This window comes from Podarcis vaucheri (assembly GCF_965113315.1).
Source record: "Podarcis vaucheri genome assembly, chromosome: 13".
Taxonomy (NCBI): domain Eukaryota; kingdom Metazoa; phylum Chordata; class Lepidosauria; order Squamata; family Lacertidae; genus Podarcis; species Podarcis vaucheri.
The window spans coordinates 49895228-50039406 of record NC_138751.1 but is presented as its reverse complement, the minus strand read 5'-3'; the positions used below and the strand labels follow the sequence as shown (position 1 = coordinate 50039406).

Here is a 144179-nt window from a genome sequence, read left to right as displayed (position 1 = left end):
TTGGTGGACATGCCCAAGGATTAAGGCCTTCTGGGAGATGATTTATAATGAAATGAAAAAGGTATTCAAATATACCTTCCAGAAGAAACCAGAGGCCTTTCTTCTGGGCATGGTCGGCCAATTGGTGCGAAGGGAAGATAGAACTTTTTTCATGTATGCCACAACAGCAGCAAGAATACTCATCGGAAAGTACTGGAAGACACAAGAACTATCCACTCAAGAAGAATGGCAGAAGAAAGTGATGGACTATATGGAATTGGCTGAGATGATGGGCAGAATTCGGGACCAAGGAGAAGAGTCGGTGGAAGAGGATTGGAAAAAATTTAAAGTATACCTTCAAAAATATTGTAAAATTAAGGATTGTTAGAAAGGTGTTGGAAAAAGAAAATTAGGTGTTTTGGTAGATATGAGATAAAGGATTAAGTAAAAATGAATTGATGAAAGTGATGTAAGAGAGGATGTTAAACTATATTACTTAAAATTAAATTATTTAAATGAGAATAAGGTTGGAAGGATTTGCTGAAAAAACGATCTGAATTAGAATACAAAATTGGGAGGTGTGAGGAGGTCAAGGAAATAAGTAAAGGAAGAAAGTTATGTAAAGGTTTAATCTGTTCTTTTTTTTATTTGATTTTCTCTTTTCTTAATTGAATGTATTTTTATACCCTCTTTTTTCCCCTTCTATTATTGTTGTACTCTTTTTTATATTTTGTATTGTTCTTTTTTCTTTTGGAAATTTTAAATTTTGAATAAATATTATATATATATATATAAAATCCAAACTCTTCTTCTATTTAGGGATATGGGTGGTGCTGTGGGTTAAACCACGGAGCCTAGGGCTTGCCAATCAGAAGGTCGGCGGTTCGAATCCCTGCGACGGGGTGAGCTCCCGTTGCTCGGCCCCTGCTCCTGCCAACCTAGCAGTTCGAAAGCACAAAGTGCAAGTAGATAAATAGATATCACTCCAGCGGGAAGGTAAATGGCATTTCCATGCACTGCTCTGGTTCGTAGTCATGCTGGCCACATGACCCGGAAGCAGTATGCCGGCTCCCTTGGCCAATAAAGCGAGATGAGCGCCGCAACCCCAGAGTCATCCGAGACTGGACCTAAAGGTCAGGGGTCCCTTTACTTTTACCTTTTACCAGCAGAATGCATCCCCATGGAGACAGTTCACATGTTCTGCTGGAAGTCATGGGAACCAACCCGTTGTAAAGCACAGTTCTGATTTTATGGAGCGTAAAATATGGCTCCAAATATGTACTCCCAAAGGCAGATTTCTGTACCATTGGCCATCATACTATTATATTAAATATTATGACTAAATCTACACACGAGTCATTATCTTATTGGCTGTTTAATGGGTATCATGCTGCACGTTCCCTCTCCTCACCCCAAACCCGTCCTTTCTTCCTGTGCTGCGCCAAACATACAAATTAAATTAGTCTGGAGACACACCTCTTCAAACACTGCAATACACTGTCTCACCCTTTAATAACTCACTCGAAATAATGTATCGTAAAGATGGATGCAATCACCCTTTCTTGGCAATATAATGTTACCAACCGTTTACTCACATGATACAGTTAATCACCAAACTAACATTCCATTTCTGCTCTATATGCCACTGCAGAAAAGCGACTTGTAGTGGGTAAAAACAATTCAAGAGAGAGGGGGAAAGGAAATATCAGCTGTGCGGAAAGAAGGCTGTATTTTTTCTTCCTGTAATGTTTTGAGTCTAGCTCCTTCTCAGGGATAAGATTCAGCAAATCTGTCATCCACTCAAAGATGTTGGCCGCATTGAATAAGTTAAAAAAGAAATACAGTGGTACCTCGGGTTAAGTACTTAATTTGTTCCGGAGGTCCGTACTTAACCTGAAACTGTTCTTAATCTGAAGCACCACTTTAGCTAATGGGGCCTCCTGCTGCCGCCGCACCGCCGGAGCACGATTTCTGTTCTCATCCTGAAGCAAAGTTCTTAACCTGAAGCACTATTTCTGGGTTAGCGGAGTCTGTAACCCGAAGTGTATGTAACCTGAGGTACCACTGTACTTAAAGAAATGTTGACTGAAAATTGCCTAAAAGCATACCAACAGTACAGGCTTAAACCGTTTTAATGGTCATTCCCTGGGAACATTAAGAAACTACCGTATTTTTTGCTCTATAAGACTCACATTTTCCCTCCTAAAAAGTAAGGGGAAATGTGTGTGTGTCTTATGGAGTGAATGCAGGCTGCGCAGCTATCCCAGAAGCCAGAACTGCAAGAGGGATTGCTGCTTTCACTGTGCAGCGATCCCTCTTGCTGTTCTGGCTTCTGAGATTCGGAATATTTTCCCCCTTGTTTTCCTCCTCAAAAAACTAGGTGCGTCTTGTGGTCTGGTGTGTCTTATAGAGCGAAAAATACGGTAATCCAGTGAGGGGTTAAGAATCTCTAAGAGAACTGTTAGCACTTTCACCAAACTACAGTTCCTAGAATTCTTTGGGAGAAAATGCAACGTTTAAACTGTTAAGAGACACACATGTGCTTGGAATATTATGTCTAGTTCTTATTGCTTCACCTCAAAAAGGATACCGTCGAGCTGGAAAATGTGCAAGAAAGGGCAGACAAAATGATACAGTAGGAAAGCTTGCAACATTTGAGGGTTTTTAGCTTAGGAAAAGCGGTAAGGTATATAAGACAGAGGTATATAAAATTATGCCTCGTATTTGAGGGGGCGTGTGCGTTTGTGTGTGTGGAGAGAGGAGTTTTCCTCCCTCTCTCATAATAAGAGCCCCAAGTCATCCAATGACGTTGAATGTTGGAAGATTCAGTCAAGAGAAAGTACTTCGCATAGCACATAAATGATGGCGTTTGCTACAAAAATGTAGTGTTGATCTCAGAAAGGGTTTTAAAGATTCATGGAGGCTATCAATGGCTACACACCACATAGTTAAACTATGGAACTTGTTCCCCTGGGAGACAGTGGTGGCCACCAACTTAGATGGCTTTAAAATTGGACAAACTCACGGAGAAGAAGACTATCAATGGCTCTGCTCTGCTTCCACAGCAATGCTCCTGAATATGACTTTCTGGAGACCACAGGAAGGGAGAGCGCTTTTGAGCCCTGGCCCTGCTTTCTGGTGTCCCATAACCAGTCCTTTTTTTCTGGGGGGACGCATACCCCTAAACATTTTGTGAATCTTTGTACTTTTGACCATTTACTGTACAGTGGATGCTCGGGTTGTGAATGTGATCCGTGTGGGAGGCGCGTTCACAACCCGCAGCATTCGCAACCCACAGTGCTGCATCTGCACATGCACGGGCTGCGATGTGGCACTTCTGCGCATGCACAAAGCATGATTTAGCGCTTCTGTGCATGCGCGACCGCTGAAACCTGGAAGTAACCCATTCTGGTACTTCAGGGTTTGGCGCGTCCGTAACCTGAAGAAACGCAACCTGAAGTATCTGTAACCCGAGGTATGACTGTATTTATTTTTTCCTATTTGAATTATAAAATGGTGATTTTCTTGAGTCAAAATTAAAGTACCCCTAAACATTTTTTTTAGGGGGGAAAAGCACTGGCCATAACCATCTCACTGGTCACTGTGAGACTTGATGAACCACTCAGTGTGATGACACCAGGACACAAGGTGTGTTGTGCTAAATGTTATTAAGGACTCTGTATGCAGGTGTTAGTGTTGTTTATAAATTCTAGTTCTGTCCCAATCCAACCATTATTGAGTTGAGTCACCATACAGCGATCTTCCTAGACAAATGTTGTAAAATGATCTTGTGAAAGTTCCTCCGAGAAGATAACACTGCGAGTTTCTGCATCCTGAAGAACTGGTTTTTTAGTATGATTTCAGGATGCCGTGCTTGGGTATTTTGTCCTGGGGAAACTCTTTCACATAGCAGTGATCCTGAGGGTAAAATTAACTGCAGTTCTTTCACCTTAATAATAGCTATATGAAATGATGCGAAGAAACCACTCACACACCATCAGAAATCTGCACCAATGATACATTTGATGCGCTCAAGCCACAAGAAGGTATCCTTTGCATCTCAGAGAGAAGAGCAGCTGGATTTTAGGCAAACAGCTGGGAAGAACAGGGTCAACAACCTCTTGAAGATACCTTCTAAATTGCATTCAATTTCTTGCAAATTCAAAAAGGAGCAAGGTTTAGAGTAAAGCTGCTCCTTTTCCTTTTCTTCCTGATCTTTCAAACAGACAGAGCCAGTGTGCACAAGCAAAAGTTGTAACATTTTGCTTCCAAAGTGTGTGTTTTAGGCTGCAAATGTAGGGACACTAGGAGTGATCAGCGAGCAGGCAAGCAAAACCTAAAAGTTCTCTTTCTCTTTCTCTTTCTCTTTCTCTTTCTCTTTCCCTTTCCCTTTCCCTTTCCCTTTCCCTTTCTCTTTCTCTTTCCCTTTCTCTTTCTCTCCACCCCTCCTTTCCTTCACCTGAACTTTGCAAGCATTGTTGTTGTTTAGTCGTTTAGTCGTGTCCGACTCTTCGTGACCCCATGGACCAGAGCACGCCAGGCACTCCTGTCTTCCACTGCCTCCCGCAGTTTGGTCAAACTCATGCTGGTAGCTTCGAGAACACTGTCCCACCATCTCATCCTCTGTCGTCCCCTTCTTCTTGTGCCCTCCATCTTTCCCAACATCAGGGTCTTTTCCAGGGAGTCTTCTCTTCTCATGAGGTGGCCAAAGTATTGGAGCCTCAGCTTCACGATCTGTCCTTCCAGTGAGCACCCAGGGCTGATTTCCTTAAGAATGGAAAGGTTTGATCTTCTTGCCATCCATGGGACTCTCAAGAGTCTCCTCCAGCACCATAATTCAAAAGCATCAATTCTTCGGCGATCAGCCTTCTTTATGGGCCAGTTCTCACTTCCATACATCACTACTGGGAAAACCATAGCTTGAACTATACGGACCTTTATCGGCAAGGTGATGTCTCTGCTTTTTAAGATGCTGTCTAGGTTTGTCACTGCTTTTCTCCCAAGAAGCAGGTGTTTAATTTAATTTCATGGCTGCTGTCACCATCTGCAGTGATCATGGAGCCCAAGAAAGTAAAATTTCTCACTGCCTCCATTTCTTCCCCTTCTATTTGCCAGGAGGTGATGGGACCAGTGGCCAAGATCTTCATTTTTTTGATGTTGAGCTTCAGACCATATAGAAATATTGAAATATTGCAAGCATTAGCCGATGGAAAGTGCTTCGTCATTCCTTCCTTTTCTTCAGATCAGGGGTGAGGAACCTTTTATGGCTGGCGGACCATCTCCCCACCCCAGGTGGAGGGCCAAACGTGACAGGTGGGTGCACCCACCCACCTATCAAATCCCTTGATGTCCTGGTGGCATCAAGTGATGCTGCACTTTGACGCTCCAGCAGTTGGGACTTCAAAGTGTAGTGCTTGGCTGTTTGAATGCCTTTTTCCAAACAGACCTGTGCTGTTCTTTAAGCCTCCAGCTGGTGAGCAAAGAGTGCAGTTCTGCTGACCGCTTTGCACAGGTGAAGAAGATTCCACCAATTTTGAACCCTCCCTCCCGCGCATCAACTGATGTCCCCCTGATGGACAGGTGGGCGTGGTTTGAGGAAAATGGCCTCATGGGTCAGTTCGGACCCCCTGGCAGGCAAGGATTGGGTGGAAACCAGAAATTGCCCATCCCTGCTTTAGGTCAATGGCCAGTGCTGCTAGAATGGTACTGTCATCAAGTGAAAGAGAAAGCTAAAATAATCCCCACTATTCATTTGTCAGTCTACAGATGACCTCACATAGCTGCACGCTGCAGACTCAAGCAACAGCTGGTAAATCTAGACTTGTACAATTAAAGTGGATTAAAGTGCTCTGTCGCCCTAAGGTGTTGCAATGACACCTTTTAAAAACATCCTTTAAAAAAAGACTTTGGGCTGTTATGGAAGTAGCAGGGAAATTCACCCAAGAGTGCTGAATGATTAGCAGGAAATTTATAAACGCCCCACAAGCAAATCAGTCTGAGTACAGGGTGAACGTTCGTTGTTGCAGAGTCACAGAAGGTGGAATTGATTTCAAAGGGAAGCCCTATTTAAAAAAACCCTAATTGAGGAACAGTGTCATAAACTCACAGGAAGACAAATAAATGGGGGGGGCCCAAGCACAGCCTGCTGAAGAAGTACAGCCAGACACCCTCCCCTTCTCAAAGCTGGCAACCAGAGTTAAGTTGATCCTGTGCAGTCCATGGGGAGGGAGCGTTCAGCCATTGCTTTCTTCACCTGCCACAGTCAAAGCCCTCAATGTCCACAGCTGACTGTGTTAATGCAAATGAAATCTACGCATTTCCATCCAGGACTGTGTCGCCTGCGGGTGACACAGAAATGACCTGTCAAATATAGCTATTAAGGGCTTATGGAAAGTGCTCTGCCACTAGGCTGCTGCTTTGGAAAGAAGGAACGAGGAAAGCTACACAGTTGTGCCTTCCTGGTATATGTTCAGTGGATTGGGGGTGCGGGGAGGGTCATGGGGAATTATGCTGCCAGTGTAAGGAGCTCGGGAGCTCTGAGAATAAAATGATTTTAATCAAAGAGCTGCCAATTAAAATACAGTGCCCAGATTCATGATCTGGAATGCAATGCACATTTAACTACATTCTCTACAGTCATACCTCATGTTACATTTGCTTCATGTTACGTTCTTTCAGGTTACGTCCCGCCGTGACCCAGAAGTACCGGAAAGGGTTACTTCCGGGTTTCACCGCTCGCGCATGCGCAGCAGCGCTAAATCGCTCTGCGAGCATGCGCACAAGCACCAAATCACGGCGCACACCTGTGCAGATACGGCGCTTCAGGTTGCGCTCTTTTCATGTTGCGAACGGGCCTCCGGAACGGATCCCGCTCACAACCAGAGGTACCACTGTATTCCTGAAGAATATGCCAGCAAACAATATGGGCTGCTTTGCATATTACACAGAGGAAAAGCTGTGTTACCACAGAGAGCCTATCTTAGAAGCTTGGGCTAGTTTTAGTTTTCTGGCCACCAAGTCTATGTAGCACATATTTGCTACCTTCAGATAGGACAATACAATACAATACAAATACCTTTACTGGCATTACAAGTTAAGACATTTCAAATCCCTGGGATAAATTTTAAAGGGACAGGAGTGAGGCTGTCGGGTCACAAGGACATGGTTACACCGAACAAATATCTAAAAGCTTTTGAACACACTTTGAACTACTGTCAAAAGAACTGCCCACTGCCCAACTGGCAGCTTTGGGGAAATGTGGAAATACTCCAGACTTAGAAATTAAAAATGTTCATCTGTGTTACAGCACAAACTGGAAAAACTAGGTACCTCTCAGGAATAATATGTCAAGAGGAGAGGTTGCAATGATTAGGTTCATATGGGCTGAACAGGGAGGAGGCATAGGGTAAATTCCCCAGATGAAATATCACCTATGTTATCAACCTGCTAGGTGGCTTCAGTGTCAAACTAGGTGTGACGGTGAAGCTCTGTGTTATCGCACTCACCGGCATTACATGTGGTTTGTGGATTTAGCTGTTCTGCCTTGTTTTACTGATGACCCCCAAAGACTTGTGAAGCGGTCTTTTACAAATTATTGCAGAAAGGAGCGTAAGCTTTCCAGTCTGGTACACTAAGGCAAGTTAAGTCATTTCATTTCCAAGGCAAATAATTTCCAAAGATACCTAAAGCTGACAATTGTTACAGTGCAGTCCTCCTAAGGCTCTGGTGGTGTGGGATCATGCAGAAAGATACCATTCAAGGTGGATCCAGACGAGCAGTTTATAACCTTTCTACCACACATCTGTACTCATGCAAGTGGCAAGATGATTCAGAGAGCCAATACAGATGAAAAGGACACTGGGATGAGCTACCTTGGCCCAACATACTGTGGTCACCTGTACCATTCTGCTAAGAGGTGTAGAGAACTGTATCAGGAGCAGCTTGGTGGAATCCAGGCAACCAACTTAGAAGAAGAAGAGGAAGAGTTTGGATTTGATATCCTGCTTTATCAGTACCTGAAGGAGTCTCAAAGCGGCTAACATTCTCCTTTCCCTTCCTCCCCCACAACAAACACTCTGTGAGGTGAGTGGGGCTGAGAGACTTCAGAGAAGTTTGACTAGCCCAAGGTCACCCAGCAGCTGCATGTGGAGGAGCAGGGAAGCGAACCCGGTTCACCAGATTACGAGTCCACCGCTCTTAACCACTACACCACACTGGCTCTTAATGTTTAGTTAGTTAGTTACACACACACACACACACTGGCAAATCCACCTACTGTCTGAGTCACAGGAGAATCACAGAATTGTAGAGTTGGAAGAGACCCTGAGGATCGAACATTCCATTCCCCTGCAATGTAGAGGAGGGAAGATTTTGCCATGTCTTTGGACCGTGGTTTTACATACCTCACTTTGACAAGCCGTGAGCCTCTATATTTAGGCCTTAAAATGGAATTGTGAAATGTCTCGTACATCTGTTGGGAGAAAGCAAAAGTGTTCTTTTAGCAAAGAGAACTTAGGGTCGTCCGAGGAACACCTGCTCATACTAGATCTGCAGAGCCACATTGCAGAGATATCCTCCGCATAGCTGCCAACTTACAGATTTGAAAATAAGGGACCAGCAGCCTCGAAAATAAGGGACCAGCAGCCAAAATAAGGAATTTTCCAAGCACAGGTATGTTCAACTTCTGAGCCCCTCTGAGCCAAAGGCAGAAAGCCCAGCCAGCAGCCAAACGAAGCCTCAAGCGGTGGTTCCCACAGCGCAGCAACCCAGCAAAGGGGATGCAGCAAGGGAAACCACCGTCACCTCTCCGCTGGGAAGCGCTGAGCAAAGCGAGTCCCCAGGCAACGCGGCCGATTTGATCAGCACAAGGCATTCAAGCTTCACCCCCAGTCATTCTTAGACTCCTTATTCGGTGAGCAACGCAGCCAAGCAACACAGTTGGAGCCTCCCTTCTCCCTGGCCGGCAGGGAGGGAGGGAGAGGAGCTGCTTCCTTTGAAATTTAAGGGACATCATCAATAAGGGACAGCAGCGGGACACAGCGCTGGGATAAGGGACTTTCCCACCAAATAAGGGACGGTTGACAGCTATGATCCTCCGTAATGCAGAAAGAACCATTTTCGTTCAGCTGAATCATACCTGCCCCTGGCTCCTTTTCCGCTGCAGTAACACAAGGCAAGAGCTTGCGTCACAAACAGCTGCCTTGCTTGTCTTCATTTGTTTCTCAGAACCCCAAGCACTATTAAGAAGTCATTTTAGGAAGGCTACATTTCTCACGTGATTTAAGTATTGAAACTGTGCAACCCTATGCATGCCTACTCAGAAGTCGTGAATTGGACGGAGCTTTCTCCCATTGCGAGCGTGTAGCCTTACAAGTGGGCTGAGCATTCCTGAATTGGATGGGTTGAAAAGGAGTGAAAGCATGGATTGTCCACTGCTTCCAGAGTTTTGCCCGGCTGGGAGGTAGGGGAATAAAACTTATTTCTCTCCCCACCCCACCCCCCAAGCCGATTTCCATTTTGTAAAATCAATTTGGGTGGCGTGTAGTTGATGCGAGTATAGCTGATGAGCCTGATCCTGGAGAATTACAGAAAAATGAAGGGGTTTTAGGTTGTCTCTGCTCCATCCCCAGAACACCCCGTTTCAGGGCTGACTGGTTGCTGTCGACAAAAAAACTATTAATGCTAAATTGGTTCCCATAGAACTTTTCACAGGTATAGCAAGGGCCTCTCTATTGCAGCAAGAATACTCATCGCAAAGTATTGGAAGACACAAGATCTACCCACTCTGGAAGAATGGCAGATGAAGGTGATTGACTACATGGGACTGGCTGAAATGACTGGCAGAATCCGTGACCAGGGGAAAGAGATGGCGGATGAAGACTGGAAGAAATTTAAAATTTATCTTAAGAAACATTGCAAAATTAATGAATGCTAAAATGTGGAGGTTTTAGAAAAAAGGGGATTATAGCTGTAAAAGAAAAGTAAAAGTAAAAGAAAAGTAAAAGTAAAAGAAAAGAATAAGGGGAAAATTTGATAAAACCAAGGGGCAGGATTTGCTGAAACAATTTGGAAATTGGGATGCAGAAAGGGGAGGTATGGGGAAGTCGGTGAAGTAAGGTTAAAGAAAAAAGGATTCGAAATTATACATGTTTGTTTATGTGTTTGTTTGTTTGTATTGTGTAATGTTTGTGTTTATAAAAATTGTGAAAAACTAATAAAATTTTTTATTAAAAAACCCAAAAAAACTATTAATGCTAAATTGGTGCCCACAGAACTTTTCACAGGTGTAGCAAGGGCCTCTCTGGCACATGCACTCCATGCTGACGAAGATCTTCTCTTCCTGCAGAAAGGCATCTCCACCCCATCCTAGCCCTTTCCAGCCAGCAAATGTGAGGGTTAAGATTGCTCTGTAAATCACCCACTAGCCTCAAAGCCATGGGTAGGCAAACTAAGGCCCGGGGGCCGGATCTGGCCCAATCACCTTCTAAATCTGGCCCACGGACGGTCCGGGAATCAGCGTGTTTTTACTTGAGTAGAATGTGTGCTTTTATTTAAAGTGCATCTCTGGGTTATTTGTGGGGCATAGGAATTCGTTCTTTTTCTTCTTCAAAATATAGTCCGCCCCCCCCCCCCACAAGGTCTGAGGGACAGTGGACTGGCCCCCTGCTGAATAAGTTTGCTGACCCCTGCACAAAGCTATCCATCTCAGACAGCGTTTGAGCCCAGTTCTCCAGAACTGAAATTCTCTTTGCTAGACTGGAATGTCTTCTTGCATAATCTGTGTCCAAAAAGTCTTTTGCAAATGTTCTACCACTTCCTGAGAATGCATTTTCATTCATAGCATCTTGCCATTTGTTTTCTAACCAGAAACAACAAATAAGAAGAAGCCTGCCTATATTTTAGACATGTCCAGTTTTATTGGTCTTTTAACTTGCCTTGCGACTTCTGTATAAAGTGATTGAACAAATGCAAATAACAACAACCAATTCATATTATCTATAAATTTAGTAGACTTGAATTACAAAACTTTTCAAACACTTTATAACTGAAAGGTAGCCTTAAGTCCCATATGAAAATGAAAATATTTCCTGCGCAGTTTTATTACTTTTCAATGACTTGTTATATTTATCCTTCTTTATAGGAGTTCAAGGTGGTGTGCATGTAGGCTTATTCTGTTTTGTTGTACAAAGTTTGTGTTTCTGGTATTAATTATCATGAGATGGTTAATATCATGGGAAGACTTAAGAACACAATCCTACGTGTGTTCACTTGGAAGCAAGTTCTACCATAAGTTCAGTGGAACTTATGTTCTAGAGAGAGTACAACCTTAATGTTAAATCTGCTTTTTTCAATGACTGCCAAGTCTTTTGACCATGGGCGTAGCCAGGATCTATCTTGAGGGTGGTGGTGCAGAACCTCAGTTAGTTAACTATCTTTATTGATTTACTTGCTGGGGGGCAGCTGCGCCCCTGCTTTTGACAAAGATTCAGTTTCCTCCTCCCACTGCAAATTCCCAGGATGTCCTGGTCTGCAGAAAGGAGATAATAGCGCTTCCCTACTTAACAGTGTGCTGCAAGACTCCTAACAGTGAGGCAATGCAGTTTCTGGTACAGAAATGTTATTGCTGTTACTATGGTTTAATGCACACCTGAGCAACGGCTCAAGGCTTTGGAATGTTAGATGGAGACACGACTTGCTTGGTAGCTGAGATGCTGAGATAAATTGCTGGTGACTAATCCCAGGTGTCTTCTCAATGTATTCTTATCACATACCACAGCAGTTCACCATCTCGGTTTCATCTCAGATTGCACAGCATCCCTATCAACATAGGGATCATCCACACTCATTTTCCTCCACACTTTCTAGGCACAGCTTTGCACTTTTCCAGTCTTCACCCGAGTACTATTTTATTTTATTTTATTTGCCCCTCCACTTTCCCTGTGAAAACCCCACTAGCATAGCTAGGGGGCAGGGCGGCTGACCACACCGGGCAACACTTTTTTTGGAGGGCGGAACCACACAGCTCTACCCCTGGGTCAAGCCTGGCCTGGAGAGGAGAGTCAATTCTCTGCCCCTCTCCTCGGCCGGGCAACACCGCACAAGGATGCTGCTGAGGTAGCTTTCTCGCGCCCATCCGCAGTTCCACTCTCCATTCTTTAACGCTTTCTGCAATCAGCAGAAATCCCAAATTGCTGTTTGTTCTGATTCAGCATCAAAGAGTGGATTTTCCTGGGGAAAGTGAAGGAAGTGGGAAAAGTGCTCAGACTTTTCTAGACTTGGGCCTAGAAAGCACTGTGTGTGGATGAGCCCATAGATGAACCAGGATGCCACCTATATATATGTCCTGTCACATAATCACATGCAAAGCCAATTTTTTCCCTTTCTGAGCCACTTCGCTGCTTTCCAGACAGGGCTGCATCCCCCCCTTTTTTATATTTCCCTAATAATTGTGACATTTGTTTTTCTTTAGGGCTCAGCACCATTCTACCCTGACACAATTGCAGGACCATCTCTCTAGAAGTCAATAGGGAGAATATTGGAAATATTATTATTATTATTATTATTATTATTATTATTATTATTTATACCCCGCCCATCTTGCAAGAGGTGGGGAAAACTACTCAGGTAGCCTCTTCAGAAGGATACTATGACCGATGGCATCAAAAGGTACCAAGAAGTTGAAAATAATAAATAAGGGTTCACCCGTTCTGTCTTCCTATCGACAGATCCAATGTCACAGAATGATCAAGGCAATGTCAGGTCCCAAACTGATCTTGAAATCATACTGAAATGGATCCTAGACTTGGCCAGACATCACCTCTTTATTAGAGTAATAAGCCGCAGTGGACAAGGACGCTCAAGCATATTGATGGTCGGCTGAATGTAACCGAAGATCTTGTCCACACCCTCAGAATACCTTTAAAATATCCATAAAAACTGGACCTGATAGGCACCTGAGCACCTCCACTGATTAAACGGCAGAGAGTCCAGATCATGTCAATTGGGAGCAAATTTACCAAACATTCCACAGCATCTCTCCCCAGGCCAAATTGCACGAGGCCATGGACTGTTGTCAGGACAGCTGACAATGAGAAGACGCAATGGTGAAAATAAATCCTTCTTTGATACCAGCATTTCCACTGAGTAGGCTCCATAATGAGCTCACCTCTTAACGCACTTAATTGAACTCGTCACCAGTCTTCATCTCCTTTCTAACCATTGCACTGCAGCATATCCATCACTTGGGTCATCTTCATATCCACAGAGCAATCCATCACTTGGGTCATCTCCATATCCACAGAGCAACTAGGGATTTGACAGGAGCACCACAGCAGGAAGTTCACCAGAGGACTCATTACACTCCAAGGGCGGACCATTTTAATAGTTCCCCCACCCGTGCAGGGAAGTAGAGCTGTGGAAAGTCTAAAGTTAAACAGGAAGTTTTCTGGCCATGGCAAGAGAAGTCCAAATCAAGAGTCTGTCCTGCGTGCCCTGGGTTAATGACATGTTGGGTCAGCCCCATGGAAGCCATGAAATCCTAAGCCTCGGGATTTATGTCCAGAGTCCCACAGGACAATCATTCTGGGAGTTTTCAGCACCAAATCCACGACCACTTCTGACAGTTCAAGCAGGAAGACAGATGAGCAGGAGAGGGGGCAGAATCCTCAATCTGCCCTGAATACCAAAGTTATCCATGCCTTTTCCTCCTTGCACATACCCCGGGTGAATGAAGAAAGAAACCATTATTGCAGTATTGGTATAAAAGGGTAAAGGGACCCCTGACCATTAGGTCCAGTTGTGGTCCACTCTGGGGTTGCAGTGCTCATCTCACTTTATTGGCCGAGGGAGCCGGCGTCCAGCTTCCGGGTCATGTGGCCAGCATGACTAAGCCGCTTCTGGTGAACCAGAGTAGCGCACGGAAACACCGTTTACCTTCCCATCAGAGCAGTACCTATTTATCTACTTGCATGTTGACATGCTTTCGAACTGCTAGGTTGGCAGGAGCCAGGACCAAACAAGGGGAGCTCACCCCGTCATGGGGATTCGAACCGCCGACCTTCTGATCAGCAAGTCCTAGGCTCTGTGGTTTAACCCACAGCGCCACCCGCATCCCGGTATTGGTATATTCCCCCACAATCCCCTGTTTCCAGCCTCACCCACCTCTGTTTTCAAATGCACACACTGTGAGGCAATGCACAATCAGTCTTCAATGAGCTTCTATTTTCAGAATGAAAACAGTGTCTCAAGAAGCACTTTGGGGGACAAAAATTATTTTTGGTTTCTGTCAGTCCCTGTTGATTCTAAAATAAACTATCACGCACATGCAGCCTTTCTCTGTTTTTGTTCTCTGCCTTTAGAATTCAAGCTCACCAGATCAAAACCTCAGGCTATCATTTACCTGACGTCCTGAGCACACCCAACCAAGGAGGACAAACAACCAGGAGTTCACCCCTTTATTGACAAAAGCAGGCACTCACAGCAGCTCCTGGGGTGCACTGAATAAAAACACACACGCTTCTAGACACTACTTTGCTGGCATTCACTTTCCCAGGCTTGTGCCCCAGCTGAACCGCTGAAGCAACAGGGGGACCACACATTTGTTGTTGTTGTTTACTTGTTTAGTTGTGTCTGACTCTTTGTGACCCCCTGGACCAGAGCACGCCAGGCACTCCTGTCTTCCACTGCCTCCCGCAGTTTCGTCAAACTCATGCTGGTAGCTTTGAGAACACTCTCCCACCATCTCGCTCTCCGGCGTCCCCTTCTCCTTGTGCCCTCCATCTTTCCCAACATCAGGGTCTTTTCCAAGGAGTCTTCTCTTCTCATGAGGTGACCAAAGTATTGGAGCCTTAGCTTCAGGATCTGTCCTTCCAGTGAGCATTCAGGGCTGATTTCCTTCAGAATGGATAGGTTTGATCTCCTTGCAGTCCATGGGACTCTCAAGAGTCTCCTCCAGCACCAGAATTCAAAAGCATCAATTCTTCGGCCATCAGCCTTCATTATGGTCCAGCTCTCACTTTCATACATCACTACTGGGAAAACCATACCTTTTACTATACGGACCTTTGTTGGCAAGGTGATGTCTCTGCTTTTTAAGATGCTGTCTAGGTTTGTCATTGCTTTTCTCCCAAGGAGCAGGCGTCTTTTAATTTCGTGACTGCTGTCACCATCTGCAGTGATCATGGAGCCCAGGAAAGTAAAATCTCTCACTGCCTCCATTTCCTCCCCTTTTATTTGCCAGGAGGTGATGGGACCAGTGTCCATGATCTTAGTTTTTTTGATGTTGAGCTTCAGACCATATTTTGCGCTCTCCTCTTTCACCCTCATTAACAGGTTCTTTAATCCCCCCCCCAAAAAAAACACAACAGGGACCACACATACCCCAGACTTAATCTGACGGAGTTTTTGCGAAAGTGATTTCTCCTAAACCAAAGTTGCCACTGTGCTTGCGTCTTTGAGCCTCTCCTGATTCTATGAGACAGTGCGGCAGGGGATGGCAGGAATTCAACCAGCTGGTCCTCCACCTGAAGAACCTCTTCCTCTGCTTCTGTTATGTCCACCATCTCTGACTGCTCAGACTCCTCCCCTTCCTCCAGCCCTAGCTGCTGCCTCGCTGGTGGCACAAAACCCCATAAATCACTGGCCCATTCTCCGGGGTCAACCCGTGGCCTCCTCTGCCACACACTCCTCAGAGTCCTGTCAGTCCCTGACACCTGATTTACATGCTTTGCTCTTTTCTGCTTATTACCTTGTCCTGCTCAATCTTGTCAACACCTTCAGTTCCAAAGACCTCTGTTGATCTGCAACATCTCATAGCTTCCAAATTCCACTTTAACTTTTGCAATATCTCAGATGAATTATTATTCACCTTTGCCCACCTTTTCTTACACAACACGTAGGGTTCTGAACTAAGTCAGCCTTGTCAACAACAGGACCATCACCCTTTGGTCAGATTTTTTCAGCAAGTCTTTCTAAAGAACATAACAACTTCCATACATGACCACTGACATGATATTTGTTTGCTCATTTCATTTTTACCCTGCCCTTTCTCTGAGCAGCTCAAGGTGGGATTCTCCCCATTTAGTCTTCACCACAAACCTGTGTGAGGTATGTCAGACCAGGAGAGAGTGACTGTCAGGGACTGGGCAGAGGAGGAATGGTGGAGACCGCCTCCCTATCCTGACCCCTCCAGGGAGGAGGAGGAGGAAGCCAGTATAGATTTACAACAGTGGTTTGAGGGAGGTCACAATTCAGAGGCAGATGATGGGAATTTGTCGACCCCTGAGCTAAAGACACAGAAGTCAGGAATGGAGCGAACTGGGTTGGTGTATGCAGGGAGGGGAGCGGTAAAGCAGCGTACACAAACACAAGCCCTGCACACTATTTGCTCTCGCATGTTCAGGGAGAGCAAGAGAGCATCACAGTCACCTGATCAGTTATTGTGGGCGTTTGAGGAAATTCAGAATGGCACATGATACAAAAAGAGAACCTTATCCCCTGTCATTCCTGGGGTTCCAAGTAGTTAACAATTTAGTGACCATTCATTCATTCATTTCAAAAAATTTATAAACCACTTGATTGTAAAAAATAATAATCAAAGTGGTTTACAAAATGTAAAACAGCAAAATCAAGAAGAATTTACAACCCTGCTTCAAAAGACACAAAAGTTAAAATACAGAAACAGATTAAAATAACCTCCTTTACACATTAAAAGACCAACCAAGAGGCTCTTTTAAGAATTTGTGTAAAAAGTAAAGGGACCCCTGACCATTAGGTCCAGTCGTGACCGACTCTGGGGTTGCAGTGCTCATCTCACTTTATTGGCCAAGGGAGCCGGCATACAGCTTCCGGGTCATGTGGCCAGCATGACTAAGCCGTTTCTGGCGAACCAGAGCAGCGCATGGAAACACCGTTTACCTTCCTGCTGGAGCGGTACCTATTTATCTACTTGCATTTTGATGTGCTTTCGAACTGCTAGGTGGGCAGGAGCTGGGACCGAGCAATGGGAGCTCACCCCATCGCAGGGATTCAAACTGCTGACCTTCTGATCGGCAAGTCCTAGGCTCTGTGTTGTGTTAAAAAAATCATCAGTCATGTTGCCCATCACCACCGCTGCTTGCCCAAGACTTCCCCAAGTCTGCAGAGTGCATTCTTTTGATCATTTTCAGAAAGTACACTTGCTGCACCAAAACTAGTTTCCTGTTCACATTCTCTGACACACGCAATTACTTTATCTGTCTCTTTCATGTCTTTCTTCTTTCCATTCAAGATGAAGAAGACTTTTCATGCCCTCGTAATTTTAATTGTCTTTGTTTGTTCTTCTTCTAATCTTAACATATCCTTTTCAAAGCAGCGCAACAAGAACTGCAGCTTTATTTGAGGTGTGGCGAATACAATTAACTTACACAGACTTTTTTGCCAGTACTGTCACTCTTGTATGTCAATTAAGTTTGCTACACGGCAATGCAAGTATTTTTGTTCTATTAAAAGTATTTCCTAGTCAAATAAAAATCCCAAAGTGGTGCCTTGTTTTTCAGTAGGTGATTAGTGTTTTCTCAGGGGAACCATCTACTGCATCTACTGCAACTCAATTTTTTTTCCTGTGTGGCAACAGCAAACGCAAAATACAACCCTATTTAGGTATGTGAGGAAAACCCTCTCCCTCACCAGCCATGATGCTTCAGGTCTGCTACTGACTTCCTATATAGCCATGGTAGTGGTTTAAAGTGCAATAGGGGTAAGAATAGGGAGTTGAATCACACTCCCACCAACCTGTAACTTCCCAACAACCTTTTTTTTAGTTCATTCATTCATTCATTCATTCTCTCTCTCTCTCTCCCCACACACCCGCTCCTGATGGGACTCAATGACCTGCAATAATTCTTGCCAAGAGAACAACCGAGTTTTAAAACAGTTAATTTGGGGCAGAAAACCAGAGATGGAGGTGAGTCCTCCTTCTCAGCTGTGCAAACTGGCCTTGAAGCTCCTCCACCCTCAACTTTATAGGGAATTGACAGCAGGCCCATAACCGGAGCTATGAGGAAGGGGCCATTGTAAGTCAATACGGAACTACAAAAACCTAGTGTAATGCAACAAGTGTCTGATATCATGAGTACAATTGGTGCTATTCATTTATTAATTTAAATTTAATTGGATTTTAAGTGCTGGTTACCCAAGTGCTCATCTAGGTCACAGGCTTAATTGGCTTCTGATGGGTCCCATTCCAAATAGATAGGTTGTATCTGTACAGTGTGGCATTATCTGACTGAACGAAGTCTAACTTCACAAACACAACACCACAACCTCATTAGCGGTAGTAATAATGTTTCTTCCAAATAACTGGGGAATGTTAATAACGTAGATGGGGAAATGAGTCATTCTGAATTCCTTCTCAAAAGTAGCATCTGAGAAGACTACTGTAATGGGATGGTAGAGATAACATCATCCAGTTGTTCCTTATTCATTAAAATGCAGTTCTGTTCTCCTTGGGAACTGGATCACAGAGTTTCCTAGTGATTTTTAAAAAAAAATTAATTAAAAAAGTTAATAGACGTACTGTGCTCTTTTGAAGTGACAAGTCAAAGAGTTTAAACATAAAGCAGTTTAAATATGAAAGCTTGCTTTTGAGGTTTGTGAAGCTAAGAGATATATAAATCTGTCTTGGCATAGTATCAGCAAACCAGGGAGAAAATATTTTCTTATAACCTTACTATGAGCTCTCTGTTGCTTCAATGGTTATGTCTATCTTTTGATATCATAAGGTGGTGCATAGGTTAGGATTCAAAACTGTGTTGGGAAAACTGGAGGAGAAGGAAGAGATAGCCTTTAATATTAACCTATGATTGAATTACTAAAATGAGGTTTGTCAGAGCTCCACCTGTTTGTAAGTTCAGGGTCAGAGCAGGGAGGTGTCTCCCCAAGCTGGATGAATGAGCAGTAAAGTACTTTGAGGATTCACACACACACACACACACACACACACACAATCAGGAGGCATATAAATTTGATGAAATAACTAAACAATAAAAAAACCGGCAAATGCAATTCAATGTAAGCAAGTGCAAAACATTCTAATTTCACATATCTTCTCATGGGGTCTGAACAGGGGCTGGCTGACCAGGAAGAAGACCTTGGGATCAGAGGGATAGCTTGATAACTTGATAGCCACCCAAAACTGTCAGATGGGCAGGGTACAAATAATAACTGATGGTGAAGATGTTGACCCAATGTGCTTTAGCTGTGAAATATGTGAATGCTGTGCCTAGGGATCATGAGGGGAAAGACGGAAAATAAAAACTGCCAATATAGTAAAGCTGTTATATATCTGTGGTGCAGCTCATAGGACTTTGGGAAACTGATCTTTCGGTGGAAGGCGAAAATGTTTAAAGTGGCTCATGGAGCTGAAGAAATGGAATTACACCCACTCCCTGCTAATATCAAAGATTTGGGACCACCCCCAAAAAAATTGAATAAGCAAACAGTCATGGTGGGCATGCTGGCCCCATGTTAGACCCAAATTGGGCCTCTGAAGCCTTGTCTGAATTGGCCCATAATGACTACAAGCTACAACTGCTCAAATTTTCTCTTGTACACAACTATTAAAAGTGCGGGTGTCCTGTTCTCTTTGTCACCTGGTCACCCTTCAAATCCTGGTAACGTCCAACAAGAAGAAGCACCCTTCTTTAACATTTGCATTTTATTTATATTATTTACTCTGCTCTATATTATTCCACTAGGGAAATAGGTGGTGCTGTGGGTTAAACCACAGAGCCTAGGACTTGCCGATCAGAAGGTCGGTCGTTCGAATCCCCACAATGGGGTGAGCTCCCGTTGCTCGGTCCCTGCTCCTGCCCACCTGGCAGTTCGAAAGCACGTCAAAGTGCAAGTAGATAAGTAGGTACCACTCCGGCAGGAAGGTAAACGGCGTTTCCGTGCACTGCTCTGGTTCCCCAGAAGCGGCTTAGTCATGCTGGCCACATGACCCGGAAGCTGTACGCCGGCTCCCTTGGTCAGTAAAGTGAGTTGAGCGCCACAACCCCAGAGTCAGCCACAACTGGACCTAATGGTCAGGGGTCCCTTTACCTTTACCTATATTATTCCACTAACTCAACTCTGTACACAGGGCACAAATGACATTGGTCGACAAAAGAGATCGACATACGTGCACACAACTGGGCAGCTCCTTCTTGCAGGACATTACCAGGATTTTATTGGGGAAATCAACCATGTGAGTTGTACCTGTGCATGAAAGACTGTATGCATGTAGGCACCATGCAGTCGGCTATCTTGTGGGAGTGGCGAATCATGGCCAGAACACCAACACACAGAGAGACTGCTGGCTCAAGTCTCTATAAAGTATTGACCAAACCTGTCTAAGACTACTGAAATCAAGTGATGAGCTGCCATACTAGGGTGTGCAACTTAAATTTTGGGGTGAGTTTAAGGGCTGAAACTTAAATTTTGCTAATTTCTTCAGTGACAGGCCTTAAAGATATGTTTTTGCGATGGTGCTGAATTTCATGATTGGGCAAGTTTAGTTTTATGATGAAGAAGCCCACAAACTGCTTTCGGAAAACCAAAGGATTTTGATTTTACCTTCTGAAAATGTCAGGTAATGCTTAATAATAATAATAATAATAAGGTACAACTGCATTTGTAATTTTTTTCTGTGCAATTTTACACACATTTATACTAAACAAGCAAAACTAAGTTATATTAATATAACCAAAATCTCTTTTGAATTCCAAAGTCGTTCCAACTTTTTAGCACCCCTCATATTTTGGGAAGTTGAAAATTGAAAAATCCAGCACGCCCTACTGCCATTTGCAAACCAGCCCTTAGAGAAACAGGACTTGGGAGTTTCATCTAATGCAAGATCTGAGAGAGATGAAGGCTATATGCATGCTTAAATGGGAGTGAGCCCAACTGGAGACAGGTACAATAATAATTCCCAGTACACATGCACAGGATTGAGCTTATGAGGTCTAGTTTCACAACATTCTCTCTACTCCTTGAGAGAAGGATCTCGGGTGATAAGGAAATAATTATCCAGGTCAAGAAGATTTATAGCAAGAGTACCTGTGACATTAAACATATTTGTGCTGCCTTTAAAAATGCAAACAAAATCAGCGTCGGGAGGAGGAATATAATTATTGGAGCACCGAAGGCACGGTGGTGGTGATTTAAACCTTTCATCCCCCTGCTGCAGCCCTGAGGGATATATCTGTTCTGTGGAGCTGGTATTTTCTTTTTGGGAAATCCACTGGATTTCTCCAGAAGAAAATGCCACTTTCAGAGAAGGTTTTTTCCTCCCTCAGGACTGCAGCAGTGAAAGAAATGCTTTTTATGCTCCAATAAGTATCAGCTTCCAACCTCCCAGCTATGTTTCCGTTTCTTAAAAGCAGCAACCCTGTCCATCAAAGGCAGAGACACATTTGATAGCATGTCTCGTTTGGTCCTCACATATGCAACATGCGCCACTTGAGTAGGAATTAGAGGAGACAGCCATTGTTAACCTCAGATAATTCAAATGATTAGGAAATGAGAAAGTTTTTTGTTTGTCACTGACTCCTTCCCTTGACTCAGCTCCACCTAAGGAGCACGTTTTCCAGATTTTCCAGATGTTACCGGCAGCTGATTGGTACACATAGCTAATCATCCTTCCGGCAGGAATCCTGACATACCTTTGTCATCGTAGGGAAAGCATCATCCACTCTCTATGTTTAGGTGCTCAGTGGGAAAGTCTGGCACTTAGATATATGGCCTGCCGCTCCCACAGAAGGCATTCAAATTTAGGTGGGTCGCATTTAGGTCATATGTCATTATTGCCCACAGTGCCAGATTTACGTATAAGCTAAACAAGCTATAGCTTAGGGCCCCACTCTCTTGGGGGGGCCCCAAAAAAATTAAAGGGAAAAAAACTGGATGTACATTTCCAGAATATAAGATTAAAAAACCCAAATAAAATAAAACCTACATACAGCAACAGTATTTTGTGCTGCATAGGCTCCTATAATGTAAGCAATGGGCCCTGCCTGCTAGCCTGCTCCCTAAAATATCACTGGTTTGCTCATTTCTATATACAGTAATACCTCGGGTTGAAGTAGTTTCGGGATAAGTAATTTTGGGTTGCGCGCTGTGGCGACCCAGAAGTAATGGAACGTGTTACTTCCGGGTTTTGCAGCTCGCGCATGCACAGTGTCGAAATGATGTTACGCGCATGCACAGAACTGGCGAATCATGACCCACAGATGCACGGACGCAGGTCGTGTTTGCTTCTGGATGTGAACGGGGCTCCGGAATGGATCCCGTTCACATCCAGAGCTACCACTGTATAGGGTGCCTACATTCTGCATGTGGAGATGGCTCTAAATACCTATTAGGTCCAGAAATTGCCACATAGCATATATTCAACACAAAAAGCAGCGGCAATTTGTTGTTGATAAAGGACAGCTGGACATATAAAGGGCCCCATTACCTTCAGTAGCTCAGGGCCTCATCAAACCTAAATCCAGCCCTGATTGCTCAGGATCACTTATCGCCCCCAGACTATTTACTGTCACAGATTATTGCTATATAACGGTGCCATGGACCTCTGTTATGCACACCAAAGGTACAAATCTCTTCAATTATTATTATTTTTAAAGTTTGGGGGTGTCTACTTAGTCATAGAATTGTAGAGTTGGAAGGAACCGCAAGGCTCATCTAGTCCAACCCCCCTGCAAAATGTGGATAATGTTGATACATACACCGATATAACCACAACACATGTCCTTAAAATACACTGCCTTTTTACAATCTTGAATACAGCGGTGCCTCGCAAGACGAAATTAATTCGTTCCGCGAGTTTTTTAGTCTAGCGAATTTTTCGTCTTGCGAAGCACGGTGTCGGAAAAGTTTTGGAAAAGCTTCAAAAATCACCAAAAAGCTCAAAAAAGGCTACCACACCGCGTTCTATGAGTTGCTCCTCGAAGTCAAGTCGCAACTGTATTAACGGTGTTAAGAAAAAGGAAACAAACTTGCAAAAAACGCAAGACGTTCTCGTCTTGCGAAGCAAGCCCATAGGGAAATTCGTCTTGCGAAGCAGCTCAAAAACCGCAAAACCCTTTCGTCTAGCGAGTTTTTCGCCTTGCGAGTTTTTCGCCTTGCGGGGCACCACTGTATATCCAATAGCAGGTTTCTTCCATCTTCGTTCCCTGTCTGCCGCCACAAGCCTACCCAAATTGTGCTTCCGGTCCTATTGTTTTCACCTCAGCCATTGACTCACTAAACAGCCTGAGGAGCCAAGCTTCTCTTCTCTCACTCTCAATCTTTCCCCACAATCTGCACTATGGAATTAATAATCCTGGCCTACCTTATGGGCTGTTGTAGTAGGGGTAGAAAAAACGTTTGAATGCTTCCACCAAGTGTGGGTTTGTGAAGGAATCCCTGCATATACAAAACTAGTCTCTGAGGAAAAGGCTAGGGCAGAACTCCTGTGTTGCATTTGCTTGGTCTGTACAACAACCAAATACTCACTTTCCTTTCCTTCTTTTAACATCATTTGTTTGATATATTTAGGTTCTCAGTAAGTGAACACGTGATTGTTTAAAGAAGAACAGGAAACTGAATATTTGCTTGTTGTACTAACCAAACAAGTATATAGGCGTCTAAACAAAGACATCTGCACTCTCAAAGCCAGAGTCATAAATCTGTAACCAATTAAACATTATCGCCATCATCATCTTCAGTAAGGCAGCAAATGAATACATGAAGGAAGGATTCACACGGATTAAAAACCAATTTCCAGGGGATAATCCAATTGCAACAGAACTGCCAGCAGCTCTTTAACGTTCAAAATGCACACTCACTTTTGAGTACAATAAACGAGAATTCACTTATGGGATATCCAAATGCCTTTCTACTCTTTCCTTTAGACTGTTTTGGATACATTACTTTCCCCCAGTACTGGAACACTAATAAATTGCACAGGGAAAAAGCAACACTGTTCTCACATAGTAAATTTACTGATGCCTACTTAGAGTGTATGGAACACAGGGCTGAGCCGAAAGCTACACATATCTTTCATGAACAACTTCAGCAGTTTAAAAATGTTTGCCTACGCTTGTTAGTTGAAGTCAGCTGTTACTTGCCAATGCCCACAGAGTAAGCTGTCCTGGCATGCTTAGCCTAGTCATTTCCCCTCACTTTAGGAGGAAACAAGCCTATTGTTCTCCCTTCAATCTACCTGTGAATTTAGTGATGTGAAGACTTCCAACCACATCTGGAGACCCCCAGGTTCCCCATGCCTTCCACAAATAGTCCAAATGCATCAGTAATCCTTTCCGTCATATGAATGCTACAGACCAAGGGCAGAGATACAAGTCGAGCTTTGACCCCTGTTCAGATAGCGACTTGAACACATTCAGCAGACCTTATATGTGAGATGGGCCGTTCTTGCTGGGATTTGACACAATGTGAGAAGCAGGTGTTGGGGAAAACAACCACCCATCATTCTTATTTCCTATAATGGGTACTGCTGAGCAATGAAGGCAGGAGGAAAAATAGGACAGGGCAGTGGTTTTCAACCCGTGTGGCATGGCACCCCGGGGGCCTTGAATGGTGGCCAGGGGTGCCGTGGGCAACACTGGCCTGTGTCCCACTTTCATTCCCTTTCTCTGATGCCTTTTTGTGTGAAATATACTCAGAGTCGAGAGGGGATTTCATGCTCTTTATGCAGCTCATAGTTGTGAGGAGGAATGGAAGTTCCCCCAGAAAGTCTGCTTTATATGCATTATTTACACAATGAGCCCCACGTGATTGGCTAATTCCGGGATTCTCCTGTAGGCCAATCAGGTTGCGGATTCACTTCCACCTGGAGCTGGATTGGGTGGCTCCTGTGGACCAATCAGACTGCTGCATTCTGGGTCCTATTGTTCTAGGATCAATCAGACTGCTGCATTCTGAATCCTATTGTTCTAGGACCAATCAGACTGCTGCATTTTGGATCCTATTCAACTCGGTACATAACATTCTGTCTCTACCTCCCAAAGGCTTGCACAGCTATTTGTTGCAGCAGCCATGGCTACAAGCTCCGCAGGTGAATGGTGCCTCGGGGTGGTCAGGGGGCACTGGTTGCCAGGAGTTGAGGCGGCCTCAGAGTAAGCAGGCAAGTGGGCGAGGAAGCCCAGCCAGCCAGTCCGCCAGCCCTTGCTGTTGGGAATGGACAGATAAGTGGTGGCCTTTCTTGTGCTTGCTGTGTGCAAGGCCTGCCTGGGAGCTGAGTGCCCAGTGCTGAAGGGGAGCCTTTCCACCTGGCAGGGCTGGCAGCACCCGCTGCTGCCTCCTAAGGAAAGGTGCTGGCCTCATGTTCACCTTTGGCCAGTCTCTGTTGGGCCACTAAGGCTGGGGGCATCCTCTTCCCAGGCCCCTGGTGGGCAGTGTCAGGAGGCACCTCTCTTGGGGGCTGGAGGGCAGCTCAGAGATCAGGGGCAGCAGCTGCCCAGAGGACTCCCAAGGAGAGGAGAGAAGGCTGAGGGAACACTCCACAAGGGAGCGTGTTCGAAAAAGGGTGAGAGCTCTGCAGGCATAGGGTGACATAACTGGGCTCTCGAGACCCACGGGGGTGCTGCAGAAAGAATGTAGCTGGCCAAGGGAGCCGTGGACTCAAAAAGATTGGAATCCTCTGGAATAGGGAGATCATATACCACCAACTGCCCTGTGACAAAGATCCGGGAGACCAAGGTGGCAAGCAGGAAGGGAAAATGTCCTCAGAGCCTGTTCCCACCCTCCACAGGGACATCTCCCAGCAACTGCCCAGTGGGAAAGATCCCAAGGGCTTCCCAATTTCTTGATATTGCTTATTGCATATTCTTTTAGGTGTCGCTTCACGTTGCTTATAAGCCGCCTTGGAAGGATTTGCATCTCCAACAGTGAAAATAAACAACTGCGATGAACAAATAAATTGCACATACCAGTTTCTCAATCCAATTTCCTGCCTCTCTAAATCGATCCGAGGACTGTCGAGACAAAGCAGGATTGTACTGGACGCCCATAATTTTGAAGTTGCTGCTGAAGTAGGTTAATCTCTGATCTGCAAAAGAAAAAGTGGGGGAATGGTAAGGCCTTTGCTGTGTTAGAAAGTCCACATCCCTCCAGAACCACCAATAAATACATACCACTAAATATCCCAGAATGAGCATGCGGGGAAGGGGAAAACAATTCTCTCTCCCTCTTGCCACACTTGGCCTACCTTAAGCCATTCTCTTCCCCTGCTCAGGCTCACCAGACTTCTGGAATTGGGCCTGGGAAGGTGTAAGTAACCTCAGCTGTTTGAAAACGGCTTAGAACTTTGAAGGAAGGGCCATAGCTCATGGCAGACGATGAAATTTGCATGGGAAAGATTGCAGATCTGATTCCCAGCATTTCCAGGTTGGGCCAGGAGATATTCCTGAAACCCCAGACAGCTGCTGCTGCTGAGGTGGACTTGGTGTAAGGCCATTTCCTATGCTCCTATAAAGCAGTGCTTCCCAATTAGCTAATTACTGAGGGCCCCCCTATTTTTCAAAAGCCAAGCCACGGACCCCTTACTTTTGATAACTCTACGGTAGTTACCCCTGCAAAGCACTTTTTGGAAGAAAATGTCGGGTATCCCCTAATAAGCAAAGGATTGTAGGTGTACTAAACAACAGAGTAGGGCTGAGCGCTATCTGGTTTGCAACATCGTGATATATCAGCAGCTAAACAGATTCCGATATATCACGATGTCTGAAACAGGAGATCAGGCGTGGAGATGAGGGAAGGAGCGGCTGTGGAGATGGAATGGGTGGGGGGAGGAGAGGAAGCAGAGTCACCTTGACCTCATGGTTTGAGTGTGAGGGGATGGGGGGTGCTTCAAGCCTTCATCAGTGGGGCAGCCAGCGAAGATGCAAATCCACTGTGGCTGCTGCTGCTTTCCTGCTGACTGAGAAAACCTTCTCTGCCTCAGTGCCAGGGGATGGTAGTGCCACTGTGCCTTGTGAGGGCAATTGGCTGCCCTGCTCTCTGTCAGCATGAGGGAAGGCAGCCCAGATCAGCAGTGCTATCAGCTGAGATCATTGCCAGATTTACATATAAGTTAAAGAAGCTATAGCTTAGGCCCCCACACTCTTGGGGGCCTAAAAAAAAATTAAAGGGAAAAATAAACTGGATGTATATTTCCAGAGGGATGTGGGTGGCGCTGTGGGCTAAACCACACAGCCTAGGACTGGCCGATCAGAAGGTCGGCAGTTCAAATCCCCGCGACGGGCTGAGCTCCTGTTGCGCGGTCCCTGCTCCTGCCAACCTAGCAGTTCCAAAGCACACCCAAAAGTGCAAGTAGATAAATAGGTACTGTTCCGGCAGGAAGGTAAACGGTGTTTCCGTGTGCTGCTCTGGTTTGCCAGAAGCGGCTTAGTCATGCTGGCCACATGCTCCCTCGGCTAATAAAGCGCGATGAGCGTCGCAACCCCAGAGTCGGCCACGACTGGACCTAATGGTCAGGGGTCCCTTTACCTTTATGGGGAGGGAACCATGAAAAAAAAAATCATTCAATTCCACTAGGATCTGTTTTACTGCATCCAATGTGTCTGAACACACATAGATGTCTTTTCTTGCTTTCTCTTGACTCCACCCCCAGTCACTCTGCCTGCCCCCTCTACTGCTCTCCCACATCTGTCCCATTTCCCTTCTTTTCTCTCAGTTGCTCCACTTTCTGTTCAGCCGCTCAAGGGCTGGTCTGAACCTTAAAAATCACAGAGAGTTAGAAGAGGAAGTCAGAAACAGCACCACTCTTCAAGCTTCCTCCTTCAGGTCCATGAATTTTCTGAAAGTGGGGAAAGGTCCAATACTTCCATTCAGAAAGCAGCACTGCAAATTGAACACGATATTTACCATATTTTCTGTCTTGCGGAAAGTGTATGAAGTATACGAAGAGACCGATGGCGATGGCTGCTGCAATCGAAGCGCCCAAAATGATGAGAAGGATCTTCCATGGTTCAAAGTCTCTGTGTCTTCTGGCTGACTGCTGTGCTCTGAAAAAGTCAGCAAAATCATTCTATTTAATAAACAGAACCATTGCCCCAATCTTTTCTTCCTTCTTTGGTAGGCATCTGAAATTAAATTAAGCCTGTCTCATTTAAAGCATATGGCACACAGGCACACTGCAAAGAATCATGGGAACTGTAGTTTATTAAGAGTGCTGGCAACTGTAGCTCTGTGAGGAGTGAACTACAGCCCTCTGAAGCTTTTTGGAGAAGTCACATGCTTTAAATGGGCACTGACTGCTTTAGATGCATGGTGTGAATGTGAACTGAGAGTCCCATGGACTGCAAGAAGATCAAACCTCTCCATTCTGGAGGAAATCAGCTCTGAGTGCTCACTGGAAGGACAGATCCTGAAGCTGAGGCTCCAATACTTTGGCCACCTCATGAGAAGAGAAGACTCCCTGGAAAAGACCCTGATGTTGGGAAAGATGGAGGGCACAAGGAGAAGGTGACGACAGAGGATGAGATGGTGGGACAGTGGTCTCGAAGCTACCAACATGTGTTTGACAAAACTGCGGGAGGCAGTGGAAGACAGGAGTGCCTGACGTGCTCTGGTTCATGGCGTCACGAAGAGTCGGACACGACTAAGTAACTAAACAACAACAATGTGAATGTGACCGAGTCTCGAGTTTTGGAGGAAACATTACTTCCTTTAACCATGAAACTGACCTCAATAAGAGTTTGAACTGTTACCTGTGTCATGTAATAATTTAAACCATGGATGTGAAGTAGAGAGAACCTAACAAGCACTCTGGGAATGAGGGCTACAACTGAATACCCGTGCTTACAAAGGATCAGTCTTACAATAACCACAAATACAATTACAGATAGGTAGCCGTGTTGGTCTGCCATAGTCAAAATAAGAAAATTCCTTCCAGTAGCACCTTAAAGACCAACTAAGTTAGTTCTTGGTATGAGCTTTCATGTGCATGCACACTTCTTCAGATACACTGAAACACAAGTTGCCAGACCCTTCTATATAGTGAGAAGGTGGGGAGGGGTATTACTCAGAAGGGTGGTGGGAATGGGAGATTGGCAGATAGCTGAGATGAGCCTGTTGACGACTCTTAACGACTGTAATAGGTCTTACAGGAAAAGGCAAGGGGTGAGAAGGTGAGAAATGGCTTAGTCATGTATAATGAGATAAGAATCCAATGTCTTTGTTCAGACCAGGTCTCTCCATGGTTTTAAGTTTGAATTGCAACTCATTACCAAACTTAAAACCATGGAGAGACCTGAGTAATACCCCTCCCCACCTTCTCACTATATAGAAGGATCTGGCAACTTCTGTTTCAGTGTATCTGAAGAAGTGTGCATGCACACAAATACAATATAATTGATTTACTTAATTAAAACATGCAACATCCAGTCCAAATAAAGCTCATGAAATTTGTGAACAAAAACTTTTGGTATGTTAGCCGTCTTCCAAGCAATGAACGCACACTTGGAATCTCAAATTGAACTTTTAAGAAATCAACACAGTTGTTGTGAATTGTATTTTCTGTCCCAGACTTTTCCCAAGGAGGTCAGGGATGAGTCCATAGTTCTTCTCTCCTTGTTTATACACACAACCCTGCAGTGTAGGTTAGGTTGTAAGAAGTCACCAGATGATCCAAAGTCACCCAGTGAACTAATCTCTCCAGTTCTAGTTCAACTATACAGTATACTACTCCAATGCACTCTATGTGGGGCTACCTTTGAAGGTGACCCGGAAACTACAACTAATCCAGAATGCAGCAGCTAGACTTGTGACTGGGAGCGGCCACCAGGACCATATAATTCCAGTCCTGAAAGACCTACACTGGCTCCCAGTATGTTTCTGAGCACAATTCAAAGTGTTGATGCTGACCTTTAAAGCCCTAAACATTCACGGTCCAGTATACTTGAAGGAGCGTCTCCCCCCCATTGTTCTGCCCAGACACTGAAGTCCAGCACCGAGGGCCTTCTGGCGGTTCCCTCATTGCGAGAAGTGAGGCTACAGGGAACCAGACAGAGGGCCTTCTTGGCAGTGGTGCCCACCCTGTGGAACGCCCTCCCTTCAGATGTGAAGGAAATAAGCAACTATCTGACCTTTAGAAGACATCTGAAAGCAGCCCTGTTTAGGGAAGTTTTTAATGTATTATTATTATTATTAATTATTATTATTATTTTGCACTGTCTCTTGGTCCGATGAAAAACTGCCGCTACGGCAATAGAACACATGGCAAGCAGTCCTAGGTTTGATTGCAAAATGAGAACCAAGTGACCTTGGGCAGTTACTGTCTCTCAGCCTCACAGAATCATGTGGGCAGAAGGGGTGAAAAAGAAAATGGAGAAGCACCCTGAGCTCCTTGAAGGAAAGAGCAGGATAAAGATGTACAGAATCGTATTTGTTAACAGTGAACTCATTCTCCAAGTGTGACTCCTCATGTGGCCGAAACAGCGCCATCCAGAGACACAAGACAGAGGTATCTGTAGGCTTCAGAAGAAGCCTTTGCAGAAGAAGGTTTGCAGAAGTCCAATAAAATAATATAAAACCTCATTCTCTAATGGAGGGAGACACCCAAGAGGTGTGTGCCAAAATCAGCCCTATGAGGACTGTGCATGCTCAGTAGTCATGGAATGCTGACTGATAGGGGAGGGGCACTGGCCCTACTATTAGGCAAGTGGAGGTGGTCAAAATAGTGAAACTATAGTGGAATATAGCACAAGTTTAGCACTCATTATGATATTATTTGCAAACGGGGTTGTTTTTACGGAAGCCGAAAACATGGAAATGAGCGCCAAACTGGTGGCTCAAAATCTTTGCAGATATTTTGGCTAGAAGACTGAAAAAAGTCTTGGCAGAGGTGATACATAAGGACCAGGCTGGCTTTTCTCCCTGGAAGACATCTATCGGACAATACGAGGAATATAATTTACATCTTAGAAAAGCTGCAGGTGAACATTAACACAAAAGCAGTCTTGATTTTTATAGATGCGGAGAAAGCCTTTGACAATATTTCCTGGAGTTTTATGAAAAAGAATCTGCAGGGGATGGGGATTGGACAAAACTTTGAAAATGGTATAGGTGCGATATATTCGGAACAAAAAGCTAAATTGATAGTAAGCAATATGGTTACAGAAGAGTTTAAAATAGAGAAAGGAACACGACAAGGTTGCCCAATTTCCCCATTACTTTTTATTTCGGTCCTGGAGGTTTTGCTAAATATGATCAGAAGGGACCATTTGATACAAGGTATTCAGGTCGGAGTTAAACAATACAAACTTAAAGCTTTTGCAGATGATCTCGTTATGACATTACAGGAGCCGATATTAAGCACTAAGAGGGCCCTAGAAGTAATCCAGGATTTTGGTCAAGTGGCAGGCGTTAAATTGAATAAATTAAAAACTAAAGTTTTGGAGAAAAATTTGACGCCGATAGAGAAAGAGAGGTTTCAGAAAGAGACAGATTTAACATTAGTAAAGAAGGTAAAATACTTGGGGGTGAATATGACATCCAAGAATGTGAACTTATTTAAAGATAATTATGAGAAATGCTGGTCAGAGGTGAAAAAAGATCTAGAAATCTGGACGAATCTGAAGCTTTCCTTGCTGGGTCGAATTGCTATCATTAAGATGAATGTATTGCCGAGAATGTTATTTTTATTCCAATCATTGCAAATCATTGATAAGATGGACTGCTTCAAGAAGTGGCAAAGAGATATATCTAGATTTGTCTGGCAGGGCAAAAAGCCCAGAATAAAATTTAAGATTCTTACGGATGCTAAAGACAGAGGGGGGTTTGCCCTGCCAGACTTAAAACTTTATTATGAGTCAGCAGCTTTTTGCTGGCTGAAGGAATGGCTACTTCTTGAGAATACAGATGTTTTGGATCTTGAAGGGTATGACAACATATTTGGGTGGCATGCATATTTATGGTATGGCAAGGTAAAAGCACATAAGGCATTTAAAAACCATATTGTCAGGAAAGCACTGTTTAATGTCTGGACAAGGTACAAAGACTTTCTGGAGAGTAAAACCCCAAGGTGGCTATCACCTATGGAAGCGAAAGCTTTGAAAAAACTCAGCATAGAGGCTAAATGGCCAAAATATTGGGAAATTTTAGAATAGGAAGGTGACAAATTGAAATTGCAGAGTTATGACAAACTTAAAGAGAAGGTGCGAGATTGGTTACATTATTTTCAAATAAGAGAGGTTTATAACTTGGACAAAAAAATTGGTTTCCAGGTGGAAAAATCAAAGTTAGAAACAGAATTGTTAGAACCCAATGCTAAGATACTTTCAAGAATGTATAATCTGCTGTTGAAATGGAATACTGAGGAAGAAATGGTAAAATCTGCAATGATAAAATGGGCACAAGATATAGGACATAATATTATGTTTGCTGACTGGGAGAAGTTGTGGACCACTGGGATTAAATTTACGACATGTAATGCCCTAAGAGAGAATATTATGAAAATGATGTACAGGTGGTACATGACCCCAGTCAAGCTTGCAAAAATATATCATTTGCCCAATAACAAATGTTGGAAATGTAAAGAAACTGAAGGTACATTCTTTCACCTTTGGTGGACGTGCCCAAAGATTAAGGCTTTCTGGGAAATGATATATAATGAACTGAAAAAGGTATTTAAATATACTTTCCTGAAGAAACCAGAGGCCTTCCTCCTGGGCATAGTTGGCCAATCGGTGTCAAAGAAGGATAGAACTTTTTTTATGTATGCTACATCAGCAGCAAGAATTCTCATTGCAAAGCATTGGAAGACACAAGATTTACCCACCTTGGAAGAATGGCAGATGCAACTAATAGACTATATGGAGATGGCGGAAATGACTGGCAGAATCCGAGACCAGGGAGAAGAGTCGGTGGAAGAAGATTGGAGGAAATTTAAAATTTATTTGCAGAAATATTGTAAAATTTTTGAATGTTGAGGTCTTTGAAATGAATTGCAGTGGTTCTAGCAACAAGGTAAAATGTAAGATTGGATTAATAATAGACAGATTAATAGGACATGAATTTGCTGAACTAACTTCTAAAAGGGATACAAAAGTGGGAGACGTGAGGAAGTCAGGAAAATAAGTTAACTAAAGAGGAGAAATCAAGAAAGAGGGAATTTTTGTCTTTTTTTATACGTGTTTTTCCTATTTCTTTTTGTGTGTTTAATGTCTGTATTTTTGTATTTTATAACTTTGTATCTTTTATGCTTTTTTGCTTTTTCTATCTCTTTAAACCTTTTATTGTCAAAACTTAAAATATTATAAAAAAATAAAAGTTACAAAAAAAGAAAAAGTTAAACAAAGCAAAGAAGCAAAAAGAAACAACAAACAGAAAACAACACAATACAATGCAAGACATATAAAACAAAACAAAGACCATTTTAAACAATTTCAATGTCATATCTTTCATTCGCTTATTTCCACGACTTCCTCACACCTACCTTTTTGTATTCCACATCAATTAATTATTTCAACAATTCCTTTCCATCTTCCTCTGTTTTCTATCCTATAATTATCTTAACACATTCTAACCTTATTTTATTCCCTTTAATTCTCATTTAATCTATTTATACTTAATTCCTTATAACATTTCTGCTAAAGCCATATAACTTCATTCCCACTTTGTTCTAACATTCATTAATTTTGCAATATTTCTATAAATAGTCTTTAAACTTCCAATCTTCTTCCACCAGCTCTTCTCCCTGGTCTCGGATTCTGCCGATTCTCTCAGCCAGCAAAAAGCAGATGATTCACAACAAAATTTAGAGGTCTGGCAGGGCAAGTCCACCTCCTTCTTTAGCATCCGTTAATATCTTAAATTTTACTCGAGGCTTCCTGCCCTGCCATACAGATCTAGAGACATCCCTCTGCCACCTCATGAAACGATCCCTCCCATCCAAACCTTGCAATGTTTGAAACAAAAGCAACATCCCCGACCTCACCGCAACCCTCGTCCCCACCACAGCAACTCGGCCCAACAATAGCAACTTCCAATTTAGCCCTATTTCCAAATCCCCCTTGTCTTCAAGCCAACGTCCTTCACAGTTGCCCTTGAATAAATTCACATTTCTGGCGGTCATACTAACCCCCCAATACCTCTCTTTCTCAACCAATGTAAGTTCTATCCCCTCCTGAAACTCTATCAAGGTTTCCTTTTCCTCGGGTAGGGCTCTGATCCTCAATTTCATCTGTTTCTCTTTAAGTTTAGTCATATCAGGTGTCAACTCATAATCATCAAATCGTCCTTGTATGGATGGGACTCTCTCTCTCTCCAGTTGAATTACTTTAACTTCAGCAGCGAGGGTTTTCTCCTTAACTTCATCCGCAGTTTGCCGTATCAGGATAGAGTCCTGTATCAATTTCTGGGTGGTTTCTGTATTGATATTCACCTTTTGTCCCAGGTTATTTAAACTTTCTACCATTAAATCATTTTTAATATTTGCAGCATCCACTTTCATATTTATCACATCCATTTATCACATCCATTTTCTTGCGAAGGTGTTCCAGCGAATCATTTATTTTCACTAGTATAATCATTAAGGCCTCTTCTGGCGGCATTCCGTCTTTTGCATCTGCCATAACACTCAATAGATTCAAGGTCAACTCACAGTCTCACAGTTTTTATCTTACAACTGGAAATTTCCCAGCCCAGATCTTATGTAGCCGCCAGTTTCAAGAACTTCCACTAGAGGGAAACAGTTTCTATTTGTATTGATAAGTAATATCCTCTTAAAGCACAGTTCAAACGACCCCAAACTAATTTCAATTTCCAGTTACTTTCACTGCTGGAAACAGTAAAAACAATGTATCTTCTCTTATGCTAGCTGTCAACATGATCCAAGCACTGTCAATAGACGTCTCACCAAAACGTCGGACCTTCTAGCAGCCCGTTCCCAGGGTCCGAGCGGCGGTGTTTTACCTCTCTTGGTCTCTTCCGCAGGCAAACTCAGTTAACAACTTCCCTCCCCCCCTTTAGGAGCAAGTTTCTTGCTCAATATCTTAAGGGAATTGCCGATAATACGATTGAAGCCAAACTGAGATATCTACTAATTGATGATGACCCCCTAAAATCACTCATGGTTGCCAGATTCCTGATCAGCTTCCTATCCCTAAAGAAGAGAAACGGTCTCCTGTGTGATTCGGACAACCCCTTTAAACCATGACCTGTGTTTTAGGTGATATCACCATTGTTTTAAACCACGATCTATGTTTTAGGCGATATCACCATTGATATCCCTGATTAATTTATGAGCAGAGGGTGATGTATAGGTTACAAAATTATTGTAATGTATGATGGTGGTTTCTGTTTGTATGATGGTGGTTTTTGTTTTTGTTTTGCTTCGGTTACTGTTTGTCTTTTGTAAGTTTTGGCAATTTTAAATTTGGAGGTTTAAGTATAATATGTCGGTATGGGAAACTGTCGTGTAACGGACCAATGGCCGTAATAAAGATCAATCCAATCCTCCCCCCCTTCTCCTGCCTCCAAGGGGGGGGGTATATTCTTTACTTATGGAAATTTAGTCTTTTACAAAAGGCTTTCCAAGACTTCAGCTTGCAGCCTCCATTGCTTCAGTCTATTTACAAAAGGGGAAGGCGGACTTCCTGTATTGAACCTTCCCCGTTTCGATGCCAAATTAGACGTGTGTTTTTTTAAAAAAAATAATCCAATTTTCCCAATTAAGCTGTACTCACAGGTAGTTACTTTGGAGTCAAATTGTCCAAAGGAAAACGTCAGTGCTCTCCGACAACGGCTATGCAGCTTTGAAGCACCGCGCCGCTCACCCCACGTCGCTCCGGATCCCCGAAACCGGGTTTCCCCGTGAGTGGGGGAGGCGCAAAGGGTGCCCGCCGAATCCCATGCTCACAGGCTTCTCCCGCCTGTGATTTTTAACGGGTCTCCGCCTTCGCCGTGGCGACCAGACCCAGATTTCCACGGAGCTGATTCCTCCCGATCAGAGGAATCCAGCCATTGCCAGAGGTGCCTCCCCGGAAGTCCCTTCTTTGAATTTTTTTGGGGGGCCCCAAGAGAGCAGGGCCCTAAGCTATAGCTTGTTTAGCTTATACATAAATCCAGCACTGGTCGGAATGACAGAATGTGGAAGGCAACGTTGGCAAAGAAGCTAAACCAGAGCTGCAGGTCGGCTCGAGGTGACATACTGCACAAGAGAATAAGTTTTCTGGTTTTCGTTTATTGCATGTACCAACACAGTCCTCAACCTATCAGATGTCTTTTTGGTTGGATTTACTCACCAGCTAAACTACGGCTAGCGCTGTCCTGCTATGAACTGCATTGCTTCTTGCTTGTTAATTCCTGTAAGCAAAACTGCAGACATGTCCTACTTACATGTAGCAACAGGGGTATGCTGCTCCCTTGGGCTACAGAAGTCTTATTACCATAGATATTGCTCCCCGCCCCCTGTGCTTCTTCTTCTTCTTCTTCTTTTTCTTTTTTTTTGCTTTTGCGCTGGCAGGTGGAGACAGAGAGAGTACTGTGCAAGGCCCAGAGGATAACTGAAATATTCTGGCATGTCCAAATGACAGCGCTTGGCACTAGAGTGCAGAATCATCCAGCAATTCAGCCTCTTGTCTGTGGACTTCCATCTCTCTAAGAACCGGGAGAGAACTGGAAAGCAAATAGAAGGTACTATTACATGCCACCCCAGTCTCTGAGTGGTGCAAGATTTCTAGGATTCCATGCATTTCCCCAGGTCCACGTTTCCTTTTGGAAAATGAGGCACAGCGGAGACTATGTTGTCTTTATGATATATGGCCTATTTACACATGCAGGGACGCTGGTGGCACTGTGGCCTAAACCACTGAGCCTCTTGGGTTTGCTGATCAGAAGGTCGGTGGTTTGAATCCCTGCAACGGGATGAGCTCCCGTTGCTCTGCCCCAGTCCCTGCTAACCAAGCAGTTTGAAAGCACACCAGTGCAAGTAGATAAATAGGTAGCACTGAAGCAGGAAGGTAAACAGTGTTTCCATGCGCTCTGGTTTCCGTCACGGTGTTCCGTTGCACCAGAAGTGGTTTAGTCCTGCTGGCCACATGACCCGGAAAGCTGTCTGTGGACAAACAAATGCTGGCTCCCTCGGCCTGAAAGAGAGATGAGCTCTGCAACCCCATAGTCGCCTTTGACTGGACTTTACCATCCAGGGGTTCTTTACCTTTACCATATACCCAACCTGAGCCTATGATGGAGGGCTTCCCAGCACCACACTCCAAAATACCCTTGCTTCACCCAGTGCTACGGCAGCCTTGGAGAACTCAGCCATTGCTCTCAAACATTGCTCTCCAGCCCATTGCTTTGCTATCTCTATTGCATAACTCCCAACTGCAATCATAAACTCTCATCTAAAACACCAGCCTTGCTTTTTAAAACAGTTGAGAGAGGGAGGGAAGGCCACTCATTTTCAAATGAGATTTGTCCTTGATCCTTACTTGTCCTAATCGCTCCTTATCTCCAGGCTATCGCCTCACTGGCTTAGTCCTGGCTTAATTAGCTTTTGACACTTGTTGGTTCCAGAGGATTAGGAGCATCTAATACACAGCTCAAATACACACATGGGTCAACTAGCCTATCTTAATTAGCTTTTGACATCCCAAGCCTTAATTAAATTCTAACATCCACTTGCCTGAGAAACTTAGCACCCAAGAACTCATAACAGTATATTAAATCTATGCTGGATGGTATTGGCTGTGACCAGAACGAACATGAGTTTTATCTTTTATTTCAGCAGGCTAGAAATTAGTCTCTGGTATGCAAAGTGACTAAGGGACGCGGGTGGCGCTGTGGGTTAAAGCCTAGGACTTGCCGATCAGAAGGTCGGTGGTTCGAATCCCCGCGACGGGGTGAGCTCCCGTTGCTCGGTCCCTGCTCCTGCCAACCTAGCAGTTTGAAAGCACATCAAAGTGCAGGTAGATAAATAGGTACCACTCCAGCGGGAAGGTAAACAGCGTTTCCGTGCGCTGCTCTGGTTCTCCAGAAGCGGCTTAGTCATGCTGGCCACATGACCCGGAAGCTGTACGCCGGCTCCCTCGGCCAGTAAAGCAAAATGAGCGCTGCAACCCCAGAGTCGTCCGCAACTGGACCTAATGGTCAGGGGTCCTTTTACCTTTACCTATGCAAAGTGACTGTAACTTTTAAAGGTATTTTCCTCCACCACCCAAAAGTCAAAGCAGAGCAATTTCCCCTGACCCAGGATCCAAATTTGACTGTAGGGGTGTTCAGAACAGCCAGCTTAACAGAATGCAACATTCCCACCACTGAATAACGTCAGAGGTAGTGGAAAGGTTTGAGCAGCGAGCTGCATTTCCCAGTGTCTCTCCATCAGTCAATGAAATCAGGAGATGGCAGCGGTTCTCTAAGCTTCTCTAAGCTTTCCTCCCTCAGATTTCAGAGTCCTTTCTTGGGTTCCATGATCACTGCAGATGGTGACAGCAGTCTTCTTAATACTTCTTCTTAACTGTATGTCAGTTCAAAAATTACTTTGGTAAAATACATATTTTGTTACAGACAAATGGCTTAGGTACCTATTAGGTCCATAAATTACCATATAGCATATATTCAACACAAAAAACAGCGACAATTTGTTGTTGCCAAAGGACAGCTGGACATATCAAGGGCCCCATTACCTTCAGGAGCTTAGGGCCTCATCAAACCAAAATCCGGCCCTGAACCATGACTGTTTAAAGTGGCATGATACTGCTTTAAATGCACAGTGCGGATGGATAAAGACGATTAGGCACATGGGGGCGCAATGCTCCTCTTGTGCTGGACTCTGCTTCGCCACTCTCCCAGAAGACCTGAAAATGGGTAATTCTAGACATAAAACAACAACAACTACTCCTGAGATTCACCAGAGAGCTGCTCCCTGCCTCCCACCCTGAATGACACATTTTGTGTGCAAAGCCCACCCAGGAACCAGAATGTTTGGTTTCAGGACTTGGCAACTCCCGTTTGCTTACATACTTGGAGACAACGAAACGTGTGCCACAATCCTACGATGTCTTGCTCAAGAGCAATCTTTGCAGCTTGCACCGCCTGCCAGCCTTCTGCTTGAAATCATTTTCAGTGCCTTTAAAAGCTTTGTGACAGGAGGACAGACAGCCGATTAAAGTCTTTCCTTATCACTGCATGCTCAGGCTGGAGAGAGAGCCTTCGCCTGTTGAACTACTGTCACTTACCTCTTAAAGGCACTGATCCCCAGACGAGGTTAAAAGTCGACCACCTCACCAGTGGTGTAGTGTGTGGTGTAGTGGTTAAGAGCGGTAGTCTTGTAATCTGGGGAACCGGGTTCGCGTCTCCGCTCCTCCACATGCAGCTGCTGGGTGACCTTGGGCCAGTCACACTTCTTTGAAGTCTCTCAGCCCCACTCACCTCACAGAGTGTTTGTTGTGGGGGAGGAAGAGAAAGGAGATTGTTAGCCGCTTTGAGACTCCTGAAGGGGAGTGAAAGGCGGGATATCAAATCCAAACTCTTCTTCTTCTTCTTCTTCTTCTTCTTCTTCTTCTTCTTCTTCTCACAGAAAGGACCATTAAATGACAGGAATGGCCTGGAGGATTTGTTTTCTGGGAACAGAAGCTGAACTTACTGGGGGGAAAAGAAGAGGGTTTTAATTTGGAAGAGAGCATTTGTGCATGGAAACATCCAAAGGGCACCATTGCAGCCTGGCAATGAAAACGGTGGCATTCGCCTAGTGTCTGGGTGTAACTGGTAAAGCAGCACAACTTGTGCCAATTTTCCATTTAGTGGGTGGGTGGAAAAAAATATGACTGTAAATTGCAGCAGCAGCTCAAGGTTGTACAGCAGGAAAAGTAGCAAGCCGGAGGATGAGACAGAGAGCTGGGCCCCCAACCTGCCCTTTGGCTTGCTTCATGCAGTTCCAGGATGCTTGCTTAAAGTTGAAAGAGTTGGGAAGAAATGTTAAGCATGCTTGAACTTTTCGAAAAGAAGATTCTTGTTTCAGAGGAGAAGTGAGGCTATAGTGTCCATTATTTGTTGTTGTTTAGTCGTTTAGTCGTGTCTGACTCTTCGTGACCCCATGGACCAGAGCACGCCAGGCACTCCTGTCTTCCACTGCCTTCTGCAGTTTGATCAAACGCATGCTGGTAGCTTCGAGGACACTGTCCAACCATCTCGTCCTCTGTCGTCCCCTTCTCCTTGTGCCCTCCATCTTTCCCAACATCAGGGTCTTTTCCAGGGAGACTTCTCTTCTCATGAGGTGGCCAAAGTCTTGGAGCCTCAGCTTCAGGATCTGTCCTTCCAGTGAGCACTCAGGGATGATTTCCTTCAGAATGGATAGGTTTGATCTTCTTGCAGCCCATGGGACTCTCAAGAGTCTCCTCCAGCACCAGAATTCAAAATCATCAGTTCTTCGGAGATCAGCCTTCTTTATGGTCCAGCTCTCACTTCCCTACATCACTACTGGGAAAACCATAGCTTGAACTATACGGACCTTTGTTGGCAAGGTGATGTCTCTGCTTTTTAAGATGCTGTCTAGATTTGTCATTGCTTTTCTCCCAAGAAGCAGGCGTCTTTTAATTTCGTGAAGAACAAGTATATTAATGGTGAAATACAGTTAAGAAGAAGTATATTGGGGGGGGGAGGCCCAAGAGAGTGGGGCCCTATGCTATAGCTTGTTTAGCTTATACGTAAATCCGGCACTGTATGGCTTTCCCCCAAGGAATCCCAAGAGCTGTCATTTGTTAGCAATGCTGGGGGTTCTTAGAAGACCTCCATTCGCCCTGAGAAAGCTACAGTTCCCAGAGTCCCCTAGGAAGGAGGATTGAGCCACGACCAACTGAGCTACTCTGGGTTGCTCCCTTCTCTTCCCCCACCCTGTCCCAGACTCGGTGTCTTTAAAAGTTTGTATGCGTGTGTGTGTTTGTGTGTGCAAACACACCAAACCACATTAAAAGGTAAAGGGACCCCTGACCGTTAGGTCCAGTCGTGACCGACTCTGGGGTTTCGGCGCTCATCTCGTTTTACTGGCCGAGGGAGCCGGCGTACAGCTTCCGGGTCATGTGGCCAGCATGGCAACTGCTAGGTTGGCAGAAGCAGGGACCGAGCAACAGGAGCTCACCCCGTCGCGGGGATTTGAACCACCGACCTTTTGACACACCAAACCACATTAGTTAAGTTTTAATTCTCTAATCCAAAGACTTCCTATGTCGGAGGGAATACAGCAGAGTGGTTTGTTTAAAATTTCCATACAACAAGTGAATAAATAAATGGGGATTCAGCATGAACTCAGAGTCACCCTGAAAACTGAGCTCTCTGCCACTTTTTCCAATTAAAAGTGCTCACAGTACATCTAAAACAATGTCAAGTTACCACCTTTGCTCCTTGGGGATTGATCTTTAAAGTACTGAGTCTGAAACAGACCTGATGGAATCAGACCTTGCTATTCCCCTCTTTTTCACCTGATGAGAGTTGTTTTCCTACTCCAATAAGTCTTGTCTCCTACTTCTTACTCTGATGAAGATACATCTACTCTTTCTTATCTCCGCTCTTGCAAACAATGTCTTCTGTCAAATTCACATTACCAAAGAATAGCTCAAATAAGGTCTTATCCACTCTTACCTTTCACCCCACGCTTTCCAGGTATGGGTAAGCACTTTAAAGCTCCGTATCCAAATGACATTCCCTTTTTTGCCCCGGAGGCTTCCGCATGAAAACCTGCTCTTTAAAGTTGAAGCACTACAAATAGCAATTTGAGTTTTCTGTGGATCGCCATTTGCTCCAATTCAGCTGTAAAGAGTGGGGTTTTGCAAGGAAAGCTCCAGGGCAAGAAGCAGGGGAAGGCACTAAGAGATGTTTGGATTATAATGAGAGAATATGGGTACAGAGTATTCTACTTCTAAAATTCTAACCCCAATGGGGGACCCTGTCCTGTTTAGAAAATAAGCAGAAATCTGGCGTGTAGTTGCAGATTCTTCCATCCCACTGGGGCAATTATCTGGTTAAAAAACAACAACCTTTGCTCAACTGTTTCTTGGTGGAGGTACAGACACCCTTTTTTATGCCAGAACTTTATAAATTTGGATTAGAGGAAAGCAGATGATCAGGAGCCCCTCTCCACATAGGATCCACTCTGAATTTGCAAGCCCAAAGTTCATGTAAACGGCATTCTTCAAAGCAATTAACAACTCAGACAGAGCTCAGTTTACTTACCCCTGCAGGCCCCAAAGATCATAGTTCCCATAGCCAAGGTGGGTTCCAGACCCAGTTTGGAATAAACCATCCACACTCCGAGAACGTTTCTGAAATATGGAGCTCTTGCACCGACTGGTGTGACAGGCAGGGTAGATTGTGAATGGAAGGTCCTTCATGGGGGTGTCTGTGGTGCAACACCCAGCCGTGTGTGGAAATGCAAGCTGTGGGTGAGCCAAAGAGTAAATCAAAACTCCAGGGAGATGTCAGCATGAAGGATTAGACTCTGTCCTTCGGAGAAGCACCATGGAAAATCTCATGTAGCTATATAGGAGATCAGTCAAGGGAGCCACACCAGCCACAGCTTCCAAATTTCCCAAGGTAGAAATGTGCCACCAGCTCTGCCTTTTATAAGCTATCACTCTCTGAGGAGATTTTCCGTCACCATTGCTCCTTCCTTTTCCTTCTTTCAGGGATGCTGGATAAACTAAGCAAGCAATGTGATTACAGTCCAGTTGTCTCCAGCTGCTCACTCCTCCACAGATAGTCTTATGTCGTTCCTATTACAGCTCTGTGTATCTGATCTCCTAATTATGTGTTAGGCTCTCCAGACTGGGAGCCTCCTATGGGAGGTGCTTCCCATTCCACAGGGCCACCTTCCCATTCATTTTAGCCCCTTTTAGGTGGGAGGTGCTGAAGCCCAGAACTTTGAGCCACGTGACCTCCCCTCTAAGATAGCCTCTGCCCTCAGGTGCGGCAGAAGTTACTGCCCCATTTTCAGTCTTGGAAATAAGATTCACCTGCAGATCCAATCATCTTCTGTCCATGGAATGAGGGTGCCATCTTGCCCTCCATTTCAGGCAGCAAAGGTTATTGAGCCAACCATGGGAGTCCTTTTTTGAAGCTATCTTCATGTAAGCATATGTATTTGCCTTCATGAAGCTATCTTCATGTAAGCATATGTATTTGAAGCTATATTCATGTAAGCATATGTATTTGCCTACATAAAGTGCCCAGGGCAAATGGGAGAGGACAGAAAGAGGAATACGAGGAGAGAAGTACGGTCTTTAATCAGCTACAATATGCTTAACTGGACATTGAAGAGATTTAGCAGGAAAAGTGTCTTTATCAGCTTTATTCCATTTGCTTTTTTATTTTTTAATTTAAATAATAATAATATTAATAATAATAATAATAATAATAATAATAATAATAATAATAATAATAATTTTTATTTATATCCCGCCCTCCCCAGCCAAGGCCGGGCTCAGGGTGGCTAACAAGCAATAATAAAAACAAGCTGGATGATTACAACTTAAAAACAAAATTAAAATACAACATTAAAAATGACTTTAATATAAAGCTAAGTCATCTGAGCAAGAAAAGGGATAGATTAGTAACTATCTAATGTAACAAACAACCTGTGACACGTGAGAACAAATTCTAGACTTGGGTGTTTTCTTCTGGTAACTCAATTTCCCTACATCTCATTTACTACTTTTGTCCCCTGCCTCTCCTTCAAGGAACTCTCTCAGCCGTGTGGGTGAGGCGCTGTTACCCCATTTTATTTTCATAACAACCAGGTGAACTTCATGGTAGTGTGGTGATTCGAACCCAGGGTTTCCTGGTTCACACCCAGCCCATAACATCACATTGACATAGAGAGATATTTTTACATTCACCCCTCTTCTCTGAGCAGCGAGACGTTCCAGAGCTACACAGCGTACCCAAGTTTAGTTTCCCTTGGGAGGAGGTCACTGAAGGTGTATACTGTTTTGTAATATTTGAGTTGTTTACAGGTTGAGCATAGATACAGTCTGAGCACAGAGGAGGATGCAACCCTCCAAGAGACTGCTTAATCCTCACGTCAGATCTAGAGGGAGACAGAAAGTCCCCATTGATAGCTTAGGGAGTATCCCACAAACCCCTAGTTTTCTCCTCTATCTTGAAATTGAAGCTTGTTTGGTTTCACAATTCTGCCTTCACAACAACATGGACACATTCCACCCATTAAGCGTTTTCTGCTTAGTATGGAAAGAGTTCCCAAAATATGAAATATCCAGAAGCTAGCAATCTGCAGGAAGAAAACTTTTGTTAGTGACCCTCAGCAGGAAGGAAACATCTCTGTCTCCATTTTTTGTAACCCCTGCTGCTTAGGCAATATGCGCTTCATTCTAGGACTGTAGTAGAAAAGGGAGGGTGTGTTGCCAGAATGTCTCTGGAGATGCACAATGCCGCAATCTACTAAAGACACATAGGCTCCCGGGACTTGGTAGTTCCTTGATGGAAGATAGCCTAGGAACACTATGCTCAATCCCTGTCACTTGTTAAATAAAAATTCCCCAGCTCACTTGCATTGTCAAATGAAGACAACAGCCAGGAGTATAGGAGCGAAAGAGCAGCCAGTAGGCCTGATCTTTATTTTGCAACAAGACTTCAAACTACCACATGGAAGAAGCAGAAAGAAGCCCCCAACAAAGGATGGCTCTTCTTTTTATAAGTTTCTCAAACTACACATAACACCCTTAGTAAAACATCATATATTGGTCATAACTATGTCATAAATTAAGGGACTTAGGTGGCGTTGTGGGTTAAACCACAGAGCCTAGGGCTTGCCAATCAGAAGGTCGGCAGTTCGAATCCCTGTGATGGGGTGAGCTCCCGTTGCTCGGTCCCTGCTCCTGCCAACCTAGCAGTTTGAAAGCACACCAGTGCAAGTAGATAAATAGGCACCGCTCCGGCGGGAAGGTAAACGGCGTTTCCGTGCCCTGCTCTGGTTCGCCAGAAGCAGCTTAGTCATGCTGGCCACATGACCCGGAAGCTGTACGCCGGCTCCCTCAGCCAATAAAGCGAGATGAGCGCCGCAACCCCAGAGTCGGTCATGACTGGACCTAATGGTCAGGGGTCCCTTTACCTTTACCTTTATGTCATAAATTAGGAGGGGTCTTCTGACAGATACCTGAGCACCAGGCTTGCCCCTTCCCTCACCTGACCTCCACCTCTCACCCTTCAGGTGAAACAAAGGTAAGTATTTACATTTTCCTGTTTTCCCAGCCAAGTTAAGCACACCATTTTGTCTTGACCAAGACCCCAAAACCCACTGGAGGTTGGGCTTGCTATTATTCTTGGAATGACTATCTGTCTGACACTCAGGTGTCAGGATGCCACCAATTATCACCCAGTTAGTGGGGCTGCTGAGTACCGGGTCTCATGCTTCAGGGATGATGGCTGCCCCTAGCCATATCCCAAGCTTTTCCTCCGGTAGCCATTTCCCTTCTGAGTAGAACAACATTGGAATGGTATAAATCCATCACTGGAGTGATTTTATATGAATTCCTAAAGTTTTCCCATTGAGCCAGTACATTTATCAGTGAATTGCTCATTTGGTAATGTGCAGCAAAAGCTCTTTGAAGAGTGGGGTGGGGAGAGGTCTCTCTCTCACACACCCTCCAATTTACATGCTCCCCAGAGGAAAGGGGTTGATAATTAATGATTCACGGAGATAAAGTGGCATGCATGTGGGAAATGTTAGCCTTTCTTTCTGCCTTTCCAGAACTGCAGGAAGGCATTTAGCATAGGAAGAACCAAAGCAAGAATAAAACAAGACAACCTTTAAAAACAATCCCCAAATCTGCATTGGCACAGTGTCCAAATTGACTTTGAAGTGTGCTCTGAAATCGACTAGAAGCTGATGGAGTTCCTTTAATTCCCACAAGAACTGTTGTGCTTCATGTGGGCAGAGGAGAAAAGGTGGAGACTGCCTCCCTATCCTGACCCTTTCAGGGAGAAGGAAGAGGAAGACAGTACAGTGGTACCTCAGGTTACAGACGCTTCAGGTTACAGACGCTTCAGGTTACAAACTCCACTAACCCAGAAATAGTACCTTGGGTTAAGAACTTTGCTTCAGGATGAGAACAGAAATCACGTGGTGGCGGTGTGGCAGCAGCGGGAGGCCCCATTAGCTAAAGTCCGGTCTTGAAAGACTTACACCGGCTCCCAGTACGTTTCCGAGCACAATTCAAAGTGTTGGTGCTGACCTTTAAAGCCCTAAACTGCCTCAGTCCAGTATACCTGAAGGTACCTCCATCGTTCTGCACGGACACTGAGGTCCAGCGCCGAGGACCTTCTGGCAGTTCCTTCGCTGCAAGAAGCCAGGTTACAGGGAACCAGGAAGAGGGCCTTCTCAGTAGTGGCGCCCTCCCTGTGGAACGCCCTCCCATCAGATGTCAAAGAGAAAAATAACTACCAAACTTTTAGAAGACATCTGAAGGCAGCCCTGTTTAGGGAAGCTTTAATGTTTAATAGGTTATTGTATTTTAGTGTTTTGTTAGAAGCCGCCCAGAGTGGCTTGGGAAACCCAGCCAGATGGGAGGGCCATAAATAATAAATTATTATTATTATTATTATTATTATTATTATTATTATTATTATGTGGTACCTCAGGTTAAGAACAGTTTCAGGTTAAGAACAGACCTCCAGAACGAATTAAGTTCTTAATCCGAGGTACCACTGTATAGATTTACAACAGGCGTTTGAGGGAAGTAGCAGCTCAGAGGCAGATGAGGGGCAAAGTTGGGAAATCATGGGAGGGGGGAGGCAGGACTGGAACAGCAGTCGGCTGACATGGTGTCTTTAGAAAGCATTCCAGACCCTCCATCTCCCAGAAGCTGGCGGTCCTTAAAAGTAGGAGAGCAAAGAGCTCAAAGACAGAGGGCTGCTAGCGGCACCCGTAGAAGTGATGAATGAGGAATGTGGGAGAGGCGGTGTGTGTGTGTGTGTGTGTGTGTGTGTGTGTGTGTGTGTGGAGATTCACCCGGGACAACGCCATTATCCAAGAAGCTGGGTTCTATAGTCTCTCTCTGTGAAGATTGAAATAAAAAAGGACGGTAAGATACTTTCCCTTGTCTTCATTACTTTCCTGGGCTACCAGCCAGGAGCTGCTGACAGCAGCTTGACATCATGAGATTTGGACAAGATCTAGCAAGATTTCACCAGAATTTGGAACCAGTGCTGGTGGCAGGACAGGCGAGGCACCCCTGGAGGCAGTGTCCTGGGGGCTTCTTCTGCTTCAGGCGGCTGCTTCACCCCACCTCCTGGTTGGACCAGGCCTGGCTACATGTGTGTATGAGTGGAGTTTGGTGGAGAAAAGCTGTCCACTGTGTTGAGCCCTGGAAATAGACGAGTGAGCTGAATGGTTTCTTTTTTAAGACTCCAGAAAGCCCTCCTGTCCAAACGAGAGCATCCAAATAAGGATGTGATTGCATCCTACTTGACATTTCTTGGGCATAATTGGCCCACCTCGGGAGGCAGTCAATGGGAGGAAGCGTGCAAAGAAGGGTTTCGTTTATCTTCCCTTCCATCACAGGTGTCTCTACAGATTTGATGCAGAATTTGTGGGTGGGTTCTATAGACTCTCTCTGTAAAGACTGAAATAAAAAAGGACGGTAAAAAAACTTTTCCTTGTCTTTATACTTTCCTGAGCAACCAGCTGTGAGCCACTGGCAGCTTCCAGCACTGACTGTCAAAAGACCACTCACTGAGCAGCTAGAGTAGGGATTTGTCCGAGGTCTATCAACTCCTAGTTTGACACCTTACCTATTACAACAGACTTTCCCAACCTGGTGTCCTCTAGGAGGCAGTCAATGGGAGGAAGGGTGCAGCCAGTGTGGTGTAGTGGTTAAGAACGATAGACTCGTAATCTGGTGAACCGGGTTCAATTCCCCGCTCTTCCACATGCAGCTGCTGGGTGACCTTGGGCCAGTCACGCTTCTCTGAAGTCTCTCAGCCCCACTTACCTCACAGAGTGCTTGTTGTGGGGGAGGAAGAGAAAGGAGAATGTTAGCCGCTTTGAGACTCCTTCGGGTAGTGATAAAGTGGGATATCAAATCCAAACTCTTCTTCAAAGAAGGGTTTCGTTTATCTTCCTCTTCCATCACATGTGCCTCTAGGGATGCTTACAGAATTTGATCTTCGTGAATTCTAACGCAACCTGACCTGTTTCACACCCCCTGACCTAGTGCATGGATTGGAATGTAGTTATCTCTGTGTCTTTTAATACATCACGGTGCCATGTATTTTCCCACCAGTGACAATTATGGAGAGAAAGGGTGGGGGAGCATACAGCCTAATGATGTTAGGGCCCTTTGCAGGGTACCTATTACCTTTTTACTATTTTGAGTGGCGCTCCCATGTTTCTTTTGCTGTTTAATGATGCCTGCCGTGTGCATGTCAGCACAAATCCCCTTGCTTTTCAAGAAAGGGTGGTTGATGTGTGTTGATAATCTTTCTATAATTATTATGGTAATTTTTTAAATAAAAAAACACACACACTAATGAGCTAGATGTCCACAAACTGCGTAGCTTTTATGGAATTTAACCTGGAACATATCCAAGAACTAGTCAATGAGCTCTGCTGTGAAACCACCCCCAAGTTCATAAAGAAGGAGGGGGTGGGGGCACTGGATGGAAAGCCCCTGAGGGAGTTCGGATCTCCTGGACGCTGTCCCCGCGAGCACACCAAGTTCCATTTCTTAAGATAAAAAATTGGATTTAAGTTTTGGACATGCTTCGAGTGAGGAGGGGGGAATTAATCTGCCAATTAAGCCAGCCACTTAGGTGCCAAGAGTGACAGAGAGGAAGAAAGATAACATCTAAGAGTAACATTTAAGTTGGTATGTTGGAACGGAATGGAAAAGGAGGGGGGGTAAAGCCTTTTTTACTATGATTTATTACAATACCTGACAACCGCCCCCCCGAAGAACCGTTTACATTATTTACAGCAAGTGAGATTAGAAAATATAAACTGTGTGGAAACAACAATACTATATAATTAAAGCTTTTGTTTTTTGAATTGCTTGGAAGAAGATAAAAGGCCCTCCAAATATTGATATTAGAAAGAAGCGGGATCTCGTTAGCCGCTGGAGAGACTTCAAAAAACTTTGAACGGACTCTAAGACCAAGCAGCAGAGATAAAAAGTCACAGGGGGAGGTGAGCTCTTAATTTGTTATTATATCTGCACTTTAAGTCCAATTTGGCAAATCTCCTCTGGAAAGGCTAATGTTTGATGCAACCGGTCTAGGTAAATTAATGAGCAAATGCCTAGATTTGATTTCATCGGAACTAAGAGAAGATGGCATCTGCCAGCAGCGAAATGACTTTTGGATTGATTCGGCATAAACACCAGCGTGTGAGGAGACACTGCAACAGTAGGAGAGTCAAGTACGCAAAATTCACACATCATTGCTTACTTTAACTCGCCTGTGGAAACAACTCAGAGGCCATGAAAGAAGGAAGGTTAACAACAGGAAGATTTAAAGGAACTATTGGAAACTCAAGGCAGCAGAGATATGAGATTATCAGAGCCCCCCCCCAAAAAAACCTGAAGCATGGGAAGTCCCAAAAATTTTTTGGCAGAATATATGGACTATATGATATGCATTTGTATAATTTGGAATATTTAATGTGATTTGATTGGATTGTTAAAATGGAAAATTTAATTAAAAATTATTATTATTATTATTATTATTTTAAAAATGAGCTCTGCTGTGTACGTCCCTAGCTGACTGAGATTTCTCCCCCAAAATCTGAAACACGATCTGCATTAGTGATCCTTAATGGCGCTCCAAGTTGCTTACAAAATCCAGCAGGAGTCAGAATAACAGTAACACTAATCTGCATCACGATAGCAATAAACTAAGCAGCACAATAATAGCTTATAAGCAGCATGTGGGGTGGCGACTTAGAAAGCCAGCCCATAATGATATTCAATTACTTCAAACTGCAGCAAAGTTAAAAGCTTGCTGGAAGAGAAAGAGATTCAAGTGCTATGTTCTTGCGACAGGGAGTTCCCCGTATGGGTGCTGCCATAGAAAAGGCTTCTCACACATTCCTACCAACCATACCACAAAAGGCCTTGACGCATGGAGGAGGCCTAAAGGATAGGCAGAGTCACATAGGAGGAGACAATCTCTTACACAGCTTGCATGGAAGCTGTCAAGGACTTTAAAATAATAGCAAACACCTTGATCCCCACCTAGAAATGAACTGTAGCCAATGACAGAATTTTGGATTGCCAAATGTTTCTGAGTGGTTTTCAAGGGCAGCACCCAATCAAGATACACACAGACTTCTCATAAACATGTGAGTGAGGTATGCAGATTTCACACTAAGGACAGATCTACGCAATACATGTAAAACATATTCAATGCACATTTAAGGTGCATGGCTTCTCCCAAAGAATCCTGGGAACTTTAGTTGCTTCCTCACTTCCCGGCACCCTAAACAAACTGCACCTCCCAGGAAACTTCAAACAACACAACACAATCAGTTGTATGGCATTGAGAATACAGTGGTGCCTCGCAAGACGAATGCCTCGCAAGACGGAAAACTCGCTAGACGAAAGAGTTTTCCGTTTTGGAGGTGCTTCGCAAAACAAATTTCCTATGGGCTTGCTTTGCAAGACGACAATGTGTTGCGAGTTCCTGCTGGTTTTTCCCCCTCCCCCCCTTTTTCTAAGCCGCTAAGCCGCTTATCAGCTGATCCAATCAGCAGATAAGCCGCTAAGAGCCACTAATAGCGCTAATCCGCTAATCCGTCAATGGGCTTGCTTCGCAAGATGAAAAAACCGCTAGACGAAGAGAATCACAGAACGGATTCTTTTCGTCTTGCGAGGCACCACTGTAGATTGGAGGTTCTGCGGATTACATTGGGATACAAAAACAAAAGGAATCACGTGATCAAAAGAGTTTGGCAAGTCTCTGTGATCCAGAGGGAGGAATGTAGACTATTTTTGCAAAAAAGAAATACCTCTTCTTTATTTTTTTCATCAGTCACTTCTCTTTAGACAACACTTCCTTTCTCTATTTCTCTCTACGTTTCTTCCTAAAATTGCAAACAATGTTAGCAAGTAGGGGAAGAATTTCTATGTACTATTTAAAGGCATCAGCTTCTTATATTCTAGGTTAGAGATGGTCAGCTATTCTCCAGACCAGACACTTGGGCAGGTTTCCTCAAACTCAGCCTACAGCTTGGCCTACAACTCCCATGATCCCTAGCTAGCAGGACCAGTGGTCAGGGATGATGGGAATTGTAGACTCAAAACATCTGGAGGGCCGAGTCTGAGGAAGCCTGCTTTTGGGGCTGACCTATTCAAAGGAAGGTACCTATCATTATTAATTCCATGTTTATTCCACTATTCTTTAATCATAATAATTTTATTATTTGTACCCCGCCCAACTGACTGGGCTGCCCCAGCCACCCTGAGTGGCTTCCAACATATATAAAAAGGTAAAGGGACCCCTGACCATTAGGTCCAGTCGTGACCGACTCTGGGGTTGCGGCGCTCATCTCGCTTTATTGGCTGAGGGAGCCGGCGTACAGCTTCCGGGTCATGTGGCCAGAATGACTAAGCCGCTTTTGGCGAACCAGAGCAGGGCACGGAAACGGCGTTTACCTTCCGGAGTGGTACCTATTTATCTACTTGCACTTTTGACGTGCTTTCGAACTGCTAGGTTGGCAGGAGCAGGGACCGAGCAATGGGAGCTCACCCCGTCGCGGGGATTTGAACCGCCAACCTTCTGATCAGCAAGTCCTAGGCTCTGTGGTTTAACCCACAGTGCCACCCGCGTCCCTCCAACATATATAAAAACATAATAAAACATTAAACATTTTTAAAAACCCTTCCCATACTGGGCTACCTTCAGATACCTTCTAAAGGCTGTAGGTAAAGGTAAAGGATCAGTCAAAGGCAACTATGGGGTTGCGCGCTCATCTCGCTCTATAGGCCGAGAGAGCCGGCATTTGTCCACAGACAGCTTTCCGGGTCATGTGACCAGCAGGACCAAACCGCTTCTGGTGAACCAGAGCAGCGCACGGAAACACCGTTTACCTTCCCGTTGGAGCGGTACCTATTTACTGTATTGGCCCGAATATAAACCGCACCTGCAAATTAGCTGCACCTTTAAAATTCAAGGGTGGGGGGAGAAAGAAAGACAATACCCAAATATAAGCCACACCCTTAAAATTCCGCAGACACCCACACCTGTAAATGGCAAATGTAGAAGAAAATCCTACAGTGATATCATAAAAGCCCATTCAGAGAAGTGTGACTGGCCCAAGGTCACCCAGCAGCTGCATGTGGAGGAGCGGAGAAGCGAACCTGGTTCACCGGATTACAAGTCCACTGCTCTTAACCACACCACACTGGGAAAGCCCGCCTTGGCTTAAGAACAGATTTGGTTTAAGAACGGACTTCCGGAATGGATTAAGTTCGTAAACCGAGGTACCACTGTAGAGGTGAAGGAACATGCTGCTATGCATCTTAGTTGCTGCTCCAGAGACACACACGTTGCAGATAACACTGGCAAAAAAAAAAAAAATTAAAGCCAGAATACTGAATCTTTCAGGTTCAATGCTGAAAGACACATTGTGTATCTAGGCCGAAATGCTTGCTTATATCACAGACGTTTCACCTCTAGTAAAGAATGTTGTGGATCTCATTGTGAAATCTGTGTCTAGTCCCTCCGTGCCACTACCCTATCATGTCTAGAAGGGATAGGTGAGGTGTTTTTGAATGGGCTGTTGCCACTTGATGGCAGTAAAGTTCTATAGCAGCCTTACTAAGTGCCAAGCTGATTGGCAGCATCCTGGCCTGGAGCCAGAATTTATAGTCAGAAGCGACTCCAGAGATCACCATTTGGTCCAACTGCTGTATCCAGGGTCTGTAATATCCTTGGCAGATGGCCACTCATTCTCAGATCCTTTTTCTATCGACAGTGTATTAAACCAGTGTTTTTCAACCACTGTTCCACGGCACACTAGTGTGCTGCGAGATGTTGCCTGGTGTGCCGTGGGAAAAATTGAAAAATTCGAAAGATTTTTTAAAAAATAAATGTCAAATTTTCGCCCACTAGGCGGGTGCCGGACTGTGTCCACCCTATTTTCCATCCATCCTGGGTGGGGATCAGATCGGATGGGATCGGATGAGAGCGGACAGGCAGTCCGCTCTCATCCGATTCCCCATAGAGAGCAGCGGGGCTCTGACATCTCCCTCTCCGCACACAGTGGTGGTGTGCCTCGTGATTTTTTTCATGAAACAAGTGTGCCTTTGCCCAAAAAAGGTTGAAAAACACTGTATTAAACAATGAATTAAACAGTGAATTAAACAATTCTTAGCCATTCTGATGCCTTCTTGATGCCAATAAGATAATCTCCCAATCAAATGTAATGGATTAGGAGCAGTGCCGGATTTACGTATAAGCTAAACAAGCTATAGTTTAGGGCCCCACTCTCTTGGGGGCCCCCAAAAAAATTCTGAGACTTTGTAAATTGTGTTTCTAAAGGCACTTTTGTTATTGCCAAATGTCAAAGTGTTTGCATTATTAAGTTTGTGATAAATAAAAAAAACATTTTAAGTTACAGCTTAATAATTATTTCACTATTAATATATTTCTTCCTAATTGTATTTCAGTTCAACAGTTGCTTTGATAAAATACATATTTTGTTATGTGCAAATGGCTTCAGTTCCATAAGTTAGGTCCATAAATGACCATATAGCATGTTAGGATATTTCCGTTCCACCTTAAAAGGGAGCAGACTTTGTGAGCCAGAGAGTCTGCGCATGTCCTGTTCACAGGATGCTTATGTTTGCTATTGCTTTCGTTTCTCTCTCTGTCTGAGACACTGTCGCAGGCAGTCATGTCTTTCTTTGTTCTGATCAACGCTGAATAAAGCTTGTAAATAATGCTCTCCTGAGTGCAAATTTTGGCTGTGCATTATCTGCTGACAGAGTGTGCATGAGCTCTAGATGTTGGGCTATTTTCTAGAAACTCATGTCGCTAATCGATGATACTGCATGCCTACGGGAGATCGATGGATCGTCCGGCAAACGGCTTGGGGCCATGATGGACTTTATCTCCCTGGCAGTATCCCAACATAGCATATATTCAACACAAAAAACAGCAGCAATTTGTTGTTGACAAAAGACAGCTGGACATATAAAGGGCTCCATTACCTTCAGTCAGTAGCTTAGGGCCTCATCAAACCTAAATCCAGCCCTGATTAGGAGGGATAGACATCTTAACTCAGGCATCCCCAAGCTGCGGCCCTCCAGATGTTTGGCCTACAACTCCCATGATCCCTAGCTAACAGGACCAGTGGCGAGGGATGATGTGAACTGAAGTCCAAAACATCTGGAGGGCCAAAGGTTGGGGATGCCTGTCTTAATTGTTGCAGAGTATAAATGCCCAAGCTTTCCGGCAAGTTGCTGTTGCTAACGTTTATGAAATTTTTATATAACCAAAAGTTCGCCTTGATTTTTATAAAAGTTATTTTAAAAAGGTTCCTGCTCCTGAAAAACAGCCCGGATTGTGTTTCTATCTCCATAATTAGCACTGGTGACAAAGAAAGTGCATCTACCTTTGTGTTAAAGTTACGTAAACCCCTCGCTAAAATACTGGATGTCAGAACTTGGATTTTTGCAAGACGTAATTTTGCACCACAATGCTAGGAAATTCCTATCCTATCTTGCATTATAGGCAGCAACAGCCAAGGCAGTATTTGATTAGGCTGATAGGAAGCCACAAAGGTGTAGATAACAAAGGCAGAGATAATTGTGGGAAATGCAACCTCATTCAACAACATGAGTAAAAGTAAAGGTGAAGGTACCCCTGTTAGGTCTAGTCGTGGCCGACTCTGGAGTTGCGGTGCTCATCTGGCTTTATTGGCCGAGGGAGCCGGCGTACAGCTTCCGGGTCATGTGGCCAGCATGACTAAGCTGCTGCTGGCGAACCAGAGCAGCGCACGGAAACACGGTTTACCTTCCCACTGGAGCGGTACCTATTTATCTACTTGTACTTTGTGCTTCCAAACTGCTAGGTTGGCAGGAGCAGGGACCAAGCAACGGGAGCTCACCCCATCGCGGGGATTCGAACCGCCGACCTTCTGATCGGCAAGCCCTAGGCTCTGTGGTTTAGACCACAGCGCCACCCACATACGCAACATGCAACCAGAAATTGTGCCTGCATGCACTCAACCTCCCCTCCACTCTTTTCATGTCTTTTCAGATTCTGGGGGAGAAGGGGAGAGGGGAGCTTGTCACAGCAAGAGAGGGAGACACTGATTACTTTTCAGCCGCCTGCCTCATCTCTGCCTCTTGGCCTCCCTCCTCTGCTGCTTCAGCTCCTGTCTCTGATTCTGAACTTCTCTCTGCCACAGACTCTCCCAGCACACTAAACCCTGTTACCTCTTCAGGCACCAACATCTCCTCCTCCCAGTCTTCTCCTGTTTCTCCCTCTGACCACTCATCGTCACCCCTCTACCACTCCTCAGGCTCTGAGCTTTTTCCCCTTGGTGGGTCCCTATCTGGTGCCTTCCACCGCTCTTCTGCGTCCAACGAGTCCGTGACACCAGCAAACATGTCTGCAGCCTCCCTGGCTGTCTAGGCTTCCTGATCTGGAAGAACCTTCGGGGAGGAGTTATCTTATTCTGTCTTTCTGGCTAACAGATTGCGGTTGAATCCTGACAAGACAGAAGTACTGTTTTTGGGGACAGGAGGCGGCCGGTATGGAGGACTCCCTGGTCCTGAATGGGGTAACTGTGTCCCTGAAGGACCAGGTGCGCAGCCTGGGAGTCATTTTGGACTCACAGCTGTCCATGGAGGCACAGGTCAATTCTGTGTCCAGGGCAGCTGTTTATCAGCTCCATCTGGTACGCAGGCTGAGACCCTATCTGCCTGCGGACTGTCTCGCCAGAGTAGTGCATGCTCTGGTTATCTCCCAGTTAGACTACTATGTGGGGCTACCTTTGAAGGTGACCCGGAAACGACAACTAATTCAGAATGCAGCAGCGCGACGGGGGGCGGCTGCTGAGACCACATAACACCAGTCTTGAAAGACCTACATTGGCTCCCACTACGTTTCCGAGCACAATTCAAAGTGTTGGTGCTGACCTTTAAAGCCCTAAATGGCCTCGGTCCAGTATATCTGAAGGAGCTTCTTCACCCCCATCGTTCTGCTCGAACACTGAGGTCCAGCGCCGAGGGCCTTCTGGTGGTTCCCTCACTGCGAGAAGCGAAGTTACAGGGAACCAGGCAGAGGGCCTTCTCGGTGGTGGCACCCGCCCTGTGGAACGCCCTCCCACTAGATGTCAAAGAGAACAACAACTACCAAACTTTTAGAAGACATCTGAAGGCAGCCCTGTTTAGGGAAGCTTTTAATGTTTGATGCATTACTGTATTTTAATATTTGGTTGGAAGCCTCCCAGAGTGGCTGGGGAAGCCCAGCCAGATGGGTGGGGTATAAATAATAATTATTATTATTATTATTATTATTATTATTATTATTATTATTATTATTATTATTTCTTCTTCCCTGGGAAGTGCAGGCACCTGGGAAGGCCGTAGAGTGCAGACCACCAGGGAGACGATGAAAGAAAATATTCTCACATGCACCCCTTGGCGATCTCAAAAGCAAGTTGGGTGCACCCAAAACCTGTGAGAATATCACTGAAATCTCTCTCCCTTTTGATAATTTTCAAACAATATTTATTTTTTCACTAATTGACTGAGAATAGTTTTTGTTTTCCTTTCAAGTGCAGGAGAAGGTTTTGGCATAGCACAAGCGTGAATAATTCGCCTGCCTGCTAGCCACTCCCCTCCAGGAACTGGCAATGACCAGAGGGATGAGTTACGTTCCTGGCTACTGGGCTTATGGTGTCATTCTGAAAGACTGGGAATGGATCTAAACGGATATTTAAGAAAACGCTGTGAAAATGCTTCTGTTAAGAACTTTAAAAAAAAAAGGAATTTGCCATTAGCTCATCAGCGCCATCTAGTGTCACCTTTGTATAATGCACTTAAAACACACTTAAAACATTATAGCTGCAACTGTATAGCAGTGCCCTCTTGTGGATTGTCACTGCAATGGGTGTTGGCATGTGTAGGGAAGAATCTGCTGGCCTGGACACTTGTTCATGCATAGTTTGACCAGTACTCAGCCTAGCTGGGCTGAAAGATGGATAAGGGTGAGCCCAACACTGATGTGCCAGTCTCTTATTCCTACAGAATAAACTAAAACAGTGTTTCCCAACCACTGTTCCGCGGCACACTAGTGTGCCGCGAGATGTTACCTGGTGTGCCGCGGGAAAAATTAAAAAATTTGAAAGATTTTTTTTTTAAAGTCAAATTTTCGATTGGGGCGCCGTCACTAGATGACCCCTGGGGTTCCCTCCCTCCCTCCCGCTCTGCGCCTCCCTCCTCCTCCTCCTCCTCCGGGGAGGCCCTTCCTGGCTCTCGGCCAAGGCTTGGCGGCTGCCACTCACTCACTCGCTCACCCACCCGTCCCTCCATCCCTGCACCCGGCCTCTCCCCCTCCGTCCCCGGCGCGGGGGCTGCCGGGATCCGTAGTCCCCTCGCCCTTGGGCTCCGCGCCCGCGCGGGGTGCGCGAACTACGTTTCCCAGCGTGGCCTGGCGGGCTGGGCGTTTTGTTTGAAGCGCTCTTCTCCCGGCCATGGAATGAGCGCGGCGGCGGCGGCCGGGCGGGCAGGGGCTATTCCGCGCAGACCCCGCGCAGCCTGCCTGCGCCCCCGCGGAGATCGGGCGGCAGGATGGAGCCCGGGGATCCGCGCGGAGGCGGAGCGGCGGAGGCGGAGGCTGCCCCCCAGGTAGGGCTGCGTCGGGGGGGGGGTTATTTTTGCAATGCTGCATCCGCGCCGGAGGGGACGCATCGGACCGCGGGGAGACCCCTTGGCGGGCGTGCAAGGCAATGCATGCGTGCAGGCGTTGCATGGAGTACAGTGCAATGCAATGGCAACGCGGCGCCCTGCATGCATGCATGCATGCAACTTCCACTGGCGCTCCGGACTTGGCAGGTGAGGGGGGTCCCCAGTGGGCGGCAGAGAGAGCTGGGAGGGCGAAGGGGAGCCGGGGGGAGCAGCGCTGCTCCCCGAGCCGAGCCCGGGGGGAAACTTCGGCGTCGTTGCGCTGGGTGTTGGAAGCGGAGGCTGGCGGGGGCCCCTCACCTGCAAAACCTGGTCGCCTCTCATATATTTCATGCATTGCATTCATCGCCCGCTTTCTCCTCCAAGGAGCTCCCGGGGGCGCGCGTGGTTCTCCCCGTGTTATCCTCGCAACAACAGCCCTGCAAGGTGGGTCAGGCGAGTGGCCCAAGGGAGCACCCAGGGATTGTCCTGGCCAGGTGGGGTGATTTGAACCCTGCTCTCTGCCCGGTCTTCGTCCTCATTTAGCCCCCACATGTGCATGACTGTGCATGACTGAGGTTTCCCCCCCTCGTCTTGGCTATGGTGTGAGTCTGTGCTGTTAATTAATGGGGTTCTGCCTTCGGAGAAGATGAGCCAGCCCTCAAGGAGGTGATTATGTAATTTGCTAGCAATTCATGTCCCTCCCGGCGTGACGCTGCGCGCTGACGTCACGGGGCTGTAATGGTGGTGTGCCTCGAGATTTTTTTCATGAAACAAGTGTGCCTTTGCCCAAAAAAGGTTGGGAAACACTGAACTAAAAAATGCAGCGGAACAGCAGGTCCCGATACTTTATTTGAGTCTGCGGTGGGTAATTTATAGCTGGACAGCAAACCTATGCTTACATAGAATCAAGAAGTAAACATGTACACAATACTCCAGAGGCATTCAAAGCTGGTTTTGCTCTACCACGTAAAGTTATTCTTTGAGATCTGTTTCATTTCCGCTACAGGAGAACCCCTGCAGGAGTCCGCAAGCAGCACAAGGCTGTGTCATCCATCCATATCTGACAAGCAAAATCATTCACGGAGCAGGGCCTCTTGTGGTAAATCCAGGCCATGAAGGATGATGAGCTGTCAGGTGTGAGGAGAGACTAGGGGGATGAAGGAATAATGCTGGGGTTTGGGATGGTTTGGGTCAGATGTCTGCATTAATAGAATCATAGTATTGTAGAGATGGAAGGGGGTCATTAATAATAATAATAATAATAATAATAATAATAATAATAATAATATTTTATTGATACCCGGCCCTCCCCAGCCGAAGCCGGGTTCAGAGGGGCTAACAACAGTAAAATGATACAACATTCTAAAATCAGTTCATTATAAAATCAGTTCAAATTAGATTAATGGCAACCATTGGGCTAGAGTTCTGTGAGGATTGCCAAAGGAGGGTGTCAGGTTGTGCCTTGGCCAAAGGCCTGGTGGAACAGCTCTGTCTTGCAGGCCCTGCAGAAAGATGTCATGTCCCACAGGGCCCTAGTTTCTTGTGGCAGAGCGTTCCACCAGATCGGGGCCACAGCTGAAAAAGCCCTGGCTCTGGTTGAGGCCAGCCTAACCTCCCTGTGGCCCAGGACCTCCAAGATGTTTTTGTTTGAAGACCCTAAGGTCCTCTGTGGGATACATAGGCGCCGACTCCATGGGGCTTGAGGGGGCCCGAGCCCCCTCAAAAATTCGTTTGGGGGGGCTCAGCCCCCCCAATAATCTCAGGCGGCGGTGGGCGCGTCCGCGGCTTTTATAGGGCGCCCGGCGCGCACCAGCTCGATAACGGGCACCGGCGCGGCGGGGGGCGCCGGGCCGGGGGAGGGGGGCGGCCGGCCTGTCTCCTTGGCAACCCCATTGAGCAGCGCCGGCTCCCCCGGGAGGGCCATCCCCCCGCGCCGCCGATCGCCAACACCGCCGACGCTGTGGCTGCCCGAGCCCGAGCCTGAGCCCGAGCCCGAGCCGAAGCCCGAGCCTGAGCCGAAGCCCGAACCCGAGCCCGTCAGTCAGGAAGGAAGGAGAAATGGGGAGGGAGACGAGGGAGGAAAATTGCGCGCAGGGTGAAGAAAGGAGAAGGGCGAACGAGACGAGCTTCCAACCCAAAAAAGGGCTGGAAGACTGGGAGGATGAAGGATCGGGAAAGAAAGCGACGCCTTCCCCGCCCGCGACGTCGCCCGCTTGTCATTGGCAGCGCAGCGGGCGCCCAGAGGGGCTGGGCACCGGCGCAGGGCCGCTCCACAGCCGCGGAGGACAGCTGCGCGGCTAGCAAGGTGCGCCGCGTAGAGCGCGGCCCTTGTGTGGCCCGGTGGCCAGGCAAGCTCGGGCGGGGACCCCCATGCGAATCTAAGACGGGAGAAGAGGGCAGAGCAAAGGGGGTCCCTTCCCCAACCTCCGGCTCTGAGACTTCCCTGCGCTCCAGAAAAGCGAAAGGATTTTCTCTTCTTCTTTTTTTATAAATATTTTATTAAGTTTTCAAATACAAAGTTAGAAACATACACTGAAGAAAAAAGTAAAAGAACATGAAAAAGAAAAAAAAGAAAAAGAAGAAAAGAAAACCAACCATTCAACACATTTTTTATATAACTAACTGGACTTCCTCGCATCTCCCTTACCCTGCATTCTTTATAATAAAGATATCAGCAAATTATTACCTTGTTTCGTACCTTATTTTGTACTTTTCAAATACTATACCTCTAAATTTAACATACTTTTCATCAGTTACTTATATCTTAAGTTAAACATAGTATTACCTTAGATTTTGACCTTTTCTTACTTAAAATATAATTTCCTGTTTCCCAAATCTAATTGCTGAAGCTATAGTTTCCGAATCGTGTAAATTTTTAACATTCATACAACTTATATTGTTTTTGTAAATAGTCCTTAAATTTTTTCCAGTCCTCTTCCGTTGTTTCTTCTCCCAAATCTCGGATTCTGCCAGTCATTTCAGCCAGTTCCATGTAGTCCATCAATTGCGTCTGCCACTCTTCCAGTGTGGGCAAATCTTGTGTCTTCCAATATTTTGCGATAAGTATTCTTGCTGCTGTAGTTGCATACATAAAGAAAGTTCTATCCTTCTTTAACACTTTCTGGCCAACAATGCCCAAGAGGAAGGCCTCTGGTTTCTTGGGAAAGGTATACTTAAATACCTTTTTTAACTCATTATAGATCATTTCCCAGAAGGCCTTCACTTTTGGACAAGTCCACCAGAGGTGAAAGAATGTCCCTTCAGCCTCCTTACATTTCCAACATTTATTATCAGACAGGTGATATATTTTTGCAAGCTTGACTGGGGTCATGTACCACCTATAAATCATTTTCATAATATTTTCCTTCAAGGCATTACATGCCGTGAATTTCATTCCGGTGGTCCATAACCTTTCCCAGTCCTCAAACATGATGTTATACCCAATATCCTGAGCCCATTTTATCATGGCTGATTTGACTGTCTCATCCTGAGTGATTTTCTCTTCAACCTGCCCTCCATTCTCTTGCAGAAAACTCTTTGCCTGCCCTGCCCGTATCTCGTTTTTGCTTTTTAATTCCACACACGCACCCTTCGGACTTCGTGGCAATCGGGCACGCGGGTGCGTTTCCTAAGAGAGTGAGGACCCCCGCCTCCTCCCCACCTGCTCCCTCGCCAGCCAGCCAGCCGCGCGCCCTAGCCGGAGAGCCCCGGCCGTCCCCGTCGCGCAATCGGCTGGATCTCCCTTCAGCAGGCCGTGCTCACAACTCGGCCCAGGGACCCCCAGCAGTGGATCTCCGGCTCAGCTGAAGAATCCGGCAACAAGCCCCCTCCTCCCCAATCGCTCCGCCGAAATACGCTCCAAAACCCCCCAGATAGGCCGCCGGGCGCCAAGTCTAGTGGCGCCCTGAGCGAGGGTCTCTCCCCAACACCGCCACCTCGAACTGCGTTCTCCCGGCTACCCGAGCGAACCAGCGGCAGGACCCCGGTATGGGCCCCCCCAATATTTTTTATAAGTCGCCGCCCCTGGTGGGATATACCAGGAGAGGCGGTCCCGTAGGTACGAGGGTCCTAGGCCGTATAGGGCTTTAAAGGTTAAAACCAGAACCTTAAACCTGATCCTGTACTCCACCGGGAGCCAGTGCAGCTGGTATAGCACCAGGTGAATGTGATCTCACAGCAAGGACCCCGTAAGGAGTCTTGCCGCGGCATTCTGCACCCGCTGGAGTTTCTGGGTCAGTCTCAAGGGCAGCCCCACGTAGAGCGAGTTACAATAATCCAGTCTGGAGGTGATCGCCGCGTGGATCACAGTGGCTAGGTCAGGGCGAGAGAGATAAGGAGCCAGCTGCTTAGCTTGGCGGAGATGGAAAAATGCCACCTTTGTTATAGCTGCAATCTGTGCCTCTATGGAAAGGGAGGTGTTGAAGATTACACCCCCCCTGCAATGTAGGAATCTTTTGCCCAATGTGGGGCCCAGACCCACAACCCTGAGATTGAGTCTCGTGCTCTACCAACTGAGGTATCCCAACGATCAATTAGCCAGCAGGGCAGCCTTATTGATTAATTCTTACTCTTTAACCGCAGACTATTATATTCTCGCTTGCTGGCGAATGACATTTGTTGCATTTTCCAAACACAAGGCATAGTTTAAAGGATCATAGAATCATAGAGTTGGAAGAGACCACAAGGGCCATCGAGTCCAACCCCCTGCCAAGCAGGAAACACCATCAGAGCACTCCTGACATATGGTTGTCAAGCCTCTGCTTAAAGACCTCCAAAGAAGGAGACTCCACCACACTCCTGGGCAGCAAATTCCACTGTCAAACAGCTCTTACTGTCAGGAAGTTCTTCCTAATGTTTAGGTGGAATCTTCTTTCTTGTAGTTTGGATCCATTGCTCCGTGTCCGCTTCTCTGGAGCAGCAGAAAACAACCTTTCTCCCTCCTCTATGTGACATCCTTTTATATATTTGAACATGGCTATCATATCACCCCTTAACCTCCTCTTCTCCAGGCTAAACATGCCCAGCTCCCTTAGCCGTTCCTCATAAGGCATCATTTCCAGGCCTTTGACCATTTTGGTTGCCCTCCTCTGGACACGTTCCAGTTTGTCAGTGTCCTTCTTGAATTGTGGTGCCCAGAACTCCAGGTGAGGTCTGACCAGAGCAGAATACAGTGGCACTATTACTTCCCTTGATCTAGATGCTATACTCCTATTGATGCAGCCCAGAATTGCATTGGCTTTTTAGCTGCCGCATCACACTGTTGGCTCAAGGAGGTGGGAAGGAAAGCACACCATGGACGAGCTATTAAAAAAAATAAAAATGAGTTAAGCTTGGCTGCTCCCACCTTAATTCTGTTGCATCACACAAGGATCTCAACATGCGACTTGAATCTTGCATCAGATTTGCAGAGGAGGTGGCAAGCAAACAACTTAGGTCTCAGGTATACTCCCAGCAAATGACTGCCCATTGAAGGAAGTTAGAATGGGAATACAAGGCTTACATTTACCTTTAAGCCAGGTGCTCTCCTATTTATGTGAACACTGCAGTCGTTGCTATTGCTGAAGAGATGAATTAAAATGCAGATAAACATTGGCTAACGAAACAACAAAGGCAGCCATGCTGGTCCGTAAGAAAAATACTTTGAAATGCGTAGTTGGGCATATTAGTATTATGAGTTTGGGGGCAGTAGGCTGTATTTCTGAGCCCGCTTCTAATTCCTGGATTCAGCACTGATTCAATTCCTGGAAAAGCCAGGCTAGCTTCCTGGTGAGGCAATGGGTCTCTAAATTATGGACCAGTCAGGTAAGAAAGGAAGTGGCTGTGTGCCAGACAGAAAATGGGGGTGGGGGCCTCCACCAACTCTCTGGTAATTAGAAAGACAAAGGCCAGAGTGGGGAGTGTGAGTGCCTGATTTTTCCTGGAATCCAAGGCTGTAGCTATTGGAGAAAGCCACTTCCGCCCTGCAGAGGAGGTGGGGTTGCGGGCTACACGCTCCCACCATGTGTGCGAGCTGGAGCCCAGCCCCCACACCATTGGGGGAATCCCTGGCTGCGTCATTCCTTGGCCAACCAATCAGCTGGCTCTGGGGGCATGGCCTGCCCAATGCAGGTGCAGCCAGGGATCTCCCTCTTTCCCTGCCTGCCAGCTGTTCCTGCTTTTCCCACCCTCCCGCCCTATAAGGTTTTTATTCCTTGACCTTGCTATGGACCTTGGTTGGTTGCCTTTGAGGGGCCTGGTAGGAATTTTTCCACTTGGCAAATTGGCACCAGCCACTTGGTTTTCGCCTACCTCGTAGCAAATTGTCACAACTTTCTTGGTATTGGTGGTTAGGCATTGGTATTATTCTGTAGATGGAAGAGGGGAGGTAGCGCCATCACCTGCCCTACATATTGAAGGGTAGTCCGTTAAGGGATTCCGAGGTGTGTGGCCCTCTCCAAAGCCTAGGGAGGTGAGGGCCTAAGGCAAGCCCCCTATCGGTGACCCCGGGGGAGTTCCTAGTTGATTTGCATCAGCAGGACTCCCCCTACTGGTGGTTAACCCTTCCCAGACTTCAAGCAGACAGGCTGGAGTAAGATATAGTCAGTTAGGACCAATGCCTAAGCCAATACCACTCTTCACCTGTAACCAATAAAGTTCTGGCCTTATTTAGCCTATTAACCTTAATAATTGTGTCATGTGCCATTATTTCCACGGGGGGGGGGGGAGGAACTCGCCATGCAAGCAAGTCCCTCTTGGGATGTTAATGCTGCGAGCCTCTATGGGGCACCTTCTCAAGGCCCTGATGATGGCAGCAAGAAGTCCACCAAGCCCCCCCCAGGTGCACAGGAAGCAGAGCAAAAACACGATGCTGGTTTGATGCTTGCAGGCGCACCACACATTGTGAAATACAATGCGCTCATAGAACCTTTCCTTACGCTCTTGGGTGTCAGGACAATGGATCTGAGGGGAAACTTGACATCAGAGCAAGGCCGTCTTAAGCATATCCGGCGCCCTGGTGCAAAGATCCCTCCGGCACCCCCTCCCTTTCTCAGAATTTAGAACTCGGGGCCCAACTCGCGGACCACCTCCTAGCCCCGGGAGCCGCCGCCCACAGAAGACACTGTCAATGTGGTGGACGCAGCGCAGCTGGCCAGACCGCCAGAACCCCGCGCTCGCTTGTGGGGCTCCAGGGTGCCTCCCAGTGGCGTAGCATGGGTTGTCAGACCCGGGGCAAGGCAAGTAATTTGCGCCCCCTAACCCGGGGCAAGGCAAGTAATTTGCGCCCCCTAACCCCTAACCTGCCGCCGCTGCCAGCTTCTTCTTGCTGCTGCCTGGTCTGGTCTGGTGTGGTTCTCTCCTGCGCTCAGTGCTGCGCTGGACGGCCGCTGCACTGTCCCTCCCCCAGATAGTCCCTCGCTCTCCCTCCGCACCGCACGCCTGGCACCCACCCCCTCCACAGTGGGCGGCGACCCAGCGGTTCGGATCGGATTCGCACAGCTAGCACTGCAGTGAGAGAGAGTGAGTGAGCCAGGTAGGGGCAGAGAGCTGCGAGTGCGAGCGCGACCCTCCCAGATGTTACGCCCGGTGCGGCCGGCTCCCCCTGCACCCCCACGCTACGCCACTGGTGCCTCCTCCTCCGCTGCCTGACGACAGCCTGCTGCCAGCGCTCTCGCTGCTGCCCAGTGGCCCAAGGGCCCGAGGAGCAGGAGGCAGTTGCCACACCGCCGCCTGTGCCCCGGCGAGTGGTGGTGGTGGTGCGGCGGGCACTGGTGACGTGGAGGAGGCCCCTCGGGAGCCGCTCCCACCGCTTCCTCAGACAGCGGCTGATGGGATTCCCAGGGCTGAGGGGAAGGAGGAGGAGGAAGAGAGGGCAGCCTGTCCTCGGCCACCGCCTCAGAGTTGAGGAGCGGCTCCTTGTCCACTGCCGCCCGTGCAGGCACCACAGAGCATTTATGGGAGCAGCACAAGCAGCAGCAGCAGCGCCAATGCGCCCGCCTGCAAAGGGGGGCGGGCCGAGGAGGGTAGGAGGGAAAGATGGTTGGTGGGGCACAGCTGGTGGCGTGCAGGGAAAGGGGAGGTTGCCGGCAAAGCTGGGGCAGCCCTGAGAGGCCGGCGCCCTGGCGCAACGAGCCACTAAGTCCTATGGGAAAGACGGCCCCTCATCAGGGTACATTCAAGGTAACAGAATACCACAGTGAGCTCTCTGTGCTTTCTCGATCTTCCTGCCTCACCCCTCTCCACCATTCCTGAGTTAAGGAGAACACAGGCAGCCTCTTGCACAACAACCCGCCTCCCCCAAGATACTGGCTGGGATATTTGTGACTGGGGTATTTAGACTTGAAAGAGGGAGGAAATAAATCCTAGTCCCTAGTCCCTATGCGTAGTCATTGCCTTGAGCAAAACGGGATGTGAACCCCTTTAAAAAAGCACTGTCAGCCAGGTTATCAAAAAAGAAATGGCAATAAGAGATCCGTTGTATTAAAACAGTACAACTGTTTCACGGATTGGCGACGTAAAGAACCACAAACGAAACATTTCTTGCTGGTTGCAACTGTATTCCTCAATCTATTGCTCTCCTTGTAAAAAAAACAAAAAAACAAAACCAAACCAAGAACGTGAAATAAAATGAGGCTGGTGGGCATGGCGTAATTTGGCAAGGAATTGTGTTGGTGCCTCTGGCGGAGGCACCAGGCCTGCTCTGAAACCAGAACGGACCAAAACAATGGAGCTATATGCATCATATGTATATATATATGTATAGTCCAAATGTCTTGGGGTTCCATTGCCTGCCAATCCTCCTTCGCAGCTTCATATCCCAGTGCGGGCAGCAATCCATTCCCGATAGTAAGTTACTCGCGTGTAGACTCCAGGCTTGTTTGGCTTCGCACATTCTTCACCCCAGCTCACTATGCCGACCAGGTACCATATTCCTCTAGAATCAGAAGTAACCAGAGGACCACCAGAGTCGCCCTAGGAGAGGAAAAAAGACTATTTTTGATATGCATAATATGTGATGCAGGGCTCAGCAAACTTTTTGGGGAGGGGGCCGGTTCACCGTCCCCTAGACCTTGTGGAGGGCCGGAGTGCACGCGTGCGGCGGAGGGGACTTCTCTCTCTCTCCCCCAGCCCCTGCCTACCTATGCTGCTAATGTCGGCGCTGCGCTCTCCCAACCGCGGCTCCTGTGCCTGCCCTTAGTAGCAGTGGTTATATAACTTATGACCATTGCTCCACAGCAACTGATGTTATACAATTCCATTCACCATATAGATGGGGTATGTACTTTTGCTTTCATTTCATATTGAATTGACATTATAGTCAATGCGTACAGTTTATAATAATTTGAGTTATTGTAAGTTACCATGCACATGCAGGTCATCATTTCAATAATTAATTTGCAGTTTATGAAGCTTTTCCGTATACATCTGCTGTGCTGAAGAGGAATTCCACGAAACAGCGGGTACCGTATTTTTCGCTCTATAGGACACACCCGACCATAGGACACACCTTGTTTTAGAGGGGGAGAACAAGAGAAAAAAAATTCTCCCCCTCTCTGCCCAGCGCCCCTTCAGCGAAGTGGCAGGAGGCGCTGCGCAGAGAGGGGGAGAATTTTCCCCCCCTTGTTCTCTAAAGGGAAGTCCCCTTTCTGCACATAGCTGTTGGTTCTCCTTCTGCCCATAACTGCTGCATTATGGGGAAGCCTTGCTTCTTTTCTCTTGCTCCTCTTTTCTCTTGCATTCTGGGAAAGTCTTGCTTACAATCTGCTTCTGCACAAGCTGTACAAAACTGTTCCAAACACCAGGACATTCTTTTCCTTGTTCAGTCATCCTAAGCGCATGGAAAACAACATGACCTGCTCTCCATGCCTAGCTGACCACATCTACAGAACTTGATTGTTATATTATTTCGTGCCATATTAATCTCTAGTTACAATTTAATTAGGAGGCTTCATGCCTGTCTAGTTCCAGCTTCGATTCCCAGCCTTTACTCCATCGATGATAAATGATCACATGTAATCCCCACCTCTCACATGTAGTTCCCGCCTTAGTACTTATGTTAACCAATCACAAGTTTCTTTGTGTATGTATCAACCAATCAGCCACAGGCCCACCTGTGGCAATGCTTGTAATATTCAATAATAGAGGCTCTCAGGGTCCGCCCAGACAGACGTCTCATGTTGCACCTGCCTCTCTCGTCTCCCGTGATTTTTCATTCTTACAGTTCTCCCCCTCTAAAACAAGGTGCTGTTCAAGGTGTGTTCAGTCGCTTTCAGGCGGCTACCTTGGAAGCCTGGAGAGCGAGAGAGGTCAGTGCACACCGACCCCTCTCGCTCTCCAGGCTTCAGTGAAGGCAACCCGAAGGCAACTTCGGGTTCCTTTCAACCTGCTCTTTGGGGCTGGCGGGGGGAAGCCCACCGCCAGCCCCAAAGAGCAGGTCGGGGAGCAGCAGAAAGGCACGCAGCCTTCCCGCTGCTCCGCAAGCTTCTCGGGGCTGCCGGGGAAGCCCGGGTCCCCCCCACCAGCCCTAAAGAGCAAAGAAGCCAAGACAGCAAGTGGGACACATCCTGCTCGCTGTCTTGGCTTCTGCCATAGCCCCGCGCAACCGCTCCAGCCGGGAGAGGTTGCCTTGGATATTACTGATGATCATGTTGCCTTGGATATTACTGATGATTGTTTGCAACACAGGGGTTTAATTGTTTGGTTACAAAATGGCGCTCAGCCAGCTCAGCCCAGCCCCCTTCCTCCAGTACGCAGGGTGTGGAGAAGCCAGGAGGAGGGAGGAGGCACCATGGTGTGTGAGAGGACGGGGGAAATGGCGCCCCCCAATGGCGCCGCTGAAAAAAATTAATGGTAAAAAATTAACAAACAGAATAGATGATCCACAGAACATCCGCGGGCTGGATCAACAATTGGGCTGAATCTGGCCCGTGGACCATAGTTTGCCAACCCCTGGTTCAGAGCCACATGCTGGCTTTGGAGCTGCAAATTAGATACGTTGCATTAAAATGCAAGCTGCATGGATTTCTCTCCCTGCACCCCTCTACTATTAAGCTATTGGACTTACTTGGCAGGCATCGCTTCCTCCTTCCAGGTACCCAGCACAAAGCATCCCTGCTGAAATGGCGCCATTGTACACGTTCCATCTGTTGCAAATCTCGTTGCCTATGATTTTCACTTCTGTTTGGCGAAGTTCACCGACGCTGGGACCTAGTTCCAAAATAATATGGGTGGCGTGAAATTTTGTAGGAAGCCTGCGGTGTAACACACATAGAAGCACCACATAACCCCACACCCCATGCAACACAGGGCCACAGAGTCATTGCTCAGTTACAGAAGCACTGTTACCAACACACTCTGAGCACTTCACCTCCATTTGCAGGTGAGGGAGTTGTTAATGTTAGGATATTTCCGTTCCACCTTAAAAGGGAGCAGGATGTTTGTGTCACAGCCTGCGTAATTCCTGTTCACAGGATGTTTATGTTTGCTATTGCTTTCGTTTTCTCTCTGTGTCGGAGACACTGACGCAGGCAGTCATGTCTTTCTTTGTTCTGATCAACGCTGAATAAAGCTTGTAAATAATGCTCTCCTGCGTGCAACTTTTGCTGTACTTTATCTGCTGGTAGAGTGTGCATGAGCTCTAGAATGTGGCAAGTTTTTTTTTAAGAAACTCATGTCGCTAATTGCTGATACTGCGTGCCTACGGGAGATCGATGGATCAACAGTTAAGAGATGCCAAATCTGAAGCAAGGATCTCATGGTCTGATGCTTAAACTTCGCCTAGTGAGTTCCTTAGGCAGTACGTCCTGGGAGCCCTAACAAAACAGGGAGTTTGCAAAGTGACCCTCTAGGATTGGCAATATGAAACCTCTGGTTCAGCCAGACTTAATACAGATACTCAATCTCTACCTCTCTTTCAAAACAGAACCAGTGACAGCAGTGAAGGTCCTGTGCGAGTGCCTGGAGGCGGTTGGAGGATGGATGGTGGCTAATGGATTGAGGTTGAATCCTGACAAGACAGAAGTACTGTTCTTGGGGAAGAGGGGGCGGGCTGCTGTGGAGGACTCCCTGGTCCTGAAACTGTGCCCCTGTGTGCCTTTTGCACCCCAAGATTATGGACACCTGCAAGCACATACGACCCCACCGGTAGGGTACCTAATAATCTACTTGCACTGGTGTGCTTTCAAACTGCTAGGTTGGCAGGAGCAGGGACCGAGCAACGGGAGCTCACTCCGTTGCAGTGATTCGAACCGCCGACCTTCTGATCGGCAAGCCCAAGAGGCTCTGTGGTTTAACCCACAGCGCCACCTGCGTCCCTTACTATTTCAGCTTACTACTGATGTAAAAACAGCACTTACAGAAAAGTAGTAGAAAAGCAAAAGGAACCAGGAAAAGTGTGGAAGGGAAGTCATATGGTATTTGCATACATGCTGTATTTGGTATGAAGTTGTAAGTGAGACAGGGGAGGGGGGGTTAAATATGCTCTCTGTTCCTCTTTTTGAAAATGCAAAGAAAAAAAGAACTGAGTAAACCTTTATGTAGACTATACATTAAAATCTGAAAATTTAATAGAGCTGTTTCACATCATAGTGTCACATAGTGCACTGGCGTGCTTTCGAACTGCTAGGTTGGCAGGAGCAGGGACCGAGCAACGGGAGCTCACTCCGTTGTGGGGATTTGAACCGCCGACCTTCTGATCGGCAAGCCCAAGAGGCTCAGTGGTTTAGACCACAGCGCCACTTGCGTCCCCTTTATGGCATTGGCACCAAGTTCGGCTTCTGAGGAGTAGCAGCCACTGCCACAAAGTGGGAGAGGGAGTCCTCTGGAAGGTTTGGGCCCACGCAGGTCCTGTTCCCCACACCCCTATGCCATGCCACTGCTTGTAGTGGCAGGAGCAACACCTTCCCTGTGCTTATATCTTTGCTCTCTTTGGATAACTCTTTGGAGATAACTTTGGATAACTCTCTTTGGATGGCCAGTGTGGTGTAGTGGTTAAGAGCAGTGGACTTGTAATCTGGTGAACCGGGTTTGATTCCCTGCTTAAGCTTCATTAGTTTCCTAGTAGATCTGCCCCTACTTCCCAATCCCACCAGAGAAGTGAGAAGCTGCTGCCACGTCTTCCGTGGTAGCAGGGACCCACCACCGAAATCTGAAAGTTGCCACTGTGAGAACCCTGTAAGCAGGACTTTGGCAGGGACAAGGCAACAGCTAGTGAGACAGTGTGGTGTAGTGGTTAAGAGCGGTAGTCTCGTAATCTGGTGAACTGGGTTCGATTCCCCGCTCCTCCACCTGCAGCTGCTGGGTGATCTTGGGCCAGTCACACTTCTTTGAAGTCTCTCAGCCCCACTCACCTCACAGAGTGTTTGTTGTGGGAGAGGAAGGGAAAGGAGATTGTTAGCCGCTTTGAGACTCCTTAAGGGGAGTGAAAGGCGGGGTATCAAATCCAAACTCTTCTTCTTCTTCTCTAACTGGTGGTTTGGGATTGGACCTGCTATGGAGAGCCCAGCAGGGGAATGTCACTCTGTGACTTGGAACCAGCCTTGCCACAGTGACTGCACCTTGAAAGTCTGTGTTTAAGCTGAACAGATAGTTTACTGACCTTCATCTCTCAGAGCACCATATCCCGTGACGAAGCAGGTAGTGTTTTCTGGAAAGATATACGACGCCTCTGGGAGACAGATGCGGTGCACGGCTGCCGTAAACTGAATTGGGTACGCAAGCTGCACGACAGCAATGTCAAACTCATGTCTCATGACGCTCTCGGCGTATTGCTCATGCACGATGATCTGGCGAAGGTTCCTTCTCAATAGTGGAGGGTTTAAACGGGCCCCAAAACTAGCTGTCCAGCTACGGAGATCCCTCACTCTAAAACACATTTGAGAGCGGTAGAATAATCATCCATTCTACTCAACATGCATACAGAGTTTTATTGCACTCCAGCCTTTCTTAACAACAAGTTAATATTAAGGCAAAAGAGGGGATTGTATAGGGCAGAATTCTCCCCTTTCCTACTGATTTGGCTCCACAGTTCTCCCCCCGAGGTCTCTCCGGCCAGAAATAAGTCCAACTTGGAAGAAAGAAAGCCAGGATGGGAGGAGAACCATGAGCGGGGGCAAAATAACTACCGTATTTTTCGCTCTATAGGATGCACCGGACCATAGGACGCACCTTGTTTTAGAGGGGGAGAACAAGAAAAGAAATTCTCCCCCTCTCTGCTCAGCGCCCCTTCAGCGAAGCGGCAGGAGAAACGGAGCCCCTTCCATTTATCCTCCCACCTGGCTGAAGGGGCGCTGCGCAGCTCTCCCTCTCTGCTGAAAGGAACCCGAAACCTGCGGAGCGCAGTGGGAACTTGTGCTGCGCTCCGCAGGCTTCAGGCGGCTATCCCTGAAGCCTGGAGAGCGAGAGGGGTCGGTGCGCACCAATGCCTCTCACTCTCCTGGCTTCAGTGAAAGCAATGCGAAGCCTCCGGAGCATGGAGGGAGCGCTCCATCTGCGCTTCAGAGGCTTTGCGTTGCTATCGCTGAAGCCAAGGAGCCTGCATTCGCTCCATAGGACACACACATTTCCCCTTAATTTTTGGAGGGGAAAAGTGCATCCTATAGAGCGAAAAATACGGTAAGCATCAATTTCATATGTTTTGAACATATATATAGCTGGGTTGAGGTTGCATGTGATGTGATAGCTTACTAAAGATTCTGATTACTCATGTAATGTTGGTGCAGAACCTAGATACAGTTTTAGCAAGGCTGGGAGGTGGGCGGGAGAGATCTTCTCACCCTCTAAAGCAGTGAGCTGCAGTTAAAAGCCATATATCACCGATCAGTGTTGCGCCACAGCGATGGATGCCATTCAGCTGAAGACTGGCTTGCCACGGCCACTCCCCTTCCACAGCAATGTTTCCTCCATAGATTCTCTCCACAGATCTTTCCACTCGTGTCCCACAACCTGCCAAAGAACATCTTCTTAGCCCAGTTTCATTCCCAACAACAAGACTTTTGTCATGATCTGAACATTACATATTTTGAAGAAGTACAGTCATACCTTGTGTTGCGTTAGGTTCATGTTGTGTCTTTTCGGCTTGCGAACGCGGCAAACCTCGAAGTGTATATAGTCATACTTCGGGTTGAAGTTGCTTCAGGTTGAGCATTTTCGGGTTGCGCTCCGCGGCGACCCAGAAGTAATGGAATGCGTTACTTCTGGGTTTTGCCACTCGCGCATGTGTGCAGACGGTCAAAATGATGTCACGCACTTGCGCAAAAGTGGCAAATCGCGACCTGCGCACGCACAGATGCACAGAGGCGGGTTGTGTTTGCTTCAGGATGCGAACGGGGCTCCGGAACAGATCCTGTTCGTATCCAGAGGTACCACTGTACTTCCAGGATTCACCGTGCGTGCATGCGCAGAAGCGTTCTGCGCACTGCGCACATGTGCAGAAGCGCTCTATCGTGCTGTGCATGTGCGCAGAAGCAGCACTCTAGTTATGGACTTTTCGGGGTGTGAATGGCACCCCAGAATGGACCGAGTCAGTAACTACAGGTACCACTGTAGAGCGGCTTTTTAAACTTAGAAATCTACTTGCCTTCTAGTTTTAGAAAGATAACATAAAGCAAAGAAATTACCCTGATCGCCATGCACTGCATTTAATATTTCTACAAAACTCACTTTAGAGGCAGGGAGGAATGAATGGCAATCTGATGGGGGTCAGAAAAATTATCCAGCACCCGCCCCCCCATCACCAGGAGATCTCACCCTGGACTGTCTCCTTTTGCCCCTTAGGAGGTGAAAGAGATAATAGGGTTGCTTCGCAAGATGAAAATAATCCGTTCCGCGAGTCTCTTCGTCTAGCGAAGCAACCCTATTAGCGGATTAGCGCTATTAGCGGCTATTAAAGGCTTAGCGGCTTAGCGGCTAAAAGGCTATTAGCGGCTTAGAAAGGGGGGGGGAAGCAAAAAAAATCGCAAGACTCACAAGACGTTTTCATCTTGCGAAGCAAGCCCATAGGGAAATTCGTCTTGCGAAGCGCATCGAAAAACGGAAAACCCTTTCGTCTAGCGGGTTTTTCGTCTTGCGAGGCATTCGTCTTGCGGGGCACCACTGTAATTCTGCCAGCAATGCCTAAGAAAAGGCATTTGTGGTGGGTGGGGGAAGGGGAGCAATATTTAGCAAGGAAGAGATGTGGGGCCTCATTGTGACTTGGGAGCATTGTCCAGAATGGGATACTGAGACTGCCTTTACTGCAAAATAAGAAAGCAGCCAGTTTTGGTGTGTTTTTTAAAGTACAAACAACATTTAGTTGGTGAAGACCAATTGGCTCTATTAAAACCTGTGTTTAGCTCTGTGTTTTATAGCGGAGGAGAGTTGAAAGTGGTTTGAGATGTTGTAAGCACCCACCTCTGATTGGACATGATTTCGAAACAATATCAAAACCCTGTTTTCCATGAGCAGCTATCTAAAAACCACGTCCAGCTCTTTGACAAAGCTATTCCCTCACCTCCAGTCTTGATGCAGATTGTACACATCCAACCCCACATACAACATGCGATAAGGAGGGAGGGATCATTAATTAGGTGAACCCAACACTTTTTAAAGCCGCAATCCTACACATACCTCAAAGTTAAGGCCCAACGAACTAAATGGGATTTAATTCTGAGCAAAGCTGCTTAGGATCAGGGGTGGTAGTCAAGTAGGTTTTACACAGAGTAGACCCATTGAAATTAATGGAACTCAGTCATATGGGATGCGGGTGGCACTGTGGGCTAAACCACAGAGCCTAGGACTTGCCGATCAGAAGGTTGGTGGTTTGAATCCCTACAACAGGATGAGCTCCCGTTGCTCGGTCCCTGCTCCTGCCAACCTAGCAGTTCGAAAGCACGCCAAAGTGCAAGTAGATAAATAGGTACTGCTCCGGTGGGAGGGGAAACGGTGTTTCCATGCGCTGCTTTGGTTCGCCAGAAGCAGCTTAGTCATGCTGGCCACATGACCCAGAAGCTGTACGCCGGCTCCCTCGGCCAATAAAGCGAGATGAGCACCACAACCCCAGAGTCGGCCACGACTGGACCTAATGGTCAGGGGTCCCTTTACCTTTAACTTAGTCATGCTTATTAATTTCAGTAGATCTACTCATACCGCTGGCTTGAACAACCTCAAGGTCTGGCTTCAACTAGAGATTTAAACTGCTTTAATATCTGCTCCCTCTTCCTGTGCACCCTAGGAAAAAACAGCTTTGTGTGGGGTCTACTAAACCCCGCACAAATTCCCAGGATTCCTTGGGGGAAATTGGTATAAAAATCAACAGACATGCCTTTCTGTTGCCGTTTTGCAAACCCAAGTCTTGACTGTGTATTTGCAGATGTTTGCATTCCCATTTAAACTGCGCAGTCTGCATGATATCACTCTCAGACAGCACCAGTCTTGGGGATAAGCTGATAAACTGAGAGAAATCAGGCTCCAAGCCCCTCCACTTGGGGTTGCAGATGGTTTGCTTCAGTGGTTTTGGGTGGGTTACTGTCCAGCTAGATTTCTCTGAACATCTGGTTGCAGATGCGACAGATCCAGCTTCCGACCGAAGAAAGCCTAACGACTGTGTAACGTGATCATCATGGAAAACCTTTTCAAGAGAGACACAGTATCTTAAAATCCAGTTAACTCTTCCCAGCATTCCCCTGCCTGCAGTAACAGCCCAAGCAGGCTCCAGGAGGGAAGCAGAATCAGCCAATCAGATGGGACTCATTGTGTAAATAAAATACCGTATTTTTCACTCTATAGGACGCAGTGGCGTAGCGTGGGTTGTCAGCACCCGGGGCAAGGCAAGTAATTTGCGCCCCCTAACCCGTGGATTTTAGCACTCGAGTGCGAGCGCGCCCCCCCAGATGTTGCGCCCGGCCCCCCTGACCCCCCACGCTACGCCACTGGGGCTGGGGGCGAGCGAAGGAGCCAAGGACCCCCCAAAGGCTCAGCAGGAATTTATTAAATTTATTATTTGCTGAGCCCCCGCGGGCCGAGGCAGCCAAAGCCCCCTCCTCTCCTTGGGCTGTAGGTGGAGCTCCAGATCTGGGCTTGGCGAGCGGCTCTCCTCCTCCCGGCCGGCTCCTTCCAGCCGTGCTCCGTCCTCGGCCCCCCCCCTGCGGCTGAGACTTGCGCTGAGAGCCGGAGCCAGCGGCGCCCCCTTCTGCCGGGAGACCCTTGCCCGCCCGCCGGCTTCCTCTCGGAGGGTTTTGGGGAGCGCAGGGCGCGGCGAGGCCCCTCGGAGCTCTCCTCCCTCCCAGTCAGCAGAAGCAGCCGCCGCCTGTGGCTGGGCCGAGGGGATGGCGGTGGCGTCGGGGTGCGGAGGCTGCCCGTGCCCGGCCAGGTGTCGGTGGCGGCGGCGGCGCTGCTGCAGCGGCTGCTCCTCCTGCGAGCAGTGAGTGGAGCACAGCCGCAGCAGCGGCAGGGGGCGCGCGTGCGCTGGGCACAAGGCTGGCGGCGGCGGCGGGGAGCCTGGCCGAGGAAGGAACTTGTCCCCTCCCTCTGGACTCGCGCCCCCCCAGATGTTGCGCCCGGTGCGGCCGGCACCCCTGGCACCCCCCACGCTACGCCACTGATAGGACGCACCCGACCATAGGATGCACCTTGTTTTAGAGGGAGAGAACAGCAACAACAAAATAATTCTCCCCCTCTCTGCCCAGCACTCCTTCAGCGAAGCGGCAGGAGGCGCTGCGGAAAGAGGGGGAGAATTCCCCCCCTTGTTCTCCCCCTTTAAAACAAGGTGCTGTTCAAGGTGTGTTCAGTCACCTTCAGGCGGCTACCTTGGAAGCCTGGAGAGCGAGAGGGGTTGGTGCGCACCGACCCCTCTCGCTATCCAGGCTTCAGCCTTCCGCTGCTCCGCGAGCTTCTCGGGGCTGCCGGGGAAGCCTGGGTCCCCCCCCCCAGCCCCAAAGAACAAAGAAGCCAAGACAGTGAGCAGGATACATCCCTCTCGCTGTCTTGGCTTCTGTCATAGCTGCGCGCAACCTCTCCAGCCAGGAGAGGCTGAATGGGGCTATGGCTTCTTTAGCCCCGCGCAACCTCTCCGGCAGGGAGAGGCTGCGTGCGGCTATGACAATACCCCCACCTTCCCGCAAAATCCCACAGGAACCGCGCACCCTTTAAGTAGCGCGCGGCTCCTGTGGGCTTTTCTACGAGGAGGGAGAAGGGACTGACTGGCCACGTCAGTCCCTTCTCCCTCCTGGGGAAAAGCCCCCAAGAGCTGTGTGGAGTTTGTATGCGGCTTTTGGGGACTTTTCCTGCCTGCCTCCCCCCTGCTATCGCTCCATAGGATGCACACACATTTCCCATTCATTTTTGGAGGGGAAAAAGTGTGTCCTATAGAGTGAAAAATACGGTATTTAAAAGCCTGAGGTTTAGTAAAACCACTGTTTTACTAGCTGCAATAAATCATTGCAGGACTCCGAGCATATTTCACTTAGTTAAGGAGTTAATTGCCCCGATTATTTAATAAGTGGCTCCAGCCGATTTGCGATAATCTTCTATCTAATTGATATCAAGCAGCCAGCGACAGGCGTGGACTTCTGTTTGGCAGCTACATCGGAGAAATGGGCACAAGCCAGTGTTTAGCAACAGCCCATAATCTCCCCTGAACTATACACTACTAGCTAACTCACGTGTCAGGCTGCACTTTCTCAGCTGCAAAGCAGCACCAGGAGGGGACGATTTGCAGGTGAAAAGCAGGAGCTACGGATTCCAGATCCAGACTATTAGGGCTGGCCCGCCCATGGGGTGAGCTGAGGCAGCTGCTCAGGCAGCAGAACCCCAAGAGGCGGCGCCCCTCGGCCACCCCAAAACCCCAGGAAAAGTGGTGGCTTCTGGCAAGACCAGATCTTGCCAGAACCTGCTAATACTGCTTTGTGGGCACCATCTTATTACCCAGGTAAAGGAGGATTTGGCAGTGGGGCAGAACCACAAAACAGGACAGGAGGACCCTACAGATTGTGTAACAGTTCTGTGATTGAGGGTTCGGACAGGTAAACATGCATGACATTGGTTTGAATTTGTAGCATGAAGACATGCCCTCAAACTCCTTTATAGCGTGTGGAGAGCCCTCCCCCCACAATGGTTGCCAAATGATGTCCTTCTTGCCTGATAAAACTCCCAAAGTAGCATGTATAACTACAGTGGTACCTTGGTTCTCAAATGCCTTGGTACTCAAACAACTTGGAACCCAAACGCTGCAAACCCAGAAGTAAGTGTTCTGGTTTGCGAACTTTTTTCAGAAGCTGAACGTGCTCCGTTTTGAGTGCTACTCTTCCGTTTTGAGTGTTATGCTTCCATTTTGAGTGTTATGCTGAAGTCTGTCTTTTTTTGCTATTTATTTTGCATTTTTGTTTTTGCAGCTTTTTTGTTTTGTTTTTTTGGGACTGTGTGGAACCCAGTTCAGCTACTGATTGATTGATTGTGTGACTGAAGTACATTGTTTATTGCTTTCATTTTATGGATCAGTGGTCTTGTTAGATAGTAAAATTCATGTTAAATTGCTGTTTTAGGGGTGGTTTTTAAAAGTCTGGAACAGATGAATCCGTTTTGCATTACTTTCTAAGGGAAAGCGTGCCTTGGTTTTGGAACACTATGGTTTTGGAATGGACTTCTGGAACAGATTAAGTTTGAGAACCAAGGTATCACTGTAGTGATGTGAGGTGAGAATATTCTCAAAAATATTGTTCAGCGAATATTCTCTGCTACAAAATTCTCCAGAGAATATTCTCCACAAACTGTAAATTCTGTGTCGTCTACACAACTACTTTAAATGTACACACCTCATTAATTGAGAATATGCTCAAGAATATTCTCCAAAGGATTATTCTCGAGAATTTAACATCACCTCTCCCAAATAGGCTTTACCACAGGCCTTTGCACCAGCCCTGAGAAATAGGTTTGGCTGAGAGAAAATGAACACCCAAAATCTCATGAAATTTCGGCAAGGTCTTATGAGAACTCATCAGAGACCATTGTCATCGCCACTGCTTTGCAGGTAGCCCCACATAGGTGATGGGGCAGCAGTAAGTTCCTATTTCAGCCCTGGATATGCATAATATCCAGTGTTGTAATCACATTTTGGTTCTGATCTCACTTCTGCAGGGTCCTTCTTCTTCCAAACATTGCCAATCTGCAGCTAGATCTACCTGCCTTGGATAATGTCAGGGAACTGACATCAGAGGAAAGGGAGTTGGTAGGGCTCCCAGAGACTGGGAGAGAGTCAGCAGCCAAAGCAGGGACCAGCAGGGGGAGCGAGGGGTCTCTGGAGGAGGATCTCAGTAATGCTGAGAGAGACGCAGCAGCCCAGGCAGGAAACAGCAGGGGAGAGAAAGGGGTGAGAGACACGTCCAGCGAAAATAGCGGGGAGGTGTCAGAAGCAACTGTAGGGAGACCCATACTTCGCCGGAAGCTGCCACGTCGTGAGTCCAGGAGACGCGTTTCCGTTAAGGAGCTTCTTTGCTGGAAACGCTTCTGCAGGCAGCCACTGTCAGACCCTACTAGTGACTAGAGCAGACATGTCTGAGGAGCTCTGTCACACACAGAGGTTTGTGGAGCCGCACAAACTCTGAGGGGGCACAATTTTAAGCACAAGCAGCTAATCATCCCCTGACAGCAGTCTGACAGTCTCTGTACGCTGCCTGTGCAGGAGAAAGCATCATGAGCAACCCAGCCGGAACCGGAGAGGCAGGGGTTGGAGCTGGTCCAAGCTTGGAAGAAAGGTATCAAGCTCTGGAGGTCCAACTTGCGCTGCAGACGGCGAGGCTCGAGGAAAGAAGGGCTCAGGATGCTGACAAAAAGGGGAGAACCACTCAGTTCCCCAGAAAGGTACCAGGATTGGTGCAGAAGTTTGGGGGGGACCCCAAGGATTACCATGCCTTTAGGACAGAGATGCAATATGCCCTTAATGTGCAGTTTGATGAGTTCCCTGATGAGGAATCGCGAGTTGCTTTCGTAATTGGGCATCTTGAGAAGGGGGCGCGAGACTGGGTTCGACCCCTGATGGCAACGCACAATGATATCCTAAAGGACACTATGAAGTTCTTTCGTGCAATGGATATCATGTTTTCCAGCGATATTGAGGAAGGGGTGGTGCGCAGACAGGTAATGGCTTGCAAGCAGGGAAGCAGATCTGTCCGTGAGTACTGGACTGAATTTACCATGCTGATTCACAGATTGGGGTGGGATTTATCGGCGGCACCCATTCAGATGCTATTTGAAGAAGGTCTTTCTTCGGCTGTGAAAGACAAGCTGGTGTCTATGGATCAGCTGACCAAATCTGCGCTGACCATTGGAGCGCGCCAGGAGGCAAGAGCCTTGGAGAGGCGGGAAGGGAGAGGGGAACGTTGGAAGGAGTTCCGCATTCCAGACATTCCTGAGCCAGCTTTCCCGCCGGCAGAGCCGATGGAAATCGGAACAGCCCGCGCGCGCGCAGTTTCAAAGCCCAGTGAGGGGGCTAAGAAGGAGGGAAAAGGAGCCCGGAAATGCTATCTCTGCCAACAGCCAGGCCACTTTGCCAGAGTCTGCCCCCAGAGGAAGGAATGGCAAGGGATGGTGGGAGCTGTTGAGGGGGGAGAGCAGGGAGAAACGGAGCAGGTAAAAGCCAACGCCTGGTTGCCACCGTCAGGGCACTGCAGCCAGGCCAAAGAGCAGTGAAAGTGCCCGTGCCAGAAGCTCCTCGACCTGCTCTAGTGATTGAAGTGTCGCTAGAGCTGCAAAATGGACACCCCCTAAAAATAAAGGCGCTGTTGGACTCAGGCAGCTCCTGCAATTTTATGAGCAAGGAGTTTGCTGCTGAACACCAGATACAGACGATCCCTTTAAGCAACCCCCTGCAGGTGACCACGATCGATGGCAGGGAACTGTTGGGAGGAGGAGTCAGCTTGCAGACCGTCCCAATGATAATGAGGGTGGCAAGGCACACAGAACTGATAGCGTTTAATGTGGCCACCTTGGGAGGCGCTCCCATTATTTTGGGAATGAGCTGGCTAGCCCTACATGATCCGCTGGTGGGCTGGCATCAAAGAGTGGTTTCCTTCGGTTCAGCACATTGCTTAGAACACTGCAGGGGGGAAAAGGGGTCAGCAGGGGCCCAAGCCATCCTGGCAGGGACTGAAGTAATGGAGAAGGGGAAGGTGCCACCACAGTATGCTGATCTCAGCGACGTGTTCAGCGAGAAGGAAGCTGACCAACTACCCCCGCATAGGCCCTTTGATTGCCAGATCAATTTACTCCCTGGAGCACAGCTTCCTGTAGGCAAGTTGTATGCCATGTCAGACAGGGAAATGCAGGAGTTGCGAGAGTTCATTGACAAGAACCTGAAGAGAGGCTTCATCAGAGAGTCCAAGGCAGCGGGGGGTAGCCCAGTGTTTTTTGTGGATAAAAAGCACACGGACAAGCCGAGACTTGTATGTGATTTCAGGCGGTTAAATGCAGTGACAGAGCCGGCGGCTTTTCCTATGCCCAGGATTGATGATATTTTGACCAGGGTGCGGAAAGGAAAGATTTTTACAAAGCTGGACCTAAGGGGGGCGTACAACCTGATACGTATAAGGAAAGGGGATGAATGGAAAACCACCATGTTCACCCCTTTGGGGGCATTTGAATACCTCGTTATGCCTTTTGGATTACAAACAGGCTCCGCGTGTTTTCAAGCCTTCATGAACCACGTACTGGGGCCTTTGCTCTACAAGAATTGCGTGGCCTTCCTAGATGATGTGTTGGTGTATTCGGAGAATGAGGAGCAACATGTGAGAGACGTCAGAGAAGTGTTGAGCAGGCTGCAAGCCAACAGGCTGTGGGTGAAACTGGAGAAGTGTCAGTTTCATACCAAGGAGGTGGAATTCCTGGGGTACCGCTTGTCAGACAAGGGGTTGGCCATGGACCCCGGCAAGGTTCAAGCAGTGCTGGAATGGAAAACACCCAAAACCAAGAAGGATGTGCAGAGGTTCCTAGGGTTTGGAAACTTTTATCGTAAGTTCATCCGAAACTTCGCCCACCTGACGGCGCCCATCACGGACTGTCTCAGCAGTAAAAAGAAGTTTGTTTGGACGGCGGAGGCGGAGCGAGCATTTGAGGAACTGAAAAGGGCCTTCGCCTCTGATGAACAACTTCTGCATGTGGATTTACAAAAAAAGCTGAGGGTCGAAACAGACGCTTCTGACAGAGCCATAGGGGCGGTGCTTCTTCTGCAGCCGGGGAAGGAGGAGTCAGAGTGGCGACCGTGTGCCTTCTTTTCGCGAAAGCTGAACAAATCCGAGAGGAACTACACGGTGTACGACCGGGAACTTCTTGCGATTCATGAGGCTTTCCGGAGATGGAGGCACCTGCTAATTGGTGCACAACATAAGGTGCAAGTGTGCACGGACCATAAGAATCTAGAGTATTGGAGAACTGCGCGAGTGCTCAACCAACGGCAGTTGAGATGGGCCCAGGAGTTCTCCAAATTTAACTTTGAGATTTGTTACGTGCCAGGCCCAGAGAACGTTAGGGCGGACGCTCTCTCACGCAAACCTGAATATTTGGAGGGGGAGGGTGCACCCGAAGAGACCCATGTCATTCCAGAGGACCGCTGGGTGTGTGGGGCGGCATTGGTGGGGCAAAGGGAACTGGTAGAGGGAACGGTGCAGGATGAATACGCCCAGGACAAACTCAGGGGTCTCAGGAGGGAGGGAGACAAACCCGGGGGTTTTGAGGAGAGAAACGGGGCGTTGTACTACAAGGGAGCGTTATATATACCTGAAGGGGAATTGAGGGAAAAGGTACTCAAGCAACTGCACGATAGCCCCACAGCAGGGCATTTTGGGCAACACAAAACCATGTGGCTGGTTACCAGGGAATTCTGGTGGCCCAAGGTCAGGGAAGATGTGCGGGAGTATGTGAGAGGGTGTGACCAATGCCAACGAGCCAAGGGGGAGAGGCGGGCACCGGCAGGTTTATTAGAACCACTACCCACGCCGGAAAGGCCATGGGAGGCAGTGGCAATAGATTTCATGACTGATCTGCCAAGGTCCAGAGGGAAAACAGCCATCATGGTTGTGGTAGACCTGTTAACCAAGATGGCCCACTTTATAGCCTGCTCACATGCGGTCACAGCGGAAGAAACCGCTAAATTGTTTGTGGAAAATGTGTTTAGGCTGCATGGCGCCCCCTTGAGGGTGGTTTCTGACCGAGGAAAACAATTTACTTCCAGGTTCTGGAGGAAGCTCATGAGCTTATTGCATGTAGAGGTGAATTTCTCAACTGCCCGTCATCCAGAAACCAACGGGCAGGCGGAAAGAGCTAATGGTGTCCTCCAGCAATATTTGAGGTGTTATGTGAATGACAGAGAGAATGATTGGGTGGAGAAGCTGGCGTTGGCAGAATTTGCCTACAACAATGCAGAGAACGTGTCCACGGGGATGAGCCCCTTTTTGGCTAATCACGGGTGTCATCCCCGAGCCTTCCCGGGGGGGAAGGGGAGAACTGGAGCGTTCCAGCTGCAGAACAGTTCGTTGAAGAAATGGAAGCGATCCATCGCCAGCTCCAACTTAACTTAAACAGGGCTAAGGAGGAATATAAGAGGCAGGCAGACAAAACCAGAAGGGAAGGGGAAAGCATTAGGGTGGGGGACCAGGTGTGGCTGTCCACCCAAGGGTTACCATTCAAAGGGGGTTGTAAGAAGTTAAGACCCAAAAGGCTGGGCCCATTTGAAGTCACGCAGCAGGTCAACCCAGTGGCTTTCAGACTCCGGTTACCGAACCACATGAAGCTGCACCCAGTGTTCCACAGGTCGTTGCTGTCACCGTATAAAGGGGACAGAGAAGGGAGGGTCAATAGGGGACCAGCTATGGAGGAAAAAGAACACAGCTACCATGTAGCGGAGATTCTCGATTCCAGGTGGAAGGGAGATCAAGTAGAGTATTTGGTAATGTGGGAAGGGGAGCCGGAGTCGGAAAACACCTGGGTCATGGCAGAGGATGTAGATGACGAGGTTTTGATAGAAACTTTTCATCAGAGATTCCCTCGTAAACCTCAGCCAGTGGCGAGGTTCCGGAGGGAATACTTCGCCACCACCGACGAAGAAGAAGAGTTGGAGGGGTTCTCTGATTCCGAGGCGGAGGAGGATTCAGCGAGCCGGAACAAAGACCGATGGAGGGAAATGTTCGAGACGTCTGAAGAGGAAGAGGATTCTTTTCGGGGTTTTAGCTCCTCACCGCCCAGAGGAGAGAGTAGGGGCGGGGGGGAAGGGGGCCCTGGAGGGGAGGTGGATGTCAGGGAACTGACATCAGAGGAAAGGGAGTTGGTAGGGCTCCCAGAGACTGGGAGAGAGTCAGCAGCCAAAGCAGGGACCAGCAGGGGGAGCGCGGGGTCTCTGGAGGAGGATCTCAGTAATGCTGAGAGAGACGCAGCAGCCCAGGCAGGAAACAGCAGGGGAGAGAAAGGGGTGAGAGACACGTCCAGCGAAAATAGCGGGGAGGTGTCAGAAGCAACTGTAGGGAGACCCATACTTCGCCGGAAGCTGCCACGTCGTGAGTCCAGGAGACGCGTTTCCATTAAGGAGCTTCTTTGCTGGAAACGCTTCCGGAGGCAGCCACTGTCAGACCCTACTAGTGACTAGAGCAGACATGTCTGAGGAGCTCTGTCACACACAGAGGTTTGTGGAGCCGCACAAACTCTGAGGGGGCACAATTTTAAGCACAAGCAGCTAATCATCCCCTGACAGATAATATGCAATTTCAAGCAAGTTGGCATAGAAGGGCAAAATTTGAAAATAATCACTCTCGTTTTTTAAAAAGTATATTTTAGCATGAATATGTTCACAGCTGTCTTTGAACAGGTTTAAACTTCATCTGAACAAAAACTATTTTTACCGGCATGCAAAGGAAACTATTTATTTCCATTAACTAGGCACAAATCAGATATAACAGAACAATTGCAAAAAGCAACCGATTCAAGTATTCATCGAGGGAATGAAATCAAGAGATAGACAGTTTTAAAATGAATGTATTTGCAAATGCATTCACTCCAGCTGTACATTTGAATAGCTTGTGTGCATTTTGCCATGTATCCACCAGAGGGTACATGTATATGAGAAAGAGAGAGATTGTGGTGGCTGATTTTATTTCCAGTACCTCCTATTCCACAGGCCTGGTTAATTGTGCACAGAAGATATGCAAGGAAATGTGCTCTTAGTGGTACTTACCTGTTCTGAAATCTTACTTGGTTATGTTAGATTCTAATTTTTAGAATCTGACCAAAAGCAACACAGGATGGGAACCCCACAGAATATTTTTAGAGCTGAGGAAAAGCATGTCAGAAGACACTCTTCTGAGAAAAATAAGACCACGTCACAGAAATTTCTCTGAATATTCTCCACCAAATGGTGGCCGCCATTTTCCCACCACCAGCACCACCTCCCCACACAATGCTCTGATGAAGCTCAGAGCGTTGTGGGAAACGCAAAATGGCAGCCGGGCTGTCACAGCATAGTTGCTGCTGTTGCTACTTCTTCCAGAAGTAGCCAAAACTAAACAAACAACACTGTAGGAAAGAACGTTGGCTATTCACCACTAATGGAAAATCTTACAGCCCCCCCCCAACAAAATGTTGGCAAATTTCTCCTCCCCCTGGAGAAATTTGAAGAAATGGCTCCTTCCATTTTTCTGCCCACAAAGAAGCGTAGAAAATTTCCAGAAGCCGTTTGCACACATCTCTAACATTATTTTTTTTAAAAGTGTTTGTTCTGCTAAGTTGTGGCAAAAAATGTTGCTCCTCTTCAAAATGGTGAAATGGGAAGAGTGTTAGTTTAGGCTGGAGACATTCTGGCCCCGATTCCCATGTGCTTTTAATGGAGACACAGCAGAGTAGCTGCAGCTTGCATTAGGTTAAGTTAATATTGAAGAGTGATGAATTACGTAGCTGCCTACCTTGAGTTGGAAAGTTTACTGTAGCTATTGGAAAGAAAGAGAAGAGGAAAGCGTAAGATGCATGTGAACAAGTTAGGCTACAATCCTATGCACACTTCCATGGCAGTAAGTCTCACAAAATTCAATGGGCTTAGCTCCGAGTAAGGGTGGAGGGTAGGATTTGATTCAATTTGCACTTTCGAAAGCAATATGAGAACCTTAATACAGCCATACTTGGATGAACTCTGCGTTATCCAAATTTGACATGCATTTCTCCAACCAAACATCGTTTACAAAATTAGGCAAAAGTGTGCATAAAATGAATATATTAGTGAAAGTAACAAAAATACATATTATGTGCTTATTAGGAGAAGAATAATTTTCGGGAAGAATTTTTTTTCTAAATCACATACTGCTGCAGAAATGCAGAGAACTTGATGTAAGATTGGGGAAAATGAAAACAGAGAGAGCCAAAATGAACACATCCTTCCACCCCTACTCCTGAGTAGTCACATCATGCATGCTTAGAGGGGGAGCTGCAGCAGTGGCAAAACAGCCTGGGTTCACAAGCACCCCAGAAACTTAAATACTTTTATAATGCTTCTCTGCCTAGGACCCTAACGAGCGCCACACGTTAGGATTTCAGACACAAAATGCCCAACAGCAACTCCTACTGCACTCAAACAACCAGAGCACCCCATATGCACAAGCAAGGAAAGCAGGCAACACTTGCATCAAAATCATAGAATCATAGAATTGCAGCATAGGAAGGGACCCTGAGGATCATCTAGTCCATGACAGATGGACATCCAACCTCTGCTTAAAAACCTCCAACAAAGGGGAGTCCACTTTCTTCCAAGGGAGTCCGTTCCATTGTTGAACAGCTCGTATCATCATAACATTTTTCCTGGTGTTTAGTTAGATTCTCCTTTCTTGTAACCAGGGCCGTCTTAAGCACATCGGGCGCTGTGGTGCAAAAATTCCTCTGGTGCCCCCCCAGCAACTCCAAAACAAGGGAGGGGGTGGTGGAAAATGTCCTCTGCCTCCCCCAACGCCCTGATCCCCGGCGTGGTGGCCGCTATCAAGCAGGAAAACGTACTGGCGGACAAGCTCTGCGGTGTCAGGGCGCCCGAGAAGGCAGTCCAGGAAGGCTGCACGCCGCCTTTCACCAGGAAGCAGGAGGAGGACAACAACCAGGAGCAGGGCTGTCTTTAACAGATACAGAGTCTCTGCAGGGGCTTAGGAAGGAAGCTGCACGCCCACCAGCCATATATCGTATTTTTTGCTCTATAGGACGCACTTTTCCCCCTCCAAAAATTAAGGGGAAATGTGTGTGCGTCCTATGGAGCGAATGCAGGCTACTTGGCTTCAGCGATAGCAACGCGAAGCCTCCGAAGCGCAGAGGGAGCGCTCCCTCTGCGCTCCGGAGGCTTCGCATTGCTTTCGTTGAAGCCTGGAGATATGATAGGGATAGCCGCCTGAAGCCTTTGGAGCACAGCGTGAATTCCCGCTACGCTCTGCAGGCTTCAGGTTCCTTTTGCTGAAGCCAGGAGAGCAAGACTCTCCTGGCTTCAGCAGAGAGGGAGAGCTGCGCAGCACCACTTCGGCCAAGTGGGAGGAGAAATGAAAGGGGCCCCATTTCTCCTGCCGCTTTGCTGAAGGGGCGCTGAGCAGAGAGGGGGAGAAATTTTTTTTCTTGTTCTCCCCCTCTAAAACAAGGTGCACCCTATGGTCCGGTGCGTCCTATGGAGCGAAAAATACGGAGGTTGGCGGGGTGCAGCTGGCAGGTGTGCAGGGAAAGGGGAGGCTGCCGGCAAAGCTCCCCTACTCGCTAGGGCACCCCTGAGAGGCAGCGCCCTGGCGCAACGAACCACTAACACCAATTGGGAATTGGGAAGATGGCTCTGCTTGTAACTTGAACCCATTGGTTTGAGTCCTACTCCCCAGAGCAGGAGAAAACAAGCTTGCTCCATCTACCATGTGACAGCCCTTCAGACATTTTAAGACAGCTATCATATCATCTCTCAGTTGCCTCTTTTCCAGGCTAAGTCTACCCAACTCTCTTAACCATTCCTCATAAGCCTTGGTTTCCAGACCCTTGATCATCTTGGTTGCCCTTCTCTGCACATGTTCCAGCTTGTCAATAGCTTTCTTCAATTGGGGCACCCAGAACTGGACACAGTATTCCAGGTGTGGTCTGACCAAGGCAGAATAGAGCAGGGCTATGACTTCCCTTGACCTGGACACAAGACTTCTTCTGTTGATGCAGCCTGATTCTGTCTTCTGTGGCATTAGCTATCCCTCCCAGTTTGGTGCTGTTAGGTTGTGGGTGAACATATCAGACGACACAGCGATTCTCCAAACAGCTCTTGTTTATTCACAGGCCAGAACAGAACTGAAGGGTTCAACCAGCCTGCTTATATAGAGCTCCACTACAACGCAACAGTAACCACTTTCTATAACTATCCCATCACTGAACATCACTTTCAATCCCTTATTTGCATATGTGGACCTGAGTGAAAACTATCTACAGTATCCCCCTGCTGGCCCAGGGTGAGAATCTCAGTACATAACAGGTGCCATCTGCAAATTTGATGAGCATCCCCTCAAGATCTCCATCCAAGTCATTTATGAGGATATTGAACAACAACAGGCCCTGTAAAGAACCCTGCAACACCTCCTTTTTCCAGGATAATGAGGAACCATTAGTGAGCACGCCTTGGGTTTGGTCAGTCAACTAGCTACAAATCAATCTAAGTTACCTTGTCCAGCCCACATTTTATCAGCTTCTCCACAGGAATATCACGGGCGACTTTGTCAAAACCCTTACCAAAATCAAGATACATTGCGTCCACAGGATTCCCCTGTTCCACCAAAAAAGGAACTGAGATTCATCTGGCATGTCTTGCTTTTGAAAAATCCATGCTGGGTCTTAGTAATCACGGTATCCTTTTCTAAGTGTTCATAGACCAACTGTTTAATAACCCGGTCTAGGATCTTTCCTGGATCAATGCCAAGCTTCCTGGTCGGTAGTTACCCGAATCTTCTTTTTCCTCCTTTTTGAAAATGAGGACAACATTTGCTCACCTCCAGTCTGCAGTGACCTTACTTGTTCTCTGCAAATTCTAAATGATTATAGACAGAGGCTCTGAGATTACACCCCAAGCTCCTTTAATATCTGAATTCATTTAAAATAGCTAGCTGTTCCCTTACCACCTCTTTTCCTGTCTCAGGCTGCAGCTCCCTCTTTGTATCATCCTACCTCTTGAGAGTCTCATGGACTGCAAGAAGATCAGACCTATCCATTCTGAAGGAAATCAGCCCTGAGTGCTCACTGGAAGGACAGATCCTGAAGCTGAGGCTCCAATACTTTGGCCACCTCATGAGAAGACTTGACTCCCTGGAAAAGACCCTGATGTTGGGAAAGATGGAGGGCACAAGGAGAAGGGGACGACAGAGGGCGAGATGGTTGGATAGTGTTCTCGAAGTTACCAGTATGAATTTGACCAAACTGCAGGAGGCAGTGGAAGACAGGAGGGCCTGGCATGCTCTGGTCCATGGGGTCACAAAGAGTCGGACACAACTAAATGACTAAACAACAACAACACCTTTCTTTAACCCAAAAATCCTTCCAATAGCTTCAAGGAGCCATTTTCCTGGAGATGATGATACTTCGTGGTGATGAGGGGCACCCTTGGGGAGGAAATTTGTCCCCCTTTGTACTATGAAATGTCAAGGTGACAAAGTTGTTCAGAAGAGGATGTGGGAGTTCCCAAATACTTTCTGGCGGCTAAGCCCCAGGCACACAGCATTTGCAAGCGACAAGGCTTAGCATTGTGATACTTTCCCCCCCTCCTTTCTGTAATCTGCCTCTTACAACACACAAGAAAGGAATAATGGACTCCTGAAACCTGTATGGCGAGTCAACCCTCACCCACAGCTTGAAGGGGCTTTTTTGCTTTCTTTCTCTGAACAGGACACTTCAAACAAAAGAGTGCGGGAGCCAGCATAAATCACAGAAAAGAGTTGGCAGCAGTCCTTTGTGTGCGTATTACAGGCATTTAGATTCTAGCAGGCAGGCAGACATTTGCAAAATTCCATACGAACAGTTTATAGCCATGCACAAAACTGGTGGGCAGCCATTTATCAGATTTGTGGGCATGCTGTGATTCTGTGGAAGCAGCAAACAGAGCACAGATGCATATGAAGGATACACAACTTCCTTGTCTATAAATCTCATAAAAGAAGCAAGTATTTCGCTCTAATGATTGTAAATATATGCTTGAAAATATTTGGTCAACGAGATGTGATCTCAGAAGCTAACAGGATGACTGATTGCCAGTAGCTGGGTTTCAGGACCAATAACACTGGCATTCAAACTTACATGTCTGTTCCAAATTTGCCAACGGAAGATAACCAAGTCTCCAAGTTATTTGGGAGAACTCAGGATGCACCTCATATTTCCTAGCATATATCTGTTGAATGGTTACTTTAAATGTAAAGGTTCATCATTGTTCCACTCGATGTGTATGTCTTTAAAGGGCCAGAGCAAGGGCCAGAGCAAGATAACGAGACCCAGCTTTACAGCTGTGAAACATAGCAGGTGCTGCTGAGTTGTACTGATTAAGCTGTGTCAGCAATTGGACGTAGTATATAAGGAGCAGCACCTAGCTCTCCCATTACCCTGGGGGATGGGTTGGTGGTTGGGTCTGGTTTGTTGATGTATTTAGTGTAAATGGAGTTTTTGTTTTTCTTATTAAAACCTTGTTTAAGTTATTTTTGAGTCCCTTTTTAATGCATGGTCTCCCCAGCAAGCTCTCTGCAGCGCTACCATACTTCAAAAAAGCCAACAATATCACCAATGGTTGAATGACAACTCTCTTGTACGTAGAAGCATGCAAATCCGTATTGTACTCGAGTCGCCAGGAATATATCATACTGGTTACACCCGCTGCCAAAAAGATCATAATCTTCTTTCCCTGCAATTATGGCAAATGATAAGAATATGCCCTGTTGCCATTCTTATCCTAATTCCTAAACTAGTGTCTGGAGGCGTTTCTGGGGTGCAGTAGGGTGAACAATCTGAGGCTGAATCCAGGCAAGGCAGAGGTCCTTCGAGAAAGAAGATCACTTGCTCTGGAAGGTTGTTTTCAATGGGATTACACTCTCCCAATGGATCAAATACATAGTTTGGGAATCTGCCTCGTCAGCCTAGGTGGCAGTGGCGATGGCAGGATTACATTTTATCCCTTTAGGCTGGTATGCCAACAGTGGCACTGTCTAGAAGGCTGAGGCCTAGTCGCAGTTGTACATGTTCTAGTTAAAGTTCACAATGGGTTACTGCAAGGCACTCTGCATGAGGCTGCACTTAAAGATGGCTCAGAATATTCAGGTGCTTCAGAATGTGACCTACCATATCCTGAGGGCTGTCTAAAGCATATCTGGCGCCGTGGTGCAAAGATCCCTCCGGCGCCCCACCCCCCGTTTCCCAGAGTTGTTGACCTTTTCCCAAGCCTCTGCAGGAATCGCTCTCCTCACACGGAGGCTTGGGAAGGAAGCTGCACGTCCGCACGTCCACCAGCCATATGGTAGACGGGGCGCAGCTGGCAGGTGTGCAGGGAAAGGGGAAGGGGCCGGCACCAGCAAAGCTGCGCAACTCCCCTTGCTGGGGCACCCCTGAGAGGCCGGCGCCCTGGCGCAACGCGCCAGTAAGCCCAATGGGAAAGACAGCTCTGCATATCCTGTTGAAAATCAGGCAGTCCAACTGCTTTTGCTGGCTTCCCCTTGAAAGGACTTTATTTGTTGTGCTCATTTGTTGCTGTAGGTCTTGGTTATGTTTATACATTGGTTTTGGGATGGATGTCTGTCTTATCATTGCTGGTTTATTAATTTTCTGAGTGGTAGATACTGTTGTTTTTATGGAACATACGGTATTTTTCACTCTATAGGACGCACCCAACCATAGAACGCACCTTGTTTTAGAGAGGGAGAACAAGAAAAAAAAATTCTCCCCCCTCTGCTCAGCGCCCCTTCAGCGAAGCGGCAGGAGAAATGGAGCCCTTCCATTTCTCCTCCCGCTTCGCTGAAGGGGCGCCGCACAGCTCTCCCTCTCTGCTGAAGCCAGTAGAGTCTTGCTCTCCTGGCTTCAGCAAAAGGAACCCGAAGCCCTTGGAGCACAGTGCGAGGTCCCGCTGCGCTCCAAAGGCTTCAGGTGGCTATCCCTGAAGCCTGGAGAGTGAGAAGGATCGGTGTGCAGCTCCCTCTGCGCTTTGAAGGCTTCGCATTGCTATCGCTGAAGCTAAGGAGCCTGCATTCGCTCCATAGGACGCACATACATTTTCCCTTAATTTTTGGAGGGGGAAAATTGTGTCCTATAGAGCGAAAAATACGGTGCCTTAAGAGAGCTTGGACTCATAAAGTGGGGCAGAAATGTCTTAAATAGAAAACACTTTAACAATTAACGAAAGTGTTGAATAGCAGAACAAGAGCTAGCAGCAACTAAAAATGGCATGCCCTGAAATCAGCTTACATTTGGGTCTTGGCCAAGAGGGAAGACTCATTATTATTCTGGCCTCTGCGCTATAGTTTTAGTGCCAGAAAGTGTAAAGGTAAAATTTGGGAGAATATTCTGTTTGTTAAAGCTGCTATGGCAGGTCCATGGGAATCTCTTCTGTCTTTGTTTATCCCATATATGTTAGGCAAACTTGTAAAATAGTATCTATACACCCTTAGATTAGACCGAGAAAACTGGAAAACCAGGTCAGTAAAGATAGCAACTGAGTAGCAATCCAGAACCTAGAAATGTGGTCAGAGTTGTTGCTAGCGGTTGTTGCAAGCTTGGCTTACATGAACAGCTTTAAACGTATTTTGGATAAAAGGGGTGTGCAAGTTGGATTGGTGTTTTATGGTATTGCTGCTTTATATGATATTATATTTCCGATGCATTCATGTACCGTGTGTTTGTGAGCCACCCAGAGCTACACTGTCCAAGTGCTCAGAGTGCCATCTTCCCTGGTTCCCAGGGGTTCAGGAGAAAGGCTGAGGTTCACCATGGTTGTCCCTGAATACCTGCTTGGGCAGTTTAAAATCACTTCTGTTATAATGGCTGGTTGTACTTTCTAAACCAATTCTATGTGTGGATGTCAGGGAACTGGAGGCAGAGAAGGGGGAGAGAATGGGGACTTACAGAGATCAGCCTCCGTTAATTAGCAGCTGTTCTTCCTCGGACAAGTAAGGTGACGAAGGGCTGTCAGGAGGCAATGAATCTGAGAGGGGGGAGCCACTTCCAGGGCCCAGCCACTCTCGTAACAGGGGAAGGAAGGGGGTTGGGCTCAGGAAATGGATATGCTGGGGGAAATGGAAAGCCTCTTCAGTCGAGGCAACTGACTCACCATGATGGAGACAGACTTTGACTCACCATGATGGAGACAGACTTTTTGAGCTCTTGTAAATAGCTTGAACGGGACGTGGGTGGCGCTGTGGGTAAAACCTCAGCGCCTAGGACTTGCCGATCGCATGGTCGGCGGTTTGAATCCCCATGGCGGGGTGAGCTCCCGTCGTTCGGTCCCAGCTCCTGCCCACCTAGCAGTTTGAAAGCACCCTTAAGTGCAAGTAGATAAATAGGTACCGCTTTATAGCGGGAAGGTAAACGGCATTTCCGTGTGCTGCTCTGGTTCGCCGGAGCAGCTTCGTCACGCTAGCCACATGACCCAGAAGTGTCTGCGGACAGCGCTGGCTCCCGGCCTCTAGAGTGAGATGAGCACACAACCCGAGAGTCTGTCAAGACTGGCCAGTAAGGGCAGGGGTACCTTTACCTAAATAGCTTGAAGAAACCAATAAATCTTTGTAAATATGGCTGGATTCCCGGACTCTTATCTCTACTAGCACCCACCAATCATTCCTGACAGTGGACCACTGGCAGTGTCTTTTCTGCTGGCCCTTGATCCCCTTTTTTGTAGAAGAGGGTTCCTAGTTCGTGCTAGCTGTCTAAATTAAAACACTTCTTTTCAAGTTGACTTGCCTATCTAATTTTTTACTTTTTGACAGCTGCTGTGGGATTCACCTTATTCACATTTGACAGGGACTAGAGAACACTAAAGACTTTTTGCAGAGCTAAAATGCCATGGATACCCATTTAAAACTCAGCATACTTTGTAGTATCTTGACCAACAAATATCTTAGTGGTGCATGGCTCTCAGTAATCTCCATTCTCCAGCCTATGCACCCAGTACAGCTTCAGAGCTGCTGAAGGAATCGTTAAAGAGAGAGTCTTTAAAATGGTCTCCCATCTGCTGTTCGGACTGCAAATACATGGCGGTCGACAAAGAGCCGCCCAGAATGCAAGAAGATTCAAGCGCAGTGCCAAAGCAATGATATTTCTAGCAACCCCCTTTTGGAACACCACCCAGTTTTTTGTACTTACAATTGCTGATAAGATGTTCACCGTTGGCTTTATTAATCTCTGGAAAATAAGGCAAAAGAGGCAGTCATGTTAGCACTGTCACTTGGAGCTCTTTCCATGGATGGGAACGGACTTTCAAGACTTTGCTTGCAAAAACTGAGCTTTTAGTTAATAACTGGACCATAGCAATGGCTTATCTAGTTCAGCATCTCTCTCTCTCTCTTTATTAATTTAAACTTGTATTTGTACATGCTCTTTTCTTATAATTTCTAACTAAACAAAAGTAAACCCAAGTAAAAAATCCAATAAACTAAATTATATAAAAACAGACTTCCTGTCATTTCCCATTGTAAGTTACATTTACGACATCAAATGTACCGTACTTATACTTCTTACCTTACTCTTACTATAGTTTCTAGTACTTACTTATAACATATCATACCGTTTTTCCTTGCTTAGCATTATTTAATTTACACAAGGGTCATTCAAACGCTGCCACAGATGTTATGTCGTTATATTTTTGTAGGCATTTCTTGCACATATCCCATTTTTGCATAAATGTTTGTTTTGTATTTCCCCTTAATCTATCTGTCAGTTGAGCCAATTCTGCATAGTCTAATAACTTATTCTGCCATTCCTTTACTGCAGTGTTTCCCAACCTTTTTTGGGCAAAGGCACACTTGTTTCATGAAAAAAATCTCGAGGCACACCACCATGCCAGATGGGGAAAGGTCACTTTTTACTTATGTAAAAAAAAAAAAAAATAGTAACAGCATAGAAGGCAATGGTTAGGCTAGCATCCCTCTTCCAAATATGCTAGGTTTTTATTTGCAGGGACTGTTCTACATGGGAAAGCATTCAGCACTGTCATTCTCCCATCTGCCATCTGAATTGGTACTATTCTGGGTCAACTTACTCTGCTGCACGTGTAGATGAAAATGGCACCAAGTGTGGGGGAGGGGGCAGAACAGGTTTCAGATACAGGATATTAAGCATACACGTACTTCAGATTGAACTGGTTGCTTGCTTTGCAAGTTTTCATTTCCCAAATGACTGCCTTGGCAAGCGCAATACCTACCAGGCTCAACGCCGGTCTCGCGCTGCCGCTTCCCGCGCTCTCAAGGACCCGGGAGGAGGAAGGCGTGAAGGGAATCCCGAAGGCGCGAAAACCTCGTGCATGTGCAGGCCTTCCGCCTGCGACAGCCCAGTAGGCCGGCCGAAGCGAGCTAGCGTGCGGCAGAGCGGCGATGGGATGTGGGAGGGAGCTCGCTCGCCGCCCCGCGTGTGCCTATGTGGGGCACGTTACAGCCCCGTGACATCAGCGCCACGCAGGCAGCCAGGAAGGCAGACGGCGAGAGCCCCGCGCTGGGCGGCCTCTCCTCGCCGCCGCCGCCCCGCCTCTCGCCGCCCGACTCGCCCGCCTCCCTCCCACGGCACACCAGGCAACGCCTCGCGGCACACTAGTGTGCCGCGGAACACCGGTTGGGAAACACTGCTTTACTGTTGGTACTTTCCCCCCTTTCCAGTTCGATGCAATTAATAACCGGGCAGCGGCTGCTGCATATAAAAACATTTCTCTTATAATTTTTGGGATATCACTGCCTAAAATTCCAAGTAGAAATGTTTATGGCTTCTTTGCAAATGTTAATTTAAAGATCTTTCTCATCTAGTCCAGGATCTCAACTAAATACCTCTGGGAAACCCACAACCAGGACATGACAAAAATAGCCCTCTTCCCCCTCTTGCTCCCCAAGAACAGGTATTCATAGGCATTCTGACTGTATTAGTGGAAGTAAAATAGCCATCAAGACTAGTAGCAACTGATAGCCTCCATAAACTGAGCTAATGCACCTTGTAAATTTGTTCAAGTTAGTGACCATCTTGTGGGGACAAATGCCATAGTTTAATGCAGTGTTTCCCAACCGGTGTTCCGCGGCACACTAGTGTGCCGCGAGACGTTGCCTGGTGTGCCGTGGGAGGGAGGCGGGCGAGTCGGGCGGCGAGAGGCGGGGCGGCGGCGGCGAGGAGAGGCTGCCCAGCGCGGGGCTCTCGCCGTCTGCCTGCCTGGCTGCCTGCGTGGCGCTGACGTCACGGGGCTGTAACGTGCCCCACATAGGCACACGCGGGGCGGCGAGCGAGCTCCCTCCCACATCCCATCGCCGCTCGCTTCGGCCGGCCTACTGGGCTGTCGCAGGCGGAAGGCCTGCACATGCACGAGGTTTTCGCGCCTTCGGGATTCCCTTCACGCCTTCCTCCTCCCGGGTCCTTGAGAGCGCGGGAAGCGGCAGCGCGAGACCGGCGTTGAGCCTGGTAGGTATTGCGCTTGCCAAGGCAGTCATTTGGGAAATGAAAACTTGCAAAGCAAGCAACCAGTTCAATCTGAAGTACGTGTATGCTTAATATCCTGTATCTGAAACCTGTTCTGCCCCCTCCCCCACACTTGGTGCCATTTTCATCTACACGTGCAGCAGAGTAAGTTGACCCAGAATAGAACCAATTCAGATGGCAGATGGGAGAATGACAGTGCTGAATGCTTTCCCATGTAGAACAGTCCCTGCAAATAAAAACCTAGCATATTTGGAAGAGGGATGCTAGCCTAACCATTGCCTTCTATGCTGTTACTATTTTTTTTTATTTTTTACATAAGTAAAAAGTGACCTTTCCCCATCTGGCATGGTGGTGTGCCTCGAGATTTTTTTCATGAAACAAGTGTGCCTTTGCCCAAAAAAGGTTGGGAAACACTGGTTTAATGATTGTGAAGAAGCCTCTCATTTTATCTGCCCTGAGTCCCACTGTTCAGCATCCTGGGATGACCCTGGGTTCTGGTATAAGGATAGAGGGAGAAAAATACTCTTCCTATCCACTTTTCCCACTGGTTGCCCAGATGGCTTCTCAGGGGCATAGAGCCTTGCAGATCCCAGACCAGTTGCAATGTGAAACTCCTTGCAAACATTGGGGAACTTCCTCAGGCAAAACATTTGAGGTTATTTCAGCAGGAGCCAAAAGAGGTTGCAGAAGACAGGGGTCTCATCTTCGGGGGCCAGAGCAGTAATAGTTTCGCACATCCCTCATCCTCGCGTATATAATGCAACATCCACAAGTAGCTTGCGCCATTCATGGTGCGGAACTGTCACCAGCCAATCACGACTGCCTTTTCATTTGTAGGGATAAAGCTATAATCTATTATCGTATTATTCATTCCCAGTGCAGCAATTTGCATAGTGCAACTCGTGCATTTTTTTAAAAATGGGCGATGTTTGTTATTGCACATATTTAAATCCAAATCATTTATTAATCAAAGACTCTTATGAAAAGACTATGTTATGGATATTAATAAGTCAACCAGAGTTAATTACCAAATGAATTAGCTAATTATTTGTTACAGGATGACTGGTTGCCGTGCAACTCTTACCTTTCCTCTGCTCTTCCCAGGCACAGTCTTTTTATTTTTTTTGCTCCAGAGCTTTCCCCGCAAAAACCCGAACTGCCATTTGCTGTGCTACAGCTTTAAAGAGCAGTTTTTGTGTGGGGAAAGCTCTGTGGCAGGAAAAAGCGTACTCGGACAAGTGGGCCTGTGCCTCATAAGCGTGGGGCAAAAGTTATGTGTGGATAAACCCTGAGTCTTCCTTTCAAAATATGATTAAGATGTAGCCCAATAAGCACACACACGAGGACCACCTCAATAATCACCACACCACTGCTTTTCCATAGTTGGGAGGAATTACATAAGTGTTGAGCCCTGTTGGACTATTTGAAAGACAGGCAGATCTGAACCTCCTGCAGAAGCCCCATGGAAATGGGTGGAAGCAGAGGGCCTTCTTGGTAGCCGCACCTGCCCTGTGGAACACCCTCCTATCAGATGTCAAGGAAATAAACAACTATCTGACTTTTAGAAGACATCTGAAGGTAGCCCTGTATAGGGGAGTTTTTAATATTTGATGTTTAACTGTGTTTAATGTATTTTATTTGTTGGAAGCTGCCCAGAGTGGCTGGGGCAACCCAATCAAATGGGTGGCAAATAAATAATATGTTGTTGTTGTTGTTGTTGTTGTTGTTGTTGTTGTTACTACTATTACTACTGTGGAAGAGCATGGCCATGTTCTTGAACAGCTCCAGAGAATTTTGTGGTGGAACCACATGCCCTGTGGGTTAGACCTATCTGTCTCCCACACTGTGTCAGGAGGAAACAGATGATTATACGTCCCATTAAACTTTATTTCCAAAATGCCTAGAAGGTCCATAAGCTCATTTGGTTAGAAGTATTAACTGCTGCTTGCATTTCTCCAGGATTGCTTTTCTAAGCAGGTCCTTGAAGGCACAGTGGAACCTCATCCATACTTCTGTCACTAGAGCTGGCCCTGAGACCATCTCAGCATCAATAATGGCATTGCCCTCTATCACAGACCTGATGAGGTTGTGCCAGAAGCACCTTTTCAGCTCCATACTACTCATTTGGGGCATGAGTTATCCGGTCAACCCACTTTTTGATTGGCGGCATTATGCAAGGGTCACAGAGGTCCTATAAAGTACCTACTTAATCTAATCTATAGGGACGTGGGTGGCCCTTTGGGTTAAACCACAGAGCCTAGGACTTGCCGATCAGAAGGTGAGCGGCTTGATTCCCCGCAACGGGGTGAGCTCCCGTTGCTTGGTCCCTTCTCCTGCCAACCTAGCAGTTCAAAAGCATGTCAAAGTGCAAGTAGATAAAGAGGTACCGCTCCAGTGGGAAGGTAAATGGCATTTCCGTGTGCTGCTCTGGTTCGCCAGAAGCGGCTTAGTCATGCTGGCCACATGACCCGGAAGCTGTACGCCGGCTCCCTCAGCCAGTAAAGCGAGATGAGCACCGCAACCCTAGAGTCGGCCACGACTGGACCTAATAGTCAGGGGTCCCTTTACCTTTAATCTAATCTATCAGCTCTGTCTCTCAGTCAAAAATAGATATAATATGCCCAAAATGCCCTGGTATGTACCTCCCTAGTCCTGTATGATTGTGTAATTCCTGAGCACAGCCAGCTGAGAGAGCAGATGAAATTCAAGGCATGAGCTGGAAGACAGGGGTAAACTTGGCAGGCTGGAAATTGTGGTCGGGGCAGAGCTTAGCAGATGGCTCCATAGCAAAAATCAATGGGGGAAGTTAGTCCACGAGAAGCAAGCAAGGGGAGCAGGTAATAAATTTATGAGGCAACATCATATGCTTCAGGGCCCAAAGCAGAGAAAGGAAAACATGGTGGGAGGAATCCAGTCAAGATTTTAGAAGGTAATAATGTCTGACACTTGCCTCTGAGCTTGTAAGATGAAAGGTCAATTCTCAAGGGCCATGTTGGCAACCTCAGCCTCCTCAGCAACAGATCGTTCACACTCATCCAGAGGGCCTCTTTCCTATCTGAGGCAATGAACCTAAACACCAGCACCACGTCTGCAAGCACGTCATTGTTGTCTTCACTGCAAAGAAAAACAAAGCCTCAGACAGCTGATCCTACAAGCTGGAGTATCGTCTACTAGAACTTTCTGCATAGGCGAGGCTGGCCCAGGACATCTGGGCAACTGAGGTGGAAGAAAATGAAAGAGCATTTCCACCTCCTACTAATTGATATGGTACACAGTTCGCTGGGATGCAGTGGAGGCTGTCACCCATTCGGACTGACAAGGCAGAAGGCAGGTGAAGCCCAAAGCCAGTAATTCGAGTTTTGGTCTCATCCTTCTCCTTCCTGGGTTCCACAAAGGCAACATGTAGGGAATGAGGAGGAGGCTGTATCGGCAGTGCCTACTACCTCCATCAGCCTGGTTGTAAGTAAGGAGGTAGAGGCTGGCTGAGGGCAAGCTAAGCTGGCTGGGGGAGTGTCCACTTGGCCCTAATGGACTTGCCTCCACTGCCCAGATGTTCTCCACTCTTGTATAACTCAAGAATGAACAGGGGCTGTGTAAGAAATATTGCTGAGCAATAGCTCTCAAGCACAGTGGTGTAGCATGGGTTGCCGGAGTCCGGGGCTGTGTAGAGGGTGGTGGGAGGGAAACTGCCTAACACATTTGACTGCCTAATGGCATCCACGTCACCCAGCAGATCACAGCCACAGAGATAAGAAAAGAAGAGGCGTTCCATTATCTGGAGAGGTCACTTCCTGGGTCTCAGGAAGAAGCCGTTTTCAACAGAGACCAGCAACGGAGGCACGCAGGGAGAACTGGGTGTTGAAATTTTGCACCCCTGACAATTTTGTGCCCAGGGCAACCACCCCATGCCCCCTCCCACTACACCACTGCTCAAACAAGACACTTTGGGGTACCCTCCGAAACGTGAGGGTGGGAGTCTCCGAAAAGTTCCTGGGGTCTTACTTTTGGAAGGTGCACCATTTGTTTTTAGCTCCTCTAGGAGCAAAGCCTCTTTCCCTGGTTGCCAAAATGAGTTGCATTCTGAGAGGAGCTTTGAAAAAGTTGAAAAGGGGTAGGGAGAGAGAAGGGCAATTCAACCACGGGGTGTAAGCCCCACCAAACAATTTTAGCTCCCCGAAAAAGGACTAGAATGGGCCTCCCTTGCGACTGGGGCCGCAACCTGTTCTGAGGGGGGTGGGATTTTCAATCAGTCTACCACCCCAAAACTGTGTCCTTGCAAGCTTCCATTCATTTTAACAGGGCTTGTGCATGATGTATTCCTCCGATCATATCTGTCTCTCTCCCACTTGCTGTCCTTAGCGACACCTTGAACCTGAGAGACAGCCGCCTCATCCATCCTATTAGTCATAGATCACATGACGCAGATGTAAAAGCCTGGCTCTGTGGAGCCCTGGCGGAACTGTTTGTGGCGTCTGCCTCTAGACTCCACCATTTCTCACCTTGGATATTGCCATTTTCATTCCCTCAGGTGCACTGTACACGCACGCAAGCAAGAAGATGGGAATTTATTCCCATTTCTTGCAAGTCATCTGTTCCCAGCACAGCGAGTCAGGCACGGTTATCTTTATAAACATCTAAAAAGTTATAGAGCTACGGAATGATTAATGGTTTTTAAATCATCCCACCTACTTTTAAAATCCGGCAGCTGGATTTATAACTGAGAAGAGGGTGGTATTTGTATTTAAATACGCTGTTAGCAAAGCCCAAGGCAAGGCCATTAAAAAATATCAGGCATCCAATTTCACTGGAGAGCAATCAAGTTTATGAGCCCGTAACCAACAACCAGTCCGAGGTGTGTGAGAGAAAAGCACAAGACCCATTTGCCCCACTGCACAGACCATAATGAACTCTTTGGAAGCAGTGTGGGATGAAAGGAATAAAATTAATGCTGGCAAAAGTAAGCAGGTCTGGCCCAGTAAGTTGCGACCATGGGGTACTGCGTAAGAACTACCCGTAAGCTTCTCCGATTTTTTGGGTAAATAACAGCGTAAAAGTGGAACGCAGTATCATATCTCATCATCATTTGAACAGCAGACTCAGAAACTGAGTCATGATGTGTACATAATCAAAATGGAATGAGTAATAAACAAAAGGGATGCGTCGATACGCTGAGGAGAACCTATACACAGTTCCCGGATGGAAGTGGAAATTGCCTCCTCCCCAGGGGCGTAGTGTCAGGAGTGCGTGCAGGAGCCGGGCCCTGTGACCAGTAGGACTTTGCAGGACTGGGGCCTTCCTAAGTTTGTTCTGAAGAGGCAAGGCGCGGCCGCACAGGTGAGGCCGATTGGTAACTCACAGCACCTGCTGGCAAGAGCTGGGAAGGGATATAAGGTCAGCATTTTCCCTTCGGCTCTTTGCCACAGCAACACGTTCCCTCCCTTGCTGTGTTTGACTCCTTGCTATTCGGACCCTTGACTTCGTGACTCTCATTTTTTGATCCTCAGACCTTTGACTTGATGACTCCTTGCTTCCTAATCCTCGGACCCTTGGCTTCTTGACTCCCGGCTCTCTGACCCTTGGACTCTTGGCTTCCTGACTCCTGGCTTCCGGACTCCCGTTCCTGCTCCCACCCTGCCATCTTGCCCCCGGTCCCGACGTCACCAGCCGGGACTTCGACTGCCTGTGAACCGGACCGTGACACATAGGAAGGGAGGGGGGGTGCAGTCCGCCCCGGGTGTCATCCCTGAGGGGGTGACAAAATGGCACACCACGGGGGGTGGCACTTACCACGGGGCTTGGCCTACAGCGCGCCCGAGCCACGTGTCTCCCCTGGGAGTGACGCAGTGGGTCGGGGCCCTGTGCTGCCAGAAACGGCACTGTGGGGCTTGCGTCTGCCAGGCAGACTCCGTGAGCAACTCGCCACGCCGCCCCCCTGGTCATCAGATCACTCTGAGCAGGGATTGGGATGGCCATATCCACTCCTGGCGTGCAAGTGCAGCCCCCAAGAGTGAATTCAGACCTTGGGCCAAAAGGAAAAAGGTTCTCCATTGCTACTAGAAGGTAAGGCCAATTCAGTGTCCAAAGACATCTTGGGCAAGCTGATTTACAGTTAAATTTACAGTGGTACCTCGGGTTAAGTACTTAATTCGTTCCGGAGGTCCGTTCTTAACTTGAAACTGTTCTTAACCTGAAGCACCACTTTAGCTAATGGGGCCTCCTGCTGTCACTGCACTGATGGAGCACGATTTCTGTTCTCATCCTGAAGCAAAGTTCTAAACCCGAGGTAATATTTCTGGGTTAGCGGAGTCTGTAACCTGAAGCGTATGTAACCTGAAGCATATGTAACCCAAGGTACCACTGTATTCCGAACTTCACTTTTGGCCATAAAACATTTGCTTCACATACCGTAGATTTACGACCTGCGATTTGATCTTCCTTTTCTTCAACGGAGTACCTTCAAATGCCTCATTAATCTGTTGGAAGGAAGAAAGGAAGGAAAAGGATGTTAAGCAAGTGCATCCCAGAACGCCTCAGAGAAATTTCAGACACATTTGAAAGTCTCTGCACCACAAAATTAATCGAAATAACTTGCGATCTCTGTAAACTTGGCTATTGTTTATCATCATCGTGTGGTCTTTGTCATGCTGTACTTCGCAATTTACAAAGAAGTTTTAGGGTTTGTGGGGTTTTTAAGGATAGTAAACGCATGACTGGTAAATAAAATAAAACAGCTGAGAGAAAAAGAATACTTCACATTCCTGCTAAAATTATGGTCAGGCTTACAAGAATAGCCCTTGATAACTTTGCATCAGATTCTAGATTGCTGTGCCCAGGCAATCTAGTTTATTCCTCATGTCTTCACAGCTTTCATCAGTTATTTTTCCTTTTGCACAAAAAGTGGTGTTTAGAATGAAGGAGGGAGAAAGAAAGAAAGCAAACCATTTTCACTTACCATCGTCTCAATGGTGGAGCTCAGGTCTCTAAATTCTTTCGAGGTCTGTTTTTCCAAACTTGGTTGGTACGGCACATTACTGATTCTAAAGGAAGCATTGTAAAAGAACAACTTCTGATCTGCAGCAAAGGAAGTGGAGGAAAGGAAGATGTTAAACAATGTTCATCTTCTCTTTACTTCGCCCCAATGTGGCTCAGGCTATCTACAAGATCGTGGCGCAGAGGTGAGCAGTCCCTGACAGAGGCGCTCCGTGTTTTTAACTCTGAAACAGAGTTAAAACAGAGAGCTTTCATATCTCTATCTCTACAGAGAAGGGAGAGTAGGAATATGTACGGAGCCCCAGGCTGCATCCATACACCATAAATATAAAGCATATTTATTTGTCCATAGAAATATTTGTTTACCACTATTCATAAAACGTATCACAGCCGTTTACAGTAATAACACATACAACCACACAGTAAAAACATAGACAAAAAGTTAAAATCAGAAATCAGCTAACTGTTGTGGGAAGTTCATTGCCTACATAGACCTGGTGGAATAAAAAAGTTTTCATCAGGCATTTAAAGTTGGCACAGAAAGCACCTACTTGAGTCTGCCAGAAAGCATCAGCCATTTAAAGTTGGCACAGAAAGCACCTACTTGAGTCTCCACTGGCAGAATGTTTCATAATACTGAGCTGATGACACTAAAGCATGGGTAGGCAAACTAAGGCCCAGGGGCCGGATCCAGCCCAATCGCCTTCTCAATCCGGCCCGCGGACAGTCCAGGAATCGGTGTGTTTTTACATGAGTAGAATGTGTGCTTTTATTTAAAATGCATCTCTGGGTTATTTGTGGGGCATTAGTTCCAGCTGCACGTTAGTTAGGTATTATTTGTCATTGTTCTCCCCCCCCCAAAAAAAACTCAGCAGCTTTGGGGCACCCCCCCCCCGAAAAAGGAAAACAACTTTTGCAACCCCCCCCCCAAAAAAAAAGCTCCAAAATTTTGGTCAGCCGCTCCTGCTGAAAAGCTCAACAACCTCAACAAAAATCTCAACAACTCTGGGCACTTTGTGATAAATAAGTGGGTTTTGGTTTGCAGTTTGGGCACCCGGTCTCTAAAAGGTTCGCCACCACTGGCATATGGAGACACTGTGCTCCAAAACTCCTCATGGCCACTCCCAATGGCTTCATATAGATGTAAAACAGCACTGTGGAGACGACAGCACCCTGCAGAACCTCAAAGCACATGTTCCAGGATGCATGCCCTGGGCTAGAGGTTGTCTTGATCACAAAGCCTGGTTGAGACCCTTTTAACGTTTGAAAAGCTTGAAAACAGAGAGCAGTTCAGGCCAGATGGATTGGTAACAATTGATGCACTCACCGTATACCAAAAAATAAACCAGCAGGCCGACAACAAGGGCTATGACTGCAAACGCTGCTAGGACAATCAGCGCAATCATCCAAGGCTCCAGGTATCTCGTTCTTGTTTCCATCCTAGCCATTCTGAGAGAAGTGGTCAAAAATAAAAAAATTATAGGTGAAAACACAGAGTGGGGAGATTGGAACCTCCCCATGATGAAATAACCAGAGATTAATAGCATGAGTTTTCAATCACATTTTAAATGCCCACTATGAAAGTGTGCTCTGTTTTCTTGCAAACCATTATCTTAGAATTCAGTAAGTACATTAATACATGCAATGAATTATCTGTCCATGAAAACTTAAGTGAAATGGCTATCACTTTCACTTAGATCCTATGAGCTTCAAAGCCCTGTTTGGCCATTATCCCTTATGCAAGTTATGATCGCATGAGGGGGAGAGCAGGGTCTCACCACAAGTTGCTGGTCCCAGATATACATCTCGTCCCTTTGCTGTCCATGGATTGGGGGACGGGAGCACGTACGCTGCTCTGGTTCGCCAGAAGCGGCTTCGTCATGCTGGCCACATGACCCGGAAGTTGTACGCCGGCTCCCTCAGCCAATAAAGCGAGATGAGCACTGCAACCCCAGAGCCGGTCACAACTGGACCTAATGGTTAGGGGTCCCTTTACCTTACTAGACAGGAGGGAGGGGATCTGAGATTTTGACTCAGGAACATAGGTATGTTTCATTGGCATGGGCAGATCATTTGGTGATGTGTAGCCTCATAGCATCCTCAAAATTCTGCAGGGGATAACGGACCAATTTCAATAGTCAACCCTTAGACATGGATCCAAATGGTTTTCAGATGACTCTGGGGGATATTTCTACTGGTGTGTTGTGCAGTTCAGCTGATGTCCTAGTTTGGCCACGATCATCCATACTGTAGCAGCACCCAGATTGGATGACTATAATGTACCTTGAGAGTGGGAGTGTCTAAGAAAAGTGATTGGAAATGTCTCATGGTGCAGAATGCAGGCATCAACCAGAAAATTGAGTAAAACTAGGGCTATGCACATATTACTTTACCTTCTACTCTTGAAGGGCTATCAGGGGACAGTTCTCTACGTGAAGTAGTCTTCTGTTTGAAGCACTTTCCAGTCTAAGTCTGGTTTAAAGATAAAGAGCTTGAAGATGGGAGAGCAGAAGCGGCCTTGAAATTGCGCATCATGAGTTGGCACCTGGACAACAAACAAAGCAGGTCATCTGGTCACAGTCTTCTCCACTATTATGGGATGCCTTTTACTTCTATTTAAATGACTAAGTGCTGTTGTTTTAATTTACATCTAATTTAATTAGCACATATACAATTAATGCAAATCCATGTCCTCTTTTCACCTCCTCTTTGTAATGCATTGCCTAATTTTTAGCTGCCCTACTAATACTAGATGGGCAGAAGAGAAACCAAGCAAGGCGGTGATGAACCCAAGCAATTGCTGATGCGCCAGATGTTGCAAGAGAGCATAACACTTTGGGCTTGAAATAGAACAGGGGTCAGCAAACTTTTTCAGCAGGGGGCCCTTCCACTATCCCTCAGACCTTGTGGGGGACCGGACTATATATTTTTTTTTGCGGGGGGGGGGGTGAACAAATTCCCATGCCCCACAAATAACCCAGAGATGCATAAATAAAAGCACACATTCTACTCATGTAAAAACACGCTGATTCCTGGACTTTCCGTGGGCCAGAATGAGAAGGCAATTGGGCCGGATATGGCCCCCGGGCCTTAGTTTGCCTACCTGAAATATACTTGGAGTCCTGTAGTGATTTCATGCTTTTTATCGCAGCTTGTAAAACAGTGATTGAATTGCCCCCCAAACCTCAGGCTTTTATATACATTATTTACACAATGAGTCCCATCTGATTGGCTGATTCTGCTTCCCTCCTGGAGCCTGATTGGTCTTTTCCTGCAGGCCAACCAGTTGTTGCATTCTACTATTCTACCAGCCTAATGGGCTGATTAACTTCTTCCTGGAGCCTGATTGGCCTTCTCCTGCAAGCCAATCAGTTGTTGCCTTCTAGAATCCTACTTGCCTATTGTTCTAGGATCCAAGGTTAGTACATAACACTACCCATGAAACAGAAGGTCTTCGGTTCCTGGTATTGATTGAGCTTTAATGAGAGCAGAGAACTTCCCACTTTGATTCATCCAATGTTTTCTTCAAATTACAAAGCTACCTGGAGACACTAGCTACAGTATTTGTGTTGAGTAATTTCAAGCAAATCCTTGTTATGGGCTTGCCCACATTCTCTCACAATTTACTGGGTTCAATAATGAAAACCCCATATCACACCCAGGTTGTGACAAAGCACAACGGGGGCCTACATGCTGTCCAGCTGAACTGAAAGAAACTAGCATGCTATTTTGTGAACAAGGAAGAACAGAACAGAGAATCGTGTCATTTTCGCAACTGTGAACTTTGCATTCGAATTCACCAAGCATTTTGTTGCTTATAAATTAGTCATGACTTTGTAATGGGCAACTCGTGAATTTGTGATGCAAATTCCTCATTATGCCAAAAACAGCTTAAATTGACAGAGTTGTTTACCTGGATTAGCATGGGCCAAAATGGTAAATGAACTCATCTCCTTTGATTTTCCATCAAGTGTTGGAGCCAGAGTTCTTTAGAGATACGACGTGTTTTTCCAAGTAAACTAACAATTCAATTTGATATGGAAATTCAAAAACTTGAGATTTGCTTTCAGGGTAGATCTTAGAGGGTGTTTTTTTAAGCGTGGCACCTAGCAAACTGGAATGTCATTGTCAAGAACCGGTGCTCAACATAAAAATACAGCAAATTAGCACCAGTTCCTCTTTAATTTATTATAGTTGCATGGGAACACACACAACAAGGCATGATAACTGTTACATCTGTGTAATGTCACAGCCCATAATGTCATCCTGCCATCATCGCATATTCCTGAACGCCATGGTGCCACCAGGAGCTGCAACCAGTAATGCCATTTCTAGGATTGAGAAATGGGTACAAGGAAGGTGGGGGTTGGGGAGACAAGATGGGGACAGACTGAAAACAAAACTATCGCAACTCATGCCAGCATTTCAGATATTATTTCACTACAACACTGTATCTCCATAATTTTTCTATCAGCCATGATTGGCTAAGAACTATGGAATAGTCATTTCTCAAATACAGTGGTACCTCGGGTTAAGTACTTAATTCGTTCCGGAGGTCCGTTCTTAACCTGAAACTGTTCTTAACCTGAAGCACCACTTTAGCTGATGGGGCCTCCTGCTGCCGCTGTGTCGCCAGAGCACGATTTCTGTTTTCATCCTGAAGCAAAGTTCTTAACCTGAAGCACTATTTCTGGGTTAGCGGAGTCTGTAACCTGAAGCGTCTGTAACCTGCGGTACCACTGTATGTCACTTCTCAAATATGACTGTTCTTCTCTACAGTCACATTTTATCTCCCAAACATGTTGCCTTGACAATGAATTGCACTTTGAATACCAGCTGATCCAGCTATTCTCCTCCATTTTTGCTCAACAGCTGAGGATGCAATGATCTGCTGTCCACAGGAACAATCAAAATATCCAGTGGTATCATCAATAAACTGTTCCTAACCCACTAAGCCTCTCTTTTGCAAAGTCATAAGCCACATTCTGAGCATAGCTCCCCTTGTGATTTAAAAACAGGTTGAAGATCTTGCACACACTATTGTATATTGCCCTTTGTATTATGTGATGTATGGAAGTGAGAGCTGGACTGGACCATAAAGGAGGCTGATCACTGAAGAATTGATGCTTTTGAATTATGGTGCTGGAGGAGACTCTTGAGAGCCCCATGGACTGCAAGAAGATCAAACCTATCCATTCTTAAGGAAATTAGCCCTGAGTGCTAAATGGAAGGACAGATCCTGAAGCTGAGGCTCTAATACTTTGGCTACCTCATGAGAAGAGAAGACTCCCTGGGAAAGACCCTGATGCTGGGAAAGATGGAGGGCACAAGGAGAAGGGGTCGACAGAGGACGAGATGGTAGGACAGTGTTCTTGAAGCTACCAGCATGAGTTTGACCAAACTGCGGGAGGCAGTGGAAGACAGGAGTGCCTGGCGTGCTCTGGTCCATAGGGTTACGAAGAGTTGGACACGACTAAATGACTAAACAACAACAACAATTATATGCTCAGCAACATTACTTGGGGCAGATCTTAGCAAGCAACGCAGGAAAGTTCATCCACAAGACTGTAATCTACCTGCTGCACTGACAAGATACGTACTGTATATGTTCACTGCAAAGATTGGATAGCACATGTTCTATCTGCAGGAACATCATCCTTGAGGAGATAATTAAGGAATAATGCTGTGACTTGCTAGGGGGATTCAGAATTTTAAGTTTATGCTTTTTAGGGAATTCAATTTAGGTTTGCATACAATCTCAACACACAAATATCACACATACTTGTTGCTGTGGCTGATGGCTGATGCAAATAAAGTTTCATTCACACACACACACACACACACACACACTTTCATTAACTTGATACAAATATGTAGTTCCCTTTGTCTGTTGAAGGTTGGTTTGTTTTATGGTGGTCTGATGAGTAGGTACAAAAAAAAACAACCAGTGTGAAAGCATGGCAAATGAAGCAGTGCAGAAAATGGCACCAGTTGTTGAGGAGAAGCCAACAGAGAAAGGCCATCAGCTTCATGCCCGGCAAATTATCAGCTGCATCTGTCTGCCTATTATTGGTGACAGAATAATGAACTAGATTGACCTTTAATCTGAATAAGTAAGGCAGTTGTACTGCCTCTGCCGTTCAACTGGTGGTAATCCACCGGGAAGTTGTCCTGCGTCAGCTCCTTTGAGATGAATGGGAGCTGCACAACAGCATCTACTTGTTTCAAAGGAGAACTTAGTGGCGGCCTCTGTCTATTCTTAGCAACATTTCACATTTGCCCATGAGAACATTTGTGCCCCCATTTCTAAAAACACTGAGTTTTAGGAAAAGAAGGAGATATTCTGACGAGGAAGACCAGCAATCGCAAGACTCAGAATACAACCACGTGTTATGCAAGTGGAATTTATGCCAGTAATTTGCAGTTCCACCCCACCCACCCCCAACTTATTGCTCTTTTCCCCAACCACAAACCCCATTCAGTTATTCGTTGCTGGTGGCAGAAGTCAATGCCATAGCCTGTGATAGATCTCCTCCGAATGTAATCAATTCATGCCCAGCTATGACATGACCACAGGACATTGTCTATCTTGGCAGAGTTGCAAAATATGAAGGAGAATAGCAGGGCTCTTGTTCTCCTGTCAGTGGTGTGGAATACAGTGGTACCTCGGGTACGCTTCAGGTTACAAACACTTCAGGTTACAGACTCCGCTAACCCGGAAGTAGTATCTCGGGTTAAGAACTTTACCTCAGGATGAGAACAGAAATCGTGTGGTTGCATTGGGAGGCTCCATCAGCTAAAGTGGTACCTCAGGTTAATAACAGTTTCAGGTTAAGAACGGACCTCCGGAACGAATTTAAGTTCTTAACCTGAGGTACCACTGTAGAGGGTTTTAGTAGGTGCTGCTTTCTTCCTCCTCTTGTACTCAACTGTTAGAAGAAAAGGCCCCTTGCTGTCTCCCAGAGGACTCCTACAGTGGGACTCTGCCAACTAAGGGAACCTGTACAGTTCCAGAAGGGCTATGCAAACTCCAGGTCCCATGGTCCAGTTTCCCCATATAACCATTTCACATTTAGAATCACAGCATCTTAAGAGTTGGAAGGGACCCATAGCTGTCAACATTTCCCTTTTCTTGCGAGAAATCCTATTCGGAATAAGGGGATTTCCCTTTAAAAAAGTTGACAGCTATGAAGGGATCTTGAGAGGGTTGCCTAGCTCAACACCCTGCAAGGCAAGAATCTCATCTAAAGCATCCATGGCAGATGGCCATCCCACCTCTGCTTGTAAACCTCCAAGGAAAGCATGTCCACCACCTCTCGTGGGCGTCTGTTCCACTGCCAAACAGCCCTAACCGTCTGAAAGTTTTTCTGAATATTTAGTGAGAATCTCCTTTCTTTCAACTTGAAGCCATTGAATCATAGAGTTGGAAGAGACCACAAGGGCCATCGAGTCCAACCCCCTGCCAAGCAGGAAACACCATCAGAGCACTCCTGACATATGTTTGTCAAGCCTCTGCTTAAAGACCTCCAAAGTAGGAGACTCCACCACACTCCTTGGCAGCAAATTCCACTGTCGAACAGCTCTTACTGTCAGGAAGTTCTTCCTAATGTTTAGGTGGAATCTTCTTTCTTGCAGTTTGGATCCATTGCTCCGTGTCCGCTTCTCTGGAGCAGCAGAAAACAACCTTTCTCCCTCCTCTATGTGACATCCTTTTATATATATTGGTTTGAGTCCTACCCTCCAGAGCAGGAGAAAAGAAGCATGGTCCCTCCTCCATGTGACAGCCCTTAAGATATTTGAAGATGGCTATCATATCACCTCTCATTTTCCTCTCTTCTGGGCTAAACATACCTGGATCCTTCAAGCGCTCCTCATAAGTCTTAGTTTCCAGACCCTTCTTCATCTTGGCTGCCCTCCTCTGCACACTTTCCAGCTTGTAAAAAAAACAAAAATATAAAAAAACCCATGGGTAAAAACCACCTACCAGATCGCATTGACCACTTCAGCATACAAGCCCTCAGTAAGAAGTTGCCTCTAGACCTGACATCACCTCCAGGTTGCTGGTGATATCTGATGCAAAGGACGTGACCCAATATGCTGAGGTATCACTCTGTGTCTTGCTCCTCCCTTCATCCAAGACAAGACAGCCTGCAGCTCAAGATCTCTGTCTGCGGTGACCAGACCGGTTCAGGGAGGTGCCAGATCTGGAGGGACATGATGGGGAAGAAGCATTTGAGGGATCAAGCATCAAAACATGGCAACTATTCCAACAAGACAAACCCCACCCCTCCATTTGTAAACAACAATACAGTGGTACCTTGGTTTACTACCATAATCCGTTCCGGAGGTCCGTTTGTAAACCAAAACAGGTTATATAATAATAATTTATTATTTGTACCCCGCCCATCTGGCTGGGTTTCCCCAGCCACTCTGGGCGGCTTCCAACAAAGACAAAAAATACACTAAAATGTCACACATTAAAAACTTCCCAGAACAGGGCTGCCTTCAGATGTCTTCTGAATGTCAGCTAAGTGTTTATCTCTTTGACATCTGGTGGGAGGGCGTTCCACAGGGCGGGTGCCACTACCGAGAAGGCCCTCTGCCTGGTTCCCTGTAGCTTTGCTTCTCGCAATGAGGGAACCGCCAGAAGGCCCTCGGCGCTGGACCTCAGCGTCTGGGCAGAACAATGGGGGTGGAGACGCTCCTTCAGGTATACTGGGCCGAGGCCGTTTAGGGCTTTAAAGGTCAACACTAACACTTTGAATTGTGCTTGGAAATGTACTGGGAGCCAATGTAGGTCTTTCAAGACCGGTGTTATGTGGTCCTGGTGGCCACTCCCAGTCACCAGTCTAGCTGCCACATTCTGGATTAATTGCAGTTTCCAGGTCACCTTCAAAGGTAGCCCCACATGGAGCGCATTGTAGTAGTCCAAGCGGAAGATAACTAGAGCATGCACCACTCTGGCAAGACAGTCTGCAGGCAGGTAGGGTCTCAGCCTGCGTACCAGATGGAGCTGGTAGACAGCTGCCCTGGATACGGAATTGACCTGCGCCTCCATGGACAGTTGTGAGTCCAAACTGACTCCCAGGCTGTGCACCTGGTCCTTCAGGGGCACAGTTACCCTAGCTTCTGCCAACCTAGCAGTTCAAAAGCACGTCAAAGTGCAAGTAGATAAATAGGTACCGCTCCGGCGGGAAGGAAAACGGCATTTCTGTGCACTGCTCTGGTTCGCCAGAAGAGGCTTAGTCATGCTGGCCACATGACCCGGAAGCTGTACGCCGGCTCCCTCGGCCAGTAAAGTGAGATGAGCGCTGCCATCCTAGAGTCGTTCACGGCTGGAGTTAACTGTCAGGGGTCCTTTTAATCGAAAATAAGGTTGCAAACGCACTTCTGGGTTTGACATGTATGTAATCCAAAACCTATGCAAACCAAGATGTATGCAAACCAAGGTACCACTGTAATCCTGAATAGTAACCAGCTGATGGGCAGCACTGACCACAAAAGCCTAGAACCACAATGGAAATGTTCAAAAGCTTCCGAAACAGAAAACTGCAGGTAAGACGCAATATGTTGTCCAGTTTAGTGGCCTGGGTGGGTTACGTATCTTCTGAAGTATCAGCCAATGGGATGAATTTTATTTATATTATAATTGACCCATTTGCATGATATTTCTAAGCAGTCCATGAGTGATAATATTCAAAAAGCCAAAAATCCTCCCCTAAAGCAATCAAATAATGCACGATGCAGCCACAAATGCAGAAATAGTTTGAAGTGATTTCCCTGTCGACACTGGTGTAGTAAATGCAGACATTACAGCATGATAGGGCAGGAAAATGACAGGCTGTGGCGTGTTGTAACAAGATGTAGGTGGAACATTCATTCCCAGATTACAAAAAGAACCTATTTGTCTCTTCCAGTTGCCTTCTATACAGAAATTTAGCAGCGGACGTTTTTCCTATCGTGGAGATAAAGTGATAAAAAAACTTCACTTTACTTAATTTCTGCGTGTTAGGATTCAGGAAAAGTGTCAGCAATCCTATGTGTTTCTAAGGATTCTCCTGAGATTGTTTTCTAAACCATTTCTAAAATTGAACCCTTCTTACTTAATTGTGCAAAACGATATTCACAGAAGAGAGCGACAGCTGTGTTCTGCACTGGCGCCTCAATACAGAATGAGTTCTCAAAAGGAACCTAGAGTGTAATTAGTCTGTGGAACTCATTACAACATGATATTTTAAGGCAATGATTAAGCAAGATTCAGAGAACGAAAAGAACTGGGAGACTTGACAAATGCCCGCAGGGGAATTATGATTAATGCTACCAAGCCCTTTGGGAAGGGATTACTCTTGACAATAGAAATCAGAGTAATAGCTATGCATTAGGATTACAGATGAGGTTCCTGTTGCGGTCAGACCACATGTATGAACTCGGAAGACTTTGCAGCCTAGCACAAAAAATGACTGGATTCTGTGGGGAAGCTCATCAATGGATCTCAGAAATAATCCGGAAAAATCAATACAGTGGTGCCTCGCAAGACGAAAAGAATCCGTTCTGTGATTCTCTTCGTCTAGCGGTTTTTTCGTCTTGCGAAGCAAGCCCATTGACGGATTAGTGGATTAGCGCTATTAGTGGCTTTTAGCGGCTTATCTGCTGATCGGATCAGCTGATAAGCGGCTTAGCGGCTTAGAAAAAGGGGGGAGGGGAAAAAACCCGCAGGAACTCGCAAGACATTGTCGTCTTGCGAAGCAAGCCCATAGGAAATTCGTTTTACGAAGCACCTCCAAAATGGAAAACTCTTTCGTCTAGCGAGTTTTCCGTCTTGCGAGGCATTCGTCTTGCGGGGCACCACTGTATTATCTTACTTTCTTACAGAGAAGAAGAACAAATTCTCTCTACAGTGCTCCTCTGGAGCTGACCTGTTTTGTGGCGCAACCATTTCTTTGCCCTTGCCTCTATGCCTTAAAGCCACTTCCGACCTCGGGAGGACGTGGTGGTGCTGCGGGCTTGATGCTTCCAGCCCCACGCAATCAGGGGAATCCTCGGGCCGCATCATCCCCTGGCCAGCCAATCGGCTGGCTCAGGGGGTGTGGCTTGCCTCATTTAAGGCAAGCGCGGCCTGGGATCTCCCTCTTTGGCCGCTCAGCTTCTTAGGTTTCCCACCTGCCCGCCCTTCATTTTTTTTTTAAAAAAAAGATCTTTATTGAGAATTTTTAGAATATTAAAAAATAAACATACAAAATAATAAACAATTAAAAAACACACATTAATTTTCAATAATATAACTTCCATATCCTTATTTCCTCCGACCTCCTCGTACTTCCCTTATTTGTATTCCCATTCGATTTGTTGGTTCAGCAAATCCTTACCATAGAACTTTTACCCATTTATAATCCTTTTTTCATATCTCCTAAAGCATTACAGCTGGAAACCACTTAATTTCTTTCCAACATCTTTCTAACATTCATTAATTTTACAATATTTCTTTAAGTAGTCTTTAAATTTCTTCCAATCTTCTTTCACCGACTCTTCTCCCTGGTCTCGGATTCTGCCAGTCATCTCAGCTAGTTCCATGTAGTCGATCACCTTCATCTGCCATTCTTCCAGAGTGGGTAGATCTTGTGTCTTTCAATACTTTGCGATGAGTATTCTTGCTGCTGTTGTAGCATACATAAAGAAAGTTCTGTCTTTCTTTTGCACCAATTGGCCGACTATGCCCAGGAGAAAGGCCTCTGGTTTCTTCAAGAAGGTATATTTAAATACCTTTTTCAATTCATTATATATCATTTCCAGAAAGCCTTAATCTTTGGGCATGTCCACCAAAGGTGAAAGAATGTACCTTCAGTTTCTTTACATTTCCAGCACTTATTATCGGGCAAGTGATAGATTTTTGCAAGCTTGACTGGGGTCATGTACCACCTGTATATCATTTTCATAATATTCTCTTTTAAGCCACCTGCCCGCCCTTCAAGGTTCCCCTTCTGACCTTGCTATGGACCTCAGTTGGTTGCCGCTAAGGGGCCTGGAAGGGATTTTTTCCACTTGGCAAATTGGCACCAGTTTTTCGCCTACCTCATAGCAAATTGTCACAACTTCTTTGGTTTTGGCGGTTAGGCATTGGTAGAGGTCTTGTTATGCAGTTGTGGGGGGGGGAGCGCCATCACCTCCCCCAAATATTGAAGGGTAGTCCAGTAAAGGATTCCGGGGGCGTGGCCTCGTCTGAAGCCTATGGAGGTCAGGGCCTAAAGCGCGCCCCCGAGCGGTGACTCCGGGGTAGTCCCTAGTTGATGTGCTCCCCCTGCTGGTGTTAACCCTTCCCGGTCTTCAAGCAAACAGGCTGAAGCCGGATAGTCGGATAGGACCAATGCCTAAGCCAATACTGCTCTTTACCTGTAACCAATAAAGTTGTGGCCAATTTTAGCCCATTAACCTAAAATAATTGTGTCACGTATAAAAGGATATATAAAAGGATGTCACATAGAGGAAGGAGAAAGGTTGTTTTCTGCTGCTCCAGAGAAGCGGACACGGAGCAATGGATCCAAACTACAAGAAAGAAGATTCCACCTAAACATTAGGAAGAACTTCCTGACAGTAAGAGCTGTTTGACAGTGGAATTTGCTGCCAAGGAGTGTGGTGGAGTCTCCTACTTTGGAGGTCTTTAAGCAGAGGCTTGACAACCATATGTCAGGAGTGCTCTGATGGTGTTTCCTGCTTGGCAGGGGGTTGGACTCAATGGCCCTTGTGGTCTCTTCCAACTCTATGAATCTATGATTCTACGTGTCATTATTCCTACTGGTGGGAGGCGGGAACTCGCCACGCAAACAGCAGTGACATAAAGAAATTTACATGGTGGTACGAGTCCCCTGTAGCACTTTCACATGATTATGCCATTCTAGATTGACCTAAGAAGGCCCATTTAGTCAAGCATCCTGTTCCCTCAGTGGCCTTTCCCCCCCTTCAGTGCCTAACCACACAATTCCAGGCTAGGGATGCCAGACATTTGCGGAATTGACGTCTGGTGGAAATTTCCAAAAACAACTTTCTGGTTTTTGAAATATGGCAACCCTAAATCTCACAATTTCTTTTTTGCCTGCCTTCTGTGCCTGAATAACTTCTCTTGATTCTCCCTCCTTTTGATTACTGTATGCTGAGTCCAGCTCTGGCACTCCTGATTTTACTTATTTTTTTACCATTTTGTTCATTCAGCCTAGGCCACTATTTCCCACTAGGTAATGTTGCAGTTGTCCCAGACAGGCTAAAGGGCTTTACAGAGACATGGACTGGGAGGTGAACATTTTAATTATTATTTTTTTAAGATGGCAAAAAATAGGGAAGCCCAACCTTAACTTGCAAACTTCTTTGCTTCTTATTATGTGAACAGATTGCCTTTCACATAATAAATTGTTTCTCGCAATTTGGACCAAAGTATTAATTCAATTTATGTGACCTAAGTTAAAGCAGAAAATTATCTCCCTATTTGAGATCCCAGATTTATATGTAGTTGCACTTATATAAAGAACTTCAAACAATACATTTAAAAGGCTCTCGGGAAATTATGGCATATCTGTCTTAGCTCCAAAGTGGTTTGTTTAGAAAGGAAGGAAGGAACGCCGGACCAACACAGAAAATGTTTAAATTGGCTACTAATATCCATAGCGAAAGATACCATTCTCCTGATCTTGAATCTGGGGAAGCAATTCAGCCTGAGGGTTTTCCAACCGCATTTTAGAAAGCTTTTCCCAAGACGTTGTCTTAGCCCCTTATTGGACTATTTCATGGTCAAATTCTTAATTCTATTATTATTCCCATGTCAGGCAAGCCCAAAATGTACAATTATTGTCCAGTCTCTCTATTAATAACCGTTCCCCACTTCAAATGGGGGGGGGTGCTTTTTGCGTGGTCACACGCAGCCTCCTGGCCCTATACAATCTCTGGCAAGTCAGACTGGCTTCGCCTCCCCAAGCTGAATACCTGGAGGTTCCCACCTAACCTCAGACAGTCCACCAATCCCAGCTGGGGAGGTGTTGCCAGGGGAGTTGCCCAGGTAGGGTTAGGACCGCCCTGCACACACAATAGAGGGTGGAACTTACCTGGGAGTCCTCAGCCGGCTCCAGAGCTTCTCCCACCCTGCCCTCCCTCAGTTTATGCCTTCCTTTTGCAGGTTAACCTCTTCTTTACAGGTATGCGGGCACTGCTACGGTCATTGATGGTTGCTGTTGAAGGACTGGGAAGCAATTTTCCTGCATTGGCAGGTTTTGCCACATCATAATTTTGGCGGTTTCAGGCCTTGGGTGGAATCCTTTAGTCTATTTTCCCTAAATGGGGGGGGGGTGAAGTGGTGACCCACACCCCCCTCTGCGGCGGCAATCCCAGGGTTCCCTGTTAAAGGAGTTGTTTTGAGGGGAGTCATTGGCCATATGCCGAGAGGTTGTCAGTGGTCTCCCATGCGTTGCGGCGAAATGGGGAGTGGGCTCTCTGCTTAAACATACGTTTTCCAGAGCCAGCCCAATCCCCACACAGTTTGGATGCAAATGCCATACTTAAAAGCCTTACCAAAAATAATCTTTGCCGATAATTCAGAAGACAGGTTATGTTCACAAAAAAACAGAAGACAGCCACCCCAGAAAAACAGATAGCAGATACCGTACAGTGGTGCCTCGCAAGACGAAAAGAATTCATTCCGCGAGTCTTTTTGTCTTGCGATGTCTTTCATCTTGCGAAGCACGGTCCGTCGCAACTGCGCCTCTTCAAGCGGCTTTAAAAAAAAAGCGGAAGACGTTTTCGTCTTGCAAAGCAAGCCCATAGGGAAATTCGTCTAGCGAAGCAACGCAAAAACGGAAAAACCTTTCGTCTAGCGAGTTTTTCATCTTGCGAGGCATTCGTCTTGCAGGGCACCACTGTATTTTTCGTCCCATAGGACGCTCCGTCCCATAGGACGCACCTAGTTTTTTGGGGGGGAAATAAAGGGAAATTTTCCCCCTTTATTTCCCCCCCAAAACCAGGTCGGGGAACAGCGGGATGGCGGCGCTGCGCCTCCCTGCTGTCCCCCGAGCTTGTGGGGCTGGCCAATGTCTGCCCGGCGCGAGGGGCGCTCTGCTTCAGGGCGCCAATCGCGCCGGGAGGCAGGCTGCTATCTGCAGGGTGGGGAGCCCTGCGGGGAACTCCTGCAAGGCTCCCCACGCTGCGGATGTCTGCCCGGCGCGAGGGGCGCTCTGCTCCAGGGCTGCCTAGGCTGCAGATGTGTTCCTGAAGCCTGGAGAGCGAAAGGGGTCGGTGCGCACCGACCCCTCTCGCTCTCCAAGCTTCAGCGAAAGCCTGCTTTCGCCCCATAGGACGCACCCAGATTTCCCCTTCATTTTTGGAGGGGAAAAAGTGTGTCCTATAGGGCGAAAAATACGGTAATATTTTCAGTACGCCTCGTGGTAAAAGGGACACAGGTGGCGCTGTGGGTTAAACCACAGAGCCTAGGACTTGCCAATCAAAAGGTCGGCAGTTCGAATCCCCACGACAGGGTGAGCTCCCATTGTTCTGTCCCAGCTCCTGCCAACCTAGCAGTTCGAAAGCACGTCAAAGTGCAAGTAGATAAATAGGTACCGCTCCGGTGGGAAGGTAAATGGCGTTTCCATGCACTGCTCTGGTTCGCCAGAACTGGCTTGGTCATGCGGGCCACATGACCCGGAAGCTGTATGCCGGCTCCCTCGGCCAATAAAGCGAGATGAGCGCTGCAACTCCAGAGTCGGCCACGACTGGACCTAATGGTCAGGGAACCCTTTACCTTTACCTTCATGGTAAAAATGGTCCTCTTAGCAAACTTGTCCATCAACCATTTGCTGAAGCATTGCGACAATGGACCGGAGGCTATCAAAGCCCTACACACATAGCCAAGAGCTCTAAAGAAGACTTGACTTCAGTTCCCTTTTGCAACTTTCATGAAGCTGGTATCTTCAAGGTGTTTTGGTCTACAAAGCCTATTAGCTCCAGCCAACAAGGCCAATTGTCAGGGATGATGGGAGGCAGAGTCTAGCAACATCTTGGGGGGTGGAGTGACAGGTTCACCACCCCTGACTTAAATCAACATTGTTAATATCAACATTTCCAAATCTTAACCACCCCTTATTCTAACATAGGAAAAGCAGGTCCATGCCATTTCTTTGTAATCAGATTTCTTTTTTTCGCAGCCACTAGCAGATTCCAAATGAACTAATAATGGACCTGTTTAACCTGTCCGTCAACAACCTTGGATGCTCCCCATTTTTATAAATGAAGATTATGGCATCATTCCATGCATCATGCAATTCGGAGTACATTAAGCATACATTTAATACGCTCATGAATGACACCAGTAAAGGTCTTAAATCACTCAGCAGGGAAGTTATCAAATGTTGAGATTATGTTCTTTTTAAAGTTTATATGATGTGTGCCAATATGAGCTTTAAAAAGTCCATAACTCTTCCTTCTTCAGGTTGGGCTCACGTCATTGCTTATAAAAAGCAACAAATCCTGCAAAGATGTCATTATTGCTAGTTTCTAAGGGTATATACACGGAATTGAACTTCCTCTTTGTTCCCCTGCAAATTTGCAAGTAAACATACCCCCTTTGGTGCTGCTTCTGAAGTACTACAGTGGTACCTCAGTTTAAATACGCTTCAGGTTACATACGCTTCAGGTTGCAGACTCCGCTAACCCAGAAATAGTGCTTCAGGTTAAGAACTTTGCTTCAGGATGAGAACAGAAATCATGCTCCAGCGGCGCAGCGGCAGCAGGAGGCCCCATTAGCTAAAGTGGTGCTTCAGGTTAAGAACAGTTTCAGGTTAAGTACAGACCTCCAGAACGAATTAAGTACTTAACCTGAGGTACCATTGTATTCTTATACTCTGTTTGGCCAAGACAGTTCTAGTTTCCTGAGCCTTGTCACAATGAAATCACTGTTTGAGCCATGTCCCAGCCTCTCACTATAATGCCTAAAAATTAAAGTTGCCAGCCGCTGATCTCTTCTAACATCTTACGGCAGCCTTCAGTTGTTCAGCAACAACAACCCTGCCATGGAACTCCCAACTCAAAGGAACGTCTCCTGTTGCCTACTTGGTTATTACTTAGTGGACAGGAAGAGGCATCCTTAGTCATAGCACACTAGGGCCAGCATATAAACTCTGGACCAGTACGTTTGATAACAATGATTAGATATACTGTCTGTCCTTCACCAGAAGTTCCTTAAGGTAAAGGTAAAGGGACCCCTGATCATGTGGTCCAGTCATGACCGACTCTGGGGTTGCGGCGCTCATCTCGCTTTATTGGCCAAGGGAGCTGGCGTACAGCTTCCGGGTCATGTGGCCAGCATGACTAAGCCGCTTCTGGCGAACCAGAGCAGCGCACGGAAACGCCGTTTACCTTCCCACCGGAGTGGTACCTATTTATCTATTTGCACTTTGACGTGCTTTCAAACTGCTAGGTTGGCAGGAGCAGGGACCGAGCAACAGGAGCTCACCCCGTTGCAGGGATTCGAACCGCCGACCTTCTGATCGGCAAGTCCTAGGTTCTGTGGTTTAACCCACAGTGCCACCTGCGTCCCTCCTGTTGCCTACTTGGTTATTATTTAGTTGACAAGATGAGGCATCCTTAGTCATAGCACACTAAACTCCGGACCACTATGTATGATAACAATGATTAGCTTTACTGCCTCTCCTTCACCAGAAGGTCCTTAGGGCAGGTTATATCAAGAGAGCATCAAAAATATGTTATGGCATGAGGATGTATCTCTCTGGGCTCATGCCGCAAATACTGCGGCAATGGAGGAACTTTGGCAAGGAAGACTATGAGGAAAAGGCCCTTTGCACCGTGAGGCTGCGCTTAGCAGAAATATCCTGGCCTCAGAACACATCTATCCTATAGGAAGACCTGAGTGTTCTTCTCTTCAGAGCTTCCGTTGGTGCAAATAGATGCTTCCCCTCTGGAGGGCGGGGAGCAATTCTCAGCAGGAGAGGAAAGAGTTAACCCCCCTCCCTGCATGCCCTGGTCCCAATCCAGCTCATGGCTGCTGCTGTTAAAGGGAGGGGTGGGGACATCCTTTAAATGCATCTGTGCATTTCATATCGCAAAGCCAGAGAGCGTTGCTGAAAAAGGAACTCAGAGGTGGAGTTTGGGTGTACTGCATAACTTCCTGCCCTCCCCCCCCCCCGTTATGTACTAAAGTTCTCACCCTGGGCCAGCAGGGGGATACTGTAGATAGTTTTCACTCAGGTCCACATATGCAAATAAGAAATTGAACGTGACGTCCAGTGATTGGATAGTTACAGAAAGTGGTTACTGTTGCTTTGTAGTGGAGCTCTATATAAGCAGGTTGGCTGAACCCTTCAGTTCAGTTCAGTTCTGTTCTGGCCTGTGAATAAACAAGAGCTGTCTGAAGAATCGCTGTGTCGTCTGATACGCTCACCCACAACTTAACACCCCCCTCAGAATCAAATACTACTAAGCTATGCAAAATAGAGAAAGGTGAAGAATAAATTAGGCAAACTTGATTGGTTGGCGCAATTTATGTAGGTTGCAGCGGATGCCTTTTCTGAGCATGAAACGGGAGGCAAAATACTGAAATGCATCAGAAAGGCTGGGTGCTGGAAGTAGGGTCTCAGAAGACCTGCTCTGTTTGAATCCTTGCCCTAGCTGACCAGTCAAATACTGTCAGCCATCCCATGAAGCTGACGGGCAGCAGATTTATTTAATTACTAGAGCAAGAGGGGAAGCAAGGGTATTCTCATCCTGCAGCTCTCAAGGAGCAAACCTCGTAGCACAGCAGAGCTTTTTCTGCTGTAACCAGAATAAAAACACGCAGGTTCCAGTGGCAAAGGCTAGCAGGCAGGGAGAGCAGGGCAAGGAAGACCCAGGTTCAAAACGTCACGCAGCCATGAAGTCCACACTGGGTCAATCACCCAGTTTGAGTCAGGAGAACAACATGGAGGCAAGAAACTCCGGGTGTTTCACAGGGGAAGGGGAGAATGGAAAGATCACAAAACAAATAATTCATTGCTGCTTTTTAAACCCAATTTAATTATTTCATAACATCAGCTAGTTTGTGATTTTTGTGTGCTTGGAATTAGCACGCATATCAAATCTGTATCTTACGTGTTGTTCTCATGGTGTTAAAGCATTAACAATACTTGACCAAAATTTGAGGGGTCAGATAATAATAATAATAATAATAATAATAATAATAATAATAATAATAATAATAATAATAATAATATATTATTTATTCCCCGCCCATCTGCCTGAGTTTCTCCAGCCACTCTGGGCAGCTCCCAATCGAGTGTTAAGAACAATACAGATGACTGGATCCTTTTTGACCAATCGCACATTCGGCCCTACCCTAAACCTGCTTGTATCAGCTGTCATTGATGCGCTTTGATGTTTGCACTGTTTTCCAGGTACTCTTTGAAATGCAAACATGGGCATTTCAGAATGGAAGAAGCAAAAGGTTTGGGATTGCCTTGTTACAACCCAGAGATCCTGCCTCCGCCAATGGGATGCACAGGCAGCCTTGTGGTCACCCTGCCCCTGGCCCCCCAGATCAGCAGCATTGCTCAGGCTTGAAACCTTCTCCACCTGCTACTTTGCCCCCCCCACACACCCCTGGAGTGTCAACACAAGGGGGCTTGTGAAGAAGGCGCAGCAGAGACTGTGCTTTTTGAGAATACTAAGGAAAAACCATCTTCCGCAGAAACTGCTGCTTGCCTTCTATCACTGTGCCATTGAGAGCGTCCTCACTTATGGCTTATGTGTGTGGTACGGAAGCTGTACTGCCCAGGACAGGATGGGGTTGTGCAGGGTTGTTAAGGCAGCAGAGAGCATTGTTGGCTGCCCACTCTCCACCTTAGAGCAGATTTATGCCACAAGGTGCCATAGGAAGGCACTGGACATAGTAAAAGATCCATCGCATCCTGGTCACTGTCTCTTCGAGCTCTTGTCGTCGGGATGGAGATACAGGATGATGAAGACAAGAACGAGCCGTCTTAAGAACAGCTTCTTCTCCAGAGCGATCTCGGCCCTGAATGGGAAGCCTGGACTTTGAAAGTCATCTAATCTCCCTTGCTGTATTATACTGTATTGTTTAATTAGTGTTTTTACGGAGCAGTCAAGTAATTTCGTTGTCCCCGAAGGGGGCAATGACAATAAATATATTAACATTAATATTAAAAAGGCTTCGCTTGGAGAAGGTAGACAGAGCAGATGTCTGAGATCTCCAGCAGTGAGAGGAGAGAGGTGGCTGGACTTCTCCTGTGCCATGAAATGATGTTGAAGCATCTTGTTGAAGCAGATTCCTGCCTTGGTCTCTCCTACTATCACAGGAGACCTCCATGGTCTGCTACCCCATCCCTTGGAGACCTCAAAAGGGGCAGCTAAGGCATAAGCAGAAACATTAAACAAGTTGGAGTTCTTGTTATTAAAAATGCCAAGAAAAAAGCACACCAAGAACACAAGCCAATGTAAGTTTCAATAGTGGGAGAGGTCCTTACTCGCAAATCAGTATTCAATAGTAACAAAAACTAATCCATTCAAACTCATAAAGATATGTATAACACAATGTAACAAATTATTGTGTTATACATATCTTTATGAGTTTGAATTTGTAATCTCTGTTAGAGTTTGTAATCTCTATTTGAGTTTGTAATCCTTGTCAGAATACATACTTTCCTGTAAGACCTATCGCAGTCGTTAAGAGTCGTCAACAGGCTCATCTCAGCTATCTGCCAATCTCCCATTCCCACCACCCTTCTGAGTAATACCCCTCCCCACCTTCTCTCTATATAGAAGGATCTGGCAACTTCTGTTTCAGTGTATCTGAAGAAGTGTGCATGCACACGAAAGCTCATACCAAGAACTAACTTAGTTGGTCTTTAAGGTGCTACTGGAAGGAATTTTTTTATTTTGACTATGGCAGACCAACACGGCTACCTATCTGTAATTGAATGGATTAGTTTTTGTTACTATTGACTACTGATTTGCGAGTAGGGACCACTCCCATTGTTGAATCTTACCTTGGCCTGAGTTCTTGGTGTGCTTTTTTCTTGGTATAAGCAGAAATATGGCAGGAGGAGGTCTGCTTGACATACCTCCCAGATTTCTATATGGAGGGATTTGAGCAGGGGTTCTGCAGTAGTTGAGCACTCTTGCACTAAAGACTCACCCCATCCCAGTGGCGTAGCTAGCTGCTTGGGTGCCCGGGGCAGCGTGCGTGCCCTGCAGCCAGGGGCGGGGTGAGCTGCCCGTGGGGGCGGGGCAAGCCAAGGCAGGGAGCCTCTCCTCAGCTTCCCCCTCAGCTGTAGGGTGTGGCTGAGGCGGTGGGCAGACGCCAGCCCCACGCTACTCGAAAAAGCACCGCGGAGCTCGCAGACAGTCTGCCGCTGCACCCCCCTCAGGAGAGACGTGTGGCTCAGGCACGCTACCAGTGGTGTAGGAAGTGGGTGAAGTGGGTGCAGGAGTTATTTAAAAAAACTCCTGAGGCCAATTTTTATTTATTTATTATAAAAACACATATTTTTGCCATTTTGTCACCCCCTCAGTTATGACGTGGGTGGCGCTGTGGGTTAAACCACAGAGCCTAGGACTTGCCGATCAGAAGGCCGGCGGTTCGAATCCCTGCGACGGGGTGAGCTCCCGTTGCTTGGTCCCTGCTCCTGCCAACCTAGCAGTTCGAAAGCACGTCTGAGTGCAAGTAGATAAATAGGTACCACTCCGGCGGGAAGGTAAACGCCGTTTCTGTGCACTGCTCTGGTTCGCCAGAAGCGGCTTAGTCATGCTGGCCACATGACCCAGAAGCTGTACGCTGGCTCCCTCGGCCAATAAAGCGAGATGAGCGCCGCAACCCCAGAGTCGGCCACGACTGGACCTAATGGTCAGGGGTCCCTTTACCTTTACCTTTAACAGTTATGACACCCGGGGTGACCCGCACCCACCGCACCCCCCCTTCCTACGCCACTGCCCCATCCCTACCCACGCCTTCAAAATGTTCAGACGCACAGGGCACACATCCTCCAACTGCTTTTGGAGCATTTAAAGGAGCAGGACAGGTTTCTAGGTTGTAATCTGGGCATGTTTGCCGGAGTAAAGGCAGGGCTTATCCGCACTTAGCTTTCCGGTCTCAAGTGCAAGCTTTAAAACTCCATGTCAAGGGCGCCTTCCCTTTTCTTTTGCTCTGGAGATTTCCCTACAAAAACACACTCTCTAAAGCATGACCAGAGCAAACAGAAATCTGTGGAAAACCCAAGTTAGCATTTGCTATGATTGAGTGATGAAGAGCGGGCTTTCACAGGGAGAGATCAGGGCAAATAAAATAAATAAATGCTGAGCTTTTAAAGTACGGAACTGTATCTTGAAAGAGTGGGGCAAAAGTTGAGTGTGGAGAGATTAGTAGGGTTGCCCCCTTTTTTAGTTTTATTGTCTCTCTGCCTTTAACATGAAGCAGCTGAATTCTTCTTGACATGAAAGTGAAGCCCATGGTGAGAAATGGCTTCACTTGCTACATTTCTGTGTGTCAGTGTCAGCGAGGCCACTGTTTCCTTAAGGCTCGGTAGCAGGGGCAGTAAAGAAATAGCACATAGAGATGGGGAATAGACTTGCTACAATTCTCATGTAGGACCAGGTGCACAGCCTGGGAGTCATTCTGGACTCACAGCTGTCCATGGAGGCGCAGGTTAAGTCTGTGTCCAGGGCAGCTGTCTACCAGCTCCATCTGGTACGCAGGCTGAGACCCTACCTGCCCGCGGACTGTCTTCCCAGAGTGGTGCATGCTCTAGTTATCTCCTGCTTGGACTACTGCAACGCGCTCAACGTGGGGCTACCTTTGGAGGTGACCTGGAAACTGCAGCTAATCCAGAACGCGGCAACCAGACTCGCGTCTGGGAGCGGCTGCCGAGATCACATAACACTGGTCCTAAAAGACCTCCATTGGCTCCCAGTATGTTTCCAAGCACAATTCAAAGTGTTGGTGCTGACCTTTAAAGCCCTAAACGGCCTCGGTCCAGTATACCTGAAGGAGCGTCTCCACCCCCATCGTTCTTCCCGGACACTGAGGTCCAGCGCCGAGGGCCTTCTGGTGGTTCCCTCCCTGCGAGAAGTGAGGTTCAGGGAACCAGGCAGAGGGCCTTCTTGGTAGTGGTGCCTGCCCTGTAGAACGCCCTCCCGTCAGAGGTCAAGGAAATAAACAACTATCTGACTTTTAGAAGACATCTGAAGGCAGCCCTGTTTAGGGAAGTTTTTAATGTGTGCCATTTTATCATATTTTTAATATCCTGTTGGGAGCCGCCCAGAGTGGCTGGGGAGGCCTGGCCAGATGAGCAGGGTATAATAAATCGTCATCGTTATCTAAAGGGGAACTGATTTTAGAATGAATTGATTTTAGAATGCTGTATTATTTTACTGTTAAAATAAAAAAAATCCTTCCAGTAGCACCTTAAAGACCAACTAAGTTAGTTCTTGATATGAGCTTTCGTGCGCATGCACACTTCTTCAGATACACTGTTGTTAGCCACTCTGAGCCCGGCTTTGGCTGGGGAGGACAGGATATAAATAAAATTTTATTTTTATTATTATTAACCTACTAAGTCAATTCACACTTTTGGAAGTGAACTGAACCATATCCACCTTTTGAAGTTCACACATCTCCCAAACTTGTCATGCAATCTTCTAGCCAAGGAATGCATACTTAGGCATATGCCTAAGCATGCAAGAATGCTTTATGTTAGGAGAGATTGCTTTGCAAAAACGTGTAAAGAAATTTGCACTAAAATAGTGGTGAATTTTCATGAGGATTTTTTTTAAAATGTGAGCTGATGAAGAAATGTGGAGTAGTGAACTCAAGACTAGAAAAATGAGAAGCTGAAGCTGACATATCCCTCCTCCCTTGCACCTTGAGATGACCGCCCCATCTTAGCAGGAGAGCAACATCTGAAGGTAAAGGCAAGGTGGTTAGCACTTGCTGAAATGAAATTTAAAGACCCCAGAAAAGGGGTTGGTTTTTAAAAAAAATGGAATCAAAAGCAGTCATGATTCTGAGGAAAGAGGCATTAAAACAGATTTAAAATGTGCTTTAAAAAAAAAACCAAGACACTGTATTAGAAATTGGAATGGGGAGCTACAATTCCGGGGGTGCAAGCAAGAGGAAATCAGACAAGGCACTAAATAATAATAGCAGCAGCAGCATCTTGTCACCCAATACAAACAGATGTCTCAAAGCAAGCTACAACTCCATGGAATACAAAAACCACCAAAAAAACTAAAAACGAGAAAACGGAGTACAATAAATAAAGCTTCCTGAAGTGCTCTTCCAGCAATTCTATTAAAACGACAAGTCCTTTAGTCCAAAATGATGACTCTAATCATCATCAATGCTGTTTTACTAAAGGGGAAATCTTTGTGAATTAACAATAAAATAAGAAAAGTAAACGGCAGGGAAGGGCAGGAGAAAAACAACCACCCAATTAAAGTACTATGTGCTGAGAACGAAGGGAACCTGGTGTTGATGCCTTTATTGATTGATTGATTGATTGATTGATTGATTATTACTCTACTGCAGAGAAAGGGCAGGAAAACAGAGCAACAGGATCCACCAGGGAAGCAATAATAAGTGCAACCATGAGAGGTGGGAGAAAGGAAAAGCAGTGAGATTCCCACCGACTAAAGGCTCATCTACGTTTACCTTGAAAAACCCAAACTGCTGTTTGTTCCGATTCAGCCGTAACAACTGGGTTTTCCTGGGGAGAGCAGCAGGGCAAAAAATGGCGCACAGATACGAACCAGGAAGCTTAGCAAGCACAGGACAAGAGGTTAAGTGTGAGTGAGCCCCAGGTCATGCCCATTGAGTGGACGGAACATTATAGAACGTACTTGTAATACTTCTCATGTGCAGAATACTGGTAGCAAGCAAGCAATACGGCAAACTCCGCCTGGAAGCTGTTGCTTTTAAAAATATATCTAGGGAGAGTTTAAATGCCACTGTGTACCTTGCGTAGTTTGGCACCAAGAGTAGGAAAAATGATCTGCGAGAAAACCAATAAAAAAAAAATGGGAGAGGCTTCTTTTTTAAAAAATAAAATGCATGTGATTTGTCTTCTTTATAATGCTAAGGCACTTCGCTACCCCTTCGAGAGAGTCTATGAGGAAGGGAACATTTGCATGCTGAAACTGTGCCATCTTGGTTTTTTAAAATAAATAAAATTCAAAGGTTTCCCCCTTTTCTTTCCTCTTTGGCAAACGCATTTCGGTTTTTTTCCCTCCAGAACACTGCAGGAAGTGAGGTTCTTAGCATCCTGTCTTGACAGCACTGGTGTCATTCTTTCACAACAGTTGAACTACTGCCAAGAGAGAGAGAGAAAGACTAGGATCACCTGATGCACATTGATGTGGCCTTTAGTGGCAGATTAATCCTCTCTGCAACAGGATTCTGTTTTTCTTCCTCAAATCGGCGTAATAATAGCACGGGGTAAGTAAGGGAAGAGGCAGCAAAGTGGTGACCTCACCAAACCAGGGGTACAGAAAGGGGGATGCGGTGGGGGCGGCTCGCCCCGGGTGTCATCCCGGGGGGGGGACAAAATCCCCCCAGGGCAGGTTGCATTGCTTTGCCGCAATCGACCCCCTGCCAGGAGGATCACGCCGCCTTGCTGTGATCGGCAGTGGCGTAGCGTGGGGGGTGCAGGGGGGGCCGGCCGCACTGGGCGCAACATCTGGGGGGGGCGCGCTCACGCTCGCAGCTCTCTGCCCCTACCTGGCTCACTCACTCTCTCTCACTGCAGTGCTGGCTGTGCGAATCCGATCCGAGCTGCCGGGTCGCCGCCCACTGTGGAGGGGGTGGGTGCCAGGCGTGCGGTGTGGAGAGAGAGCGAGGGACTATCTGGGGGAGGGACAGTGCAGCGGCCGCCCAGCGCAGCGCTGAGCGCGGGAGAGAACCACACCAGACCAGCCCAGGCAGCAGCAAGAAGAAGCTGGCAGCGGCGGCAGGTTAGGGGTTAGGGGCGCAAATTATTTGCCTTGCCCCGGGTTAGGGGGAGCAAATTACTTGCCTTGCCCTGGGTGCTGACAACCCACGCTACGCCGCTGGTGATCGGACCCCCCCACCGGGAAGATTGCGCCACTGCGCTGCAATTGGCCCCCCTCTGCCACTGCACCACACTCTGTTCCTGAGTCCCGAAAGATTTAGGGTGCAGTTCTTAAAATATAATTCGTCTCTCTCAAAGTCAAACCTAGCCTGCCACACTTCCCTTCAGCGTGTATCAGGATCCAAAGGGGGTCTTGAACATATAGGATGAGAGGGGAAGGATGTGGTGTCATGGTTAGAGTGTTGGACCGGGAACTGAGAGACCAGTCTTCAAATCCCTACTTGGCCACTAAGTTCACTGGGTGACCTTGGGCCAGACACCATCTCTCAGCCTAACCCAACCATGGACACCACCTGCAGCTCTGTGGGGGAAAATAGTGGCTTAATAATAAAATAAATAAATTTAGCCAACTCTCAGGGCTGTCTTAAGCATATGTTGCACCGGGGTGCAAATATCCACCTGGCGCCCCCCCCCCCCGGTTTCCCAGTCCCAGGCGCGCAGGAAGGCAGCGCTGGCCGGCCATATCAGTGTCTTGCTGGCTCGGTCGCCCCCGAACTCGCAGCACAGAGCCATCCGCAGCAGAAGAGCCCACAACGGTCCTCAGACCGATGGATGGGCTCTTCCCTGGACTCAACTCTCAGGCCCCGGACTCTCGGCCTGGCGCCCCTGAGAGCCCAGAGCCCGGGTGCCCTGCACCCCAGCACCTATAGGTAAGACGGCCCTGCCAACTCCGGAAGGGATTACAGGGAGGCCAAACTTCCCTATACAAACAGACAAGAACAGATGAGGTGTTACTTCACTAACCCTTTAACAGAGATGTGCTGAGCTCCAGCTGAAGCCAAGGTAGATTCTGAGAATATGGAACAATCCATTGAGAAGGTCTCCTACATGGGTCACCTTGAAATAAACAGGAGCACGACACCTGGGCATGTTTAGCCTGGAGAAGAGGAGGTTAAGGGGTGATATGATAGCCATGTTCAAATATATAAAAGGATGTCATATAGAGGAGGGAGAAAGGTTGTTTTCTGCTGCTCCAGAGAAGCGGACACGGAGCAATGGATCCAAACTACAAGAAAGAAGATTCCACCTAAACATTAGGAAGAACTTCCTGACAATAAGAGCTGTTTGACAGTGGAATTTGCTGCCAAGGAGTGTGGTGGAGTCTCCTACTTTGGAGGTCTTTAAGCAGAGGCTTGACAACCATATGTCAGGAGTGCTCTGATGGTGTTTCCTGCTTGGCAGGGGGTTGGACTCGATGGCCCTTGTGGTCTCTTCCAACTCTATGATTCTATGATTCTACCTCTTGGTGAATTATTACTGCTCAGGCAGACAAAAAGGTAAAATGCTTTTTAATGTGTCATACATTCTAATTTCCTGAATAAATTTGCCCTCCGTTGAAGCTTATTGGGCGCTGTGGTCTAAACCACTCTCCCATCTCCTGCCAACCAAGTAGTTCGAAAGCACACCATTGCAAGCAGATAAATAAGTATAGTGGTACCTCAGGTTACATACGCTTCAGGTTACAGACTCCGCTAACCCAGAAATAGTACCTCAGGTGAAGAACTTTGCTTCAGGACGAGAACAGAAATTGTGCTCCAGCGGCGCAGTGGCAGCAGGAGGCCCCATTAGATAAAGTGGTGCTTCAGGTTAAGAACAGTTTCAGGTTAAGAACGGACCTCCGCAATGAATTAAGTACTTTACCTTGACCTTTACATTCTTATTTCCTGAACAAATTTGTTCTCTGTTGAAGTTTATTGGGTTGCAGTCCAAATTATGTGGACGGCAATGGTAGTACAGTGATACCTCGGGATGTGAACGGAATCCGTTCTGGAGCCCCGTTCGCATCCTGAATGGAACGTAAGACGCGATGGCGCATCTGCACGTGTGCGGGTCGCGTTTTGACACTTCCACGCATGCGCGCGACATCATTTTGAGCGTCTGCGCATGCGCAAGCGGCGAAACCCGGAAGTAACGCACTCCGTTACTTCCGGATTGCCACAGAGTGCAACCGAAAGCGCTCAACCTGAAACACATTCAACCCAAGGTACGACTGTAGTCAGTAGAGTTGCAGAGTCACGGCCACATCCATAGCTCTGCTGCTCATGCCAAGCAGCATGAAAGGGGCAACAGGAACATACGTCTCTTCACCATGTCAGCTCTCAGGCAGGTGCAGCAAAGAGCCTCCTACACACTTGGGGGCTTTCAACTGGCTGCTGTCTTTGACACTTGGATTCCTAGAGAGCAACTGCTCTTCACCAAAGCCAACGCCTTTAAGATACATTGACCATGAAGATGGAAGGACCAAGAGGTACAATTAACCACTGGTCATGTTTGTCTCAAGACAGAGATAAACCCCCCTTTTTAAGAGGATAATTACACAGCAGTTCATATGAGCAGAAGCTTTGGATACAATATTTTACGTCTGGGCTCATGCCTTATGTGGACACTACAGGTTCAGGCAATATGGTTTGGGCCTTCATTTCTGGTCTCGAGGACATATTTCCATAGTTGCCAGGCGAGGTGGAATAGCTTGTTCAAAGACAAATTACAGGCAGAACAGGTGGAGTTACAGGTTGTATGGAGGTACACATCTCCATATGAACTGGCCTGGGCTTTGAGATCTTCTGGGAGGCCTTTCTCTTGCTCCTGCCACCTTCAGAGGCATGTGAGGACATGAGAGATGGCCTTCTCAGTGGCTGTTCCTAGGCTGTGGAACTCCTTTCCATGGAAGGCTGGATTGACCTCCTCTCTACCTTCATTTTGCTGGCAGGCAGATCTTTTGTTTTGTTTTGTTTTGTTCCTACAGGTCTTGGGCTGTTGTGGCAGGGTCTTCTGAGGATAGGCATTACACGCACAAAGAGAGAGGGTTTGCTGCTTTTAAATGGTATTTTAGTGCAGATTTTAGTAGGGTTATTTATTTAACTTGCTTTTTTAATATTTATCTTCATTGTGTGTGCTTTAGTTGCATCTGTTGTAATTTATGCTGTGAGCTGCCTCAAGTTCTGTATTAGGAGAAAGGCAGGATATAAATAAATAAGAATAGGAGTTATGTAACAGGTGTCAAGTGGTTTGAATGCACAGCCATACCTCAGGTTACAGACGCTTCAGGTTGCGCGTTATCGGGTTGCGCACCATGCCAAACCCAGAAGTACCCGAATGGGTTACTTCCGGGTTTCAGTGCTCACGCACGTGCAGAAGCACTAAATCGTGCTTTGTGCATGCGCAGAAGCACCAAATCGCGACCCGCATGTGCGCAGACGCAGTGCTGCGGGTTGCGAACGTGCCTCCCGCACGGATCACATTCGCAACCCAAGCATCCAATGTACTACTCTGGCAGTGTACAAACAACATTTTATTCTAGACTCAATGGAGACTAAGTACAGTGGTGCCTCGCAAGACGAAAAGAATCCGTTCTGTGATTCTCTTCGTCTAGCGGTTTTTTCGTCTTGCGAAGCAAGCCCATTGACGGATTAGCGGATTAGCGCTATTAGCACTATTAGCGGCTTTTAGCGGCTTAGCGGCTTAGCGGCTTAGCGGATCAGCTGATAAGCTGCTTAGCGGCTTAGAAAAAGGAGGGGGAGGGGGGAAAGCCCACAGGAACTCACAAGACATTTTCGTCTTGCGAAGCAAACCCATAGGAGATTCGTTTTGCGAAGCACCTCCAAAACGGAAAACTCTTTCGTCTAGCGAGTTTTCCATCTTGCAAGGCATTCGTCTTGCGGGGCACCACTGTACTACCTAGGTAGTCCACACACACTCTAGATCCGGCTTCCTTCACCTCAGCCCTCCAGATATTTTGAGACTACAGTTCCCATCATCCCTGACCACTGGTCCTGCTAACTAGGGATCATGGGAGTTGTAGGCTAAAAACATCTGGAGGGCCGAGGTTGAGGAAGCCTGCTCTAGATCTATGGCATGTTTTGCATCCCTTAAAAGTGCTTCTTGAGAAACTGGCTTCATTCTGAAAAGGAATGCTCATTGCTGGTTGATTTTGCCTTGCTCAGCAACATGCCCTTTGAAATGACATTTTGGGTCCCCCCTTCCTTCTTCATTCACCTGGAGCTTGTGCAGGATAGAAAAGACATTGCTAGCCTAATGAAGGGGAGAGTTTTTAAATGGTATCAAGTAACCATATCTGACACCTTCGCTATACAGTGGTACCTCGGTTTATTATTATTATTATTATTATTATTATTATTATTATTATTATTAATTATTTATACCCCGCCCATCTGGCTGAGTTTCCCCAGCCACTCTGGGCGGCTCCCAATCAAGTGTTAAAAACAGTACTGTTTACGAACGATTCGGTTGATGAACTCCGCAAAACCGGAAGTAGTGTTCTGGTTTGCGAACTTTACCTTGATCTAACAACAGAAACCGAATGGTGGAAGGGCACCAGCAGCGGTAGGCCTCATTAGGGAAAGTGCACCTCAGTTTCAGAATGGTTTCGGTTTAAGAACAGACTTCCAGAATGGATTAAGTTCGTAAACTGAGGTACCACTGTATAGTTTTCTTCCAACGCTGCCGATGTAGCTCTTTACCTCTGACACTTAAGCTGTATATTTGTCGAACCCACCCTGTTCTTGTGATTGTAATTTGTTCTGAACCATTTTTAAATGTTTTTTAAAAAATGGTTTCAACCTGCCCTGGGGGCATTAGGGGAGAGAGTGAGCAAATATTAATACTACTACTACCAGCGGTAGTAAATTTTGCCTCAGGAAGGCTGACCTGAAAGCTCTGCTTTCAGTCCTTCCATAAAATGACCAATTGAGACCTGGAGCTGCTTTGTTGTTGTTTAGTCGTTTAGTTGTGTCCAACGCTTCGTGACCTCATGGACCAGAGCATGCCAGGCACTCCTGTCTTCCACTGCCTCCCACAGTTTGGTCAAACTCATGCTGGTAGCTTCAAGAACACTGTCCAACCATCTCGTCCTCTGTCGTCCCCTTCTCCTTGTGCCCTCCATCTTTCCCAACATCAGGGTCTTTTCCAGGGAGTCTTCTCTTCTCATCAGGTGGCCAAAGTATTGGAGCCTCAGCTTCACAATCTGTCCTTCCCGTGAGCACTCAGGGCTGATTTCCTTCAGAATGGATAGGTTGGATCTTCTTGCAGTCCATGGGACTCTCCAGAGTCTCCTCCAGCACCAGAATTCAAAAGCATCAATTCTTTGGCGATCAGCCTTCTTTATGGTCCAGCTCTCACTTCCATACATCACTACTGGGAAAACCAGTATGCTAGCTATGACTAAACCATTAAATTCCCATTGTTTTTACTGTAACCATCAGCGCAGCAAAAAGGCAGGGCATGGCAGGCAAACCGGGTGCCGAGGTGACTGCATGTTCATTGCCATTGTGTAACGCGGGGCTGAGGTTCTGATTCATGTAAGCACGATGAGGAGTACCTATCTCAGAGCTGACCCAGCAGAGAGAGAGGTGGAACGAGAGGTGGCTCTGCCTCAATAAACATCACATCCAGAGTTTCCGGGGTTCACCTGAGGCTGCTCAAGGTGACTGGCTCCAGGAAGATGTAGCAGATAAGATTAGACTTCACACTCAAGTCTGACAGAATTAGCAGGAACGCGTGTGACCTGCCCTCTTCCCTTCCTGTACATACGTACGGCAAAAGCCCCACTTAGCCATCCTGAAACATGTCGCAGTCTCTGTGTGAGGGAGGAGAGCAAGTCCTCACCTTTTCACCCCACCCTCACAGTTGTGCCCCACAATGGCCTTGCCTCAAGGCTAACTGCGCTTGCCAAAGGCCCCATGTTGGAACCCTGAGCTACCCCATAGTCCTCACTCCTACATCAGTACAGCAACACTAGTTTTTTACTGTAAATATATCTTCGTTTTTAACAGATCTTTTCTGTTTATATACAGCCATACCTTGCTTCTGGAATGGAATCCGTTCTGGAAGTCTGCTCAACTTCCAAAAACGTTCGAAAACCAAGGTGCGGCTTCCAATTGGCTGCAGGAGCTTCCTGCACTCAATCGGAAGCCGCACCGCATCTTCGGCTTCCAAAGAACGTTTGCAAACTAGAACACTCATTTCTGGGTTTGCGGCATTGAGGAGCCAAAATGTACAAGTACCAAGGCGTTCGAGAACCAAGGTATGAAGAAGAAGAAGAAGAAGAGTTTGGATTTGATATCCCACTTTATCACTACCCTAGGGAGTCTCAAAGCGGCTCACATTCTCCTTTCCCTTCCTCCCCCACAACAAACACTCTGTGAGGTGAGTGGGGCTGAGAGACTTCAGAGAAGTGTGACTGGCCCAAGGTCACCCAGCAGCTGCATGTGGAGGAGCAGAGACGCGAACCCGGTTCCCCAGATTACGAGTCCACCGCTCTTAACCACTACACCACACTGTACAGTGGACGCTCGGGTTGCGAACGTGATCCGTGAGGGATGCACGTTCACAACCCGCAGCGTTCACAACCCGCAGTGGCGCATCAGCGCATGTGCGGGTTGCGATTCGGCACTTCTGCGCATGCACAAAGTGTGATTTAGCACTTCTGCGCATGCACGACCCCCGAAACCCAGAAGTAACCTGTTCTGGGTTTCGGCGGGTCCATAACCCAAAAAAACGCAACCTGAAGCGTCTGTAACCTGAGGTATGACTGTATAGTTTTAAGTTTATAATTATTCAAATTAATTCTATAACTCTATTGAGTTCAATTCTATAATGATTTATTTTCAATTATGGTTTCCCAAGTGTTTTTAGCTGCTTTTATTTTATCTCTAAGCTGCCTTGAGTCCTTGTCAGGGAAAAAGGTGGTGTATAAATAGATCTATAATAATTATCATCAACATCAAATCCGAGGTTTTAAAACCTCCTATTGCTTTGTTGTTGTTTAGTCATTTAGTCGTGTCTGACTCTTAGTGACCCCATGGACCAGAGCATACCAGGCACTTCTGTCTTCCACTGCCTCCCACAGTTTGATCAAACTCATGCTGGTAGCTTCACGAACACTGTCCAACCATCTAGTCCTCTGTCGTCCCCTTCTCCTTGGGCCCTCCATCTTTCCCAACATCAGGGTCTTTCCCAGGGAGTCTTCTCTCTCATGAGGTGGCCAAAGTATTGGAGCCTCAGCTTCAGGATCTGTCCTTCCAGTGAGCACTCAGGGCTGATTTCCTTCAGAATGGATAGGTTTGATCTTCTTGCAGTCCGTGGGACTCTCAAGAGTCTCCTCCAGCACCATAATTCAAAAGCACCAATTCTTCGGCAATCAGCTTTCTTTAAGGTCCAGCTCTCACTTCCATACATCACTACTGGGAAAACCATAGCTTTAACTATACGGACCTTTGTCAGCAAGGTGGTGTCTCTGCTTTTTAAGATGCTGTCTAGGTTTGTCATTGCTTTTCTCCCAAAAGCAGGTGTTTAATTTAATTTCATGGCTGCTGTCACCATCTGCAGTGACCATGGAGCCCAAGTAAAATCTCTCACTATCCTATTGCTTACAGTGGTGGAAATAGACAGGCTAAAAGAGTAGTGACTTTGGAGCAGCCAGACTGACTTTCCATCATATCCTCTCATACTTTATGTGCTCTGCTGCCTGACCTATCTCTGTCCTGCTGGGCAACAGAGCTGCGGGCAGCAATAAAACAAAGGATGGTGATGAACAGGCAACATGGCAAAGCAATTAGAGCTTTCCGCTTCTCCATACAATTAAAAAAATAAAATTGCAATTATAGGTCTAAGCCGAACGGTGTGCATGCTAGATTGGATCCTGAGGACTTAAGCTTGTGGTTAAGATGGAAGAGCAACTTTTGTACCCTATGGCTTCGGCTCATTTTCTTGTTTAGGTTCTGAGGTTTGTAGAGTTTGTTAAGCCTTCCCCTCGGGACTAGACTTCAAAGATACTGAGGAAGAAAGGAGAGGAAGAAAGCCATGAGACAGAAGGAAGATGAATGGAAAGGGTTGTAAGAATTTTTTTTTTACCGAGGAAGAAGGAAGGAAGGGAGCTAATAGCACAGCACTGCAAGGATTGCACTGAATTGCTGAAACTCTCTCATAAGTAAGCTCTCTGATAAAGCCAAATGATTCTCTTTTTTTCAAACATAATTTTTATTAGTTTACACCAAAACAAAATAAAAATAAAATTCTACATCTTATTATCACAAATTACTTTCTTTAGGACTTCCTTCAGCTTCTCCACAAATCACCCGTAGTCATTTTTTAAATTACGCATTTCATACTTTATATTGACATTATTTGACTCCTTACTTCCATTTCTCTTTAGACAATATTCCTACATTTTTCACAGTGCTCTTTTAAATCCCACTAGCGTTATCTGTCCTTCACTTATGTTTTCCAGATGTTCCACAAATTTCCCCTAGTCCTCAATGAACCTTTGGTCTCTTAAGTATCTAATTTTCCCCGTCAATCTATCCAACTCCGCGTAATCTAGCAATTACGGAAAATAGCCATCCTGGCTAGTAACTATCGACAGCACTCTCTTCCTGGGGGAATCTATCTAATCCTCTTTTAAGGCCACCCAACTTTGTGGCCATCGCTGCCTCCATTGTTTAATTATGCATTGTGTGAAGAAGCGCTTTCTTTTATCCGCCTTGAATCTTCCAACATTCACAAACCAAGTGGGGAAATGCAATTCCTGCAAGGCAGCGGCTTTCCAAACTGCAAAGGTGCAGCCCTCCCTCACAACTTAATTCAACCATGGGGAAGTGTTTGCTTCCCTTCTGTTTAACTCCAGCTGTGGCCTTGCACTGCTTTCTGTTGCCAATGCACCAAAGCCGTAGCATATAAGCAGCCCGTGGCCGGTCATTGGGTGTCAGGGTAGCAGGACAGTTGGATATTTCTATCGTCCCAAACCTTCATGCAAAGGTTTTTTTTGGGGGGGGTGTCTCTTACCTAAGCTTCCCCACTCCCATTTTGGCTTTCCAGCACACCTGGATTTATGGATGCACTACATAACTAGAAAAGGGAACAACAACAACAACAACAACAACAACAACAACAATTTATACCCCACCCATCTGGCTGGGCTTCCCCAGCCACTCTGGGCAGCTTCCAACAGAACACTAAAATACAATAACCTGTTAAACATTAAAAGCTTCCCTAAACAGGGCTGCCTTCAGATGTCTTCTAAAAGTTTGGTAGTTATTTTTTCTCTTTGACATCTGGTGGGTGGGTGTTCCACAGGGCGGGTGCCACTACCGAGAAGGTCCTCTGCCTGGTTCCCTGTAACTTGGCTTCTCGCAGCGAGGGAACCGCCAGGTGGCCCTCGGCGCTGGACCTCAGTGTCCGGGCTGAACAATGATAACCAAACAATAGAAGACTAGCCAATCAACATAAGGCAACGTAAGCTACCAGACAGTCCGAGCATGAGAGTCACATGAGGTTTATGAAATCCATTAATTTAATAAATTACAATCCAACAGTGCACAACCATAACATAAGTGCCATAAGAAATGCCTCTGGATGAACAAGTAGAACGGCATTTTTCCTAGGGGCAAACTATTGTTCTTGGGATTCTGGGAACCAGTTTTATCTGTGCAATAGACAGTCCTTCCTCGAGGAAAAATCTCTGGATCCTACATCCCAAACCCTAAGAACGCAAGGGCTGCCTGGCATGTTTAGCCTGGAGAAGAGGAGGTTAAGGGGTGATATGATAGCCATGTTCAAATATATAAAAGGATGTCACATAGAGGAGGGAGAAAGGTTGTTTTCTGCTGCTCCAGAGAAGCGGACACGGAGCAATGGATCCAAACTACAAGAAAGAAGATTCCACCTAAACATTAGGAAGAACTTCCTGACAGTAAGAGCTGTTTGACAGTGGAATTTGCTGCCAAGGAGTGTGGTGGAGTCTCCTACTTTGGAGGTCTTTAAGCAGAGGCTTGACAGCCATATGTCAGGAAGAAGAAGAAGAAGAAGAAGAAGAAGAAGAGGAGGAGGAGGAGTTTGGATTTGATATCCCGCCTTTCACTCCCTTTAAGGAGTCTCAAAGCGGCTAACATTCTCCTTTCCCTTCCTCCCCCACAACAAACACTCTGTGAGGTGAGTGGGGCTGAGAAGCTTCAAAGAAGTGTGACTAGCCCAAGGTCACCCAGCAGCTGCATGTGGAGGAGCGGAGACGCGAACCCGGTTCCCCAGATTACGAGACTACCGCTCTTAACCACTACACCACACTGGCTCAGAGGAGTGCTCTGATGGTGTTTCCTGCTTGGCAGGGGGTTGGACTCGATGGCCCTTGTGGTCTCTTCCAACTCTATGATTCTATGATTCTATGATTCTATGACTCAATCCGGGCGTCCATCTACTTCAACATTTCCACTCCAGCAACAGTCCTTCATTTAAAATGTTTAAGGCCCTCTTTTCCACACACTTTCATGACCTCATGAGGAAACGTTGCAATATAATAATTCAAAACACACAGAGAAAATCACTGCAATAATAGTTTCAACAGAACATCATGTCAGCAGCAGCAATCGAGAAAGCAGTTTTAAGGCTATTCAGCAGCCCAGATGCCTTTTGAAGCTCACAAGCAAAGACTCCTTGCTCTTTTGATAGCTGCTTTGCTGAAGGATCGTATGCCAATATTGTGAAAGAAAGAAACAAATAAAACAAATGCCAAGGATATAAAACAAACAAATAAATCCTGTGTCCCCCCACCCCCCACCCCCCGCTCCCAAACACTTGATGCTCAACATATCTAGACAGCCTGGACACAGAGACTTTGCAGAACTGAGTTGTCACAAGCAAGTGTTCATTTATCAGGGGAAAGATAGCAAAGTCCTAAACAGAGGGGGAATTTGTACAGAAAGAGAAAGGAATCGTTATATCCAGTAGTAAAATGCAGTACAGTGAGAGCATTGACCTGTTCACACAAGAAATCCCAGTGAATTTGGGCTTGAACCCCCAGTGTCTGTGCCCCAAACCGCAGCCTCGTTTTCTCCTTTTCTTAACTGCTCCTCTCCCCTGAAATCCCATACAGACAGCAGTCTCCGCAGCAGAGAGAGAGAGAGAGAGAGAGAGAGAGAGAGAGAGACGAGGCAATGCATTCTCACATGTCTGTCACACTTCCATATCCCTTGTAAATGTATACAGCATTCAGAGGGTGGTCAGTCCACTGAATGAGTGCCAGCCAGGGGCAAGGTCTCTTCTTGCTTTTTCCTCAGCCGTTTTCGCTGCCTTAATACTTGCTCCCAGTAACAAGAAAGAAAGAAAGAAAGAAAGAAAGAAAGAAAGAAAGAAAGAAAGAAAGAAAGAAAGAAAGCACCTACTAGGAAAGTCTACTTTTCATACAAATTATACAACCAGAGAGGCACAGCCAGCTTGAGGGGGGTGGTGTGGAAACAGCCTCCCAAACTCTGGCAGGGAATCCAAACTGTTGCAATGTCAACCTCTGCCTCCTTGTCGGAAACCATCCATAGTTTTTAAAAAGTAAAAGAGTTCTTACCTGCAGGTACTGATTGTAGCTGAGGAGCCCTCGCCTCCACTGGGCGACATTCACAGCAGGTTGTGTGGCATGATCACTGTGAACATTTGATGCTTTATGGGCTGGATTAGGATTAAAAAAACGAAGCCACCAACACGATAGATAAAACAAGTTGGACAAGTCACGGTGACAAGCGATTCACCTCGTTGTAAGATTTCAAGGCAGGACTCATAACCATAACAGTGCCTTATGCTTAATAATAATGCCTTTCTTTCAAGAATCTTGGTGTCTTTGACAAGCAATAACTCATTGCACCTTGCAACACAACCGCAGAGAGGTTGGTAAACACAAATTTGGGGAGCCGTGGAAAGCTTTACAGGGAGCGGAGAGGGGGGAAAACTCCCTTCTGCTGGCCAAGCAAGATCAAACAAAGAAGACATTTGGCAGAACAGAATGAAACAAAGAATTTACAAAGAGTTCCCAGGAAGCTGGCATTAGAAAATGATGGATGTCTATTTAGTGTGGTCACCTGTAAATCAAAGGAACCAGACAGATTTATAACCGCTGGGAATCTGGACCATTGATTCCCATGGAATTTGACTTCACCTCCATGTCAAAACCAGGTTCAGCTGGTTTGGGTCCTGCTGCAATTCCCAAAATGGGGGCCCAGCCCTCACCCCCAGGAATGCATTAAACAAGGTACCATAAAATATGTCTTGTGGTAACTTAAATGCTACGAGGTTTAGAACGATATAAACTTTCAGGAACTACAAAAATATGCCGAGCCCATCAGGTTTCAGAGCTTGCAGCGAAACACAAACAAAAAACGTTTTGCCAAACTGGAAATCAGAGTGACGTGCTTTCATTTTAAAAACAACCCCCCCCTTTTTTTTCCTCTACTTTGCTTTCACAAGTAAAATAGTAAGGAAAGGCATAAGGCCACTATTTTTACTAATTGCCCAGTAAAAGAATAAAACCCGCTCCCACTTTCCAAAGCTCTGCCCCAAAGATAAAACCAGGGGTTTTTTTCCCCAGCCAGAACTCAGTTCCAGCACCTCTTAGGTGAGCCTAAGAGAACAAAGGAGGTGTTCATTGTGAGTTCCGGCTCCTCTTTTTCTATAAAAATAGCACTGGATAAATCCTATGGTAAATAAAAAATCCAAGGAGGAGTAGAAAGTTTTGCAGCTGGGTGGGACACTTCCTTCTGCTGGCTAAAACCAGAATTATTTAAATCCCTTTTAAATATATATATATATTACTAATAAATGTTGTTAACATTATCCTTTGATTCTGCAAACCTGTGCCTGCTTGCCTGGGAGGAAACCTCAGTGTACACAAAGAAACTTACCATATTTTTCCATCTATAAGACAGCCCCATGTATAAGACACCCCCTATTTTGGAGGACTCAGATTTAAGAAAATGGGGAGATACAGCGTCCGTGTATAAGACGCCCCCTAATTTTTGACATTATTTATAAGGGGGGAAACCTAGTCTTATACACGGAAAAATACGGTACTTTCCAGAAAGACATATATACCACTGCACAACTAGACTTCAGCGCCTTTTGCAGCAGTATGCATGCCTAATTCTCTCTGCAAGTTTTCACATTTTGCCTTTGTGATTGGGTGGCGGTGCTCTTTAATTGGATGCCAGTGTGCTTGCCTCGGTAGTAGACTGGATTGGAGCCAACAAACTGAAGCTCAATTTAGGTGAGACTGAGACACTGTGAGTGGGTGGTTCCCTAGACTGGAGGGATGGGGGTGGCCTGCTCTTGATGGGGTTACACTTCCTCTGAAGGAGCCGATATGCAGCTTTTGGATCCATTGGTGCCACTTGAGGGCCAAGTGGCCACAGCAGTGCAGAGTGCTTTCCATCAGCTTCGGCTGGTGGCCCAGCTGCGCCCTTATCCGGACAGGTATAGCCTAACTTCTGGGGCCTACGCTCTGATAACATATAATAATAATAATAATTTATTATTTATACCCCGCCCATCTGGCTGAGTTTCCCCAGCCACTCTGGGCGGCTCCCAATCAGTGTTAAAAACAGTACAGCGTTACATATTAAAAACTTCCCTGAACAGGGCTGCCTTAAGATGTCTTCTGAATGTCAGGTAGTTGTTTATCTCTTTGACATCTGATGGGAGGGCGTTCCCCAGGGTGGGCGCCACTACCGAGAAGGCCCTCTGTCTGGTTCCCTGTAGCCTCACTTCTCGCAATGAGGGAACCACCAGAAGGCCCTCGGCGCTGGATCTCAGTGTCCGGGCTGAACGATGGGGGTGGAGACGCTCCTTCAGGTATACAGGACCGAGGCCGTTTAGGGCTTTAAAGGGCAGCACCAACACTTTGAATCGTGCTCGGAAACGTACTGGGAGCCAATGCAGATCTCTCAGAACCGGTGTTATGTGGTCCCGGCGGCCACTCCCAGTCACCAGTCTAGCTGCCGCATTCTGGATTAATTGCAGTTTCCGGGTCACCTTCAAAGGTAGCCCCACGTAGAGCGCATTGCAGTAGTCCAAGCGTGAGATAACTAGAGCATGCACCACTCTGGTGAGACAGTTCGCGGGCAGGTAGGGTCTTAGCCTGCGTACCAGATGGAGCTGGTAGACAGCTGCCCTGGACACAGAGTTAACCTGCGCCTCCATGGACAGCTGTGAGTCCAAAATGACTCCCAGGCTGCGCACCTGGTCCTTCAGGGGGACGGTTACCCCATTCAAGACCAGGGAATCCCCCACACCAACCCGCTCCCTGTCCCCCAAAAACAGTACTTCTGTCTTGTCAGGATTCAACCTCATGATAACATATAGATTAGATTAATCAGGTCCTCCCTTAAAGAGGGCATGTGTTGCGGTGGGACCTGGCAACCTAACCCTGTGTTGTGGGTGGGTACATTTGGATACCCACAACACCCGATTGGTAGGTCCCTTGATGCAGGGTTCAATCAGGCCAATGGGACGCAGCCTAAACGGATCAAGGGACCTATATAAACCCATGCACGTGACCCAGAGCTTCCTCTTTCGGCTTGTGCATCGGAACGCACGCCCACCTCTCCCTACTTTTAGGGCTTTGCGCTTGACCTTGCTATGCCGTCGTGTGTCTTCTGTCATTGGGACAGGGGCACGGCAGGAATTTCCCCCACTTGGCTGATTGGCTGGTGCCATTTGGGTTTCGCCTGTTGTGTAACAAATCGTCACAACTTGTAAGGTTGCGGATAGGCTCTGGTTCAGGTGATAGGGATGGGAGAACGCTCTTGCCATCCCTATGTGAAGGGTATTCCGTTAA

At 46.8% G+C, this 144179-nt stretch overlaps 2 protein-coding genes across 5 annotated transcripts in view; both read right to left on the bottom strand.

The window, feature by feature from the left end:
- The window catches only part of LOC309516255 (transmembrane protease serine 11E-like), a 69978-nt gene extending 27283 nt beyond the window's left edge, over window positions 1-42695 (bottom strand). Inside the window, exons 1-4 of the mRNA XM_082194981.1 lie at window positions 42169-42695; window positions 27865-28004; window positions 25929-26047; window positions 8382-8449 (exon numbers count right to left, since the gene is read on the bottom strand). Coding sequence (XP_082051107.1) covers window positions 8382-8449; window positions 25929-26047; window positions 27865-28004; window positions 42169-42326 — 485 coding nt within the window. The 5' untranslated portion in view covers window positions 42327-42695. The remainder of the gene's footprint in view (window positions 1-8381; window positions 8450-25928; window positions 26048-27864; window positions 28005-42168) is intronic.
- Window positions 42696-66358: 23663 nt separating this feature from the next.
- Window positions 66359-141293, bottom strand: LOC309516264 (transmembrane protease serine 11G-like). 4 transcript variants are annotated; one of them, XM_082195014.1, is made up of 13 exons: window positions 140922-141293; window positions 111415-111634; window positions 105824-105975; window positions 104758-104879; window positions 103393-103511; window positions 102846-102913; window positions 99391-99554; window positions 94134-94172; window positions 85733-85756; window positions 72596-72764; window positions 71419-71684; window positions 68887-69029; window positions 66359-66794 (listed from the first exon to the last, which is right to left on the bottom strand). In XM_082195014.1, exons 4-13 carry the CDS (start codon window positions 104876-104878, stop codon window positions 66633-66635), a joined length of 1275 nt encoding a protein of 424 aa, XP_082051140.1. In that variant the 5' UTR covers window position 104879; window positions 105824-105975; window positions 111415-111634; window positions 140922-141293; the 3' UTR covers window positions 66359-66632. The 4 variants fall into 4 exon arrangements, with proteins under 4 accessions (XP_082051140.1, XP_082051143.1, XP_082051141.1 ...); XM_082195017.1 differs by lacking the exon at window positions 85733-85756; XM_082195015.1 differs by lacking the exon at window positions 105824-105975.
- Window positions 141294-144179: the final 2886 nt, after the last annotated feature.

Excerpts from the sequence above, each read along its gene's own strand:
- LOC309516264 (XM_082195014.1), bottom strand. The coding sequence starts at position 104,878 with ATGGCTAGGATGGAAACAAGAACGAGATACCTGGAGCCTTGGATGATT. Across the intron at positions 103,512-104,757 it reads GGTTTATTTTTTGGTATACG|ATCAGAAGTTGTTCTTTTAC; the intron begins GTGAGTGCATCA and ends CCTTTGCTGCAG. Across the intron at positions 94,173-99,390 it reads TTCATCTTACAAGCTCAGAG|AGATTAATAAAGCCAACGGT; the intron begins GCAAGTGTCAGA and ends CTTATTTTCCAG.